This window comes from Hemiscyllium ocellatum, chromosome 5, assembly GCF_020745735.1.
Source record: "Hemiscyllium ocellatum isolate sHemOce1 chromosome 5, sHemOce1.pat.X.cur, whole genome shotgun sequence".
NCBI lineage: Eukaryota > Metazoa > Chordata > Chondrichthyes > Orectolobiformes > Hemiscylliidae > Hemiscyllium > Hemiscyllium ocellatum.
Window position 1 is genome coordinate 101,673,294 of NC_083405.1, and position 144,179 is coordinate 101,817,472.

At 41.5% G+C, this 144,179-nt stretch overlaps 2 protein-coding genes across 2 annotated transcripts; one reads left to right on the forward strand and one right to left on the reverse strand.

Annotated features, from left to right (window-relative positions):
• Nucleotides 1-220: 220 nt before the first annotated feature.
• On the reverse strand, nucleotides 221-24,635 carry map3k8 (mitogen-activated protein kinase kinase kinase 8). The gene is made up of 8 exons (XM_060825593.1): nucleotides 24,552-24,635; nucleotides 22,293-22,633; nucleotides 20,835-21,005; nucleotides 18,184-18,445; nucleotides 17,951-18,057; nucleotides 10,855-11,007; nucleotides 8,695-8,941; nucleotides 221-3,258 (listed from the first exon to the last, which is right to left on the reverse strand). Exons 2-8 carry the CDS (start codon nucleotides 22,605-22,607, stop codon nucleotides 3,131-3,133), a joined length of 1,383 nt encoding a protein of 460 aa, XP_060681576.1. The 5' UTR covers nucleotides 22,608-22,633; nucleotides 24,552-24,635; the 3' UTR covers nucleotides 221-3,130.
• A 41,387-nt stretch (nucleotides 24,636-66,022) lies between these two features.
• On the forward strand, nucleotides 66,023-114,835 carry mtpap (mitochondrial poly(A) polymerase). Its single transcript, XM_060825594.1, has 9 exons — nucleotides 66,023-66,239; nucleotides 74,325-74,497; nucleotides 76,966-77,199; nucleotides 80,587-80,811; nucleotides 92,128-92,339; nucleotides 92,556-92,782; nucleotides 102,441-102,530; nucleotides 109,492-109,565; nucleotides 114,041-114,835. Exons 1-9 carry the CDS (start codon nucleotides 66,119-66,121, stop codon nucleotides 114,419-114,421), a joined length of 1,737 nt encoding a protein of 578 aa, XP_060681577.1. The 5' UTR covers nucleotides 66,023-66,118; the 3' UTR covers nucleotides 114,422-114,835.
• Nucleotides 114,836-144,179: the final 29,344 nt, after the last annotated feature.

Genomic DNA, 144,179 nt, shown 5'->3' on the forward strand with positions numbered 1-144,179 from the left:
GCTCACATCATTTCACTACTAGAAGAAAAAATATTCAGAACTCAATCTATTGTTTCAAAATAGTTAATTTAAATAATTGTTTATTCAACTATTACTTTGTGTACAAAGTTGCAAAACAATCTGATGACCATGAAATCGTACACTTAAAATCAGTCAAAACCTTCATAAGAGTTGGAAAAGACAACAATAAGGAAGAAAAAGTACATCAAGTACAAGGTCCAAGATCAATCAAATTGTTTCCACAATGTTTTCATATTGATTACAGCTGGAAAATATCACAAAGCATTTGTTGTGAACTGCCAATTACTAAACAAAATATGATATGTATCATAAATTTGTGAGAGCATTTAATGCAGAAGGGACAGAGGGACTGAGAAGCAGCTGATAATTTCTGGGAATCAGTTGATATACTGGTGGTTCTGACTGGATCGTAAGAGATTAGATTGCTTTAGCATATCCAGTGTAGATTTTGAAAGGATCTATTTTTGTGTCAATTATGCACTTAAACCAAAAAGATGAATAGAAACTGATCATCAGGCCTCTTCATTGTAAATCGGTGTGAAATGTCAGCACATGTCACATTACCACTGACAAATTGCCTGAGGCAACACTTCTCCTTCAGGCAATCAGCTTTAGCTCAAATCCTGAGAGGAGGTGAGGAAAGCATTGCTGGCTCCACTTATTGTAAAACCAAAAAAGCATTTTTCAATTTACCAGTCCAGGAACCACTTAAGAATGGCTCCAGTTATGGCTCCTATTTTGCTCATCACTGACTAATCTCTGGCTAGGCACACCAAGTTTAGCTTTCTAACTTGTATACTTCACACAAGCGTTGATCCCACTGCCAAATTTATGTTGTATATTTTTTAGCCAGCACATGTGGACATCCAACATAGGTTTAAGCCCCATTAAATGTGCTAGTTACAACAGGTAAAGGACTGGTATGTAAAATCTGTTATCGAGATTTTGCTTGTGTGACAACCCACCAGAAATGCCTTCCAGAAAATATGCTTGAATGTGGAGTCAGAAGCAGCAGGTGTTCCTCCCTGACTCTATTGTACTGACAAAAACACTCTGCTCTCCAACATCATGCAAACATGAGGCATCAACATCTGTAACTTGCCTCAATTCCTTTCGATCTCCTGGCCAAAGCCAAATCTACCTCAAGACTGTGTGGAAACCATACTTTTCAGGAATTATTATGATCAGGGTTGCTGATATTTTCGCCTACCTTGGTTTGAGGATGTTGCAATAATCAACACCGACAAACCAATGGAGCTCCAAAATTGATCAATTTTGATGATATTTTGATTGATCTTTGGGGCCCAACTAGCTCTGTTGACTTAATCTGATTGCAGTTTCTGGCAATTTCATTGCCACGTTTCCTTAAAGAAAAATGTGTTATGGGTTCACTTCACCTCCCGGTCAGCCAAATCACATGATCACAAGCTTCTGGTGATACCACCCTTTAAGGTGAAGCAATCTAGTATGTGCGCACCCTATCAGAAGGTCTGAACTGATTGTACCTTGTGTATTTTAGATCAGTGATTGACAAGAATATAGATCAAACATGTAAAATGATAAAAAATATTCGTTTCACAGCAGGAACTTTTAAACACTTTCATGAGAAAATAAAATCTTGTCAGTAATCTTGGACTTTTTAAAAATTAAAATGTATAATAGCATTACATGGATAAAGAGTGAGAACACTCGTACTCAACATGAAGCAAAATTTGTATCATAAGTGCCTGCAAGATTCAAATCCAGGGTTTCAGTAATACTCAGTAAACCTCTCCAGGCTAGACTAACTAGCTTGAATTATGCACTGAAATATTTAGACAAATATCTTTTTTCTGCATTTCTTCAATTCACTCAGAATTTTGCCATTATGAGAGAACCCAGCATTTATTGACCATCTCGAATTTCCCTGAGATGATATTGGAGGGTATTTTTAGGTATTTTAATGCAAGATAGGGGGCTTGATTAGTCAATTCAGTGGGAAGTCAAGATGCAGTTGCTTTGGTCTAGTTATAGATGGACCTGAATGGATGACAACAGGTTTCTCTCCCTGAAGAATACACTAATTAAACAGTTGGGTTATTATAACAACCCTATAGCTTCATGGACACCATTTTTTATTATTTCCAAACTTCTCATTAGATTAATTTATATTCTCACTTTGTCAAATATTCTCTGGAGTATTAATTCAGGTCATTAATTACCAGACCAGTAACATAACCACATTGCACTTCATCAGACTGGGGGGGGGGGGGGGGGGATGACAATTTGAATATTGCAGGTACCAGCAGACCAATTAACATTCGTTCAGCTCAGCTGCAAATTTTCCCAGAGTCTTCCAACAGAAAATAAAATGTTAATCAGAAAATAAAATAGGCTAACAACAACATGTTAGGTGTTCTGCTACCTAAAGTTGCTACTTCAGTAATAACTTCATTTTTTAAAATCCTTTGTGGCAGCCAAAAAAAAACCTATGAAACACAACATGCTGCTAATGCATGCTATGTTTCCATTATTGCTTAACTAACCCTTTGCAGAACAAAGCAGAGGCTAAGCCATCCCATAGGGTGTACAGAACTATCAGCTCATTATATGTATAGAGCTACAGGGTTACTGTAAACCCACAGCACACACTGTGTGCAATTTAGTCATCTGCATGGCATTTATTCTTATTCTACATGTTCTTATTTCCATAGGAACACATGTATTCTGACAAGTCTATTCTCATCATTTTGAATAAATTTTCCATTAGAGAAATACATTAATCAGCGATAATCACTGAAAGCAAAGAAGGGGAGATTGGGAACATTTATCCATCAATCAAATTAAGTATAACAGACTAAAAGAAGTGAGTGGTTTTGTTGTGGGAAACAGTCAAGAATTATTCATATTCCTCACACTGTCCTCTTCCATCAAACTAAGGAAACACACAATGAGGAAATTAGCTAAGAAAAAATTAGTAATGCGACATTTTTAAAAAAAATGTTCTTAATGCCATTATCACAATGATGAAATGTTCTGTAACTCCTCCACCAGACTGACTCCTCTGATTCTACAACAGGTAGCTTGATCTTTGCAACACTATGAAACCAGTAGATGAAGAGAAAGCAAATCAGCCATATTCTGCCCCGGGAGGACCCCTGATGATGTTGAAGTATCCAGCCAAGGCACCCAGATCAATATAGAGAGACCGATTCCTTTTCCCCACAGTTGATTCTTCAGTGCTGCTCACAGAAGTATCTGGAATTAACATAAAATCAAGTTAAGGAAATCAAGCTTCCCCCTACTCAAGAACTTCCTAAAACCAAACCATGTATTACAGGAAAGGAAATAATATATATTGCTTCAGCACTTCTGTCTCAACTTTCAACATTTCAGCTTCAGAGATTGTGCAATCACTCTGCGCAGTAATACTCTGGCAGTTTCTGACATTTATGCTGAATGAATGGGGGAGGTGAAAGCACCAATTAGTGTCAGGTTACCTCCTTCTGGTCACTGGTTTTAAATGTGAGCCTAACCAATTGGCCTTTAAATTCTAGGATCTGTGATCTATTGGAAGAAAAGTGAAGGAGATCTCATGCCAATATTGAGGCAAAATTCAGGAGGGTCATTTTAATCTGGTAGCAACAGGCCGCTTGCTACTGTACTAGAACAAGAAAGATACCTAGCCCAAAGGCTAAGTGGAAAATTAAAGAGTCACCTGCCAATGGCAGAGAAGCGCAGTTGTTTTGAGTTTATATGGGTGTAATGGGGAAAATGTGAGGTGGTTTAGGAATTTCCTCTACAATCATCAACATAAAGCAATCCCAGTATATAAGGGAGCAGGCACCCTCACCCCCCACTTAACTGTAATTTGCATCATTACATAGGGCAGTGTTGATTGCAGTCTCCCAGTCACAAACAATCTGCCTTTTCTATGCCTCACCTAACCACAGGATCCCAGACCAATATTTATTTGACAAGGCTGTGGGTGTTGGGCTGCTTGTTGACATTCACGATGACTCCAAGAACTCAGTACTGTGCAGGACAGGTTTGGTAACATAACTTTGCAGCTCTGCCCTCAAGGATCATGATGAGATTACACTTGTCAATGTAACAGTGGATGAGATTGTTTTCCTAATCTCTTATCTATGTAGATGATATGCACTGGATGCTTCCATCTGCTACATACAATTCTGCATTTTTCTGCTTTCCCAACATTACAAAGCCTAATTTTTTTCTCAAGGGGCTGATTTATTTTGCAGGATTATTTAAAGAAAAGCAGCAAATGGGCAGAATTTTCCCTACCCCCTCACTAATTAAGGCCCTTAAGTGGTCAATTAACAATCACTTAAGGCCCTCAGTTCTTCACTTCCCTGATTACCTGTCTTTCCAGTAGACAGGAGAAGGTACCTGGTTTCCACACCGGGGAACCAGGGTGACTGAGCCTCACGAGGAAGGGAGCTCCAATTGACTCAGTGAGAAGGAATCAGAAGTCTAGATGGGATGGTTGGTTACTGACAGCCAAATCCGTTCCCTTGGCTCCAAATTCCTACTCTTGTTTCTGTTTATGAACCCCAATCTGCAACAAGAAGAAACAAAACCTTCCTCTCACTGGATCCTGGGGAGCGTGCCTTAATTGGGGCTTTATGATACAGAGGCTGGCATTGTTCTGGTGAATTGGCTGCCACTGTCGAGGCCTGTGATGGGTTGAGTTTTGAATTTCTTGCCCTATCAAGTCTTAACAAGCTGATTAGTGGGGAGATAGGTCACATTATCTCAATAACGAATATATGCCTGTATATGTTTTTATTTGCAAAACAAGGAAATTTGTATATGTGATTATTTTGTGGGTACAAATATTACACTATCACTTGGATATTAAAAAAATACCTGTACTGTTCTAAAACTAAGCTCTCATTTCACATTACAGTTAAGGTTTACTGTTGAATTTCTACCAGATTCGGTTTAATTTTACCAGTCTTATCTTTGGAGATTTGGAGGTGCCAGTGTTGGACTGGGGTGTACAAAGTTAAAACTCACAACACCAGGTTATGGTCAAACAGGTTTATTTGGAAGCACTAGCTTTCGGAGCACTGCTCCTTCATCAGATAGTTGTGGAATTAGAGATGCTGCTTGTGTAAAGGATAAAAGTTAAACCGGTCTGGTTTCAATGTTACGTCTATGTTATAAGAGTAATTATACAAACTGGATGTCGTATTCAAGTTGTTTGACACAGAAGACATTCGGTGATCCAAACCTAAACCGTACCCAGCTCATTCTCCAGCAAATACACAAGTCAGAATAAAGCACTGATGCTTCACATGAACCTGTGCACTACCTTCCTTTATCCCAGATTCTGTGTACAGTCTTTTACAATTTGCTTTTGATTCTAAGAATGTTAAAAATGCTTTAAACAGTTGGGAGTCAGTACTTTTTTTATTTATTGTACACGGTAATTTGTAAATTGACCACCTGATGACGGAGCAGTGCTCTGAAAGCTAGTGCTTCCAAATAAACCTGTTGGACTAAACTCTGGTGTTGTGTGATTTTAACATCTATGGAGAAGATCCCTTTAGCACTCTGTCTGTAGCAAAATTGCATTTATTTACAAACTAGCATACACAATAAATAGAAACAATGTTTAAAGCATTTTTTAAATAATTAAAAAAAAACAAATTGAAACAACAGTACACAAAATCTGGGATAAAGGAAGGTAGTGCACAGGTTCATGTGAAGCATCAGTGCTTTATTCTGACTTGTGTTTTTGCCGGAATATGAGCTGGGTATGGTTTAGGTTTGGATCACCGAATGTCTTCTGTTATCAAACAACTTGAATACGACATCCAGTTTGTATAATTACTCTCATAACGGAAACAATACTGAAACCAGGCTGGTTTAACTTTTATCCTCTACACAAGCAATATCCTTAATTCCACGTGACTTCCATGTTCCCATTAGTCCATATTCCCTATTTAACTAATCACTTAATCAAGAGTGTCAAGTTCCTACGAGTGATGATAACCAACCATCTGTCCTGGACATCCCACGCATATGTGATGGTTAAGAGGAACATTGCCTCTTTTTCCTCAAATGGCTAAGGAAAATTGACACGTCCATATCAGCCCTCACCAACTTTTACAGATGCACAATAAAAGCATTCTATCTGGGTGCATAATGGCCTAGTATGGCAACTGCTCTATCCAGGACTGCAAGAAACTACAGAAGGTTGTGTGCACAGCTCAAACTAGCACGGTTGCCAGCCTCCCATCCATAGACTCCATTTAGACTTTGCATTGCCTTGGAAGGCTGCCAACATCAAAGACCCCTCCCATCCTGGTAATGATCCCTTCCAAACTCTTCCATCAGGCTGAAGAGACAGAAGCTTGAACGCATCAACAGGTTCAAGAACAGCTTCTTCTCTGCCATCATTAGACTGCTGAATGGACCTCTCGACCTTCAACTAATTTGATCTTGCTTTGCATACTCCTGTGCAGGTGCAACCCTGCATATTTTGTTCTGTCCAAGTACCATATGATCTGTATGTTCTTGTTTGCTATGGGCTGCCTGTACTGCTTGCAAAACAAAGTACTTCACTGTACTTAGGTACACGTGACTACAATAAATCAAATCAAACTTATTCAAGTTATTTCAAAAATAATGCTTTCTGCTTTCATTACTAACTGATCCAGTGTGGGCATCATTTAAAAATCTTTATCAAATCATCCCATTATCTCTTATGTTCTAACAAAGACAGTTTAATTTTACAAGTCTGATTTACTCTTTCCAGGCCGAATCTCAATGAATTTATGATATATCCTTTTCTGTTGTTTTCACTTTTCCACACTATAAAACTCAGAACTGTACACAGTATTCCAATATGATCTTGCTTATTATTCCCATTTATAAATATAAAACATTCATCTTGCAATAAACCCAAAATTCCATTTAATTTTAAGTACCTCAGAGCTGTTCCTTTTTTCCTTGAAATTGACAATTGAATTTGGTAGCCACCAGTTTTGAACAGATGGGACACAGGGATGGAAATGCATGCTTTCAACAAAACACCATGGAATCACACTGCCAATAACTAATAAACAATCATCAATACATCCGTCCTGCTGAACCATAACCAGGTAGAAGCAAAGAAGCTGAATGTGTGGTTTAACTGGTGGCTGATATACTAGGGATCATAGAGTTTAATGAGGTCTTAAATGTAACCGGGTAAAAAGTGAGGTCTGCAGATGCTGGAGATCACAGTTGAAAATGTGTTGCTGGTTAAAGCACAGCAGGTCAGGCAGCATCCAAGGAATAGGAAATTCGACGTTTCGGGCATAAGCCCTTCATCAGGAATGGAGGGCTTATGCCTGAAACGTCGAATTTCTTAAATGTAACCAGTGACTTTAAGAAAGGAGGGGAGAAATTTACAGACAACAATTACCAGTTGAACAAAGCCATTAAGAATAAAATATTCCCAAGCTACAACTAGAAGGTAAAGATAACTGAGCTGTAAAATATTGTAGGTCAGATACTATGCTAAAACAAGGGGCTTAACTATCCTGGTCAGATCATCAGTAGAAGTGTTATGTCTTTTAGTGATATTTTGAACAAACTGGTTAATACCTTCAGATGATATCCCTTTGTTTGCTATTTAAACAAGGCCATTAACCTTGTTATTTTTCCTCAAACATGTTATTTATTATCATTCATAAACAGTGGAAATTTTATCCCTCAGGATTGAAGCTAGCCACTGTTACAGCAACATTCTTCCTCTGTATCCTTTACATCTTTATTGATCTCAGCTAATACTTCAGCTCAATTTGTAACTGTACACTGGATTTGAATGGAGAAACACCAATTTGTGTTGTATTTTAAAAAATATTTGCAACTCTCACATTCCCTGCATTTACACAATCCCCAGCTCAAATTGATTCACCTCCACTCCTGAAGGCACTAACTCATGCTGAGCGCACAGTTACTCAAATGTGTCCACTCTTTACACTCCAGTGGCTACTCTTTTTGTGAGCACATAAACCTGGGTGGCATGCTAGCTCAGCTCAGACTGACTGCAGGATTGTTAGGGTATTGTTGTGAAGGCAAGAGGTTAAAGCAACCCCCTGTCTGCTCTCTCAATGTTCAAGAGACTGTAGGGAAGTTCACCTCAATGACTTGACCAACATTTATCTCTCAGTTAAACAGAAGGCAGATTACCTCATCATTTTGTCATTGCTGTTTGCTGAAAATATGTCATGTTTCCTACATTGCAAATATATATCTGCGAAGAAAGTCACTAGTTATAAAGCAATTTGGGACATTTTGAGGTCATGCATGATACTTTCTAAAAGCTTGTTTATTTATTGATGTGAACCCAGATTCTAAACACTGATAGGTTAATCAAACGGGGAGACAGAGGGGCAGAGTTAAACCACAGTTCATCCTAGTCAATGATCACAGGTTTGAATAATTGGGGGGGAAATCTGGACTTTCTTCACCCACTGAGAAACTGATGGGATCAGGTGCAATACTGGATTCACACTCCACCTGATCAGACTCTGAAAGCAATACTGGACTGGTATAAAATGTAGTTCCAGCTGATCCCATGGATCTCCATGCTGGAGAGGCAGGTTAAAATTATCCATGTTATTGGTTTAAAAATAACTTCTGTTGCCCCATCAGGTACAAATTGAAAGGACATACCACAAATTTGTTCAGGTAACTCCAGTTCTTTTCTCTTAAAGGTGCGATTTATTTCAAAGAGAGCTGAGTCAAGGCTCTGGCAACGTGGTTGGTCTTCAGGTGGAGGGCTAAGTGCTGAATGTCTTAACAACTGTCCTGCACACCACCTCTGTTTTGGATTTCTCTCCAAAGTGGCTTCAATAAACTGCCTCATGACAGGGCTGCAGTCCTCTGCAATGTCTTCTAATGGTGGAGCTTGCTTGTGGATCTTCAGGGAAAAACACAGAATTAACAACAGAACTCAAATTTACAAATACAAAAATAAGACCATCAAAAAGATAAGCAAGAAGTAAGCTACTACTCTGCTTATATTTACAATTTAGTTTTGAGCCCTCACTCATTTTTCTCACTAGCTTTCTCCCATCCCCACTCTTCATTCAGGGTACCTTGTTCCATAGATACAAAGCAGTTTCCAGTACATTAAACACAATTGCCCTTTTACTTCAGACAAGGGTCCAGTTTGATTCTATTCTTAACTGAAATAACAGGATCTGTGAAGTTGGGGAGTGGAAGCTGAAATTCTGGTCAACTTCCTCCTCCCTAACAAAAGCAAAGAAGCCCATTCTTAATTCCTCCATCTCAATGGATTAACAAACCAATAAAGTGGGAAACACTCCAGGCTGTTCCTGCTCTATAGGACACACATACTCAATGTCCATTAGAAGAGATTGGTAAAAAAGACTGGTAAAACATACTCCTTTCTCTTAATTATTTCTAAAATTTTAAACACGTGAACCTTCCTTTCCCTCTAGTTCTCTTTTGAAATCTAATTTGATACTAAATTTACCCATTTTGATCCACACTCAGTCATTCTCTTTCCAGTATTAATTTCTCAATCATTCAATATTATTGGTTGAAGAGATATATCAATTGCTGTCCTGTTCACTCAGATGTCCAGATTGCCTCGCTATGCCGCTGATAGTTGCACTTTTTACAACTTAGTGGATGATAATGTTGTAAGCAAAATCTTGTAGGGAAACAACTGACTAACTTCACACATCATGAGGAATTATTACAGCAAAATTTTAACTGACAGCATGGAAAATAAAGAACATGAAAGCATGGGAAGGGTTAAAGCATAAAGACCACTGGCAATCTGTGTGTGTGCAAGGCAAGATGGGATAAAAATAGTGGAACATTCTTACACCAATTAGCAGAGTAAGGTTAAGGCTGAAAGGTCACTATGGCAAGATGAGATAACACAAGTAATAAAGCAAGTTCCTCTGTTAAGTGTTATTATGACAGGATTGGGACAATAAATATTTGGGACATGACATTAAAATATCTAATTAATAGTTAGTAGAGTCCGCTTGAGACAGGAGACTATTGTAATAGATGAAATAGCTAAATATCTCTCATGACAGGTTAGTCTGGAATTGAAGATCACTATAGCAGAATTAACAATAAATATCTAACCGTGACATTAGAATAACATTAAGTAGAATGTACAATTAAAGAGGTAATGGGAACTAACGTCACTGGTTTATTGTGTAGCTAGAGTGAGGTACTTTGATTAATAAAGTTGGACATGCTGATAAGCTGACAGAAACATGATTTTTAAAAAAATCCACAGACCCTGAGGTTTGTGGGCATTCGAGAATCTGCTTTCTCAGTGTCATGGTTTTTTGTTTGCAAATAGAAGACCTACTTGTCGAAGAACTCTCTGCATCTCCTGGTGACTCTCTATATTTTCTCCACAACAACAGCAGTTAATTTTACACTTACTCATTCAGTCTTGCTTCTAAAAAAAGGATAAATATCCTTTTTCAATAAAATTGGTTTAGCTAATTAAAAAAAATTGATGCTTCCATGGGTCATAAAATTGGGGTACTTCTTACATTTCTCAGTCATGTCTGAATCTACTTACCTACCCATCAGATGACCAAATCTAATTACTACTTCTTGACATTCTTTGTCATATTATTTGGTGGTGACCTTCATCTGGTATCTTGGCCCCTCATCCAGGTTTCTCAATTTAAAATTGCAATCCACTGTTTTGCAACAATGCAATTTCTTTATATTCACATTTATCCAATTAAGTCTTCTTATTCAACATTGCCCTTAACTTGAATGTAATACCTACTTTTTAAAAAATTTAGATTTAGTGATGGCAAAACTTACAATGTACAGGTATGATGGGTAAGCTGACCTAGGATACCTCTTCACCCAGGGTGGATTCCCAGTCTGCATGTGGATAATTGTAGAACCAAGACTGTAGATGTCTGATTTTGTTGAATGGCCTCGGCAGGTAATAACTTCGGGACTCATATAGAACTAAAACATAATATAGATCTATAGTTAATTCATGACTTAAAAAAATCATTTTCACAAAGCTTTTACCTCTCGCCATAACAAACCTCATTACTAAGAAAATCAATTGCACATAAAGTACATTAAATATAAAGCCATCACTAGGCCATATTACTTCTCAGTTATCAGATAACATTTTCAAAAATACTGAACTCTAAAGACATGTTAATCTTTTTGAAAGTAACAGGAAACACAAGGCTGCTGCAGAATATTAATGGCTTTTATTATCTCTGACTAAATGTACTGCCCTTAAAAAGAACTATACTAAATGTTGTATCCTTTCATTGCAACAACACATAAGGACATCAAGATTAGTGAGTGCATCAAAACGACTGGTGAGCACATTCACTGTGTAAACTGTAGACAAAATATTTCTAATATACTGCAAACATTCTTCTTCCAATATTCTGTGAATAGATGGAAAGTAGGTATAGTTGGGGAAGAGTTATGTCTCTTGACTAGTAATCCAGAGACCTGGACTTTTTCGAGAGCAAGAGATCAAATCAGACAATTAAGGTCTTATTTTTTTTTTAAAAATGACTGGCAAAAGACTGTTAGATTATTCTAAAAATCCAACTGGTTTGGGTTAATGTCCTCTAGAGGAGAAAATCTGTTGGTCCCAAGTCTGACTTTAGATGGCTTCAATTTCACATCAACTTCATTAACTCTTAACTGTCCTCTGAAATAGCCCAGCAAGCCAATCAATTGTCTCAAACTGGAGAAAACTAGAGTGGGACAACTAGGATGGGCAACAGATGGCAGCTATGTCAATATTCCAAGCATCATTAATTTTAAAAATCTATCATAAACACTGATACTTGGTTTTGAAATCAAGTATAATCTTTACCTTTGTAATCGCATATATCCCACATTTAATGTTATCAGATTGCTTATGTATTTTGTAGTGAATAAATGTTTAGCCCGTCACAGCCATTGGGTTTGTGGTATGCCATATTTAATTTGCTGCAGACAGTAGACCAATGACTACATCAAGAGTCTGAGATAGCTTTGTGCAAACCTCACATGTCACTGCTAGCTCACAACCACCCTCCAAAGTGATAAACTGGCCAATGAAAGAGTTAAATAGAACTGAACTACTTGTAACATAAACTACTGAATAAACTAATCAACAGAACTTTCCAATCCAATTGTGAACAGAGCTTTGTATAATACTAGTATGACCCAGCATTTACAAAAGTTTGTAAATATTATTTATTACTCACCTGTATGACAAATCTTTCTGGAAAGAATGTGCTTATTTATAGAAGTTACTTATTAAGACTACTGAAAATTCAGGTATGTAAAATTTGTTCTGCTGGACCCATGTTTGTCCCATTTAAAGGGAAATCGCTTTCATGAAACAATTTACAAAATGTATTTGTTCAAATGCAGCACACAATGAAATGGCATTCAGCAAAGAAACTATTTTGCAGCTTGTGTGCAATAGTACAGTGACAAAATGGCAACAAACAACAAGTTGTTAAAGTAATTCATTATGGAAACACTGTCCCTTTAAATTTGTACAGTAGCTTACGGGAGTAAAACAAAAACCTACTTGGGCAATTCCTTTGCATATCTGTTGCTGGATAATGCACGCTTTAATACAAAGAAATGTCGTTAGTTTACCAAGGGAAAAACTTCCTGGCAGAAATCCATCAACAGCCTAAGGAATGATCTAATTGCCTCTTGCGTTTGGAAATAACCTTGATGCATGGTTTCAACTTTGTTTTTAATATTTATTGTAAAGTCTCTTCAGACTCTGGTCCAACTACTGACATCAAAAACTAATTTTCTACTCATGGAAGTTATCGGTATCAGCATTTTTACTTAACATATTTTTCCTAAAGGAATACTGGAGCACAATTCCTTGGGATCTTGACAGTCTTGATCTATTCCAGTGTCATGTTCACAGTTATCCGCAGGATAGTTAAAAGCAGAAACTCTGGAGAAAGTTTGTTGTTTGTATCCCAGGGACGTTGAAGGTAATATCATCTTGCTGCTTCCTAGTTCAAGATCAGATAGGTTGGCACACTCAGGATTGAGCTAGGATCCTCCCCTGGTCAGCATGCCACAAATGTGGAATGAGTAGAGCTTTTAATGACTCATTTATCAGGATATTTGGGCTACAGAGAGTCTAATGAAGAGCATGTTATGAGTTTATTCTAAGAACAGAAAAGCAGAATCTTTTTTTTAAAAAGGACACAGAAGTTATATATGTTGATGTTCAGAGGAACTTGGGTGCACTCATAAGTGAACACAAAGTTAGCATGCAAGTACAAGAAGCAATTAAATAGACAAAAGACACGTTGGTCTTTATTACAAGGAGACCAACCAAAATAAGGAATTCTTGCTAGAATTATAGCTTTGATAATACCAGACTTGGACTACTGTGAAAAATTTTGGTCTCCATTTACGAGGAATTATGTTCTTATATTGGAGGCTGTGCATTACTAGATGGAATGAGAAAGTTGTCCTATGTGAGAAGCTGAGTAAATTTGGTATATACTCTTTGGAATGTCGCTAAAAATGAGATGTTCTCATGAAATATATGAAACTGAACAGGCTTGATAGGGTAGACAGTAGAGAGGTTGCCTATACTGGCTGGAGAATCTACAGTGTCATCCCGTGCTTAGGATAAGGAGTCAACCATTTAAAGAGGAAACAAGAAGAAACATTTTCATTTAATAAGTCATTAATTTTTGTATAGGTGGTCCCCAATTTATGAATGCCTGACTTATGAATACTTGTACTGATGAACAAAATCAATACAGGGGTGTATTAATATTAATGTTAAAAATCTAACATGCTAATATTTCCTCATACCTATGAATGGCTATTTTATATTGCCCTGTATTGTGTTCGGACTGGTATACAAATCAACTTAAAAACATACTCAAGAATGAAATCTGTTCGCAACTTGGGAACTGTCTGTATTTTAATACTCATAGGCTGTAGATACACCATCATTGATTATATTTATGGCTGACTGAGACTGTATCCAGGGATATGGGCAATGGGTAGTTAAAACTGATGATCAAGAATTATCTTATTAAATTGTGGAGAAGCTGTAGAGTCTAATCCTGCTAACATTTCTTATGTCCTTCATCCTTATATTCATTGATTATTTCACTTGGATTTAACATCCCCATCTTCTGAGTTTCTCCACAGCAAGCACGTCAGCAGGACCTCCATGCCTCAACTTCACAGTGAATTGACTGCAAAGAAATCTCCATAGGCGTTTCAAAGCTTCAATTTTGTTTCACACCTTAAGAGTACCAGGTTTCTATTCTTCGATAGAATCATACTTACAGAAAAGGCCATTTGGCCTATCAAGTCTGTGCCATCAAAACTACACTACATCTACAGTAGTCTCATTTGCCAGTGCTTGGCTCTTAGCCTTGAATGTTATTGCATTTCAAATACTCATTCAAGTAACAGTCAAGGTTTAACAGTCAAGACTACCTGCCTCTACTGCCATTTCCGATCCAATCATCCTCATGCACAAAAAAAATTTCCTCAACTCACCTCTAAACTCCTATCTTTCACCTTAAAGCTGTGCCCCTTGCAATTGACCCTTCAAGTGAGCAGAAAAGCTGCTTTCCATACACCCTGTCAATGTCCCTCATAGATTGATTCCCTACAGTGTGGAAACAGGCCCTTTGGCCCAACCAGTGCACGCCAACCCTCTGAAGAATAACCCACCCAGAACTATTTCCCTCTGGCTAATGCACCTAACACTATGGGCAATTTAGCGTGGCCAATTCACCTGACCTGCGCATCTTTGGACTGTGGGAGGAAACCGCAGCACCTGGAGGTAACCCAGACACGAGGAGAATGTGCAAACTCCACACAGACAGTCACCCGAGGCTGGAATCAAACCTGGGACCCTGGCACTGTGAGGCAGCAGTGCTAACCACTGAGCCACCATGCCACCCAGTTCTATACATCTCTAACAGGTTCCCCATCAACCTTCTTTGTTCCAAGAAAACAATCTGAGCTTATCCAGCCTCTTTTCATAGCTGAAATACTCCATCTCAGGCAGCATCCTAATTACTTTCCTTTGTACTCTTCCAAGGCAATCACATTTTTCCTATGGTATGGTAGCCAGAACTGCATTCGGTACTCCAGCTGTGGCTTAACCAAAGTTCTGTACAACTCTTATAATCTATGTCTTATTTGATAAAGGCAAGTGTCCCATATGCCATACACCCTAATAGCCCGCCCTTGCCATCTTCAGGGATTTCAACTCGGTAAAAACAAGGACTGCAGATGCTGGAAACCAGATTCTAGATTAGAGCGGTGCAGGAAAAGCACAGCAGTACAGACCTATTCCTGATGAAGGGCTTTTGCCTGAAACATCGATTTTCCTGCTCCCGAGATGCTGCCTGTACTGCTGTGCCTTTCCAGCACCACTATAATCTAGAATCTTCAGGGATTTGTGGACAAGTAGCCCAAGATCATTCTGTTCCTCTGAGCTTCCTAATACATTACCATTCATCAACTAATTCCTTGTCATGTTATATTTCCAAAGCACATCATCTGACACTTATCAGGATTAAACTGCATCTGTCATTGATCTGTTCTTCTGGTCAATCTTCTTGTAACCACAGAACTTCTTCCTCATTTTGGCTGGGTGGCTGACACTTGTCATATTTACAGCAGTATGGGATACAATTCATCCAGACCTGGGTACTTATCCAATTTTAAGCCCGCCAAAACCTCCAATACCTCTTCACTCTCTATATCAATCTGCTCAAGGACCTTACTGTCCACCTTCCCAAACTTTTTAACTACATCCTCCATCTCTCGAGTGAAGTACTCACTTAACACTCTTCCAAGGTTGTCCAACTCCATGCACAGATCTTCCCCTTGGTCCCTCATCTTTCCCTGGTTATCTTCTTCCCTTCAATATGCTTGTGGAATCTCTTAGGTTTTTGTCTACTCTTCCCTGCCAGTGCTTTTCATGCCTCCTCTTTACTCTCCTAATTGATTTCTTAGGTTCCCTCAGGCACATTCTACACTCTACTACAGCCTCCGTTGATTTGCTCCCTCTGTACCTGTTATATGCCTCTCTTTTCCTTTTTATCCAGTTCTGAATGTTCCTAGACATCCAGGGTTCTCTGGGCTTGCTGCTCCTACATTTTACCCTGAACAGAAAATGTTGGGCCTGTATTCTCCCTATTTCCTTACTGAACACCTCCAACTGTTCTGCTATGGATTATTCCTCAAATTGCCATATCCAGTCCACTTTGGCCAGATCTTGCTTTATTTAATAAGATCTGTTGGGAGGTCATGTCGCTGCTGTACAGGACATTGGTTAGACCACTGTTGGAATATTGTATGCAATTCTGGTCTCTTTCCTATCAAAAAGATGTTGTGAAACTTGAAAGGGTTCAGAAAAGATTTACAAGGATGTTGCCAGGGTTGGAGGATTTGAACTATAGAGAGAGGCTGAACAGGCTGGGGCTGTTTTCCCTGGAGTAGAGGCTGAGGGGTGACCTTATAGAGGTTTACAAAATTTAAAGGGGCATGGATAGGATAAATAGACAAAGTCTTTTCCCTGGGGTCACTATCACCAAAATGCTTCCCTTCTTGCCACTTTGTTGATATAAAAAGCTCTTCCAAATATATTGAGAACTCTGCTCTCTCTAAACCTTTTATACTAAGTTAGCCCAGTCAATGTTAAGGAAGTTGAAATCCCCATATATAATTACCAAATTGTTTTTACTTCAGTGATTATCTGCTACTCAATTTCCTGCTGTCAATTTTAAAGAACCTACAATATACAGTACTCCTCAGTGTGACCGCCTCTTTTTATTAAGTTCCACCCACAAAGCTCCATTTGATGACCCTTCCAAGCTACCATCCCCCTTTATTGTAGTAACTGACTCCCTAATTAATAATGTAACACCACAACCTCTTTTTCACCCTCCCCTGTCCTCCCTTAAGATCTTATCTCCCAGAATTTTGAGTTGTCAATCTTGTCCCTCCCTCAGCCATGCATGTGATGTCAACAAAATTGCTTTCCCTATGATGTCAACAACCTTGCTTTCCCTGCATTATTTTGCTTGACGCATTGTAAATTAGGAACTCATAATGCAATAATCAAGACATAAATCATATCCTACATCATGTGCTTTTGTGCCCCCTCAATAAATGTTCAATGTCTTTGGCTTTCTACAAATCTGTTTACCTGCTCTGAAACACAACATGAGACAATGTGCATAAAGTCAAGTTTCACAAAAATTGAGAAAAAAAATCTTATGTTGCACAAGGGTTTATTGAATATGTGAGCACTTTTTCTTCAAAATAGTTCTGACTCATTGCACTACAATCTCATTGCATTCTTTAGTGTTGTGCACTATATTATAGTCTCTCTGAAAACCTTGAGTCAATCAGCAAACCACATTCATCATAAAACCTGAAAAGTCTCCCCAAACATGGACCAGATCATTGGCCAAAGATGAAGCAGTCCACAAGGATGGGAGAAAATCAAAGAATACATGCAACAATACCAAAGCAAATTCCTGAGATACATGTATTCCAAACATTAAACACACGGCACATCATATTTATTTTTAAATCAGACTTGAGGAAGTGAAACGGCAGGTCTGAATACATGGAGATTGATAGGACCTCAATACCCTTATGGTTCGTCATTGTTAACAGGGTGCATAAGAAACACCACTGCCAATTCATAGTCATAGTCTGCAGACAACATGAGAAAAGTGCTAATTGAGGAAAGTAATCTGGTCATTACACCAAAAGTAATCATGAATGATTGAGATGGCCCACAAAGTCCTACAGGGAGCCAAGTAAGCTAAAAGCACCATCTTGAAAAAATTAAGAGTTTAAAAAGTGTGGCCCTACACAACTTTAATGTTAGGAACACAATAACCATTCTCACCTCTGTTCCTCGAATATCTCTGGGAATGTAGGTTTCTTCAGTCATCTGAACAGAAAGGCCAAAATCCACCACCACTGCTTTGGTTGACATGAGAACTATGTTACTGGCTGAGAAGACATGAACAATAAGACAAATGAACAAATCATTCCAACATTTACTTTTGCAGAACAGACTTTTTAACTGATTTGCTGTTATCCAAAAAAAAGTCATGAAAGGGCAAAAAAATCACTTACGTTTAATGTCATGATGGATTACATTTTTGGAATGCAGAAAGTCAAGTGCTTTGAGGACATGTTTGGTCAACCATATGATTTCAAATTCTTTCATAGGCCCACAACTTTCCAACTTCTCTGCAACGGAACCTCCTTCTCCTGCCTCCATGAAGAGATGTATGGTTTCATTCCACAGTAACGCACCATATAATTCTGCAATGTTCTCATGGCGAAATTGTGCTTGTATTTGTATATCAGCAGGCTTGAAAAATTCCACTGGAATCTTGGAATTTAAAACAAAATTGATTATATGACTCATGAAAGAGGATTTGCATGTATAGGTTTACAGTAATGATATGGAAAATTAAAGAAAAAAAGCACATTTACTTCATTAATTCCCTTGCCTCTTAGCCTGAATACAAGCTGAAATATTGTGTCCCCTCTAAATGGTTATTCATGATGTGAGATCATCAAAAGATGCAAGAGCAAAACTTCAGCCTATTGTGTCTGTTCCACCATTCAACAAAGTTATGATTGATCTGATAATCCTCAACTCCATCTTCCCGCCTTTTTCCCATAACCCTTATTGATTAAAAACCTCTCAGCACTGAACATACTTAGCTACACATAAACCCATAGAACTCTGTAATAAGGCATTCCACAGATTCACTACTTGTGGAGAGAAGAAATTCCTCCTCAGCTCAGTCTTAAATGGGTGACTTCTTACTTTGAGTCTCTGGTCCTAGACTCTCCCATGTTGAGAGATAGACACTCAGCATTCACCCTGTTAATCTCCTAAAAGAATATTTATATTTCAAGAAGGTAATTCTTCTGAAACCCACTGATTACAGGCTCAATCTACTCATATGAAATTTACTTCACACCTGGAATAAACTTGATGAAATGCTTTCAATTCTAATATATTATTCCGTACATCAGAGGACCAAAACTGCTCACAGCAATCTAAGTGTAGACTATAAACTTCAGGAGGATATTTTACCATTTGGAGAGCCTGACACAGACGTCCGTTGGCATCTAAAAACCTTCACACTATGACAGTTGGAATTCTGGTTAGCCTTTCTTATCATTAGCCCGGTGATACAAAGGCCAATTGTATCAACTTCTGGCACTGCATTAATGCAAAACAAACCAGCAGCAAAATTCAGTTTATTGTCATTTGTTCAGCAATGTACAATGCACATTCCCACACAGCCCTCCAGGGAAGCCCAAAAGATAAGGAAATCTTAAAATTACTTATTTTTCAGATTACATTTTAAACAAAATCCTTTTCTGCTCACTTCTCACCCCTTTTGTTTTCCATTTTTTGATGACTTATCATTTCACATTTTAGCTTTCCCTTGGCCACCTACTGGCCAAGCTACAATCACAGCTGCTATGGCTGTCAATTATCTCAGTTGGCTGGAAGGCAAGTGTGTGATGTGCCATGATGCCAGTGGTGTGGGCTCATTTCCCACATCAGCTGAGATTATCCACGAAGTACTCTTCTTCTGAACTTCTTCCCTCACCTGAGATGTGGCAATCCTCAGGTTAAACCTCCCTAATGGCAGAATAGATGTACGGGTCTGGTAGGGCTATGGCAACTTTATCTTCACCATGTCACCCCTTATTTAAATCCTGGGAAACAAGTGAAAAAGGCCTGACAGGATTTCTTCTTCTCCCACCCTGTAGCTTTATTTCCTGTCAGATTTGGCTTTTGATTTCACTTCCACTGACAGCATATTCAAAAGTGGGAATCTGCTTCATGAACATCTCTGGTGTGATGACTTCTCCTGCTAATGTGTGCTCCAAGGGCATCTCAGCAAAAAGACTTGGGCGTGCCATTTTAATATTTTCATTAAGTGCAATGTGCAAATACTTGGAGAATTAATTTAAGACATTTTCAAATATACTTACTTTCTAGATCACTAAATGATCATGACATTATAGCAGTTTAATTAGTTTTACACATTTTTATATTTACAAAACATGCCTTGTTGAAAAAAACAAATTGCGCAGTAAAATGAATGAAACCAGTCATAGTCCGTTAACTATAAAACCACAACAAGTTTGTTACATACAGAAAAATCAATTTTTAATACAGATTTTAAGAACACTGTCTTTTTTCACCCAAATCAAATGAGCATTACAAGTATAGGAGTGACTTGCCTGTGTCTGTGCCCAGGTGCATCAATTTGCCTGGCTGCAGTAAATTACAGATAATGGAATAGGCTGGAATGTACAACTTTTTAAAAAATGCTGTCAAGTTTTCATTTCATTGAAATTTTGAAGGTTACAAAAGGAAATAATAAAAACTGACTGGGGTACATTAATATTTGTGCTGTTGGACTCAAATACTAGGAGTCTGAAATTAAAATTAGGAAGTTAGAAATAAAAAGGGAAGTCACATGGAAACATTTCTTGAAAAAAATTGTCATGCAAATTTCAAGAAGTCATTAATGTGAACAGTATAAAATCTGTTTGAGAACTCTGACAGTAGGTAGAAGGATTAAGATTTCTCAATGGGTTGGTTTTATTAAGACAACTCACTTTTTAACTCCTAAAAATTCTTATATTCTTAAAAAGTTTTGTATAGGTTTAATAATAAAAATATATGCATTGAAAATATTTTTAAGTAGATTAAAAAAAGGTATTCATAACACTAAGTGACTTACTAATTTACATGCCATTCGCTTCTTTGTTTCTCTGTCCTGTGCAAGGTGGCACCTTCCAAAAGTACCGCGAGGAATGTAACCAGGGCCAATGTTCCTATGGGCAAACTTCCATGGAAACAGGAAGACTTCTGAATCAACTTGATAATGTCCATTTTTAATAACTATATCCTTCTGTGGAATAAATAGAAAGCCACAAAAAAGACTGCAATAAGAAAATTAGTTTAGCCTTTCCCACCCACAATGACAATTTGAGGAACACAGACCAACTGTAAATGGTAAATGCACATCTGCATATGAAGAGCACAGTGGTGGATTTAAAGATAGTTTAAAAATAGGTTAAGCTGCAGAACATTTTCCATTCATCAGAAATCTAGCAGTCACACCAATGCAACACTGAGAAATCATGAGGGACAGAGATAGCGTGAATAGCAAAGGTCTTTTCACTAGGGTGGGGGAGTTCAAAACTAGGGACATATCTTTAAGGTGAGAGCAGAAACATTTAAAAGGGACCTGTAGGACAACTTTTTTAATATGGTTTGTGTGCAGTATGAACTGCCAGAGGAAGTGGTAGATGCAGGTACAGTTACAACATTTATAAGACCTTTTGACAGGCACATGAATAGGAAAGGTTTCGATGGATATGGGTCAAACGCAGGCAAGTGGGATAGTTAGTTTGGAAAACTTGGTTGCATGGATGGGTTGGACTAAAAGATTCTACAACTCTATAAAATGCTGTCTCTCAGATGCAACACTAAACCAATGCCTTTTTATTTTCTCTGGTAGATGCTAAAGATCCCTTAGCACTTTTTTGAAAACAGCAAGGTAATTCTCCCCAGTGTCCTTGCCATAAACTAATATCATTTGTAACAAAAAGTGCATTGCTGTTTGTAACACCTTGTTATACATAAAATTATTTTGCTGCAGGTGATCTGCAATTTGTGACTTTGGAATTGTTCATAGCTCTTTAATATCCCATTTGCTGTTTGCAACCTGTTCCAGTCAGATCATGTTAACATTTTAAATATTGTGAAGTAAAGAGTCTTGTTTTCTAGTTTAGGGAACAAAAGGAAAAACAATTTGCTGCACTTCATGGTTCCAATTGACGTTATCAACATTAATTGTGAGAAAGATTTCGTCAGGCAAATTAGATACAGATTTCTTGCTACCCTTTTCAAATTACAACTGTGACTACACATCAATTGTAGTTCATAAGTTGTAAAACAACTCGTGACGCCCTGAGGTAATGAAAGGCGCTACGTAAATGCAAGCGTCTTATCTGTCAATATCCAGTATATTCAAAAAGATTTGGATCCACTTCGGGGCAATTTCCATCTTTCGGGGCGCTACAAGATCATGGAACATAATTATATTTTAAAATCAATCTTTAAAAGACCACACGGTAGAAACTACCGTATTATGAACAACCTCTTGAATGTACACAAAACATTGCTCACTCACCTTGTTCAATATTACTCCCGTCTCGCGGTTTCGGAAGTGCTGGGGGTGATTGCGGAATGTATTGCACACCTGATTTGCAAAGTTAAGTAAATCCTCAACTGTGCCATATCTGACTGAGTAGAACAGCGGCTGTTGACCGTCCCTGGCCCTACTCGCTGGCACTCCATCCGAGTGCTGCTCTAGCGACAGCATATTGTCCTGGTAGAGTGCTGTATCCTCCAAAGGGTAAAATGCCTCGATCACATCCATCATGTCCAGCTCCAGCAGCAATTCCAACCTGGCGTTATCGATACTTTGGGTCAGCATGTACTCCATTGCCTTTCTCTTTCGATCACTACAGTCTGTGCTGACAGAAGAGATGCAACAGAAAGCGTCAGCTCCTCACCACAGCAGACAACCACAGGAGCAGCGGCAGAGTCTTGCTGCTGCCATGATCCTGCTCTGACTCTACTGTCAAGCATGTGACACTGAGCAGAGATTCCCCAGCTTCAGCGCGATGGGTGGAGCTCAGCTTTCGGTGCATGGAACCACTGAGAACCGAGTGGGTGGGCAAGGAGGCGGGTCATAACCGAGATGGGGTTGCCCCAGATCCCATAGCTTCACACATTATTGCCATACCTGCGCCATGATAACTCTATGACAGTGCATTATCAACATCAGCACAAGAACTGTTCCAAACAATAGTGGCTCTCGTTTAAATACAGGGTTTTTTTTGGTGAGATGAAATGAGGCTACTGGTGTGGAGTTGGATTGAAATTGGCTATTACTGTGCTGTAAATGCTAAGTAATAATTTACGTAAAATGTGGCTGCAGCGCACGAAGAATCAGCTACAGCCTCACAATGATAAAAGGAGAAAAATGAGTTTCTCCAACAACTTGTTTTTGTTTCAGATTTCAGCATCAAGAGTTCTTTGTTTAATTAAGATACAAACAGGTTAGTGTCTGCATTTCTCTCTCCCCAGATGCTGCCAGACCGTTGGAGTTTCTCCAGCATTTTCTGTTTCAGATTTCTAGCATCCACACTATTTCGCTTTTGTGATCACGTATGCACTTTAAACAATTCAGTCTTTAGCATACTTCAGGTAAAAAGTGAGGTCTGCAGATGCTGGAGATCAGAGCTGAAAATGTGTTGCTGGTTAAAGCACAGCAGGTTAGGCAGCATCCAAGGAACAGGAAATTCGACGTTCCTGATGAAGGGCTCTGGCCCGAAACGTCGAATTTCCTGTTCCTTGAATGCTGCCTAACCTGCTGTGCTTTAGCCAGCAACACATTTTCAGCTTTAGTATACTTCAGCCAGGACTTGCATTCTTGAGGGGACGGTGAGCCACCCTCTTCATCTACTGATCCCATCCAGTGTTGGGACACTCATTATGCTTTGAAAGAGGGCACTTCAGGTTTTTGACCCAGTGACAATACAGCCCCAGGATGCTGTGCAGCTTAGAGGGATCGTGTAGGTGGTGATGTTGCCGTGTAGACACTATCCTTGTCCTTCCTGATGGTAGGGTTATGGGTTTTGGAAGGTGCGGCCTCAGAAACACTGAGCTATTGCGGTGAATATCATAGATGGTACACACTGTGTTGGGGGTAGTGAATTTTGAGATGGTGGAGGATGAGGTACGAATCAAGTGGGCTGCTTTGTCCTGGATGGTGCTGAGCTACATTAGCGCCGTTGGAACTGCGCCAGTGAAGCAAGTGCAGAGTATCCCCCCATCCCGGCTTTTGCCTTATGTCGGGTAGCAAAGGCCACTTGCTTCCACAGACTTTCCAGTTTCTGACCAGCTCTTGTAACCACGACATTCATGCGGCTGGTCACTTTCATTTTCTGATCAATGGTAAACCCCGGATTCTGGCTTTTTTTTTGTCCTGTATTAATCTATTTTTCTGCTGGCGGTGCAACAGTTGACAATAGTAATGCCAGTGAATATTCGGGGTTGTGGTTGAAATTTCTGTTGGAGACCCACTTCCATAATGTTATCAGCCCAAACGTGTATGCTATTCAGGCCTTACTGCACGTGGGGAATTGCAAATAGAATTGAATACTGCAACCAATGAACATTCTCACTTGGACATGATGATGGGGATAGGGGATCGTGTGTTGGTTGGGCACTATTTCGAACAAAAATACATCTGCGCACTGGAGGGAAAGATTTCGGACCACACTGCAGATATTCCTCTGAAGAGTTGTGATCTGTAAGAGGAGATTACAAAAGTGGGGGTTGCAAACTGTCCATTAATGAACAAACCCAACCCTTCACTCACCTACACCACCAGTCACCCCTCCCCCACAGTGTCATTGTGGTAAACGCGATAATAAACTCTCCACGTTGACGAAAACACTTAACCATAAGGGTGAAAACATATTCCGAATGAATATATGCTGCCCAACCGGAAAAGAAAACGAAAATACAACTGCGCGGTGCTGAGTACCATGCAGTGTAGCAATGTCTGGGGAATTCCTACTGTGCCGACTGACAGGCGCACACGTCCTCCACAAAATTCATGGAAAGCTACCCTTTACTGCACCACCAGCTTCTTCATCATTTCGGTTACCCATTCTTCGGTTTAATCCTTGAGTTGCTGACAATTTCGGTAACATTCTTCATGACCTGGTCTAAACGTTTTTCTTACTAGGTCCAGTCAGCAGTGAGACTGTCTCCATTTAGCGTTGAACGGACTCGCCTACATTTTATTTTTAAGTGTTGTTGCAATGTCTTCATTGTGAAATACCCATCACCAAATGTTTAATTTTAAAACAACCATTGAGTGATTATCAGATTTTGTTCTGAGGACTTTCGCTCTCCAATTTGACATTTTCCATAGTTTGATTTTTATTCGGGTCATTCATAGCCAAAGTAAAAGATTGTTTTCACTTCATTGAGCGGCAGTGTTGGTGTAATGGTGCCAGTTACTCGGCACTGTGGGTGAATTAGAATGCCAGACACGATCGTAATTGGCTTTGTTGTTGTCTCAAAACGTGGGTAGTCAATCATCTCTTTAGAGGATGATATACCTTTAAAACGTATCCCCGTTACCAAACAGTCGCTTCCTGTTTTGTGGCGCGGTCATTCACTGGTCCCTTCATGTGAAAGAAGACTGCCCTAAGTACGTCAATGTTACGCACAGTCTTTTTTTTCCGTCGACAGAGGGTATGTTTTCCTTTTCAAAAGTTTAGCTATCTGAAGCTGGATCATTCTCCGCTTTAGAAACTGCGTGATACAGATTCCTGACATCGCCACATAGAAGAATATATTTTACTGGTCGGAAGAATAGATACATGGGGCGGGGGGCTTTAATAACTCACCATTTTAAACAATAGACGCAGGCTGAAATGCTCCTCGTGTTTTTGGAAGCGTTTCAATTTGGCTTTCAGTTACTAAGCCACTGAGTTTACATTATGATCAATCAACATTTGAGTGTTTGTAAAATAATAACACATCGATGCACCTGTGGAAAGATTGGCAGAATATTTGATTCATTTAGCCTGTCTCAGGTCTCTATGATAGTCTCCAGCATTGCAATTAATTGTTTAGGATGTTGTGTGGGCAGAGAGATTTGGTAGCTATTCTATATAGTACTTCAGCATAATTAAGCATGACTCTTTAGCTAGCTTGTGTACGCAATGAAATTTCACCATTCCAAATAAAAGCAGAAATGATGGAGAAACTCATTAGAACTCTGTTCTGAAGGACTCACATAGGACTTGAAAGTTAACTCTGCTTCCTTGCACAGATGCTGCCAGACCTGCTGAGTTTCTTAAGCACATTGTCTCTGAGAAGAGGGTACTCATGGACTAAGGAACTTCAGAGACCACCCCAGTTCTGGGGTGAATGGTCTCTCAGTTTAATAGCTTGTTCAAAAAATGCTAAACATTTCAGAGGCTGGAAATCTGAAATAAAAGCCGGGAATACTTCAAATACAGCATTTGTGCAGACAGGCAAAGTTCACTCCAGTTCTGATGAACGATCATTAACCTGAAATACTAACTTTGTTTTCTTTGCTGCAGATGCTATTAGGAGAAAGTGAGGACTGCAGATGCTGGAGATCAGAGCTGAAAAATGTGTTGCTGGAAAAGCGCAACAGGTCAGGCAGCATCCAAGCAGTAGGAGAATCGACGTTTCGGGCATCAGCCCTCATGCAGATGCTATTAGCCCATCAGATTATAAGATGTAGGAGCAGGTCATAAGAACAAACGATTATAGCAGCAGGAGTAGGCCATTTGGCTCCTCAAGCCTACTTCATCATTCAATGAGAATGTGGCTTACCTACCTGAGGCCTCAAATTCTCTTTCATGCCAACTCCTCATAGCTGTCAATTAGAGTCAGAGAGATGTACAGCACAGAAACAGACTCTTTGGTCCAACTTATCCATGCCGACCAGATATACAAAACTTAACCTAGTCCCACCTGTCAGCACCCGGCCCATATCCCTCCAAAACCTTCCTATTCATATTCCCATCCAGATGCCTTTTAAATGTTGCAATTGTACCAGCTTCCACCACTTCCTCTGGCAGCTCATTCCATACACTTACTACCCACTGAGTGAAAAAAGTTGCCCCATAGGTCTCCTTTTTTTCCACTCTTACCCTAAACCTATGCCCTCTAGTTCTGGACTCGCCCAATCCCAGGGAAAAGACTTTGTGTGTTTATCCTATTCATGCCTCTCATGATTTTATAAGCCTTTATAAGGTCAGCCTTCAGCCTCCGATACTCCACGGAAAACAGCCCCAGCCTATTCAACCTCTCCCTATAGCTCAAATCCTCCAACCCTGGCACCATCCTTGTAAATTTTTTCTGAACCCTTTCAAGTTTCACAGCATATTTCTGATAGGAGACCAGAATTGGACACAATATTCCAACAGTGGCCTAACCCAAGTCCTATATAGCCGCAACATGACCTCCCAACTCCAGTACTCAATACTATGACCAATAAAGGAAAGCCTACCAAACACCTTCTTCACTATCCTATCTACATGCGACTCCACTTTCAAGGAGGTATGAACCTGCACTCCAAGGGCTCTTTGTTCAGCAACACTCCCTTAGGACCTTTCCATTAAGTGTATAAGTCCTGCTAAGATTTGCTTTCCCAAAATGCAGCACCTCGCATTTATCTGAATTAAACTCCATCTGCCACTCCCCAGCCCATTGGCCCATCTGATCAAGGTCCCATTGTAATCTTAGGTAACCTTCTTCGCTATCCACTACACTTTCAATTTTGGTGTCATCTGCAAACTTACTAACTATACCTTTTATGCTCACATCCAAATCATTTGTATAAATGATGAAAAGTAGTGGACAAATCTATCTAGCTCTCTAGAGTCGAGAACTTCAGACATTCCCTCTGGAGGGGAAGAAATTCCTTTAGTTTTAAATTAGTGTCCCTTATTCTGTAACTATGTCCTCGAGTTCAAGATTACCCCACCAATTAGAAACAACAAAATTTCCCTGTCAAACTCTCTTGGCATCTTGTATATTCAATACGATTACTTCCTAATTCTTCTAAACTTAAATGAATAAAGGCCTAAGCTGTTTAGCTCTTCTTTCAACCCCCTTTATTCTAGTAATAAGCCTAGTGAATCTCTTTTGAACTGCCTCCAATGCCAGTATAACCTTTCATAAATATGGGGGCCAAAACTATCCATGGTACATCAGATGCAGCGTCATCAACACCCTGTACAGTTATAATTGGACTTGCTTATTTTTAAATTCCACCCCTGAGCAGTAAGGACTAAAACATTATTCTAATACACAGAGAGATTTTGAAGTCATGCCCCCATAACATTAGTCTGGGTCTCGTGATGATTGGCTCAGTGATGTTACCACTAGACCATTACCTCTCAGATCATGGCCTATCCACTTCATTGCCTTTTCCACATACTATTTGATTCCTTTACTAATTAAGTCAGTCTTGAATAATCTTGGCAATCCAGCCCCAACAACTCTTGGTGTTAAAGAATTTGACAGATTCATTCCTCTCCAAGAGAAGATATTTCTCCTCACTTCTGTCTTAGATCAGTGACCACTTACACTGAGATTATGCCTTCTGTTCCGGAACCTCTTCACATCTGCTTTTTTAGCATCCTAAGAATCTTGAATCCAAGAACCCTAAAAATATTTTAATAAGTTTGCCTCTCATTCCTCTAAACTCCAATAAGCATAGGGCCAATCTACTCAACTTCTCATATGAAAATCCCTTCATACCAGAGGTCAAGCTAACAAACCTTCTTTGGTCTGTGTCCAATGCCAGTATATTTTTCCTTAGTTAAGGGACCAATACTATTTCATGACCCCTTGAGTGAAGTAATTCCTCTTCCTCTCTGTTTTAAATTTGCTAGCCCTTATCCTAAAACTGTGAGCTCTTGTTCTTGAGAAAACATCCTCTGTATGCCTACTTTGTCAATTCTCTTTAAAAGTTATATTCCTCAATCAGATCTCCTCTCATTCTTCTAAAACCTCTACACTGTATAGGCATAAATTGCTGAAACTCTCTTCATAAAATAAACCCGTCATCTCTAAAATCAGAGTGAACTTCCTCTCCTTCAAAAGGATCAAAACTATATACATTAGTCTAGGTCCAGTCATACCAAAACCTAGAACAACTGCAGCAACACTTCTCTACTTTAATACTCTATTCCTTTAACAATAAATGACAAAATGTAATTTTCCATCCTTATTACCTGCTGTACTTTTATGCCACTTTTCTACAATTTATACAGGAGAACACCCAGATCCCTGTGTATTGAAGCTCTCTTAAGTTTCTCTCCGTTTAGATAATATAATAATTTTCTTTTCTTTGAACAAGATGGATAATCTCACACTTATTCACTTCAACCTCCATGTGCCAAATTCTGGTATATTCACCGAATCTACCCACATTCATTCATAATTTTCTTAAATTCCTTCATTGCAACATAGTTTCTGACCTACTTAACTTGGATGCTAACTTTTTGTGATTTGTGCACAAGGACCCCCAAATCCACCTATGCTGCTGTATTCTTTAGTCTTTTTCCACTTAAATAATATTCAGGTCCTCTATTCCTCCCAAACTGCATAACCTAACATTTCCTGTCATTACATTCCAACTGCCAAGTTTTTGCTCACTCAGTTAAACTGTCTATCCCCTCCTTCAGAATTATTCTGTCATCCTCGATACTTGCCTCCCTAGTTATTTTTGTGTCATCTACAACTTGGCAGTAGTACATTCACTCCCATCATCCAAGTCATGAATATACATTGTGAATAATTGTGACCCAACACAGATCCTTGTGGTCTTTATTAGCCGTTGCTTTTTAATTCAGAAAATACCTCTTTATCTCAACTTTCTATCTTCTATTTGTTAGCTAATCTTCTACCCATGCTAATACGTTGTCCCCACCAACACCATGGACTCTAATTTTCTTAAGAGGAGACGATCATCTAGTGCTATTATCGCTAGACCATTAATCCAGTGGCCCAGATAGTGTTCCGGGGACCACTTTGAATCCTGCTATGGCATATGGTGGAGTGTGAATTGAATAAAAATCCAAAATTAAGACTTGAAAGATGACTATTGTCAATAAAAATAACTCACCTTGTTCACTAATGCCCTTTAGGGAAGGCAATCTGCTGTGCTTATCTGAAAGGTCCTGCCAATGCAAGAGGAGGCAATATCCACATAGTCAGCATCTTACAGTAGAGTTGTTGGTTGGTTAGGGGCTGGCCTTCCCTGTCCATGAAGGGCACCAATATCTCCAGAAACAGGTTTGATTTGGTGATGGCACTGTATTAGGCATTGCAGAGTATGACTCCTTGAATATGGAGGCTGATGGGAGGAAGTGAATCCTGTTGCACTTCTGGAAAGGATGGGGACAAAAGTGTCAATATAGATGAGGGCCCTGTCAGCCGTAATGAGAATAATCCTCAATTGAAGAAAATATAAGACAAATTGAAAAAAGTGGTGAATGAAAGTGGCATCAACAGGAAAGATGTAAAAGAGTTGGAAAAACTGAGAGAACTAAATAGAATCCTTAAATGGAAGAAATTGTGAGTTAATGGATCTATATTTAATATTTGTAGATAGCATATCCCCAGAAGTAGAGATATAGATGTTCAGGCAGGGAAGTGAAGAGGTCAACATGGGCCACTTGAAGGAAAGTGGTGTGGAAATTTGAGATAAAGTGATGACATTCTCCAGTTCAGGGTGTCAGAAGCGAGTTACACAGATGCTATCAACTATCTATTGGGGAAAAAAAAACTAAGAGAGGGGATGTGTGGGACTTGAATACAGAATGTTCCATTAGTCATTACAGTGTTTGACATGTCCAAGGCATAGGAGTTTCTACAGTGACACCAACTTATTTGGAGGAAGTGGCAGGAAGACGTTTTCCTCCTCTCTCTACAAGAATCTCAGGGAGTCCCTCTCCCACTACAACTCACCTTCATCCCCTCCCCCACTCACCTATTATACTCTATGATACTTTCTCCCCACCCCCATCCTCCTCTCACTTATCTCTCCACCCTTCAGGCTCTCTGTCTGTATTCCTGATGAAGGGCTTTTGCCCAAAACGTCGATTTTACTGCTCCTCGGATGCTGCCTGAACTGCTGTGCTTTTCCAGCCCCACTAATCCAGTAAATAGACAAAGTCTTTTTCCCTCGGATCGGGGAGTCCAGAACTAGAGGGCATAGGTTTAGGGTGGGAGGGGAAAAATATAAAAGAGACCTAAGGGGCAACTTTTTCACGCAGAGAGTGGTACTTGAATGAAATGAGCTGCCAGAGGATGTGGTGGAGGCTGGTACAATAGCAACATTTAAGAGGCATTTGGATGAGTATATGAATAGGAAGGTTTGGAGGGATGTGGACCGAGTGCTGGCAGGTGGGACTAGATTCGATTGGGATATCTGGTCGGCGTGGACAGGTTCGACCGAAGGGTCTGTTTCCATGTTTGTACATCTCTGTGACTCTATGACTCTATAATAAGTAGTTGAAAGAAAGAATGAGGTCAGTCAGACAGAGAATGGGTAGGTGGGTGCATCATGAATGTGTCTGTGTTATGAAAAGAGATTATAACCCCATATAATTTATGGATTTTAAGTTTAATTTGTGTTTCTTTAATATAAAGACATACAGGCCAAAAGATGACTGAGGGTGTAAATTCAGTGGCTGTCTCAAATCCCTAGGTAATTACACCAAGTCCCAAGAGGAATCATGGAATGTTGCAGCAAAATGCAGTTGAGTGACTTTCTGAAAGCAGCACTTTAAGAGGTACCATTAAAAAAAAACTGAACTATGATACCCCGTGGATTGTGTCCCGGACTGGAGGTATGATATGAGTTAAATGAAAGGTGGTTTTAGGCTTAATATATGTGCATGCTTTTTCCCTCTAGGAATACACAAGAAAGGGGGGTAAAAACCATCTGCAAACCCATGTCTCTGTATGCTGGTGTGCTAGATTATGGCTCAAGTTACATTGTGCTAAATTGTGCTAGGAAGCTGAGAACTTCCACCAGGCACCCCTGTATGTGCAGATACAAAGGAATAAAGTCGCTTTCTGATTGTAGAAAACAAGTCAACTCAGAACAGCTGAAGGAAACTGGACAAATTCCTTTCAGCCAATCGCCAAACCAGAAATCTCCAAACAACTACTCAACTGCTAAAGTCCAGTGCTACCAGAATCAGCCACTTTAATAACTGCAACTATCCATTAGTGTACAGACTAACCAAAGACTTTTTTTCCTTTTATCTTTTTGGAGTCACCTCTCATTTCAAAACTGTGTGTCTATCTATTGCATTTTTTTCCCATACTTTAGTAACTAACAAACTCACCCTTTAACACAAGAAAGCAGAATTAAATTGGCCATTTTAAAGAAATTAACATTTTCAAAGTTTGTGCGAAGATTTGTAGCTCGGGTGCTCGTTGTTGTGGTTCTGTTCGCCGAGCTGGAAGTTTTTGTTGCAAACGTTTCATCCCCTGGCTAGGCGACATCATCAGTGCTTTGGAGCCTCCTGCGAAGCGCTTCTTTGATGTTTCTCCCTGTATTTATAGTGGTCTGTCCTTGCCGCTTCCGGTTGTCAGTTTCAGCTGTCCGCTGTAGTGGTTGGTATATTGGGTCTAGGTCGATGTGTTTGTTGATGGAGTTTGTGGATGAATGCCATGCCTCTAGGAATTCCCTGGCTGTTCTCTGTCTGGCTTGCCCTATGATAGTAGTGTTGTCCCAGTTGAATTCATGTTGCTTGTTGTCTGCGTGTGGGGCTACTAGGGATAGCTGGTCGTGTTGTTTCGTGGCTAGTTGATGTTCATATATGCGGATTGTTAGCTGTCTTCCTGTTTGTCCTATATAGTGTTTTGTGCAGTCCTTGTGCAAGGACTAATAAAATGCAGAGTTGAATGGCACCACTCCGGAATATAGACTTGTAATGATTGAGATATTTGATTTCAGGTTTTTACTTTCTAGCTGGGCACCTATGGTTACCAGTTTTAACATTGCAAATCTATCATTTCTAGCTGATGTACATGATTGCCCGAGTGTTTTGTATTGCTGTCCTTTATGAATTGATTTTTCTCCCATTTGGACTGATGCCTGTTCTGGTCATTTAATTAGCCAATTCATTAAAGTATAAAAATCATACCATGTCTTTGTTTAACAGATGCAGTGCAGGCAGATATATTCAGGAGTTCCGAATATATAATCAGGATACATAATCAGAGTTCAGGATCCTAGCAAAGGAGTCTGAGTGGCAGTAATAATTCATATGTAAGAATAAACGTGAGAGTTGCATATTAAAATTATGTCATATGACTGCAGTGATGTAAGTCGGGTGGTCGTGCCATTAATTTTTGAATGCCTCAGGAATGATCGGATTCATCTGTGGGATGTGATCAATATTCTAAAAGGATGCATCCGTCCTGGACAAATAAAATTACTCACTGACCTTGAGAGTAATGAAAGTGAGTCACATTTTCTTTAAGAAAACGACTTGACATTTAAATCCCAGTCATGAGATGTCTGGCTCACCCTGATCATTGTTACACAGGGAGAGGGTTCCGAGAATCAGAATCTGATAGACGTGAGCTCCATGCGAAATGTAAATCGAAACTTAACGAGGTTCGATTCTCAGCTCTTGTACTATTCGAGGCGTGTCAGCAAGCGAATTGAATATCGAACGCCGAAAATCGTAGCGCCATGAACGCTTTTTACAATAATACATGAAGTCACAATGCCAAAGCAAGGATCTAAGTCCGTATTATTAATTCACAAACTGTTCAGTTGCCTACCCACCCCCGGAATCTCAAAGCCGGGACCTCAAAACCCACAGATCCATTTACAGGAAATGAAGGAAAACGTATCTAAGATAGCGTTGGAGCGGCAGTTTCTTATGTACTTCCCCGATAGATTCTAGACAACGGGAAGTTCCTCCTTTCAGTTTTGCTAAACCCGGCGCCCTTTAACCTACATTGCTCTTGGGTTTCAATAAACAAAACACACATGAAACAAAGAAGGAAAAACAAAGAATTGTAAATGCTGGAAATCAGAAAAAACAGCAATTGCTGGAAAAATTAATCAGGTCTGGCAGCATCTGTGGAGACAAAGCAGAGTTAACGTTTCAGGTCCAGTGGCTCTTCTTAAGAATGGAACATTGACTGGTTCTGTGGAATTAACAAAGATACAGGATTGATCGAGTGAATCCTTAGAAGAGTATAAAGAAAGTTAGAGTATACTTAAGAGGGAAATCAGGAGGGCAAAACGGGGACATGAGATAGCTTTGGCAAATACAATTAAGGAGAATCCAAAGGGTTTTACAAATACATTAAGGACAGAAGGGTAACCAGGGAGAGAATAGGGCCCCTCAAAGGTCAGCAAGGCGGCCTTTGTGTGGAGCCACAGAAAATGGGGGAAATACTAAACAATTATTTTGCATCAGTATTTACTGCGGAAAAGGATATGGAAGATATAGACTGCAGGGAAATAGATGGTGACATCTTGCAAAATATCCAGATTATAGAGGAGGAAGTGCTGGATGTCTTAAAACGGTTAAAGGTGGGTAAATCCCCAGGACCTGATCAGGTGTACCCAAAGACTCTGTGGGAAGCTAGAGAAGTGATTGCTGGGATTCTTGTTGAGATATTTGTTTCATCGATAGTCACAGGTGAGGTGCCGGAAGACTGGAGGTTGGCTAATGTGGTGCCACTATTTAAGAAGGGAGGTAAAGACAAGCCACGGCGGCACGGTGGCACAGTGGTTAGCACTGCTGCCTCACAGCGCCAGGGACCTGGGTTCAATTCCTGCCTCAGGTGACTGACTGTGTGGAGTTTGCACGTTCTCCCCGTGTCTGCGTGGGTTTCCTCTGGGTGCTCCGGTTTCCTCCCACAGTCCAAAGATGTGCGGGTCAGGTGAATTGGCCATGCTAAATTGCCCGTAGTGTTAGGTAAGGGGTATATGTAGGGGTATGGGTGGGTTGCGCTTCGGCGGGTCGGTGTGGACTTGTTGGGCCGAAGGGCCTGTTTCCACACTGTAAGTAATCTAATCTAATCTAAAAAAAGCCAGGGAACTATAGACCGGTGAGCCTGACCTCAGTGGTGGAAAAGTTGTTGGAGGGAATCCTGAGGGACTGGATGTACATGTATTTGGAAAGGTAAGGACTGATTTGGGATAATCAACATGGCTTTGTGCATGGGAAATCATGTCTCACAAATTTGACTGAGTTTTTTGAAGAAGTAACAAAGAAGATTGATGAGGGCAGAGCAGTAGATGTGATCTATATGGACTTCAGTAAGACATTCAACAAGGTTTCCCATGGGAGACTGATTAGCAAGGTTAGATCTCATGGAATACACAGAGAGTTAGCCATTTGGATACAGAACTGGCTCAAAGGTAGAAGACAAAGGGTGGTGGTGGAGGGTTGTTTTTCAGACTGGAGGCCTGTGACCAGTGAAGTGCCACAAGGATCGGTGCTGGGCCCTCTACTTTTTGTCATTTACATAAATGATTTAGATGCGAGCATAAGAGTTACAGTTAGTAAGTTTGCAGATGACACCAAAATTGGAGGTGTAGTGGACAGCGAAGAGGGTTACCTCAGATTACAACAGGATCTTGACCAGATGGGCCAATGGGCTAACAAGTGGCAGATGGAGTTTAATTCAGATAAATACAAGGTGTTGCATTTTGGGAAAGCAAATCTTAGCAGGACTTATACACTTAATGGTAATACACTTAATACAAAGTCTAGGGAGTGTTGTTGAATAAAGAGACCTTGGAGTGCAGGTTCATAGCTCCTTGAAAGTGGAGTCGCAGATAGATGGGATAGTGAAGAAGGCATTTGATATGGTTTCCTTTATTGGTCAGAGTATTGAGTACAGGAGTTGGGAGGTCATGTTGCGGCTATACAGGACACTGGTTAGGCCACTGTTGGAATATTGTGTGGAATTCTGGTCTCCTTCCTATCTGAAAGATGTTGTGAAACTTGAAAATGTTCAGAAAAGATTTACAAGGATGTTGCCAGGGTTGGAGGATCTGAGCTACAGGGAGAGTCTGAACAGGCTGGGGCTGTTTTCCCTGGAGCGTCGGAGGCTGAGGGCTGACCTTATAGAGGTTTACAAAATTATGAGGGGCATAGATAGGATAAATTGACAAAGTCTTTTCCCTGGGGTCGGGGAGTCCAGAACTAGAGGGCATAGATTTAGGGTGAGAGGGGAAAGATATAAAAGAGACCTAAGGGGCAACTTTTCCACGCAGAGGGTGGTACGTGTATGGAATGAGCTGCCAGAGGATGTGGTGGAGGTTGGTACAATTGCAACATTTAAGAGGCATTTGGATGGGTATATGAATAGGAAGGTTTTGGAGGGATATGGGCCGGGTGCTGGCAGGTGGGACTGGATTGGATTGGGATATCTGGTCGGCATGGACGGGTTGGACCGAAGGGTCTGTTTCCATGCTATACATCTCTATGACTCTATACAGGAGTTTGTTGGTGATGAACAGAACTTTTTTTGTGCACCTGGCGACATGAATTATACAGAAGGCTTCGGATAGTGCTGGATTATCATCAAGGTAAAAACAATGACTGCAGATGCTGGAAACCAGATTCTGGAGTAGAGTGGTGCTGCAAAAGCACAGCAGTTCAGGCAGCATCCGAGGAGCAGGAAAGTTTTTTTTCAAAAATATACTTTATTCATAAAATTATTTGGATCTCTTTACCAGTGGTTATGCCATTCTTGTGCACACATTACATTTCTTTACAGATAGACATCGAAATTTATTTTTCCTATATACAAGTCTGTACATTTATTATCCAGCTCTTCTGCTGAGGTGTCAGCGGAGCCCAAATGATAGGGTGGGCCCCCTGTTCTTCTTAGGCAGGCAGATGTTACACGGTGGTCTTTCCCCACGGTGCCTTGGCAGCAGCTGCCCCAAGCTTCAGCACGTCCCTCAACATGTAGTCCTGGACCTTGGAATGTGTCAGTCTGCAACGTTCAGTTGGGGTCAACTCCTTCAGCTGGAAGATCAACAGGTTTCAGACCACCCAGAGAGCGTTCTTCATTCAGTTGATGATCCTCCAGGCACAGTTGATGTTCGTCTCGGTGTGCGTTCCAGGGAACAGACCATAGAACATGGAGTCCGGTGTCACGGAACTGTTCGGGACGAACCTCGACGAACACCACTACATTCCTCTCCAGACTTCTTCTGCATAGGCACATTCCAGAAGGAGGTGCGTGACAGTCTTGTCCCCTCTGCAGCCGCTTTGAGGGCAGCGTGCGGTGCGGCTGAGAGTCCGGGCGTACATAAAGGATCTCACAGGCACAGCCCTTCTCACCACCAGCCAAGCCATGTCTTGGTGCTTGTTGGAGAGTTCTGGCGATGAGGCATTCTGCCAAATGACTTTGACAGTCTGCTCAGGGAACCGCTCGATAGAATCCGCCCTCTCCTTTTCCCGAAGGGTCTCAAGGGCACTACATGCTGACCACTTCCTGATGGACTTGTGGTCAAAGGTGTTTTTCTTCATAAACTTCTCCACGAAGGACAGCTGATACGGAACAGTCCAACTACTCGGAGCGTTCCACGGCAGCAAGGCCAGGCCCATCCTTCGCAACACCGGGGACAGGTAGAACCTCAGTACGTATTGATACTTGGTGTTTGCATACCGGGGATCCACGCACAGCTTGATGCAGCCACACACAAAGGTGGTCTTCAGGGGGAGGGTGACATTGGGTGTGTTTTTTCCCCCGTTGCCAGATCTTTATACATCGAGTCCCTTTGGACCTGGTCCACCTTTGATCTCCATATAAATTGGAAGATGGCCCGGGTGACTGCAGTGGCACAGGTTCTGGGAATAGGCCAGACCTGTACCACGTATGACAGCAATGACAGTGCCTCACACCTGAAGACCAGGTTTTTTCCTGCGATGGAGAGCGACCGTAGATTCCATCTGCCCAGTTTCTGCCTCACTTTGCTGATACACTCCTCCCAAGACTTGGCGCACCCCCAGCTCCCCCCCCCCCATACCAAATACCCAGCACCTTCAGGTGGTCGGTCCTGGCAGTGAAGGGGATCGAGGATTGGTCGGCCCAGTTCCTGAAGAATATGGCCTTGCGCTTGCCTCAGTTTACCTTGGCCCCCTAGACCTCTTCGAACTGGTCACATATGCACATGAGTCTGTGCACGGACAGCGGATCCGAGCAGAAAATGGCAACGTCATCTACGTACAGGGAGGCCTTAACCTCCAGGCCCCCGCTGCCAGGAATAGTCACCCCCCCCAAACTTGCATCCTTCCTGATGGACTAGGCAAATGGCTCTATGCAGCACAAAAAAAGGCAGGAGAGAGAAGGCAACCCTGCCTGACTCCAGATCTGACAGGGAAGCTATCGGATTCCCACCCATTGATTGAGACTGCACTGACAATGTTGATGTAGAGCGGTCTGATCCAATTGCAGATTCCCTCCCCAAAGCCCATTTTGGAGAGAACATCTCTCATATACCTGTGTGATTTCCTGTCAAAGGCTTTCTCCTGGTACAGGCTGATGAAGCAAGTGTCCAACCCTCTGTCCTGCATGTAGGCGATCGTATCCCTGAGGAGTACGAGACTCTCAGCAATTTTCCTGCCCAGTAGAGCACAGGTTTGGTCAGGGTGAATCACCGAGCCCAGAGCAGACCTGACCCGGTTGGCAATAACCTTTGACAAAATTTTGTAATCCGCATTCAATCGTGAGATTGGTCTCCAATTTCTGAGTTCCTCCCTCTCCCCCTTCCGCTTGTAGGTGAGGGTGATGATGCCTTTCCTCATGGATTCACTCATGGTACCTGCCCGAAGCATACTGACATACACCTCCAGCAGGTCCTGGCCAATCAAGTCCCACAGAGCAGAATAGAGCTCGACTGGTAAGCCGTTGCTTCCGGGAGTTTTATTCTTTTCGAAGGACTCGAGGGCCTTGGTCAGCTCATCCAGAGATAGCGGCTGGTCCAGCCTCTCCCATATTCTGTCATCTAAGACCTCTGTGATAGAGGACAGGGACGACTGGGAGGCCATGCTGTCAGTTGGGTTTGTGTCATACAAACTGGCATAGAAGGATTTGCTGATCCTCATGACGTCATCCTGAGATGACATTATCGAGCCATCTTCTTTCTTCAGGCTGCTGAGCACGGAGCTCTCTTTGTGCACCTTCCAGAAGAAGAAACGTGAGCACGTCTCATCCTACTCCACGGAGCGGACCCTGGACCGGAAGATTATCTTATCTCCAAGGCAAAGAGCAGGAAAAATCGACATTTCAGGCAAAAGCCCTTCATCAGGAATACAGGCAGAGTGCCTGAAGGATGGAGAGATAAATAAGAGGAGGGTGGGGGTGGGGAGAAAGTAGCATAGAGTACAATAGGTGAGTGGGGGTGAGCATGAAAGTGATAGGTCATGGAGGAGGGTGGAGTGGATAGGTGGAAAAGAAGATAGGCAGGTAGGACAGGTCATGGGGACGGTACTGAGCTGGAAGTTTGGAACTGGGGTGAGGTGGGGGAAGGGGAAATGAGGAAACTGTTGAAGTCCACATTGATGCCCTGGGGTTGAAGTGTTCAGAGGCGAAAGATGAGGCGTTCTTCCTCCAGGCGTCGGGTGGTGAGGGAGCGGCAGTGAAGGAGGCACAGGACCTCCATGTCCTTGGCTGTCGCTGACTGCCTGATTACTTCGAATTTATTTGTCAACTGTCATGTATTTAATAATTGCTACAAGCATTTTCCCTACGGTACATGTTAAGCTCATTGGCCTGGAGTTTCTGCTTTATGTCTCCATGCCTTTTTAAATTAAAAATATATATATTTGCTGTTTTATAAAGGAATCTCGCTTGCCCCAATCAAGGCAATTTTGGAAAATTAAAACCAATGAAGTCCATAAGGATTCTGGAATTTATTGGACTACAACTCCAAAATTTGCATAATATAATTTCCCTGGTCATTATAATTTTCTTGAGTTGCTCCCTTCTTTTCATTTCCTGATTGAGTTATTCTGGGATGTACTTTGTATCATCTGTGGTGAAGACTGATGCAAACTCCTTTTCAATTAATCTGTCATCCTCTTTTTTAACTATGACTAATTCCTCAGATTCTTTCGATAGGACTTGTTTAAATCTTTACATCTCTAGCCAAGTTTCTCTGGCACTTTATTTTTTCTGTCCTTATTAACCTTTTAGTCACTCCTTTTCAAAGTACTGTGTAAACACCTGACCTGCCAATCATCTTTGTACAGTGATATGTTGTCTTTGAATTTGATATTATCTTTAACCATTCTAGTTATCTAGTCAGTGGGTCCTCCCTTGGAACTATTCTTTCACATTTTATTCTAAAATACCTCTTTAAATGTCTGCTACTGCATGTCATTTGACCTATCCTTTACCCTAATTTGCCAGTCCACTTCAGTTAGCTCTGCTTTCATAACCTCACAAATCAAGTTTAAAATAGTAGTCTTGGATTCACTCTTCTCTCCAAAATGAATGTAAAATTCAAATCATTGCATGATTGCTGTCACCTTCGGAGATCATTATTTAATCTTATTCATTGCACCATATTAGGTGTAGCATAATATGCTCTCTGGTTATCTCCCACGCGTATTATTCTAACAAACTGTCCTGAAAACATTCTAATAACTGAAATATACCTGAGTTGTATTAGGAGGGAAAGTTGGACAGACTAGACTTGCACCCGCTCAAGTTTCAAAAAGTAAGAGACAACTTGATCGAAACATGTGGGATCCTGAGGGTTTTTGACAGGGTGTATGTGGAAAAGATGTTGCCTCATGTGGGAGATTCAGGGGTTACTGTTTAAAAATTGGGGCGGGGGGGGTGGTCACCCATTTAAAGCACATGACAAAGAGCTTTTTTTGGTAACAGAGGACCATGATCTTTTGGAAATCTCTTCCACAAAAGGAAGCAGAGTCTTTGTATTTTTTAAAGGCAGAAGTAGATGGCTTTTTTGGTGATCGAGAGAGTAAAAGTTTACCATGGGAATGGGGAGCAATCAGATCAGACAAGACCTTAATTGTAGGTGCAGGTTTGAGGGACCAAATGACCCACTCTCACTCCTAATTTGTAAGTTATGTCTAGAGATGCGTAGAGCATTTCAGACTGTAATTATGTGATGAACAGTGTGTTAAAACCAGTACAGCACTTATGTAGAGAGGTGGAGCCAGCGTGCATGACTTTTTAGCCTTAGGGAATGGAAGCTTGAGTACTTGCCTGCATGCACAAGTCTTTGGTGCAGTAATATCTGAATGCTAAAAAATAGTTACTGTTTAAAAAACATTCAGTTGGTTTAAAACATTTTAGAATAAAAAATCCCAGGTAATTTAGTGTACAGCTTGGGAACTTCATCAAGTTTAATTTCAATCAGTGGGATAGTGGTAATTGTTATGACACGAGGTAAACAATCCTGCTTAATTTAAAACCAAGAACACAAAATATATATCCTGTGCAGTAATCTGTAAAAATGAGAGTGACCAAGAACTATTTAAGGTAACAATTAACAACTTTATTTCTTAAAGTATAACAGAACATAATTAACTATCAGTTATTTACAAGTTCTCACTCTAAGCTCTCTTTTACTTTCCCTTCTATAATACTAGTCCAATAAAACTCCTGATTATGATTTACAAAACCAGGCAGCTTTCGTGCTTCTCGGTTTTTCGGTCTTCTTTTCTTCTTCTTGGGGATTCTACTTCACAGGTTACTGATTGATAAATCTACCTTTTAAGAGAGCTATTTCTGGGCAGTGTGCAGAGGTTGTCGGCTTGGCAGTTCTCCACTCAATTGTTCAATTTTCCCCGGTCTTATACCCCAAAGCATCGGATCATGTCATTGGCTTTTAAGATTGTTAATGTAGTAAATTCAAACTGGATTGGAGTTTGGTATGTTTGTTTTTGGGACATAACGTAAACTGATCGGTCTAATTCAAATCTCTTTTGTCATTTCCAGTCAACTGGCCCATCAAGTTGTTCCACCAAATGTTACACTTTTTTTTTCAGAACACTTGGTTCTGTCAGGTAGTTCTGTTGCTTTTAACTCTCTTAAAAAGGTACAGTACACCCACATCATCATAGCAGTAATGTCACTGGACTAATAATTCAAAATCTCAAACTAACGTTAAGGATGACTGGTTCAAATCCCATCATGGCAGATGTTGATATTTGAATTTATTACATATTTGGAGTTTGAAAAAAATGCCAGCCTATTGGTGACCATGCAATCACAGTTGTAAAGACCTAAAACAAAGATGCATGAAATCTGAAACAAAACCAGGAATTGCTGTAGAAACTCAGCAGGTCTGCAAGAACTTGCACAGAGAAAGCAGAGTCAATGCTGTGTGTCTAGTGACACTTCTTCAGAATAATTTGTCCAGGAATTTCTGTTTTTTGAAAATATCCACATGGTTTACTAATATCCTTCAGGGAAGAAAATCTGTGAAATGTATCTGGTTCAGCCTATACATGACCCCAGAGCTATTATAACATTAGGGATTGTTAACAACACCCAAATTCCACTAGTAAATGAAACAAAGATAGCTGCACAGCTTGGCAGTAAGAGACGATTGCTTCGTGCAAAGCATAGTGGAAATTCAGAACCCAGTCCTCCACAAAACTGTTCAAGCAATTCAAGACTAAGCTTGATACATTTTCCTGAGAAAATTGTTCTAAGAATACTAAAACAAGACAGATACTAAGTTATAAGACAGACCAGCCATTATTCAACTGAATAGTGGGAAAGTCTCAAGGGGCTAAAAGGCCCTTATATGTGGAGGAGGAAGATCATTCATATTAGAATTGTAAGAATCACATGAAATGTAAAATCCCAAAACATTTTCAATGCACTTAACCCATAAAGTGTGATATACACATAGCATTAGGATTATTTCTTTCAAAAATTTTCTTTTGTACTTTGTACTTTAAGCAATCTTCTGTTCTTTTCCTCTTCTGAAAGCAGTTGTTTGCAAAGGCAATTCCATAGCTAACAGTATTTAGAAGTTGGATGTTAACATCGGCTCCTTATCACGTGTAAAAGGCTGGCCTTCATGTGTGTCCTGACATTGATTAATGAGATATCAATGGGGGCATTACAACTTCATCAGAAAAATACAATTTAATCTCCTGCAGAATTGAAACTATTGCTAGATTTTTCTTTGCCAAGAATGCAAAGGCCAATTCCATAGTTGTTAGAAAAAAAAACTGAACACTGTTCTTTGTATATCCTCAAATCATAGAGTTTTATAGTAGAAAGGAGGCCATTCAACCGATCATGTCTATACTGGCTCCTGAAAGAACTACTGAGAACTAGTCCCATTCTTCAGCCCTAATACCCCAGCGGACTAAAATAATTACTTTCAAGCATTTCTCCAGCTCTCTTTTAAAACCTCCAATTGAATCCCCTTCCTCCACTCTCCCAAACATTCCAAATCCTAACAACTCTGAGTAAAGAAGTTACTCCTCATCTTACTCGCTGACAATCCTGAAATTGTGACCCCTGGTTACTGACATACCAACCAGTGGAAATAAATATCTTTCTTTACCCTGTCAAAACTGTTCACTTTAAAAAGGCCATTTCTTAATCTTCTCTGTTCCAAGGAGAATAAGCCCAATTCCTCCAATCTTTCCTAGTTCTTAAACTCCTCATTCTTGGTATCATTCTAGTAAATCTCCTTTGCACGCTCAAGGGGGCTTGAACATCCTTCAAATGCCCAGAACAGAAAATAATACTCCACATGTGGTCTGACCAATGACTGATAGAGGTGTAGCATCACTTAGAGTCAGAGATGTACAGCACAGAAACAGACCCCTCAGTCTAACTTGTCCATGTCAACCAGATATCCTAACCTAATCTCGTCCCATTTGGCAACACTTGGACCATATCCCTCTAATCCCTTCCTATTCATTTATCCATCTAGATGCCTTTTAAATGCTGTAATTGTACCAGCCTCCACCACTTCTTCTGGCAGCTTATTCCATGCACACACTACCCTCTGCGTGAAAAAGTTGTCCCTTAGGTCTCTTTTATATATATCATCCTCTTCTCACCCTAAACCTACGCCCTCTAGTTCTGGTCTCCCCCACTCCAGGGAAAAGACCTTGTCTATTTACCCTATCCATGTCCCTCATGATTTTATAAACCTCTATAAGATCACCCCTCAGCTCCGACGCTCAAGAGAAAGCAGCTCCAGCCTTTTCAGACTCTCCCTATAGCCCAATTCCTCCAACTGTGTCAACATCCTTGAAAAGGTTCAGAAAAGATTTACAAGTTTCAGAATAGATTTACAAGTTTCAGAAGATTTACAAGTTTCACAACATCCTTCCAATAGGAGAGAGAGCAGTTCTTTGCTTTTATATTCTACTCCTTTACTTATACTTATAAAACCAAGGATCCTATAAAAGTTTTAACTGTTTCACCTTGCCTAGCCACCTTCAGAGAATTATGCACTTGAAACCAGAGCCCCTCTGCTCCTGAATTCCCCTCAAAAATTGTACTACAGAGCCTGTATTGTCTCTCCATGTTCCTTTTACCAAATTGCATTACCTCACATTTCTCTTCATTAAAGTTCATCTGCTGGGTATCTGCCCATTCACCCAATATATCAATATCTCTCTGAAGTCATTCAGCACCATGCTCAGAATTCACTATTTTCTGTAGCTGTTGTATCATCTGCAATTTAGAGATTGTGCCATCACCACTCCTCTCCAAATTGTTACATAAAATAAAAAAAAGCAAAAGTCCCAACACCGATCCCTGGGGAACATCACTTTCAATTAGTCTCCAGGCTGAAAAGCCCATTTTATGCCTACCTGTCTTTTAGCTAACTTCTAACACATGCTGCTAAGGATCGATCAATCCCAAAAACTTCAAACCAACCTGCATGCGGCACCAAATCTAATGCTTTCTGAAAATCTAAATATACACCATTCACAGCACTACCCTCATTTACTGCCTGCATCACCTCAAAGAACTCAATTAAATTTGTCAGGCAGGATCTGCCTTTGACAAAGTCATGTTGACTGTCTAGTGTTAACTTATTTTTCTCAAAGGAGTGTATTTATCTTGCCCTGTATTATGGCCTTGATCATTTTTCCCACTGTTGCTGTCAAGCTGACACATCTGTAATTTCCTGTAATATCCATTGGCTTAAAAAACACCATCACATTTGCAATCCTCCAATCCCCTGGGACTAATCCTACGTTCAGAAAGGCCTGGAAAAATTCTGGCAATAGCTCCACGATTTGCTCTCTTACCTCTCTCAGCAATCTAGGATGCATCCTAACAAGGCCTGGTGACTACTCTACGTGGAGCGCTGAGACCTTTTTAGCACAACGTCCGTATCTATGTCTATAACTGCACAGTTGCTCACTATCCACATTTTCAACTAGGCCATTGACATCATAGAGTCATAGAGATGTACAGCATGGAAACAGACCCTTCAGTCCAACCTGTCCATGCCGACCAGATATCCCAAACGAATCTAGTCCCATCTGCCAGCACCCAGTCCATATTCCTCCAAACCCTTCCTATTCATATACCCATCCAATTTCCTTTTAAATGTTGCAATTGTACCAGCCTCCACCACACCCTCTGGCAGCTCATTCCATACACATACCACCCTCTGCGTGAAAAAGTTGCCCCTTAGGTCTCTTTTATATCTTTCCCCTCTCACCCTAAACCTATGCCCTCTAGTTCTGGACTCCCCAACCCCAGGGAAAATACTTTGTCTACTTAGCCTATCCATGCCCCTCATAATTTTGTAAAGCTCTATAAGGTCAGCCTCAGCCTCCGACGCTCCAAGAAAAACAGCCTCAGCCTGTTCAGCCTCTCCCTATAGCTCAAATCCTCCAACCCTGGCAACATCTTTGTAAATCTTTTCTGAACCCTTTCAAGTTTCACAACATCTTTCCGATAGGAAGGAGACCAAAATTCCATGCAATATTCCAACACATCTTCTAACAGAATCAAAGTACTCATTTAGTGCTGTGCCATACTCTTTACTTCAGTGATGTCCTAGGATTCTTATAGTAGCAGAGTCGGTGGTTTTATTCAACCAGGCAGGGTATTCAAGCCAGGTGTGATGGGGATGGTTTATGGTCAGGGAGTGTAATGGGCACATCAATATGTTTACTGCAAAAAACATCCCAACCATCCTCTGTAAAGTGCATGATACAAATGCAAGGTTTTATTGTTGTCACATCAAACCTTAACATACCTCACCTGAAAGATGGCATCGCTGAAAATGCAGCATTTTTACTACATAAGTGGGTGTGTCCAGAATATGCACCAAAGTTGGGTTTTTTGATTAAAAATAACACCAGCCTGACTCAGACCAAAAGTGAGAACCATGCTGAGAACTCATTGCCAAGAAATTCACCTCTATATTTTGGCCTTCTCCCCATCTCCTGTCATAGTACTAGAAGTATTATAAAAGAAAATGGGAATTAATATTGATTTGTGGTTTTTGTCTGCTGACTATATTTCTTTTAGAAGGCTGGAAATGTCAGTTTTGTATCCAGCAAACAGTACAGTGGGAATCAAAAGTTACCACAGACTAACTGATAAGCATTCAGCTACATGTTTGCTTTGTTCGAATCCAACGCAATTTCTGGAATGGCTCAACTTCTCCAAGGTCAGAGTCCTAGAGTCCTACAGCACGGAGATAGGCTCTTTGGCCTAAATTGGTCCATACTGACTAAAATGTCCATCCACGCTAACCCCATTTCCCTGCACTTGGCCCATATCCTTCTAAACCTTTTTTAATCCAAGTATTTATGCAAATGCATTTTAAATGTTGCTCATGTACCTGCCTTAACCACTTCCACTGGCAGCTCATTCCACATGCGTACCACCCTCTGTGTAAAAAAAGTTGCCTCTCACCTTCCCTTTTATTCTTTCCCCACTAACCTTAAATTGATGCTCTCTAATCCTCAATTCCCCAATCTTGGAAAAAGACTGAGTGCATTCACCTTTCCATGCTTCTCCTGATCTTATACACTTCTATAAGCTCCCCCCTCAGTCTTCTATACTCTAAAGAAAGAACTCGTAGTTGTCCAACCTCTCCCTGTAACTCAGACAGCTGAGTCTTGGCAACATCCTTACAAATTTCTTTTGCACTCTTTCCAGTTTAATAACATCCTTCCTATAGCAAGGTGACCAAAACTAAACACAATACTCCAAGTGCAGCCTCACCAATAACCTGTATAATTGCATCACAACTTCCCAACTTCTTTACTCTGTACCCTGACTGATGAAGAGCAGTGTGCCAAAAGCCTTCTTCACTGTCCTGCCAAACTGTGACTCCACTTTCAGAGAACCATGCAACTGAACAGAGGAACCTTTTCAGTTCAACTACACTCCTCAAGGCCCTACCACCATTCACCATGAAACTCCTGCTTTGATTTGACTTTCCAAAATGCAAGACCTCACACTTATCTATATTAAATTCTATTTGCCATTTCTCAGCCCACTTCCCCAGCTGATCAAGATCCTCCTGCAATCTCTGATAACCTTCTTCACTGTCCACAATACCACCTACTTTTGTGTTATCTGCAATCTTATTAATCGTGCCTTGTAAATTTTCATCCAAATCATTGATATAGATAACAAAGAGCAATGAGCTCAGCACTGACCTCTGAGGCACTCCACTAGTCACAGGCCTCCAATCCAAAAAACATCCTTCCACTAACATCCTCTGCTTCCTAATATCAAGCCAATTGTGTTTCTATTTGCCAGCTTCCCTAGATTCCATGCGGTTGAGCCTTCCAGAGCAGCCTACCATGTGAAACCTTATCAAAAGCCTTACTGAAATCCATACAGACTACATCTACTGCCCTGTCCTCATCAACCTTCCTGTCACTTCAAAGAAGTCTGACAAATATGTGAGGCATGATCTCCCATACACAAAGCCATGCTAACTACTCCTAATCAAACCCTGTCTTTCCAAATGCAAGTACATCTTATCTCTCAGAATCATCCCAAGTAACTTACCACCACAGATGTTAGGCTTACTGACCTATAGTTCCCAGGTTTTTATTTGCAGTCCTTCTTGAATAAGGGCTATTCTCCGGTCTCCCGAGACCTCCCCATGCTATCGACGATACAAAAATATCAGTCAGGGCCCCCCACAAATTTCTTCTCTAGCCTTTTGCAGTGTTCTTGGATATATCTGGTCAGTACCATAAGATGTATCCATCTTCATACACCCTAATATCTCCTCTACTGTGATGTGGACTATCCCCAAGATATCACCACTAAATTTGCCCAAGTTCCAAAGTCTTCATGTTTTTCTCCACAGTAAACAGGAGAAATATTCATTGAGGACCTCACGCATCTCCTGTGGTTCTACACATACATGTCCATTTTGGTCTTTGAGGGGTCCTATTTTCTCCTTAGTTATTTTTTTCCTTTAATATATTTAGAGAACCGAATCTTCTCAGCCAAGGTTATCTCATGCGCCCTTTTTGCCCTTCTGATTTCCTTCTTCAGCAAACTCCTACATACCTTCAGGGTTTCCCTTGATCCCAGCTGCCTGTACCTGAGCCATGCCTCCTCTTTTTTTCTGGTAAAGGCCTCAATATCTCTTGTCATCCAGGGTTCCCTATTCCTGTCAACCTTGCCCTTCATCCTCACAGGAATATGTAGACCTTGAACTCTAGCTATCTCACTTTTAAAGACCTCCCACTTGCCAGAGGTCTCTTTCCCTGCAAGCTCCTGACTAATTCAATCAAAATTTGCCTAGCTCCAATTTAGAACTTGAATCTGTGGACCAGTTTTCTCCCTCTCCATACTTAAAAAGTTAATAGCACACCTGCACATGGTTAGTGATAACCCACCTGCAGAAGAGTCTTGGGTCCCTCGAACTGTGTCCATTTGAATGGCTCGATTGGCAGCTCAGTCAAGCTGAAAGCTTGATGTCTGATTCTTTTAAGAGCTGAAATTATTGCAGCTGATTAGATGAGGTGAAGTATGAGATACTATTCCACACAAAACTAAATTCTGGCAGCTGAACTGTCAAAGGTAAATATCATACTTCTTGGTGATTTCAATACCACAGAAGGGGTAAACCACATTCTTTGGCTGAACATTGTTCCAAATCATGGAGTTGCAACTGTGAATGCCTTCTTATCCTGTGTGCTGAACACGATCTTGTGGTCAATAGCATCCATTTGTGCCAAAAGAAATTTTCAATGCATCTTTACGCATCCAGGATCAAAGCACTAGCACCTGACAGACAATGCCATAGACAAGACCAGGAATTGAACAGATATGTATATTGCACATACTAAGGTAATGACCAACAAATGCTGGACAGACCATAAACACGCTTGCTACTTATTGGTGCTTGAGGTGGCTCCAATAGAAATCAGCAATCACTGCAAGTTGAGAAAAAATTTGAGTATCAGGACTGTCAACAACACAGACCTCAAGGAATTTCAAGAGCAACTCAATTACTGCAGTGCAGAAAGAAGCCATATCACCCATCATGTCTGCATTAGTTGTCTGAGTAAATCAGGCAGAAATGATAAGAACAAAGTTTGTGAGAAGATTTGTAGCTCGGGTGCTCGTTGTTGTGGTTCTGTTCGCCGAGCTGGGAGTTTTTGTTGCAAACGTTTCGTCCCCTTTCTAGGTGACATCCTCAGTGCTTGGGAGCCTCCTGTGAAGCGCTTCTGTGCTGATTCCTCCGGCCTTTATAGTGGTTTGAATCTGCCGCTTCCGGTTGTCAGTTGCTGTCCGCTGCAGTGGCCGGTATATAGAGTCTAGGTCGATGTGTCTGTTGATAGAATTTGTGGATGAGTGCCATGCCTCTAGGAATTCCCTGGCTGTTCTCTGTTTGGCTTGTGTTGTGTTGTTCGAAGGACTTATCCTGATAGGGGTTGGTTAGCTCAGTTGGCTGAATGTTTGGTTTGCAATACAGAGTGTTGCCAACAGCTTAGGTTCAATTCCAGCACCAATTGAGGTTACCATGAAGTCACTCCTTCTCAACCTCATCCCCTCACCTAAGGCATGGTGACACTCAGGTCACACCATCACCAGTTCTCTCACTCTCATGAGAGAGCAGCCCTTTGGTTTGGCAAAATCATTCTGAGTAGGTGAGAATGGGTGAGTTCGGTGATTAGGAAAGTTTAGAGTCATAAGAGGCCTACAGTACAGAAAGAGGCCCTTCAACCCATTGAGTCTACCAGTCAAAACTGCCACCTCTCATTCTCATCCCATTTTCCAGCACTTGGCCCATAGTCTTGAGTGCTTTGGCACTGCGACTATACATCTAAATACTTTTTCTGTCTAACACCCTTACAGGCAGTGAGTCCTATATTCTCATCACAGAGTGAAAAGTTCTTCCCCCTCACAACCCGTCTAAAGTTCTGCACCGTTACTTAAATCCATGTCCCCGGTTACTGATCCCATCAAGGGATACCCTCATGCCTCGCATACATCTTATATGCTTACATTTTATACATCTCAATATCTTCTTGGTCTCCGCTGGAGGTCCAAGAAAAACAACAATTCCCTTCATAACCAAAACTTTCCAGCCCAAGCAACATCCTGGTAAATCTGCTCTGCAGTCTCTCCAATGCAATATAGATTCCAGAACTATACAAAAGCTTTAACTTCACAAACATTTTATACAGTTCAGGCATAAACTCCCTGCTCTCAGACTCGAAGTCTTGGCTACTAAAAGCAAGTATCCCATATGCCAGTTATAAATTGGAGCGAGGCCAATTTAGACTGTATTAGACAGGAACTTTCAAAAGTTGATTGGGAGAGGCTGTTCACAGGTAAAGGGGCGACTGGCAAGTGAGAGGGTTTCAATTGTGAGATAACAAGAACAGTCAGCATGGTTTTGTACAGGGAGGGCATATCTGACCAATTTGTCCTCCTACCTTAAAAGACTGATGGACATGCACACCAAGGTCCCTTTGATCCTTGGTTCTTCTTCTTACTGTTCATCAATTCCACTGCCTTTTTGACCTGTCCAAGTGTATCATCTCACACCTATTTGGATAGAATTTCAATTTGTCACTCATCAGCTCATTTATCCTCCTAGCCTCCTGTAATCTAAGGCTATCCTCCTTACTATTTATCACCATACCAATTTTCATAGCATCTGCAAACTTTCTGATTAACCTTTCTTGATATTCAAGTCTAAATCATTTTCTAACAGCAAGGCCCCAACACTGATCCCTGTGGAACCTCACTGGACACAGGCAGCCCTCTGGTTCCTGCCACTCAGCCAATTCTGGTCTAATTTTCCAAACATCCTTGGATCCCATGGGTGCCTCCCTTCACTATTACTCTCCCATGTGGGATCTTATTGAAAGCTTTGCTGAAATCCAAGCAGACTATGTCAAATGCATTGATCTCATTGAACTTTTCAAAGAGGTGACCAGCATGTGTCAATTAAATTGGTCAGATATGCCCTCCCTGTACAAAACCATGCTGACTGTTCTTGTTATCTCATAACTGAAACCCTCCCACTTGCCAGTCGCCCCTTTACCTGTGAACAGCCTCTCCCAATCAACTTTTGAAAGTTCCTGTCTAATACAGTTTAAATTGGCCTCGCTCCAATTCATAACTTTAACTTTTAGAGAAGGTCGATAATATTCCACAACAATTTTGAAACTAATAAAATTATTGTCACTGCTCCCAAAGTCACCCTCAACTAACACCTCAGGCATTCACCCTGCTCTATTTCCCAAGAAAAGTTCAAGTTTTGCTCTCTCTCTAGGTTGTAATTCTACTGTTGGGGAGAATCTGCTATCGGGGTACCTACATTGGGGCTAGGGAGGGGAGCACCATTATTAAAGCAGACACTCAGATACCAGCTAAAACACAGCCATGTAAAGTAAACCCAGCCACTGCAGGACTGTCTGCCTGGGGCCACATTCCTGGGGGATTAGAACATGTCCGTCAGTTTCAGATCATCCTATTACACTCTCATTGTTAATAAAGGAAACCGGTAACTATCGGATAGTGTAAATCGCACCGATACTACACTTGATTGATAAAGTACTTGCTAATGCCTCCGCTGACGTCAAACTCATTCGGGTCCTATGTTAAATGATAATATCTGTATATTCAACTATGGAGAACTATTGTGAACGCCCAGACAGCCAGACGCATGGCAATGAGGAATCCCTTCCAACAATAAACTTTTAATTTACAAGATCGGAAACTGCCGAACCCAGGATGTCTACCCATTGTTCGGCACAGCAGGAGTGGGACAGGTATCTCGGGGCAGCCAATAGAGACACTAATCCCTTCACAGACAGGTGAACCGACCAATGAAAGAGCCGAACAAGGGGAACCTGACCGGGAACTTGAGGAAGCGCGAAGTATAACTGCACCAGATCCGAAGGGAAAGACAGAACGCCTTCTCCAACGAATTTGCATGCTTTTGAATTCGTTGTATAGTGTACCAGTTTTGATTCTGTAATAAACGGTGTTTTTGCTCCAAACTCTAGCCGGTTTGATCGCTCCTTCCAACGAACACGTAGAGACGAGACCATTCGGTTTCCGTCTCAACAGATGGTGAGCCTGACCGTGGGAAGGGAAAGAGACGACCGCAAGTTGGCCACGTTGGCGGACCGGAGGGCAGACAAACTTTCGGCCAAACTTTTAAAAGGTGAGGAAGCGCCTGTTAAAGCAAAGGCTTCCAGTAGGTAAAACTTTTCAGTTAGTCAGTCTTTGTCTGCTCCCTGATCCTCACCAACACAAACAGTACTTTTAAATCAGTTTGGCAGCAACGTTGCACAGTCCATACTGGTAAGCTATTTTCTCACTTCTTCACTAATACCTGCCTGTTATTACGGTACTGAAGTGACTAATTGATCCATGGCTAGCCTTAGGTTAATGCGCGCTTTTTGAGTCGACTTACTGCGTGGATTTCGGATCCTGGACGCAGCTTTTTGAGTTTGAGTTTAATGCGTGGATTTCGGATCCTGGACGCAGCTTTTTGAGTTTGAGTTTTACGCGTGGATTTCGGATCCTGGACGCAGCTTTTTGAGTTTGAGTTTTACACGTGGATTTCGGATCCTGGACGCGGTTTTTGAGTTAAGTTAATGCGTGGATTTCGGATCCTGGACGCAGCTTTTTGAGTTTGAGTTTTACGCGTGGATTTCGGATCCTGGACGCGGTTTTTGAGTTAAGTTAATGCGTGGATTTCGGATCCTGGACGCAGCTTTTTGAGTTTGAGTTTTACGCGTGGATTTCGGATCCTGGACGCGGTTTTTGAGTTAAGTTAATGCGTGGATTTCGGATCCTGGACGCAGCTTTTTGAGTTTGAGTTTTACGCGTGGATTTCGGATCCTGGACGCGGATTTTTCAGTAAAGTTTATGCGTGGATTTCGGATCCTGGACGCAGCTTTCTGAGTTAAGGTAAAAGCGTGGCTTACGGAGCCTGGACGCTTTCTGAAATTAATTAATACAGCGCTGACTGCACTTGACTGATTGGATCCTTTCTTTTTAGTAAGCACTTTATCTCTGACAACTATCGATAGACACACTCGCTGCTAGCATCCTAAGGGGACAGAGGGCGGATCTCATCTCCTGGATAGGGTTTACCTGCACAGGCGTTTGCCTTAGACCGGTTGTTAAGAGCAGAAATCTGCCACGCGAAGGTCAGGCTTTTGAAAAACGCACTGGTTTTAAAGCGGTACCCACCAGGTGAGATCCGTCATGGGGGACTTGAACTTTGGACCACCAAAAATGACCCACTTTCGACCATTACGCCCCAGAGTGCCCTGGTGGCACCTCACGGTTGGCACAGACGTAACTTGGCATGCTCATTTATTACTGGACAGTGTAACAGTGCACAAGACAGCACTGGATCAAGTGTTTAACCAAGCGCCCGCCAAAAAAAAAAGACCTGATATTGACCAAACTAAAACAGACCCTCACAAATACGGCGCTAATGAACAAAATTTTACACGGTCTCCTACTCTCGCCGCAATATTCAGTGCGGCAAACAATAGCCCTAGGAAAACCCCCTACTGATTGGGCACCACTGACCGCCGATAAATCCCTGGGGTGGAAGATGAAACTGTTAGTCACATTCAACCCGCAGTGGCAAGGGGGCCACTGTACCTCCACCACAGCCCCAGTCATTTCGGACGCCCCTGCCAAACATGTCACTAAAACTGGGGACAGGGGACCGCGACAGGCTGAGACGAGAGTACGAACACACCGACAGTATGCGTGGGTTGGCATGTATGTGGATGGAAACCAGTGTGGGGCCGGCCCAGTGAGAGAGGGAGTGAGTGAGTGAGTGAGTGCAGTGATTTTAACAGACGCGGCGAACGGAGGTGTCGCAGCAAATGTTTCATCCCAGGTCTTGGTGTACAGCGGACCGGCACCGACAGCCTGAGTGATGGAGAGGGACCGTGGGAAGCCGCCCAGCAGCCGAAAGCAGTTTTACTGCTGTCGGAGTACGTGAGTGTTGTTCCCTACACTTAGCGTTTTGGGATTGATCACTTAATGGTCTGGGATTTTTCTCCATAGTCTCGTCTTGATTTTTATGATTAAATACCGCTTGTTCCCCCACTATCACTTTTAATTACTCTTATACTTGGGAAGGAATACCTGGATGTAGAGAGGGGGCGCAGGAAGGGATGGTGGAGTTTTTTATTTTAATAACACTACGGTTGTGGAATCCTAAGACGGCAACTCCCGGGGTGTCCCGTGCTGACCCTAGTTTTGGCGGGTCACCCTTCTCTGGGCGGGTCACCTTAGTCCTTGGCAGGCTTTCTTGCTTTTGGCGCGAAGGCTCAGGTTGGGCGGGGCCAGCTGACTTTTGGCGCGAACGCTCAGTTGGGGCGGTGCCCGTTCGCTTTTGGCGCGAATGCTCACTCTTGGCAGGATTGCACAGTCTAGAAGGGGCTGCTCACCTGCGGACGTTCCACGACCCTATCAGCTCAACTACCGCGCCACCACTACACCGATGGGTCTCTCAAGTGTCATTGCCCTACTCCATGGGATTACTCGATGAACAGGTCCTCTTCAGTTACTGGGATGTCGATATGAATCATGCCTCTAACCACATTTTGTTTGACAGGTTGTACCTTTTACTATTAACTATAACGTCCCGACCAACAACATGCGCATTGCCGTCTCGCCGTCCTGTGCGTTTTCATTTACAATGTTTTGTCTATCCAGTGTTTGGCCGTCCCACTGCCCAAATATCCCCCAACCCACTTATTTTTGTCTCTCTCTCTTTTTCCCCCGCTGCTCACAGGCCTCAGGCCTCCAACTAGGACGTGCTACTCAGCACACAGCAGTGTGCTTGGCCCATCTCTCTCTTCCTTGCGGCCGCTCACTCATCTTTTTGTCCGCCGACATGGGTGTGTAGGCCATCCCTTTTCCCCTCGTGTTCACAAAGTGCCAAGAATGAGGGGGGGCCCACCTACTCCTTCTTCCCTCTATGCCCTCCAAATTTTTCTGCCCCTTCTCACGAACCCATTTTTATCCTTTCTCCCAAGTCCACAGATTTTTCTTTCGCTAAAGCATTATGGACGCTCATTTTAAAGCAATTTCCTCCTGCTACTTGTCCCCCCCCTCCTCAAGTTTGCGGCTAGGGAGGGTTGAGCTACTGCTGCCACAGACACTGCCATTTCCAGTCCCTAAAGCGGGTACTGACAACCATGCGGGGTGAAGATGCCAGCCAGTCTACCTGTCTGACGCTACACTCTCCAATGCGTTTAACATGCAACCTGTAACTGCCAGTCAGTACCAAACCTTCCCATTGAAATCTACTACAGACTCCTCTTGCCGATTGTACTGCCCTATCCTACACCCCGCTCTCCATTCCCCACGCCGTGGTCACGTCCCTTCATCGTCTCCTCCCAAACCTACACACTTTATGGTCACCGCCGGATCTGAGGTCGTCTCAGCTTTGTCCTTCACTCAGCCTGCATTGAATTCACCTGGTTCTCATTGAATTGAGGATCCGCTGATCCCTACGCTCCATCTCTTTTTAAGGTTTTACGCTCCCTGAGGTTTTCTACCAGGACACAGTAACTCATCTTCTGGCCTCATCTCTCCATTAGGGCATTTCACTCACTATGCTTCCACTGCCGTGCTCTGCGCCCCATCTTCTTTCCAAAGTCTTATGCTCCCTGAGGTTTCCTACCAGGGTTCGTCACGTCGTCTCCAAAGACTAAATGGCTTCTTTCCCCAATCTCACGCTCCCTGAGGTTTGCTACCAGGACTTTTCCCACTCTCATGCTCCCTGAGGTTTGCTACCAGGATTCCTCACGTCATCTCCAAATAATAAATGGTGCCACCGCCACTGCAAACTTAAAGGTTCCCGACCCCTCTGTTGCACTGTGGGCGCTCACGCCTGCCTTTCATTTTTCTCTGTTACACTCCTGGCCAACGCTCTCTTTTGTCCTCCACCGCACCTACAGTATCGGCAGCACTTTGCTGTCGCCTTTTGCTTGAAGGCATTATACATACCATCGCCTCCCACAGGGATCAATACTCAGCTCCTGCCCAAATCCTTCAGTCTCTTCAACTGCGAGTAGTCCTCTCCAACTCATCTGTTCGTATCTTTTGCAAGGCGCTGGTTCGCGCTGAGAACAGCAGGGTCACCAGGTTCCTTTATGATTCTTTTCCCGGGGTATCTTTTAAAGGCTGTTACTTCCCTCAAACTGATCAAATCCTCAAGTGTCAAACGGAGCAAAGTGCTACACAGACAATTTCTGTCCTGACCTGTCTGACCATCCTTTTATGATTCTCTCTCTCTCCCTCTCCTTTACGCAGGGATGAAGTCCGATATGCCCGCAGCACCTGCGCATTCTCTTTTGTATATGCCACACGGCCCTACACACACACAGATTCTTGCATACACAAGGATTATACTTGCACCTCTCGTTTTGTATCTCGTTTGGGGGGACAAGTCCCCTCAGGCAAACAGTCCAATTTCGTCCCACCGCAAATCTCCTAATTGCCCAGAGTTTTACATTGTCCCCCTCTCCATAATCATCATCATCATATCTTATACTGAGCTGGCTGGAAACACATAGGCCACCGCACGCACCACTTCTCTCATTGCTCCAGGTCAGCGCAACCTAATATATCCCTAAAGTCACTCGATGAGACGGGACCTGACGGGGAGGTGCAGAAAGAGAGGGGATCATGCAACCCCACCTTGGCACGGTTTCTACGTAGAGTTGGGGTTGCTGCCCTTCTACACCGACATGGCTCTGTTTCACTGATATCTTTGCTCTTCTGGTACTTTATTCTGCTGTCTAAACTCTTCATTGGGCCTTCTCTTGGGAGGTCCACCTGGTTTATCATAGACTCCGCTTCGAGCGGGCAAATAGCCGCCAGGATAAGTTTGTGCCCTTTAGCTGGTGACTCAACCCCTTTTTATCTACATTGGTCTTTCTCCATTGTATAGGCACCTTTCTCGATGTTACCAATACTGTCTGCCTCACAGTCGCGGTTCGCTCCAATATCATACCCAAGTGTCTGGGGGCGAAAATCCCCGCCCTGCCTGCTAGACGGGGTCCCGGTCGCCTTGAGGCTTACGCTGCACGCCCTGAGAGGTTAGGGGGATCTCCTGCGCTGTGTCTTCCCTAACCACACGGTGGAAATTTACCTGCTCTATTGTCCTGTTGCCACAGAGTTGATGGGGATCCTCATCATTTCCACATTAATGACCCTTATCCTAAACGGTCTCCATGGGTGACTCATCAAACGATTGTCCTACGACAACCCCATTGGTAGTGCGCCCCGAGCACGGGCAGTTCCCCGGGGTGCAAATCGAGATTGCTTGCGCCCCTTACCGCGCAGTATCAAGGCGTACCGTAGGCCTTCCCCTATGCAGTCTATTGTAGTTCCCTTCTCACTATTACCAATCCCACTTCCCTCTCGAGGGACTTACTCTATTTTTTCGACACAACTCCTGGACGAATGTTTTTACACTTCAAACATTGCGTTTTAAAACATACAGGCGCCTGCGCTCCTGCAGCTGCTAGTATACATTCCTACCGAGTCAGAACTGCCACTCGTACTATCTTGCATTTATATCAGTGTCCCGACTTTCATCTACCCCGTGTAGTGCTGCTGCTCAAATGGACACGGATTATCCTACTAATTGTCTTCCACACTATGCGCACACTTGATTTTAACTTTGTCAGAATATTGCGACTTGACACAGTTTGCGTGACTGCTCCCCGCAATTACCTCACCGACACTGGACCAGTGTCATGATTACGTTTTTTACATTTTTCCTCTGCCTCTTCGTAATTCAACGAACATTAAAACACCTACAGTATAATCTGGCTACCCCTGCCTCGACTGCCTTTTTGTGGCAGCCCGTGCTGGGGAGCCTTTTTTCTCTGATTTGAGATCACGAATCCCTCTGACTACCTTTGTGTAAAGTTGTACCCTTTCCCTTACATGAAACCACTCCTTCTACCTCACACAGGGTTCTCTCTATTTTGATGTGACTCCTTTTTGTGGAATACTGCCACATACAGGTCCGCGACTCATAAGAATAGTTAAGGCTTTCACACTACCGTCATTATTTTCACCATGGTCTTTATATCTGCCCCCATTCCTCTTACACAAATGGTTGAGTACACTCTTCCTGGTTGCATTTGACAGTCCACATGAGCACAGACCTTATGTTCAGGAGTACTGACTGGAGACTTTGGGGACTGCCTCCCGTCCATTCCGGTCTCCCAGACATGCCACCCCAAAGACCCCTTACAACACAACACTTTATTTCCCATAGTAGTCACATAGTTCCTGACTGACCCCGCCATATATCACCCTGGTGATGCGGGGACTCCTTTTTACTGCATTCCCACAGCCCCATCTCACTGATTTAAAGGTGATAAGGTATCATTACTTTTCAACCGGACCCCCATCCGTTGAGCTCCACCAGGAGACGCCGCTGCCACCAACTCCAACAACACGACAGCCTGTACAATCCCATCAAAGGTGATCATCCCCTTCTTATTTCTCAGTTCCAGCCACATAGCTTCATTGGGTGACCCCAAAAATATCCTAAGTACAGCTATAATGGTTTCCCCGAATCAAAAATGCAACTGCCTCTCTTTGCTTGCCTCTCTTTCTAAATAACCACTATGGTCCTTAACAATTCCTTTGTTATTTTTTACCCTTTAAAATGTATTTGCAAAATAACTTAGGATCCAGGTCTTGTGTGACTCAAGCAGCGACAGGAGCTGTAACAGGGCAAAGGAGAGCAAATCTGGATGTGAATACAAGTAATGGCAGCAAGATAAATACCTAAGGAATGGGGTCTGAACTGAGCTTAGTTCAAGCAGCAACTGTAATAGCAACAGACCAAAAGGAAAGAGAACTTGTGAATGAATAGCAGCATGTGGGGGAGGAACTCTGGAGGCTATGTCACAATTCAAAACATTTGAAGAAAGAATGAGTGCTGTCTGGTGAGAGATAAAATATTTACTTTTTGTAGTTGTGGTCTGCTAGGAATACAGAGCAGGAGTGTGAGATCTGAATTTGGTGACAAATAGATAAGACTGTGTTATCAGTTTCTGGATTATTGTCTATAGTTGGTAAGATTAACTTAATCACTAAGGTTTGAAATGGCCATATGGAATTCCCCTCCTGCACTGTGTGGGAAATCTGTGACACTTCCAGTGTGCATGTTGACTATGTATGCAGGAAGTGTGTTCAGTTACAGTACCTGATATGCCACACGGAGTGGCTGGTGCTGTGGGTGGACCGAAGCATTAATGAGGCTGAGAATGTTATAGATAGCATGTTTCCTGAGCTGGTCACATCACAAGGAACAGCTGGTAGGTATAGGGAATGCTATGACGAAAGAAATAGAGGGTTTGGTTTAGAAAAAGGAAGTATATGTCAGGTATAGACAAGATAGATTCAGTGAATCCTTTGAAGAGTGTAAAGGCAGTAGGAATATACTTGAGAGAGAAATCAGGAGGGCAAAAAGGGACATGAGATAGCTTTGGCAAATAGAATTAAGGAGAATCCAAAGGGTTTTTACAAATACATTAAGGACAAAAGGGTAACGAGGGAGAGAATAGAGCCCCCCAAAGATCAGCAAGGTAGCCTCTGTGTGGAACCGGAGAAAATGGGGCAGATATTAAACAAGTATCTTGCATCAGTATTTACTATGGAAAAAGACATGGAAGATATAGAATGTAGAGAAATAGACGGTGACATGTTGAAAAATGTCCATATTACAGAGGACGAAGTGCTGAATGGCTTGAAACGCATAAAAGTGGATAAATCACCAGGGCCTGATCAGGTGTACCCTAGAACTCTGTGGGAAGCAAGGGAAGTGATTGCAGGGCCTTTTACTGAGATATTTGTATCATCGATAGTCACAGGTGAGGTGCCAGAAGACTGGAGGTTGGCTAATGTGGTGTCACGGTTTAAGAAAAGTGGTAAGGACAAGCCAGGGAACTATAGACCAGTAAGCCTGATGTCAGTGGTGGGCAAGTTGTTGGAGGGAATCCTGAGGGATAGGATGTACATGTATTTGGAAAGGCAAGGACTGATTAGGAATAGTCAACATGGTTTTATGCATGGGAAATCACATCTCACAAACTTGATTGAGTTTTTTTGACAAGGGTTCCCCATGGGAGACGAGTGAGCAAGGTTAGATCTCATGGAATACAGGGAGAACTAGCCATTTGGATACAGAACTGGCTCAAAGGTAGAAGACAGAGGGTGGTGGAGGGTTGTTTTTCAGGCTAGAAGCTTGTGACCAGTGGAGTGCCACAAGGATCAGTGCTATGTCCACTACTTTTCATCATTTATATAAATTATTTGAACAGGTAATAGTAAGTTTGCAGAGGACACCAAACTTGGAGGTGTAGTGGACAGCACAGGTTACCTCAGATTACAACAGGATCTTGATCAGATGGGCCAATGGGCTGAGACATGGCAGGTGGAGTTTAATTCAGATAAATGCGAGGTGCTGAATTTTGGGAAAGCAAATCTTAGCAGGACTTATACACTTAATGGAAAGGTCCTAGGGAGTGTTGCTGAGCAAAGAGACCTTAGAGTGCAGGTTCATAGCTCCTTGAAAGTGGAGTCGCAGGTAGGTAAGATAGTGAAGAAGGCATTTGGCATGCTTTCCTTTATTGGTCAGAGTATTGAGTACAGAAGTTGGGAGGTCATGTTGCGGCTGTACAGGACATTGGTTAGGCCACTGTTGCAATATTGCGTGGAATTCTGGTCTCCTTCCTAGTGGAAAGATATTGTGAAACTTGAAAGGGTTCAGAAAAGATTCACAAGGATGTTGCCAGGGTTGGAGGATCTGAGCTACAGGGAGAGGCTGAACAGGCTAGGGCTGTATCCCTGGAGCGTTGGAGGCTGAGGGGTGACCTTATAGAGGTTTACAAAATTATGAGGGGCATGGATAGGATAAATAGGCAAAGCCTTTCCCTGGAGTTGGGGAGTCCAGAACTAGAGGGCATAGGTTTAGGGTGAGAGGGGAAAGATATAAAAGAGGGGCAACATTTTCACGCAGATGGTGGTACATGTATGGAATGAGCTGCCAGAGGATGTGGTGGAGGCTGATACAATTGCAACATTTAAAAGGCATCTGGATGGGTATATGAATAGAAAGAATTTGGAGGGATATGGGCCGGGCGCTGGCAGGTGGGACTAGATTGGGTTGGGATATCTGGTCGGCATGGACGAGTTGGACCGAAGGGTCTGTTTCCATGCTGTACATCTCTGTGACTCTTACCTGAGTCAATGAAGTATTAAAAGAATTTCCTCATTGCTGAAAAATCATTAAATGGAAAGACTCTATCCACTCAGTTGGTCCAATTATCTACTTGGGGTTACTTGCTGAATCATGTTTGCTGCTAGAACAGAGAATGAAATTGTTTTCCCAGTGAAAGCCATAAGCTCACTCAAATAAAGCACTACATACTCCAAAACCTGTATTTTAATTTCCCAAAATATTGAACTATGCCTCAATCTTAAAGCACACTTCCTATTGCACCAAGGGCACTTCCCTTTCTCATTAATTATCCTTTCCAGACTCTAGTCAAATTATGGACTTTTTTTGGTTGCTGCTGTGGATGTAGAATTAATCATTATTAAGCTGAGGCTGTTCAAAACATTTCAAAGAAAATTCTTGGAATGTAGATCATCACTGTATTTATAGTCCATCTCCGGTTACCCTAAGATAGTGATAATGCACTTCTACTGAATCAGAGGAATCAACTTACATAGGTATTCCTAGGATGCTGTTTGGATGTTCCAAGATTTTAACCCATTGTCATTAAAAGGAACAGAAGTGTATTGCCAAGTCGGGAAGGTCTGCGACTTTGAGTTGAAATTACAAACAGTGGTGCTTCCATGCATATGCTTCCCTTGACTTGCTAAATGGTGGAGATTGTGGATTTGAGCAGCACTGTTGAAGAGGACTCTGCGATCTTCTGTAGTGCTAGATGTAGAAAGAATATGCTGCAGGCATTGTGCAGCTGACGTGGAGGAAATGGATTCTTTTGGGTGCACAGTAGAACAACAAGTTGAGAGTTGCATTTTGTCTTGCAATGAGTTTCTGAAGTGATGTTGCAGCTCTACCTATCCAACCAAATAGAGAATGTTCTAACACAATCCTAATTTGTGCCGTGTACTTAGTGTAGAGACTTTGGTCATTCAGGCGGGTCAAAAATAAACAATACATATTGTGTGATTATGGATTGTAAGTCACCATTTCCGTTACCTCCACTGGATGTCATAAATAGACACAGTCCCACCCTCTCCCCTCCTTTGACAGCACTCTGGAGGAACTGTTTCCTTCAGGTCACTGTGGTCCACTTCTTTACCATTCACAACAGCTCCCAACATCCCCACAGCATCTTCCTCCGCAACTGCAGAAGGCGTAACACCTGCCTATTTACCTCCTCCCAATCTAAGGTCCCAAACATATCTTCCAGGACAAGTAGTGATTTACCTCACTTCATTCAATCTTGTCTACTATATTTGGTGTTCACACTGTGGTCTTCTCTACATTGGAGAGGTGAAATGCAGACTGAGTAACTGCCTTGCAGAATACTGTAAAAATGACCTTGACCTTGCGGTTGCTTTCAACACACTTTGTTCCCATGCCAACATTTCTGTCATGTGCCTGTTGCAAGCTCAAAGAATAGCATCTCACTTTCCACTTGGGGACCCTATGACTTTTAGGACTCAGTATAGAGTTCAATAACTTTCGAGCATTATTCTGTCCTTTCATTTTTTTTAAACCCACCCCATATCCTCATCCTGTCATGAGATGGGTTGCTTTCAGCACAACCAATTGACTCTCACCCACTCTTAATCCTATAATCACATGACATGGACTACTTTCATGACAGCCTACTCATTCTCTCCTACTCTCCTTATCACTTAAGTGTCTCTACAGCAGGTTAGGCAGCATCCAAGGAGCAGGAGAGTTGACGTTTCAGGCATAAGTCCATCATCAGCAATGGAGGGTGGCTGAGAGAGATAAATTGGAGGGGGGGGATGGGAGGTAGCTGGGAAGTTGATAGGTAGATGGATATGGCAAGGGAGGGGAGGGGAGAGTAGATAGGTGGGAAGGAAGATGGCCAGGCAGAACAGTTCAAGAGGGCAGTGCTGAGTCAAAGGTTGGATGTGGAATGTTGGGAGGGGGAGGGGAGATGAAGACTGGTGAAATCAACAATGATGCCAAGTGGTTGGAGGGTCTCAAGGTGGAAAACGAGGCATTCTTCCTCCAGGCATCAGGTGGTTTGGATTTGGCAGTAGAGGTTGCCCAGGACTTGCATGTCCTTGGCGGAGTGGGAGGGGGAGTTGAAGTGGTCGGCCACAGGACAGTGGGGTTGTTTAGTGTATGTGTCCCAAAGATGTTTCCTGAAATATTCCATGAGATGCCGTCCTTTCTCCCCAATGTACAGGAAACCACATAGAAAGCAATGGACACAGCAGACGAGGTGTTTGGATGTGCAGGAAAATCTCTGCTAGATGTGGAAAGATACTTTGGGGGCCTTTAACAGAGGTGAGGAGGGAGATGTGGCCACAGGTTTCACACTGCTTGCAGTAGCAAGGGAAGGTGTCAGGAGTGGAGGGTTGGTTGGTGGGCGGAACCTTACGAGGGAGTCACAGAAGGAATGGTCTCTGTTGAAGGCTGATGGGGTGGGGAGGCAGCGGAAATGGTGGAGGATAATGCGTTGTATCCGGAGGTTAGTGGGGTGGAAGGTGAGGACCACTGGGGTTCTATCCTTGTTGTGGTTGGAGTTATGGGTTCAAGGGCAGAGGTGCAGGAACCGCAAGAGCTTAGCAGGAGCACACTGTTGTGCATGTGAGAGGGGAAGTTGCAGTCCTTGAAATAGGAGGCCATCAGGGATGTCCTGGAGTGGAATTGCTCCTCCTGGGAGCAGATACAGCAGAGGTGGAAGAATTGGGAGTAAGGGATAGCATTTTTAATGGGGGGGGGGGGGGGGGGGGGGGCTGGTGAACTGGAGGTCAGGGTGGTGAACTGGAGGTCAGGGTGGAAGATGTTTGTGAAGTTAATGAACGGTTCAACTTTGAATTACTAGCCCAACAACATTACCATTATACTACTAGCTCCCTTGGAGTGTTATTCAAGACAGATTTATCCAGGTAAGTGAAGAGTATGCAACACAACTCCTGAATTTGCCCTGACCATGACAGACTCTGGGATCAGGAGATAAATTACTTGACTCATACCTTTCTTGTTTTAAAAGCGCAATAACATATACAATGACTTCTTGTCTCCTATGCCTGTCAATATCTACATCAAACTCTGGACAGTTTAGTGCAAGAAGATGCATTTCCAATGCACAAAACCGAATAATTCTGAGTTTGACATTCAACATTAGGAAAACTTAAGTTATTGTCTGCTGCTCTTGGCAGAAATTGCACACCTTTGTCAATAAATTTTAAAAACAGTTACAGAAAATAATCAAGAAAGCTAATGGAATAGTCCTTTCTGTCAGCAGAGGGTGGGGTAGCACGGTGGCTCAGTGGATAGCAGTGCAGCCTCATAACATCAGGGACCAGGTTCGACTCCAGCCTTGGGTGACTGTCTGCGTGGAGTTTGTACATTCTCCCTGTGTTTGCGTGGGTTCCCTTCCGGGTGCTCCTGTTTCCTCCCACAGTCCAAAGATGTGCAGGTCAGGTGGATTGGCTATGCTAAATTACCCATAGTGTTAGGTGCATTAGTCAGAGGGAAATGGGTCTGGGTGGATTACTCTTTGGAAAGTTGGTGTGTACTTGTCGGGCTGAAGGGCCTGCTTCCACATTGTAGGAACCTAATCATCTAGACAACAAAGGGTTTCAAACGTTATTCTGCAGTTATACAAAACCCTGATTAGACCCAATGTTGAGCATTGTGAGCAGATCTGGGCAATGGGGAAATACAACATAGCTTTACGAGACTTCGGAGGGTCGGTGTGGACTGGTTGGTCCAAAGGGCCTGTTTCCACACTGTAGGTAATGTAATCTAATTAGACTTCAGTATTAAGTAATGAGGAGAGATTAGACAAATTAGGTCTGAATTTAGAAGGTGATCTAATCAAATTATTCAAGATATTAACATGAAAAGACAGGGTAGATATAAAGAAGAACTATTTCCACTGAATGGAGATTCTAGAACTAGGGGACATAATCTGTGAATTAGGGCCAGATCATTCAGGAGAGATATTAAGAAGCACCTCTACATACAAAAGGGGTTGTAACGGTTTGGAATTCTCTTCTACAAACAGGAGGAGTTGATGGAAAGTCAGTTGTGACTTTTAAATCTGATACATTTTTATTAAGCAAAAATGCTGTGGGATTATAGGTCAAAGGCATGTATATGGAGTTCAGCCACAGCTCAACCATGCACTCACCGAATGGTGGAACCGGCTTGAAGGGCTGAATGGATTTTGGATTAGTGGTGCTGGAAGAGCACAGCAGTTCAGGCAGCATCCGAGGAAGGACTGAATGGCCTCTCCTGTTCCTAGTGAATGCACCTTCTTCGGCTGAATCACAAGTTTCTGCCCCGACTTCAAAATCCCCAACCTCACCTTTAACTCCTATCCATAGCCCTACCAACGTTAGCTCCACAGGTTCTTCCAACTCTGTACCAACATGCCCCAAGAGCCCAATGCTGCAGCCAGGGCACTGCCATTACCCACTGTCTGGAAATGACAGGGTCAGCTGGGACTGGGCGGAGCAGCAGATTGCACTCGGTTTTCACATATGCCGCCAGACCTGCCAAGTTTCCCCATTCCTTTCCGTCTTTATACCCCCACCCCATCTACTCCCCTAACCTCACCACCGAACCCCCTATCCCGGGATTCTCGATCTTTCCACCCCCCTCTGGCGGGCTGCGCAGGCGCACGAGGCCCGTTCAAGATGGCCTCCTCCGTGTGGTGGCGGTGCCTCCGGCTCCATCTCAGGCCCCGACCCGGCCACTTCCTCCACAGGAGCTGCTCGGCCAAAACCGCATCGGCTCTGGACGGTACCGAAGAGTCAGGTAAGGCAGGTTCCCCCACCCCCCGAGAATTCCTCTCCTTGTGGGGAGCCCCTGTGTGGTCAGCCCGGGCCTGGTTTGGATGCGGCTCTTTCAGGATTAAACTGACCCTGTGTATCCCCTGGCCAGAGGGTCAGCCCTCTCAGACAACAAGGGAGAAGGGGGTGCTGTTTATACCAGTGTTTTAATATTCATCAAAGCCGGGAAATGTCTCACTTCAATACTTTGATGTCTCTTACTAGGTAAATTCTACTCAACGATTGAATTCGAAGTCTCCTAAAACAAACTTGCAGAATGCTGAAGTTTGATGGAATCTGTTGACAGAAACAGGAGAATTAATGTTTCCTGTTCAGTATCATTCCTTTTCAGAGTTTAAACGTGTTGGAATTTTTAAAACACTTTTGGCAGCTGACGAAGCAGGTAGTGCACATAGAGCTACTTTCTCGTTAGAACGAGATGACTTGGAGGGTGAGTTTTTTAACTGAGGGTCAATATACCTCAAGCGAAGTGGAGGTGGGACCTTTATGGTTACCTCGGCTAGTGTGGGGAATACACCCACGCTGCTGATGTCAGTCTGCATCGTAAACCAGCTATTCAGCCAGTTGAAATGTGGAATTATGAATTTTTAACCTTTGACTCAAGTGTGGTTGCAACTAGCTGAGCTAGAACTGCCAGCAGAGAACTTCAGTAATGTGGACACTAGAGAATCTGGAATTATGTTCCTTATAGCAAAAAGATTGAGCTGTTAATATGTTAAAAAAGCTTGATTTTGGTGCAAATTCTGAAAATATATTTCCATCATTCAGAGAACACAACTGAGAAATAGGAGTTCCTGTTTCTCAGGTGCTGACTGACCTGTGCTTTTCCAGCACCCCAATCTCAACTCTGATCTCCAGTATCTGCAGTCCTCACTTTTTCGCAGGAGTAAGCCATTCAACCCCTCAAGCCTGCTGTGCCATTCATAGCTGATCTGACATTCCTCATATTCATTTTCTTGCATAACCCCAATAAGAGAAATTAAGCTTTTGTTTGTTAATGTTATATCAATCATAACAACAAAAGATAATGGGAAGTTGATTAAAGAAAATGAGTAGGCCTTCTAAATGTGTATCTCTGAATGTGTGTCAAAGAAACTGCAACTGTGCCTGCTTTTTATTTGGAAGGGACGATATAGCAAAACACTTTTTAAAAAAAAATACCATTATTCATTGTAAAAATAAGTCAGTAATTGTTTTTAGCTGCTTTCTATCTCTCAGTTCTGATCACAAGGTTTACATCCAATTTGTGATCTCCATTGGTAACAAGAGAATGTGAATTATCCACTCACTATAACAGGGAAAGTGAATGTATACAAATACCAGAGTTGCAGCATGTCACAAAGATAAAACAAAGAACTGCAGATACTGAAAATCTGAAACAAAAGTAGAAATAACTGGAGCAATTCAGCAACTCCAGCAGCATTTGTGGAGAGAAAGTAGATTAATGTTTCGAGCTCAGAATTGGTTGTAGTTAGAAAAAGGCGGCATATATAGTGAAGTTGGGATGGAAAGGGAAAAGAAGTGAGTGGATGGGTGGAGATGGAGCCTAGAGAGAAAGAGCAACAGTTGGGCAGAGAAAAGAAGACTGGAGATTGGCTAACATGGTGTCACTGTTGAAGAAAGGTGATGAGGAGAAGCCAGGGAACTATAGACCAGTGAGCCTGACGGTTGTGGGCAAGTTGTTGGAGAGAATCCTGAGGGACAGGATGTACATGTAATTGGAAAAGCAAGGACTGATTAGGGATAGTCAATTTGGCTTTATGCGTGGGAAATCATGTCTCACAAGCTTGAGTTTTGTGACGAAGGAACAAATAGGATTGATGAGGGCAGAGTGGTAGCTGTGATCTTATGGATTTCAGTAAGGTGTTTGACAAGATTCCCCATGGGAGACTGGTTAGCAAGGTTAGATTTCATGGCATACAGGGAGAACTAGCCATTTGGATACAGACCTGGCTCAAAGGTAGAAGAAGAGGGTGGTGTTGGAGGGTTGTCTTTCAGACTGGAGGCTTGTGACCAGTGGAGTGCCACAAGGATCGGTGCTGGGTCCACTTTTTGTCATTTATATGAATGATTTGGATGTGAGCATAAGAGGTACAGTTAGTAAGTTTGCAGATGACACCAAAATTGGAGGTGTAGTGGACAGCGAAGACGGTTACCTCAGATTACAACGGGATCTTGATCAGGACAGCCAGTGGGCTGAGAAGTGGCAGATGGAGTTTAATTCCGATTAAATGCGAGGAAATTTTTGGAAAGCAAATCTTAGCAGGACTTATGCACTTAATGGTAAGGTCCTATAGAGTGCTGATGAACAAAGAGACCTTGGAGTGCAGGTTCATACCTCCTTGAAAGTGGAGTCGTGGGTAGATAGATAGGATAGTGAAGTAGGCATTTGGTATGCTTTCCTTTATTGGTCAGAGTATTGATTACAGGAGTTGAGAGGTCATATTGTGGCTGTACAGGACATTCGTTAGGCCACTGTTGGAATATTGTATGCAGTTCTGGTCTCCTTCCTATTGGAAAGATGTTGTGAAACTTGAAAGGGTTCAGAAAAGATTTACAAGGATGTTGCCAGAGTTGGAGGATTTGAGCAAGAGGAAGAGGCTGAACAGGCTGGGGCTGTTTTCCCTGGAGTGTTGAATGCTGAGGGGTGACCTTGTAGAGGTTTATAAAATCATGAGGGGCATGGATAGGATAAATAGACAATTTTTTTCCTTGTGGTGAGGGATCCCAGAACTAGAGGACATAGGTTTAGAGTGAGAGGCAAAAGATATAAAAGAGATCTAAGGGGCAACTTTTTCGCACATAGGGTGGTACATATGTGTATCGAATGAGCTGCTAGAGGAAATGGTGGAGGCTGGTACAATTGCAACATTTAAAAGGTTTTTGGATGGGTATATGAATAGGAAGGGTTTGGAGGGATGTGGACTGACTGCTGGCAGGTAGGACTAGATTGGGTTGGGACATCTGGTTGGCATGGATGGGTTGGAATGAAGGGTCTGTTTCCATGCTGTACGCCTCTATGACTCTAATGGATGATAGTGTGCTAGGGAGAAAAGAAGAGATTGTATTGGGGACCATAGGTAGATGAAAATGGGTTGGCTGTGCTAAAATCAGTCCGTGTCATGATAACACATGAAATGTGGGGTGGGTGAAAGTCATAGAACAAGGTATTCAGGTTCTAAAATTATTGAACTCAATATTGAATCCTGAAAGCTGCAGGGTCCCCAAGCAGAAGATGACATAGTAAGCCTCACTGGAGCACTGCTGCAGGTCTGAGACAGAAATGTTGCCAGGGATCACGATGGTGTGTTGAAGTAGCCAGCACCTTAATTAGAAGCTGCCATTTCTGCCACTTCTAATAGGGTGGCACCACCAGGCATGTATTCCCCTTCCGTCCCTTGTCAACATTTAGCAGGAACCAAACCTTCTGGGACACTATGGTCTACTCGTCCTCGACTCCCAACAACACCATGCACCCCTATTGATTGATTTTGTTGTTGTCATGTGAATCAAGATACAGTGAAAAGCATTGGTTTGTACCATACAAAATGCATCAGGGTAGTAGAACAGAATGCGGAATACAACATTACAACTGAAGAGTAGGTGCAGAGAGAGAGATGGGAATTAACATGACTGAAGTGAAGGGGCCTGTGATTATGTTGTTTGCTTTCCCAAGGCATCGAGAAGTATAAATGGAGTCAATAGGTGGAAGTCAACTAGGTGAAAGTGAGGACTGAATATTAGAGTTGAGAGTGTAGCGCTGGGAAAGCATCGCAGGTCAGGCCGCATCCAAGGAGCAGAAGAATTGATGTTTCGGGCAAAAGCCCTTCATCAGGAATTCTGGAGATGTTCTCTGAATTGCTGTGCAATAGGCGTCCTGTCTCCCCATTATAGAGGAGATCGCATCGGGAGCAAAGGGTACGGTAAATGACATGTGTAGGTAAAACTCTAATGGATGTGGAAGGCTCCTTTGGGGGGAGGTGTGGGTGCAGGTTTTGCAATTCCTGCGGTAGAAGGGGCAGGTGCTGGGAGGGGAGGGTGGGTTGATGGAGATGGAGGGGGGATGGTCTTTATGGAAAGCGGATAGGAGTGGGGAGGGAAATATATCTCTGGTGGTACGGTCCGTTTGTAAGTGGCAGAAATGGTGGAGGATGATGTGATATATACAGAGGTTGGTGGGGTGGAAGGTGAGGACCAGTGGGGTTCTGTCCTTGTTGCGATTGGAGAGTTGGGGCTTGAGGGCAGAGATGCAGGAAGTGGATGAGATGCACTGGAGAGCATCATCAACCACGTGGGAGAGGAAACTGCAGTCTTTAAAGAAAAAGGACAATTTTGTGTGTTCTGCAGTGGAATTGGTCCTCCTGGGAGCGGAGGTGGAGGAATTGGGACTAAGGGATAGCATTTTTACAGGAGGCAGGGTAGTCCAGGTAGCTGTGGAAGTTGGTGGGTTTGTAGAAGATGTCAGTGTTGAGTCGGTCACCGTTAATGGAGATGGAGAGGTCCAGGAATGGGAGAGAGGTGTCTGACGTGGTTCAGGCGAACCTAAGGTCGGGGTGGAATGTGTTGGTGAAGTTGATGAACTGTTCATCCTCCTCATGGGAGCACGAGGTGATGCTGATACAGTCATCAGTGTAGTAGAGGAAAAGGTGGGAATGGTGCAGTTGTAAGTGCGGAAGATGGACTGTTCCACATAACCCACAGAGACAGGCGTAACTGGGGCCCATGTGGGTGTCCATAACCAACCCTTTTGTCTGGAGGAAGTGGGTGGATTCAAAGGAGAAATTATTGAGGGTGAGGACCAGTTCAGCCAAGAAAATGAGTGTCAGTGGAAGGCTACTGGTGGGGACATCAGAAGAGGAAGAAATGGAGGGCCTGGAGGCCTTGGTCATGTCAGATGGAGGTGTATAGGGACTGGATGTCCATGGTGAAGATGTGGCTTTGGGGGCCAGGGAAACAAAAGTCTTGGAGGAGGCGGAGTGCATGGATGATGTCATGAACGTATGTGGGGAGTTCCTGAACAATGGGTGATTGGACAGTATCAGGGTATGTGGAGATGAGTTTGGTGGGGCAGGAGCAGGCTGAGACGATGGGTCAGCTGGGGTAGTCAGGCTTGTGGATCTTGGGTAGGTAGAACCAGGCGGTGCAGGGTTCCAGAACTACGAGATTGGAAACTGTGGGTTGGATATCCCCTGAGGTGATGAGGTTGTGTACGGTCTGGGAGATGATAGTTTGGCAATGGGAGGTGAGATCGTTGAGGGGTCAGTAGGACAAGATGTCTTTGAGATGGCCCCTGGCTTCAGCTGTGTAGAAGTCAGTGCGCCAAACTACCACTGCACCCCCCAACCCCCCTTTATGATCCGCTGGTTTGATGGTGGGGTTGGCATTGGAGTGGAGGGCTGCGCATTGCAAGGGTGAGAGGTTGGAGTGGGTGATGGAGGTGGACAGAATGAAACGGTTAATGGCTGGCTGATAGTTGGAAATAAAGAGATCGAGGGTGGGTAACAGACCGGCACGGATTGTCCAGGTGCTTTGATGAAGGGCTTTTGCCCAAAGCGTTGATTCTTTTGCTCCTCGGATGCTGCCTAACTGCTGTGCTTTTCCAGCATTACACTCTTGACCCAATGGGTGGAAGGCTGATTTGCGTGATGGACTGGGCTGTGTTTATGGCTCTCTAGTTTTTTTGCAGTCTTAGGAAGAGCAGTTGTCATACCACACTGTGATGCATCCAAATAGCATGCAACACCTGCCTGCTTACCTCCTCCCTCCTCACTCTCTTCGGCTCTGGATACACCTTATAAGTGAAGCTGTAATTTTCCTGCACCTCACTTAATCTAGTTTACTGTACTCGCCGCTCATAATGCGGTCTCCTCTACATCAGGGAGGTAAAATGCAGACTAGGTGACCGCTTTCCTGAACAACTGCATTTTGTCTGCAAAAATGACCCTGAGCTTCTGTTTTTATTTGAGGGAGAGGTCACAACTTAGAGGATCAAGGAGTGCAGAGCATGCTCGATGACCAGAATTCTTCAGATCAGTATTCAACATGTTCTGAAAAAGGGTCACTGGACCCTAAATGTTAATTCTGATTTCTGTCCACTAATGCTGCTGTTTTTGTTTTAGATTTATCAATGTAATGATTTATCCTTTGTTCTGATAAGATCCTGCAGAACCTCGTTGCCGTTTTAATGTTGACCCTCATGGATATCCAAGTTTCACTTAAAGTCGTTTCACTTAAAATCATGATTTGCAGGAATGCAGTCACAAATTCGAGTAAGGACTTAAGTGGCCTCCTTTCCATCCATAGTCACTGTGCTTATCAAAAAGCTCCTTTCAGTAAAAGACTCATGATGCTTATCAAAGACCAGATAGAAGCTGACAAAAAGCACAGCTAAAATCATGTTTTCCAGATGCTTTTAAAGGTGCCACATTTGAGATTTTAAGGAAAATGAGATAGCCTGGGTCAATTGAAGGATATGCTGCCAATGGGGGGTCCACTGTATGGTTTGGTCACAATGTTCCTTTAACTTGTATTCACTTGTTTCCTGCATTCTATTTTGTTGGAAAAAATTATAAATTTTGCATAGATTGTGAACATGAGGGGGATTTCTGGCCTGTTGATAATCTACTGTTGAAGTTCTCATTGAATTTAACATCTTCCAAAGAAAGGTGCTTTTGTGATTTTTTTTTGAGAAGATTAGTAGCTCAGGTTGAGGTTCAGGTTGTATGTTGGCTAACTGAGCTGGCAGGTTTGTTTTCAGACATTTCATCACCATGCTAGGTAACATCATCCCTGAGCCTTTAGTGAAGTGTTGGCGTTCTGTCCCACTTTCTATTTGTGTCTTGGTCTGTAACAGTGGGTGTTATCATTTCCGGTTCTTTTTCTTAGAGGTTGGCAAATGGTCAACAGTAAATGGACAGAATACCAGTGCTTCACCAGAGGCTCTCTGATGAGGTTATGTAGCATGGTGATAAAATGTCTGAAAACAAACCTGCCAGCTCAGCAAATAAACTTAAACCTAAAGGTGCTTTTTATTTTAACTCAGAATCTGTTATATTAGCACAGGAGAATGAACTGAATTCATTTCCACTACCCAGGTTCTTGTGTCACGCAACCACAATAATATACCTTTTACCTCTCCTAAACATTGAGTGCAATTGCTGAGTTTGTACTTGCAAATGACAAATTGGGTTAAGGTGACCAAAGTATCCCTCTCCCAGTCAGGCATCATTCCACTGAGAAAGATACATGTGAAAGAATTCAAGGTGATGTTTACAGTAACTAGTACCACAATAAATCACTTTATCTTAAACATATCAATTTTGTAAAGTGTGTGAAGTTGATTATTTTGAAATTAAATTCCATCCAAGCTTTTATACTATGTAACTCATATTATTTCCTTAATGCTTGTGTAATTTAGAAGTAGACTGAGGGCTTTTCTGAATGTTATCATTGAATAAATGTATCAATAAGTATTTTTACAGTAGCATTATTTGAAATACTTTTGATTTACTAATAATATTGCTAGGCTTAACTTCAGCTAGTATTTAAATAGGTCTTTTCTCATCAGATGTGTTTTGTCTGTTTGCAGATTTGACAAGCTTCTCTCCCATCATGGGCTGTTTTATTGATCCATATGTTAGTGGATGTTCTGATTTTCAAGTATGGTGTAAATGAAGCATAAACATCAACTCATTTAATTTACCATTTTATTGTAAGCTTTGTAACCAGTTGGTACTGATTAGTCAGAAAGGAAACAAGAATTTAGTGTCTTGAGTGAAATCACACTATATATAATTACAAGCAAATATGTTCTCTTCTAATTTGTCTAGTGTCTAACATTGCTAAAATGTTTAAACTAAAGTCATTTGCCAGTTTATGTTCAAAAAAGTAACAGCAAGGGGGCTGTATGGGAAACAGATCTTGCATGAATGAGTTTGTGCGATTGAGAGTACAATTTATTCATAAATTAACCACTTTCTGTTTTTTTGACATCCATGAAAACATTAATATACTTAATTTCTCTGAGCACTTGCCAATGTCATATTTGCAGATTTAACTGAGAAAACTTCAACAAAGACATTTTCTGAATTGCAAGCAGAAAGGCACGAACAAGCAGAACGGACCATTTTGATCAGCTGTCCTCCTAATATCAATGAAAAGAAATTCTACAAGTCCATATCAAGCTATGGGGCAATCAATAAATATTTCTTCTATGAAACTTTTGTAAGTGTTGTAAAACCAAAGCCTGAATGTTAAATGTATCAGTATCTATCCAAATATAGATTTTGACTGTAAAATCTTTATTACTGCTGTTAAGTCCCCCATGTCCATGCTCTTCTCTATCTCTAATGTACTCCAACTCTACTACATCCAGCTTGTCTGTACCTTCCTAAATGGTCTCTGGATTATTCCTGAATTCAGTTGCCCCACCATTGTGATCATACTGTCAACTGTCCATGCTTCAAAATTCCCTTTTGAAACCTATCTTTCCCTCCTTACACCCCTGTCTCTTTTTCCATCTCTTGCAATCATGTAATTGTCTTTAAATCTAGTCGTTGATTATAACATATGCAACTTTTATTTGTAGAGATTATATCTGCTCCCAGCAACTGATATATATTCTGGACTACTTCAAATTTTGCTTCATCGTGACATATTTTGATAAATATGTTACGCTTTTTTCCCACAGTTTCACACACGAGATGTAATTCGCACGCACCAACGTCTGCAAACAGTAAAAGTTTATTAAAGCCTGTACGTGACCTCTTTTGACTCTTCTCGCAGGTGTGTGAAGTTGAGTCAAAAGAGACCCTGAACAAAGAAAACACAACCTCTTTATACAGGTCAGTCGGTAATGCTCTCAGGTACTCTGGTGACCCCCCCCACCTGCCCCATAATCATGTTACCCCAGGTACAATGGTAGGATGAGACCGTCCTTGGAGATAATGTAAATGTAAATGCACTAATCTTGGGGAATCCTTATGCAGACCATTTCCTGACTCCATGATTCCCAAAGGCAATGTAGGTGTGATATATCTCCGCTTCAGGGTGGCCCTGCAAACAAGTTCTGGCTCTGCTGCTTCCCCAGACAATGTAGACATTGATCACGCAAGCGAACCTGATTGGCTGGTGGAGGGTGGCTATGAAAGTATATCTGAATAGAAGGGCCTGAATGAGAGTTTAACTTGACAATAGCAGCAGACAGCAGTAAATGGCTGCCCAAATGAAGTGAGTCATCAACATTAAGGGCGGCACGGTGGCACAGTGGTTAGCACTGGTTCAATTCCCGACTCAGGCGACAATGTGTGGAGTTTGCACATTCTCCCCGTGTCTGCGTGGGTTTCCTCCAGGTGCTCCGGTTTCCTCCCACAGTCCAAAGATGTGCGGGTCAGGTGAATTGGCCATGCTAAATTGCCCGTAGTGTAAGGTAAGGGGTAAATATAGTGGTATCGGTGGGTCGGTGTGGACTTGTTGGGCCGAAGGGCCTGTTTCCACACTAAGTAATCTAATCTAAAAATTCCTGCATGAATATCACCCATTTTAACACTACATTAATGGTCCAGAGAGATAGTACAATTTAATCTTTTAACCTTACATTTGGACCTAAGCAAAATGAATTTGCATATACTTTATATACCTTTCATAGACTCACCTTTTCTAAGTTAGACTATAACCTTTTGGTTAAAAGTATTTCATCAGAATTGTTAAACATGAGTACCACCTCTTTACATATTGATAAATCAACATTTCATCTATTTTCTTCAGAATTCAGTTTTTCCATCTATCTTAATATTTAAGTTAACAATGGTGTTCTCCATTTTTACTAACAGTAAATTCACAAATGTGAATCATTATTAAAAAAATTGTATGATCGGTATTTTCATAGACATGCAGCTCTGTGTCGAGAAAGAAAGCCATAAGCCTCATATGTGTTAAAATAGTAAAGAGTATGGATTAATGTTATCAAGGCCTGAGAAATAACTGAAAATAATTTTAAATGTTTACACTTTAACTTTTAAGGAAAATTGAGCTTGCAAATTAAAAACTGCATGGAGATTTATCTCCTTCTTGGAGATAAATTTATGGCACGCATTTGGGATTACAACTGCACTCTTAACTGTTGTTTTCATTATGGCAGTGCAAAGCCAGTTATGTTAGAACTGGTGCAGTGGCCTTCTTCGCTGAGACAGTGGTTAATTGTGAATCCCAAGCTAAGTTTTGGCTTCAGACGGGCAAGAGTTAGAGCAATACAATTTATCTCTGTTGATGTATATGTGTCTGTAAGCATCTTGCATAGCCCTAAGGCTTAAATCTTCATAGAATGAGAGTTTTTTTAAAAATGTGAATTAGTGACTGTAAATTTATTAAATTGGGTCACAGAATTTGCATTGTGGTTACAATGGATGTGGTTTTCCATTAAAGAAGTAGTATGTTTTGCACCTCAATACCGGCTTTTGAAAACTGCTTATAAAGACGTTTGATATCTGTAATGTACACTGCTCTTTTGAATATTGAGTTTACGTGTGCACCCTTTTTTCACAGTGGTCTTTAGGTCTTATCCACTTATGGTGTGTGATCACTGAGTTGTTTATCATAGTCATTATATTAAAATATAGGAAATTTCTTCATTGTTTAACTAATTGTTTTATGATATATGTAAGTTATTTTAATTTTTTCTTTCTTCTCCACAGGGTATTTATGCTGTAGTGGAGTTTGCTGACAAGGACAGTATAGGAATGCTCAAAAGCTTTTCTCGTATCCCAAACCTTCAGTATGAATGTGCCATTCCATTCAAATCTCGTTTTTTCAGCTTGGTCAATAACCATCCTAGGGATCTTTCTGCTGCACAGCCTTCGGTATCATGTCTTAAACAATCTGTTATCCCTCTCAATGAACTTTTACGGAAGCTTTCTGGCACAGAATGTGTAAGTTTTCCATCAGATTGCTAAATACCATGAGATTTTGTTTAACCTTGAGAGGATGAAACATATCTATTTTACCACTATGATATGATAACATTGTAATTTTTTGATCACTGCCATGCTGTGGGTGGAGCATTTCTGTTTTTGAATTTACTATTTTGAAATGTGAAGTTGGCTACTTTGGGAAGAAAGTTAGCAGATAAAAATTTTCTTGAAGATTGTGCAAAGCTAGCAAATGTTGGCATTCGGAGGGACCTAATTGTCCTTGAATCACAGAAAGTTAACGTGCAGGTACAGGAATCCATCAGAAACCAAATGGCAAGTTAGCTTTTATTACAACAGTATTAGAGGGATTGAAAAATGTGAAGTAGTCTTGTGTAATTATATATAGCATCTTATCCAACACATACAAAAATTGCGTATAGTAGTCTACGTCTCCTTCTTTAAGGATGAAGGGAATGTATCAAAGACGCACTAGAATGTTAGTTAGGATGAGGAAATCGTCCAATATATTCCATGGAATTTGGAAGAATGAGGGGTGATCTGATTGAATCATAAAATTCTTAATGGGCTCAGCAGAGTCAAATGAGAACATGAAAGCAACAGAGGGATATAGACAGATGAAGTGAGGTAGAGTGAAATGTAAGGAAGTGTGAATTATTCACTTTGGTTGTAAGGAGGGTAAAACAATTTTTCAAAAAGTGAGCAATGTAAGTTGTGTTGTTCAGAGAGATTTGGGTGTGCTCGAAGAATGAATTCACTAAGTTAGCATGCAGGTACACCAATTAAATATGTAGGATTTTGATGAGACCACATCTGGGTGCAACAAAGGTTCATTTTTTTATTCTTGGGATGAGAGGTTTATGCCGAGACATGAGGCTAAATAAATTCACCCTATATTCTCTGAAGTTTAGAAGATTTGAGAGGTGATCTCATTGAAACATAAGAGATTCTGAATGGGATTGATGGCGTATACAATGACCACACAAACAAAATCACGGGGGCACATTATCAGGATAAGGAACGGATTATTAAGAGCAGAGATGGAGACAAATAACTTAATTCAAAAGGCTGTGATATAATTCTTCCCAAGAAAGTTGTAGCTGCTCCATATTGAACATAGTTAGGGCTGATATAGACTGATTTTCACCTTGAAAATTAGGTTATGGTGAACTGGCAGATAGTTGGGCTTGCATCCTTAGATCAGCTCAATTATATCGAAAAGTTGAGCAGCCTTGATGGGCCATCTGGTCTTCTCCTACGTTTTGAGTTCCTGGAGTATATTTCCCCTGGCTGGGAAGTCTACAACCTGGATCATCACCTCCCAGAATAAGAATTAAGAATGAGATGCAAAGTTCCTTTACTCCAAGAATTGTGGATCTTTTGAATTCTCGATCAGAGAGATGTGGGTGTACAGTTGTTGAATATATTCAAGGCAATGATTGATAAATGTTTGGCTCCCAATGGACAAGTGATAAATAGAAAGTGTGGAAATGTGGAGTTGAGGTAGAAGATTAGCCATGATTTTTGCAGAGCAGGCTCAAAGCCCTAAATGTCCTTTTTCTATTTCTTAAGTAAATCTTAATGTAATATTTAGAAATAAAACACACAAGAACTGCAGATGTTGCAAATCTGAAATAGAAACAGAAATTGCTGAAAATTTTCAGCAGGTCCGGCAGCCTTTGTGGAGAGAACCAAAGGTCACTGGATCTAAAATGTTAACTCCTTATTTCTGTCCACATGCTGCCAGATTTTCCAACAATGTTTGTTTATGTGTCTTAATCTAATGTCTTTTTGGTTCATTTATCTTTTGTACTTGAAGCACTATTAAATCAGTATTACTAGGATTGGTAATGATGGGAATGTGAAGGTTTTTTTTAAACTCTGCTCAATTAGAAAACAATCTACAGTACAGTTAGTTTTTCCCCTCCATACTTGGAGGTGGACAGCATTTTTGACCAAAACTATTGTGGTTAGATGCCTAAGGTGTAATAAATAAAATTACACCACATCTCAGTCATTCGTTATTGATCACTTAGATTACTTACAGGAAATAGGCCCTTTGGCCCAACAAGTCCACACCGACCCGCTTAAGTGCAACCCACCCAGACAATATTCTCTTACATTTACCCCTTCACCTAACACTGTGGGCAATTTAGCCTGGCCACTTCACCTAACCTGCACATTTTTGGATTGTGGGAGGAAACCGGAGCATCCAGAAGAAACCCAAGCAGACACTGGGAGAATGTGCAAACTCCACACAGTCAGTCACCTGAGGCGGGAAGTGAACCCGGGTCTCTGGCGCTGTGAGGCAGCAGTGCTAACCACTGCGCCACCGTGCAGTGAGCTTCTGATGAAAGATGTTTTCATAACTAAGGAAACATAATACCAAACAAGTGCGCCGTTGTTAGTAGGCCTACTCATCATATGATAGTCATTGTTTCTCCTTACAACATTTATTTTTCTCCTGAGGTGACACAACTGCTCAAGAATTCCAAGAATTTGTGATGCTTCCCGATCTTCGTGGCCATGTCGTATACAGGTCTCAATACTTAATGTTCGTTGACGATTCAGTATCCCTAAAATCATAGCCGTATCCAATTTTATCCTGCAGAGGTTATTTACCCAATGGCAATTGCAGCAGTCAGGAGTAGAAAACCTAACTGATTTCTTGCAGTGGTTCAAGAAGGCAGCTCAACACAATCTTCTCAAGGGCAACTAGGAATAAGCAATAAATGTGGGCCCAATCAGCGACCTCCACATCCCATGAGTTGGTAAAAACGTGTCTTAAGATTAAGCCAAAGTATAGCATAGACCTACATATAACACGATCACTTGGGTGAAGTACAAGAGGCAACCTTAGTTTTGGAACACTGCAGCAGATTTGATTCAATTTATTATTGTCACATGTACCGAGGTACAGTGAAAAGTGTTGTTTGCATGCTAACAAGACAAATCATATCTTGCATATGTCTGTAAAACGCAGATCTATAAACTTAGGAGTACAAATAAGGTAAGGGAAGGGAAGTGAAAAGAAACAAAACCGATTTTATTATCAGTAGGCCTAACAACAGCAGTATAAATGCTTAGTATTATATTTCTTTCATTAAATTATGAAAGTATCTTTCGTTAGAAGTTCCTTTCACTAATAAATGGCTTAGATTGTTGTGTAATTTTATTTATTACATCTTAGTCATGTAATTACAATAACTTGGCTGAGAAAGTAATCAGTTTTATTTCAGTTCAGAAATGATTGAGAAATAATACCAGATTTACTTGTCAGGTTACAGCAAAAAAAACTATTTTATAAATCCATCAAAGTTTGCAACTTTGGTCTATTTTCTGATGGTAGTTAGTTTAATGTTTGCTTCTTTATTTTTTCTTTCTTAGATAGATGAGCAATTATACACAATCTGCAAAGAATACCAGCTTACAGAAGAGAATACACGTCTTCGGTTCCTTGTGTGCTCCCTCGTGAATGACATTGCGGCTGCTTACTTTCCTGAATGCTCAGTTAAACCATTTGGATCATCCGTAAATAATTTTGGGAAGATGGGCTGTGACTTAGACATGTTTTTGGATCTGGATAGTATCAGTGGAAGAAATAACCCTAAGGTAATCCTATTTCACCAGTAAGGAAAATGAAATTTGTTTTGTAATTTATAATATGCAGTAACTTAGAAAGGCAAATGTACACTGTACTTTGCTTGCGTTACTGTGAGGTTTCAGCCCTGTAGCTTGACAGTAATGGTCACTTGTGGGGTTGGATAATGTCAGAATAGGGATCAGCGGTTTCATAAAAATTTAGCAAGTAGTAAAGTTAGTGACCTTTTACAGGAGAAATGATGGGTGGTTTAGGTGATGATAGCTTAAGGAGAAATTAGAATAGTGACAAATTTGGAAGTAGTTATTTTGAGATGACAGTCTCACAGGAGGTAAAATGTCAGAAAATTTAAAAAGAAGAAATTGAGGCAAGAACAAGTAAGGAGTAGGCAGGTATGTGGTATTGTTGGTGTGAGATACAAGTAGAGAAAGGGAACTATGGAAGGCTTCTTAAGCAGTCCATTAACTTGAGAAATACAGGAACAAACAATGAGCTGCAAGTGTCTTTGGGGATGGCAATGTAAATAATTTGATTTCAAAATTACAATAATTTTCATTGTCTATTTTGGTTCTGCAACACTATAGGGGTGTGGAGAGCAACTATTGTTTAATTCTCAAGAGCATCTCTGCCTCTATACGTCTCTCTGCGCCCTTTACATTCTCCCACACCACTTCAACTACCATCTCTCATACTAGTCTACCTCTATCAAGTTACAAGGCCCTCTGTATCCACCACTGCAGTGTATCTAGGATGTTTATGCTCTATCATGACTTCCAACATCTTGAAGTGCAAGGTAATCAATATTATGTATGCTGGGAATATCTCAAGAACTCTAAATGAAGCATTCACAATAATATGGGGTATTGACAGAGTGTGTACCAAGGGATAATGAGAATTGAGAGGTGTAAGGACAAAGGTGTAAGGTGATTGGTAAAAGAATCAATATTGATATAAATAAATATTTAATGTTGCAAGTGATAAGAATTTACAGTGAGAATGTGGTGGAGGCAGATTCAATTGTGACTTTCAAAAGGTTATAAGCTAAGCACCTAAATAAAGAATACTTCCAAGGCTACGTGGAAAGGTTAGGGAGTGGGGCCAGCTAAGTTACCCTTGCAGAAAGCTGCCGCATGATTTACCTGAGCTATAATCCTTTTATGATTCTTTTCTATAGATCTGGCAGTATCTGTGGAAAGAGGAGCAGAGCTTACTTTTCAGGCCTCTGATCTTTTGAGAGAAATGCAAAGTCTTCCAGCAGAAAGCTGGTTATGTGTACAGCTAAAATTAAGTTTCTTTTTTAAAAAGAAGCTACCCCTCTCACTACCCATCTAGCGATGTACATTACTCCTTTATGCTTGCTGCTCAGGCTTAACTTTCTTTTCAAAGATGATTTTGGTCAAAGAAATACTCTTGTTCAGGATATCAGGAAAACATTCTGGTTTCTTGTAATTGTGTCATGAAAACTTCAGGCAGAGACTGAATCTTTCTTTAAGGTCTCTTCTGAACAACAGTGTCTCGAACAATAGAGCAACTCTTCAGTGTTGCATTGGAGTATCAGCCTGGACTACGTGATCACAATCATCACGAAGCTCAATGCAGATCTTTCTGTCCAACATCGTTGGCCTATGCCTGGTGTCGAACTGGCTGAATAAAATGCTTGTGCTCTGAGCCCTACAAAAGACCTTTGCTAACGATTCTCCTGTGAAGCAGTGTTCTTTTTTTTATGGTTAATGAGGTAGAGCACATAGAAATTGGTATTTGCATCAAAAAGATATTCCCGTGTTGCCGCCACCTTTTAAACAAACGAAATGTTATTGAGCTTATAAAAAATTCACAGCTGTTTGGGCAAGTCATTCAAAGGCATGTTAAGTTCTTTTTTGGTGGGAAAATAAAAAGAATATTCTTAACAGGGCTTTGAATATGAAGAATCACTGTGAAGAGAGTGCTGCTATCTTAAAGCATTTTCAAATTGATACTTTAACCAAAGAAACAGTGATAGAAATTGTGTTAAACGCCATTACATCAATTGTACATGACTCTCTCATGAAGAAAATGATGTGCAATGTTTGAGAGATTAAAAAGGTTTAATTTTTGCCTCCCCGAGATGCTTTGCTTGTTATTTACTGGAAGAAATTTTTTTTTTTTAAAAAGGTTTTTGGTTAATGTAGGGTTGGGAAATTTATGATTTATCACTTGCAAGTAAAGGTAAAATGCGCAACTGGGTTTTGCAAAATTGGTGATCAGAAGTTGATAGTTAGCCTTTGTTTACTGGCATTACTAGTTGCTGGTCATGATTAATGTGTGTTTAGAATGTTTGTAGTCTTTCTAGTAATGCAAAGTGAGCATTAAAATATGCTCAAAATAATGAAGACCAATATGAAGTATAATTGTTTTCCCTGCTTTTCTAGACTATTTTAGAATCATAGCAATTTGCATCTGTAGCTAAGTTTTTCAGTATTTTCTAAATGATAATTAATCCATGCTACTAAATGTAAGTATGGTTAGATTGCTGAAATGGACCAGTGGAAGGGGTTAAGTATCGGCGAGTCCTAATTTACTGTTGTATCCATCAATTTCTTGTCCAGTTCACTGCAAAGTTAGGCATGCAAATCTGACTGTGGTGGAGCAACTAGTTCAAAAGACCATGGTTCAAACTCTCTTCCTTAAATTGAAAGCAATTTCAGCAGGGAAACAATGTTGATCTGAAGGAGTGCTTCATTGTCAGAAATACTGCATTCCAGGTGAAATATGCTAAATCAAGGCCTTCTCTGCCTGTTTGAGTTGGTGTAAACGATCTGTAATACTGTTCAGAAAAGAGCAGAGATGTGTCAAGTGACCCTGTCAACAGCCCTGTTCTTAATCAGTAACATTAAAGAATAACAATTCAACTCATTGCTGCTTTTGAGACTTCGCTGTGCAGACAATGGTTTCTGTATTTGCTGTTTAACGTGTGATTATTTTTCAAATGCAATTTGTCTGCTATGGAGAATCTATGCCAAGGATTTAAAAATGTTGTATAAATACAAGTTCTACTTTTGGTATTCAAATGAAACAAAGGATTTGAATTAATTTTGTCAAAAATGTTAAAGCTCCAAGAATACATAAATGGGAAGGGAGAAACTGGAGGGAGGTGTAATTAAAAGATTGGAATAGTTGGATTATTATAGAGATTTATGGCACTAAAGGAGGAAGTTCTGTAAAGTAGGACAGTCGATGCTAAAGAATAGAATTAACAAATGCTAGAAATACTCGGTAAGTCTAACAGCATCTATATATTGTTTAGGCCTCTCACATTTCATCAGTTCAAGGCTCTGCAGCCAATGATAGAGCAGCAGGGAAGGGAATGTAAATAATGGAACAATTTGACAAGTGAAACATGGCCAAAGGAGATTGTAGAAACAAGATGTCAGCCTGTAGAGAGATGAAAATGGTGAGGGTTGTAAATTGAATATGTTGTGTGACAGGAAGTCAATAGAGCTAATTAAGAATGGCATTGAAGGCCTGCAGAGCTTTGAGAAGTTGGTCTTTCTGGAGGGATGTAAGATGGTAACTTAGCACTTGAGTATTATGTGCAGTCATGTTTTTGTTACTTCAAGGTATGTGAATGTGACTTAAGGAACTGAGATGGATTAAGTGGGCAGTGTCGAGGGGTGAATTTAAACACCTTCATTATGCTGCTCTTTGGGTAGAACAATACCACAAGGTTTCAAAAGCTCTTGTTCAGTTTGAAACAATGGCCAAAGAAGATCAGTGTCAAATAAGTCATTCGTTGTGCAAGCCAATTGCTTTATTCTTCTAATATTGATATTGAGGAAGTTGTGATTCACGTAAGAGAGAATTTCAAACAAATAGTCAGGTGATAGAGGATTTGAGAGAAGTGGTATAGAATCACCATCAGTGTTTACACAGAAAAGCTGATCTCATACCTGTGGAAGTTGACATATCCCAAGGATGAATAAGGAACGAGAGGGAATGTGTTTAGATCATTGTAGCTGTTTGAAACCTCTTTTTCACTGTTTCTTATAATGCCAAGTGTCATTAAATGGTGAACTGAATTGCATATTGTAGGCAAAATTTACTCCAAGAGTTACAATGTCTCATTTATCAGTTTTTATCATTTATGATATCCTGTTAATTTGAGATTGGCGATTTTTTAAATTTTATGTCCTTGATCATTTACTGCTATCAACTGGAACATCTAGGCTAATGTTTCTTTTGACGTTTTGCCATTAGTAAGAGTTTCTATAACGTTTAATTTACTTTTTGGCATCAAATTACATTCATTTCTCCAGCATAACCTGGACAAGGGTTTGCTCATCAACAGCAGTATTATTAGAAGTAGATACAATAATCAACACCCACAACTTTGCAGTATGTTTGGTAGAGTTGTGCTAAGAAAGTTGACAAGAATGGATCAGGAGTCCAATTCCTTTGGATAGCAGTGAAGTGTGAACTCAGCAGGTCTGGCAGCAGAGTCGATGTTTAGAGTCTGAGGAAGAGTAATTGGATTTGAATCGTTAGTTCTGCCTCTGAAATGGCCTAGCAAGGTACTAATTTGGGGCAATTAAGGATGGCAATAAATTTTATTCAGGCTAGTGATGTCCATATCCAATGAAAGAATTAAGGGGAAAAGAATGGAATTTTGTCCATTTTGTGGGAAAGGTTTAGTGAAGGAACATTGTTACTGGCTCAGTTAAAGTAAATGCTGAACCATGTATGCAGAGACTGCAACAATAGTCATTGATCGTTCTGTGTAAGTTGTGTCATGTCGATAAAGAATAATCAGACAAAACATATCTGTTCAGGTTTTGGAAACAAGTTGAACAAATATGATTTTTCTGGGCCATTTGGGAACAGGATTTGGTGTTGCTGGACATGTCAAATACAGCACTGTAGAATATACAAGCACGTAAGTTAGGATTAGGCCGTTCAGCCCTTGGGCCTGTCATTCAATACAGTTGTTGTTAATCTGATTATGGTTTGAATTCAACATCTAGTCTATCTTCAACAACCTTTGATTCCCTTCCCTAACTAGAATCGATGTACCTCTATCTTTAAAATGTTCAATTACCCTGCCTCTGCACCTTCTGAGGCAGAAAGTTCCAAAGTTTCAGAACCCTTTGAAATAAAATAATTGATTTCATCTGAATACTACTAGGGTGACCCCTAATTTTAAAATTGTATCCCTTAATTCTAGACTCTCCCAAAAGAGGAAATATCCTTTCTATGTCCATCTTGTTGGGACTAATCAAGATCTTATGAACTTCAAACAAATCACCGGCTGCTCTTTTGAACTCTTATCTCATAAGACAATCTGCTCATCAATCTAGAACACTGTTCAGAACAAACAGTAACGTGTGTGTTCTTCCTTAAATAAGTAGACTAAAACTGTACATTGAGACATAGTCTTAATAATACGCTGTAAAACTGAATTCATTTTTGTTTAATTCTTCTCCTAATAAAGACAAGCATCACTTTAGCATTCCTAATTACACGCTGTGTCCGCACCCTCATCTTTTGTGACTCATGCACCAGAATTTGTAATTCTTTCTGCCTTCAGAATTCCACAGTTATTCTCTATTTTAAGTAATGCTCTGTTTTTTATTCTTCCTACCAAGTCAAACAACTTTACATTTTCCCACATTTTATTCCACCTGCCAGAGTTTTGCCCATTCCATTAACTTGTCTCTCTGTCAGCAACCTTGTTATGTCATCTTCACAGCATACCTATCTTTGTGTATTTTACGAATATAGCTACCGTGTCTTCAACCTTCATCAAAGTTATTGTTGTAAATGGTAAAAGGTTAAAGGCCAGACCTCAGATGGGCCTTGATTCTAGTATGTTACCCCCCATACTATGAGGTCCTACTTTGCACAATAACTTTTTATGTCAAATGCTTTCCAGGAATCAAGCTACAGTAGAAGATGTAATGATCTCTTACTCATAACTGTAATAGTAGTGGATTCTGTATTGCAAGGTGAGAGTTTAAGTCCAAACCTGAAATTTCCTTGCCTTTTTGTGAGTGCTACTCTGCCCTCGGCTGTTTTCAGTTAATCATATTTAACCTGTGCAGTCCTACCCAATCTTTGTCAACAAAATCAGCAGCCTCAGTCCCACAAAATAAAGCACATATTCAATTACCAATGCACCTTCTTTGTCTTTGACTTATCCTCCTCCTAAAATAGGAAAAATGCTAATGCTACAGCAATCCAGAAGGTAGGGTATTTGAGAAGATAAGGCCTATAAGAATATATCATTATGTTTTACAGTAACTTGATTACTATACTGTACTATGGTTTCTAAATTAATTGAAGATTTTTTTCAAAAACAAAGTGCATAGTTCAAGTTAGTGTGTTTTATAGATATTAAGGTGTAATGTAATAGTTGGGAGGTCACTTTTCTTTATTATTTATTTGTGGCTGGCTGGGTCAGTATTTATTGTCTGTCCCTAGTTGCTTTCAAAAGGTGGTGTTGAGCTACCATCTTGTACTGCTGCATTCCATGTGCTGTATGTTGACCCAAAATGCCTAATGGGAGGGAATTCCAAGATTTTGACAACGGCAATATGTTTCCAAGTCAAGATAGTGTGGCTTGGAGGAGAACATACAGATGTATGTACAGATTCCCATGTATATGCCAGCTTTCGCCTTCTGGATGGACGTGATCATGGATTTGGAAGGTGTTAAGGATGTTTGAATTTCTGCAGTACATCTTGTAGGTAGTACATACTGCTGCTACTGAGCATCAGTGATGGAGAGAGTGAGTGCTTGTGAATGTGGTGCCAGTCAAGCAGGGTACTTTGCCCTGGAAGTTGTTGAGCATCTTGAGTGTTGTTGGAGCTGCACCCATCCAAGCAAGTGGGGAATATTCCATCACACCACTGACATATACTTTGAGGTTGGGGTTTGGGGAGTCAAGAAGTGAGTTACTCGCTGCAGTATCCCTAGCCTCTGATCTGCTCTTGTAGCCACTGTTTATGTGGAGAGTCCATTTGAGTTTCGGTTCAATGGTAACCCCGCGTGTTGATGGTGGGGGATTCAGTGATACTGGACCCACTGAATGACAAGGGATATTGGTTAGATTATCACTTACTGGAGATGGTCATTGCCTGGCATTTGTGTGGCTTGTCAACTCGCCTTGGCTATTGTCCAGATCTTGTTGCGTTTGAACATGGACTACTTCAGTATTGGAGAATCCTGAATAGTGTTGAATATTGTGCAATCCTTGGCTAACATTCACACTTCTAACATTATAATAGAGAGGAGGTCATTGATGAAGCAGCTTAAGTTACTGACTTGAAACAGTAACTCATCGAATCGTTTTTTGCCTAAGGAGAGAAATGAGTATTTCCAGCAGTTTTTTTTGGTTTTCTTCTTGTAAAAATATAATTGCAAGAGAAAAACGTTCTCTTGGTGAACAAGTTTTCAGCAATTTCAATAAATACTACCCACACATTTTCACTTCTGTCCAGCTTCGTTTTGAAATTTTCACAGTGACCGATCCAAAAATCTCATTTTTCTAGGAAACCCAGTCATAGCAAAGTTTATCACAGTTGTTTCAATTGGCATGTAAACTTCTAACTACTCATCTATGCAGATATGGGAACAAGTTAATGCAGTGAGACTCACTCTCAGAAATCAATTCTGACAAGTAGTCAACAATGACTCATAACATCTTTCACCTCAGGGAATTCCCTTTTGGGCCTTTTGTTAGATGTTTTGTATTTGAATTATATAGGTAAATATATTGTAGATGATGACTAGTCTTTGGAGAAAAGGGAGCTGAGGTACTCTTTGCAGAATTCCCAACTTATAACCTGTTCTTGTTACAACATTTGGAAATGTACAGGCAACCATCCATCTCAAAGTATGTTCAGAGAAGTTTGGCTACTGTTACATGCTACACGGACTTTTAAAGTCTGACTACTGGTGATAGAGTTAAGATTGTCTCCCAAAGTGGCTGTCTAATAGGTTCAGGATGCTCCTACAAAAAGGCAATACATGTTTAAGCAGCATTTGTGCAAATTTGGTAAATATTTTAGAATAATCCCTATGGGATTTGAGTCATTGGCGAGAACAAGTTATTGCTATGTTTAACATAGCAATATTGTTGTATTGAGGGTTAATAAGCTCTGAAGTCTAATTAAAGTCCAGTGTTAATGTTATGAAGCTACATATGCCTGTATAATGTGAGTTTAGTCTGTCTGATATTTTGCCAAATGTTACATACCTTAATATGTCATGCTGTGAAATCTCACAGCCCTGTTCAGCCTTTTTTGTAATTCCCATTTTTGCTGCATGTTATTTTTGGCATCATTTGACATTTTTAAAAATGGTTTCAAGGCAAAGTACTTGATTACAAATTTGAAGCACAATTTAACACTTTTTAAAATACTTGTCTTCACAGAATTTAATCCATGCAGTTGTTTTTTGCATTAAAAATGGATAAATATACATTAAATTCTGGAGTGCTAAAACCCTTTTTAGAGTATTTGAAAAAGTAATTTATACTTAAAATCCCATGTTGACTTTGCTATTTTGTTATGTCTGAGCGGTTCTGCTAATTGTACAGCCAGCTGAGTCACTGCAGGGTGTCCTACACCAAATGGGCTGCAGAAGTTCAAACCAACACTTCATCGTGATCTCGAGGGCAATTAGAGATGGACAATAAATGCTACCCAGTCAGCAACACCTACATTACATGAAAGAATACTGAAATAAGAATATGTCAAAGGAATATTGCAAAATATATTTTTTGTTTTCACTTGATGCATTTTTATTCAGAAGAAAATACACTAAATTTTCAATGAAGATTATAATGACTAAAATTTAGAGTACAAAAATGGTTAAATCTGAAGTTAATATCTTTTTTTAGGACTGAAATAACTAATAGTCAAAAAGTGTGGTGCTGCAAAAGCACAACACCACAGTTTTTGACTCTGATCTCCAGCATCTGCGGTCCTCACTTTCTCCTGAAATAACAATGGTCATTCATTCACCTTGGGACTAAGATATTTGAAATTTAAAAGTCTAACTTTTCAAGCAGCTAATTGTTGACCATTTTTGGTACATTGCTTGAAACAAAATTAGAGCACTTTTTAAAAAAGAACTAAATCTTGGAAAAATTGGAGACTAAAATATGAAAGGAAAACTCCAAATAATTGACTAACATGGAATGTCAATTTGCACCAGAAGACTAGATTGAAAATAGGATTACTTTATAAAGATGCACCAAATTTAAAAACAAACTGCCGACAACTATGGGGATTGTAACCTATAACCCTGGAGATGTCCACATCTAGGTGAGTTTCTCAGGACTCTTGCATTTAATTATTTAGCATAAATGTTTTCTTTAATTAAATTCAAATCCTGGCAACCTGTTTCTGTCCTATGAGTAATTAGCAACTGTTATCAAACAAAGTGGTGGAGGCTGGTACAATTACAACATTTAAAAGACATCTGAATGGGTATATGAATAGGAACAGTTTAGAGGGGTGTAGGCCAAGTGATGGCAAATGAGACTAGATGAGGTTGGGATATCTGGTCGGCATGGACGAGTTGGATTGAAGGGTCTGTTTCCGTGCTGTCTGTGCTGCTCTATAACTCTATTTTCCTTCTGTTAAGGATCATTTTTGTAGACTATGTGTAAATTTGGGATATCTTTCTTCCTGAACATTGGTTAAGGGGGATATTAAGTTATACTCAGTCAGTATCTCATCATATCAAATCTGTTTTCAGCACTGCGCAGAATTCATCAATCCCCTTTCGTCACTTGGAGACAATGTAGTTTACTAAGCCATTGCTGAACTGCCATGAAGACTAGAGTGTGTGACTTAAAATGTATGACTTGTCACCTGCTTTACTAAAGTTACAGGTTTTATTATCTCGCATTGTGGTTTTATTTCAAAGTAAACTTAGTAGGTCAGCCTTCATAAGCAGTTCAGAAAGACTTTGTCCTATTCTCATTAACCAAGTTTAGTGAGGCAAGTGACAGTTCATTAAATATGGCTTGTGACTTTTTATGGTTAATTTTGAAGAAATTCATCATTCAGTTTAAGCGTTATCAGTGCTGTCCATCTTTCAGTATCATAGGCTTTATTGAAAAGCAATTTTCAAAAGAGATTTTGATGACATTAAATGGAAAAATTGCTGGAAGTACAGAATTGATTCATTAGCACCTGAAACGAATGCATTTATTTAAATCAAATGTTTTTCATTTTGTGTTTTGGGTGAAATGTACGAAGTTGTATTGTATGACACATTGGAAATCCTTTTAATTTTCACTAGCTTCATTTAGGACTGCTTTCTTCACTATTATCTGTATTGTAAAATCTGCTTAGAAAAGATAACGGAATTCCTGTAGCATTGCTTACGTCAAATGATGTGGAGGTGCCAATGTTGGACGAGGGTGGACAAGGTCAAAAGTCACAGAACACCAAACCATAGCCCAACAAGTTTATTTGAAATAATGAGCTTTCGGAGCATGGCCTCTTTATCAGATGAAGTGGAGAGACCACCCAGGCTCAGACTTTATAATCAAAGAGATCAAAGATCATACAAATGATGTGCTGAGGTCACATGTATTTTGTTACTTGTTATGATCTCTCTATCTTCATTGGTTTGCATAATTTAGGATTACTTGTTACTTTGGTTAGTCCCTCAGCGTGCAACTCTTTTATAGCTAGCGCGTTACTCCATTCGTTTGGTTTGTCTCCAGCACCACCTTATTTTTAATTTTTTTGTACTTGCCTCTCTGCCTCAATTAATCGGGTTACAGGTCATCCCTTCACTTGTTGTTCAGCTGTTAACCCTTTACTCACACCCCCTGACACTCCTGATCATATATACAGAGACCTATTCTTTGGCCTGTCCACTCTCCAGACTCACCATTTGTATGGTCTTTTGATCTCTTTGATTATAAATTCTGTGCCTGGATGCTCTCTTCACTTCACCTGACGAAGGGGCAGAGCTCCAAAGGCTTGTGATTTCAAGTAAACCTATTGGATTATAACCTAGTATCGGGTGACTTTTGACCTACATTAAATGAAGCAGTCAGCTATTTTATAAAGGAAAGATTGTAATGTGTTATTGTGTTAAGGTGAGAGTTTATCATTTTTCTAAGGTCCCCTTCTGTAATTTAGAAATTATTGTTTATTGTTTGCGAAGTGCTTTTGAATTTTAGGCTTCCAAGTCCATGACTACCTCTTTCTCTTTATCTTTGAAACAATTTCCTGTACAATAATGCTGGAATGGTTACACACCAGCATGAACCTTCAAGTTGTCCGTATCAGTGATATTGTTTACTCACTAGCTTTGTTTTCTTTTAGAAAAGAAGTGTCTTCTCCATGGAATATCAAACAAAAAGAGTGGCATCAGAAAGGGTGGCAACACAAAATATCCTTTCAGTGATAGGCGAATGCATTGATCAGTTTGCCCCAGGATGTGTAGGAATACAGAAGATACTCAATGCTCGTTGCCCATTGGTACGGTTTTCCCATCAACCATCAGGATTTCAGTGTGACCTCACTGCCAATAATAGGTAAGGTGTACCAAAATCAAATTGTGTATTCCATGCTGTATGTCCTGTGAAACATTGCTTAATTTCATATAGTTTTACATTAATGTCAGTATAATTACGTAGAGAATTGTAAAATTTGTTTTAATTTTATTTTCTGGTTCTAATAGGCATAATCTGCGGCCAGAGGAGCATATGCCTTTGATTTTAATTTTTAACAATCTGTTCATTTTACTACAGAATAGCTATGCGAAGCACAGAACTCCTTTATATTTATTCTAATATTGATCCTCGCGTACGGGCTCTCGTGTTTGGTGTTCGGTGTTGGGCCCGTGTTCAAGGGATTACCAGCAGTGTTCCTGGTTGCTGGATCACTAACTTCTCTTTGACCATGATGGTTCTGTTCCTGCTGCAGAAAAGAAATCCACCAATTATACCAACATTAGACCAGCTCAGAGACCTAGCAGGTAATGCAAGTCAAGAGATTTCAGTATCCTTTACATGCTGGGACTGTACAACATTCATATCAAAATCTTCAAGTCATAGGAGGAAATTTTCCCTCATCATTTCTATGCCGCTTCCTTGAAAGAGCAAACCACTTGATTCTATTCCTCAATTTTAACAATTATTCTGAGAAGTTTCTTCCTCAACTTCTTGAGTGTTTCTTGGGATCTGTTGTTTCCACCACTGTTGCTGTACGTGTAACAACAAACACTTACATAGAAGTAAATTTCATATAGTCTCTCCATTTATATCTGCAACCACAGACAAATGAAAACTGTTTTTATTTACCTGATAAAATCTGTTCTTGTAAATCAATTTGCTAAATTTTTACAAAAAGTTATTTGTTTATAGGATGCAGATGTCACTGGCTAGGCTAGCATTTATTGCCTATCCCTTGTTGATCATTCAGAATTAACCTCCAGTGCTGTAAGATTCTCCAATCCAAGTAGTTTAACACATTTTCAACTAATATTCAACATTAACTCTTTGATTCTGTCACCCGGCTGTAAGTTCTACAGGGAAGAGGACAACATAACTCTTGAAACCAGGATAGACAGGAACTCAGCAAACCTTTTGGCATTCCCTGAGTTCAATGGAATTGGTCATTCGAGGTGAGATACTCAGTCAGGTTTTCTGGATCTTGCTGATATTTACATGTGCAGGGGTGATATAAGCATAACCTGTGGAAGGAGATAAATCGAGGTTTGCTTTGAAAGAGGATGTGAATGTGCCCGGCTCTACCTGTTGAATTTTCTTAAAATTTTGAATGTTACAGCAAAGAAGTTAAGGAATGAAGTACAGAAAAATGAGGAAGTGCATTTTTGCAGAAAGGATGAGAAGAGGTAATGTAGACTGGCACATTTTTAAAAATGTGTGCTGATCAAAGTGACCTGGTGAATATGCATCAATCTTTGAAGGTGAGAGTTGTTTACAAAGCATATCAATATTGAATTTTTAAGCGAAGGTATTGAGTATAAAAACAAGCAAGGAAGTTATGCTAAACTCTTAAAACTTTGGTCAAGCCCCACGTGGTATATTGCGTCTTGTTCTGATTGCAACAGTTTAGGAAAGATGTACCATCCTTAACTCATTTCAGAGAAGATTTGCTAGAATGGATTCAGGTTTTGGGTATTGCAGTTTTAAGTTTAGATTGGAAAGGTTGCGGTTGCTGTCCTTGGAGCAAAGGAGATTGACAGGAGATTTGAGAGAAGTGTACAAGATTGACTACTTTAGATAAGGTAGGCAAGAAAAACCTCTTCTCATTTATATGATTGTATAGGGATTCAGGACACCGATTCTGCCTCGCTTCCCTCTTGCATCTCTTGACCAAAATCTTAAATCGTTCTGCACAGTGAGTGGTAATGACTTGGAGCGTGTTGTCTGTGATGGTGGATGCAGAAACAATCAGCTGTATTTTAAAAGGAAATCGGATGGGCAGTCGAAAGAAATAAATTGTCAGCATACAGGGATGAAGCAGGCAGTGAGACTGACTGGACAGTCAGTGTGCTTTCATGGACTTGAAAGGATCAATCGATTCCTTCTGTGCCATTAATGACTCTTTGACACTCAAAGTCCAAATCCATAAATAAAGTTCACAGATTTTGTAAGGGAACATTATCATTAATCTTAAATTATGTTACACCACTTTGCTGATTTACATTGACATCAGAAATGGCTCTTTTGAACAGAGTCATTCAGCTCGTCTGAACTGGCATTCTGAAGGAGCAATTCAGCTGGTGGTACTCCAATTCTTTTTGCCTGTAACCTTTTTTATTTTATTTTCAAATAATAATCTAACTCTCTGTTGAAAACCCCCATTGACCCTGCCTCCTCCACACTCTTAGGCATTGCATGCCAGATCCTAAGACTTCACTGTGTAAAAAGATTTTTCGTCACGTGGCCATTGCTTCTTTAAAACTGTGTCCTTCTGGTTCTTGATTTTTTTTTCACCAGTAGACACAGTTTTTCTCTGCTACTCTGTACAAATCCCTGATGATTTCGGATGGCTGCATCAAATCTCTCCTCAAACTACTCCAAGGAGAATAGTCACAACTTCTCCAAACTATGTACAAAACTGAGTTCCTCATCGCTAAAACTATTCCCACGAATCTTTTCTGCACTCCCTCTCAGACTTTCACTTCCTTCCTAAAGTATGTGCCCAGAATTGGGAAGAACACTTTAGTTGAGGCTGAGCTAGTATTATATAGGTTTAACTTGCCAGATTTTGGATATTAGGCCTTTTTTGATCATAAAATATATAGAACCCCATTGTAACTGTTGTCACAACCTTCCTGCCACTTCACATGATTATGCACCACCTGTACCCAGCATCCACTGCTTCTGTATCTTCTTTGGAATAGAACACTTCATTTAATATTATTATGTGTTCCTCCTAATAAAACAAATCACTTTACACGACATTGCATTAAATTCCGCATTGTCTTCCTGTTCTGCGTTCCTATCTATGTCCTTTTAAAGTTCCACACTATCCTCTTTGGTCATTTAAGTAGTAAGTGACTTAATATTTGGACGAGGAGATGAGATTTTTAACAGAAATCTGTGTTTTATTTTTAATTGATTGAACTTCATATTCAAGTCCCTATTTATGTAAAATCAAAATAGAATAGGAATCGCTTGTCACTTATGCAAAACATGAAAAGTCATAGAGATGTACAGCATGGAAACAGGCCCTTCGGTCCAACCCGTCCATGCCGACCAGATATCCCAACCCAATCTAATCTCACCTGCCAGTACCCAGCCCATATCCCTCCCAACCCTTCCTATTCATATACCCATAAAATGCTGCAATTGTACCAGCCTCCACCACATCTTCTGGCAGCTCATTCCATACATGTACCACTCTCTGCGTGAAAAAGTTGCCCTTAGGTCTGTTTTATATCTTTCCCCTCTCATCCTAAATCTATGCCCTCTAGTTCTGGACTCCCCGATCACAAGGAAAAGACTTTGTCTACTTATCCTATCCATGCCCCTCATAATTTTGTAAACCTCTATAAGGTCACCCCTCAGTCTCTGATACTCCAGGAAAAACAACCCCAGCCTGTTCAGCCTCTCCCTGTAGCTCAAATCCTCCAACCCTGGCAACATCCTTGTAAATCTTTTCTAAACCCTTTCAAGTTTCACGACATCGTTCTGATAGGAAGGAGACCAGAATTGCACGCAATATTCCAACAGTGGCCTAACCAATGTCCTGTACAGCCGCAACATGACCTCCCAACTCCTGTACTCAATACTCTGACCAATAAAGGAAAGCATACCAAACGCAGCCTTCGCTATCCTATCTACCTGCGACTCCACTTTCAAGGAGCTACGAACCTGCACTCCAAGGTCTCTTTTTGTTCAGCAACACTCCCTAGGACCTTACCATTAAGTGTATAAGTCCTGGTAAGATTTGCTTTTCCAAAATGCAGCACCTCGCATTATCTGAATTAAACTCCATCTGCCACTTCTCAGCCCATTGGCCCATCTGGTCAAGATCCTGTTGTAATCTGAGGTAACGCTCTTCGCTGTCCACTACACCTCCAATTTTGGTGTCATCTGCAAACTTACTAACTGTACCTCTTATGCTTGCATCCAAACCATTTATGTAAATGACAAAAAGTAGAGGACCCAGCACCGATCCTTGTGGCACTCCACTGGTCACAGGCCTCCAGTCTGAAAAACAACCCTCCACCACCTCCCTCTGTCTTCTACCTTTGAGCCAGTTCTGTATCCAAATGGCTAGTTCTCTCTGTATTCCATGAGATCTAGCCTTGCTAATTAGTCTCCCATGGGGAACCTTGTCGAACACCTTACTGAAGTCCATATAGATCACATCTACTGTTCTGTCCTCATCAATCTTCTTTGTTACTTCAAAAAACTCAATCAAGTTTGTGAGACATGATTTCCCACGCACAAAGCCATGTTGACTATCCCTAATCAGTTCTTGCCTTTCCAAATACATGTACATCCTGTCCCTCAGGATTCCCTCCAACAACTTGCCCACCACCGAGGTCAGGATCACCGGTCTATAGTTCCCTGGCTTGTCTTTACCGCACTTCTTAAACAGTGGCACCACGTTTGCCAACCTCCAGTCTTCCGGCACCTCACCTGTGACTATCGATGATACAAATATCTCCGCAAGAGGCCCTGCAATCACTTCTCTAGCTTCCCACAGAGTTCTCGAATACACCTGATCAGGTCCTGGGGATTTATCCACCGTTAACTGCTTCAAGACATCCAGCACTTCCTCCTCTGTAATCTGGATATTTTGCAAGATGTCACCATCTATTTCCCTACAGTCTGTATCTTCCATATTCTTTTCCACAGTAAATACTGATGCAGAATATTAATTTATTATCTCCCCCATTTTCTGTGGCTCCACACAGAGGCTGCCTTGCTGATCTTTATGGGGCCCTATTCTCTCCCTAGTTACCCTCTTGTCCTTAATATATTTGTAAAAACCCTTTGGATTCTCCTTAATTTTATTTGCCAAAGCTATCTCATGTTCCCTTTTTGCCCTCCTGATTTCCCTCTTAAGTATACTCCTACTTCCTTTGTACTCTTCTAAGGATTCACTCGATTGTGGGCGGCACGGTGGCACAGTGGTTAGCACTGCTGCCTCACAGCGCCTGAAGACCCGGGTTCAATTCCCGACTCAGGCGACTGACTGTGTGGAGTTTGCACGTTCTCCCCGTGTCTGCGTGGGTTTCCTCCGGGTGCTCCGGTTTCCTCCCACGGTCCAAAGATGTGCGGGTCAGGTGAATTGGCCATGCTAAATTGCCCGTAGTGTTAGGTAAGGGGTAATGTAGGGGTATGGGTGGGTTTCGCTTCGGCGGGTCGGTGTGGACTTGTTGGGCCGAAGGGCCTGTTTCCACACTGTAAGTCTAATCTAATCTATCCTGTCTATATCTGACATATGCGTCCTTCATTTTCTTAACCAAACCCTCAATTTCTTTAGTCATCCAGCATTCCCTATACCTACAAGCCTTCCCTTTCACCCTGACAGGAATATACTTTCTCTAGATTCTTGTTATCTCATTTCTGAAGGCTTCCCATTTTCCAGCCATCCCTTTACCTGCGAACATCTGCCTCCAATCAGCTTTCAAAAGTTCTTGCCTAATACCGTCAAAATTGGCCTTTCTCCGATTTAGAACTTCAACTTTTCGATCTGGTCTATTCTTTTCCATCACTATTTTAAAATGAAAAATTGAGAGAATCTAAAATAAAATGAGAACTTCACTATTTTATATACGCGTGTCTGTACGTTTAAATTTTCAGAATTTATTAGATAACTGTGATCCATTACTACTTTCGGCAAAATATTTTCTTTCATGCTGAATCTGATTTATACTGAGTACAAATTGAACATAGAACAATACAGCACAGAACAGGCCCTTCGGCCGAACATTTGTCGTAGCTTAAGGTACCTATCCATGTACCTATCCAATTGCCACCTAAAGGTCATCAATGATTCTGACTCTGCCACTCCCACAGGCAGAGCATTCCATGCCCCCACCACTCTCTGGGTAAAGAACCTACCCCTGACATATCTTCCACCCTTCACCTTAAATTTATGTCCCCTCGTAACACTCTGTTTTACCAGGGGAAAAAGTCTCTATTCTATCTATTCCTCTGATCATCTTTTAAACCTCTATCAAGTCACTCCTCATCCTTCACCGTTCCAATGAGAAAAGGCCTAGCACTCTCAAGTTATCCTCGTATGACCTCTTCTCCATTCCAGGCAACATCCTGGTAAATCTCCTCTGCACCCTCTCCAAAGCTTCCACATCTTTCCTAAAGTGATGCGACCAAAACTGCACACAGTACTCCAAATGTGGCCTTACCAAGGTCCTAATCAGCTGCAACATCACCTCACGACTCTTGAATTCAGTCCCTCTGCTAATGACCATATGCCTTCTTACAAGCTCTATCCACCTGAGTGGCAACTTTCAAAGAGCTATGAACATAGACCCCAAGATCCCTCTGCTCCTCCACCTTACTAAGAACCCTACTGTTAACCCTGTATTCCGCATTCTTATTTGTCCTTCCAAAATGGACAACCTTACACTTGACAGTGTTGAACTCCCATCTGCCACTCCTCAGCCCAGATCTGTATCATATCTAAGTCCCTTTGCAGCCGATAACAACCGCCCTCACTATCCACAACTCCACCAATCTTCGTATCATCTGCAAATTTACTGACCCACCCTTCGACTCCCTCTTCCAAGTCATTAATAAAAATTTCAATCAGCAGAGGACCCCAAACAAGCGGAACTCCACTTGTAACTGGGCTCCAGGCTGAATATTTACCAACTACCACCATTCTCTGACTTCGACTGGTTAGCCAGTTCTCTATACAACTGGACAAACTTCCCACTATCCCCTGCCTCCTGACTTTCTGCATAAGCCTACCATGGGGAACCTTATCAAATGCCTTACTAAAATCCATGTACACTACATTCACTGCTCTACCCTCATCCACATGCTTGGTCACTTCCTCAAAGAATTCAATAAGACTTGTAATGCAAGACCTACCCCTCTCAAATCTGTGCTGGCTGTCCCTAATCAAGCAGTGTCTTTCCAGATACTCATAAATCCTATCCCTCAGTACAGTTTCCATTACTTTGCCTACTATCAAACTAAGACTAACTGGCCTGTAATTCCCGGGGTTATCCCTATTCCCTTTCTTGAACAGGGGCACAACATTCGTCACTCTCCAGTCCCCTGGCACCACCCCCATTGACAGTGAAGATGAAAAGATCATTGCCAACGGTTCAGCAATTTCCTCTCTCGCTTCCCACATAATCCTAGGATATATCCCGTCAGGCCCGGGGGACTTGTCTATCCTCCAGTTTTTCAAAATGCCCAACACATCTTCCTTCCTAACAAGTATCTCCTCTAGCTTAACAGTCCGTTTCATACTCTCTTCAACAATACGGTCCCTCTCATTTGTAAATACTGAAGAAAAGTACTCATTCAAGACCTCTCCTATCTCTTCCGACTCAATACACAGTCTCCCACTACTGTCCTTGATCGGACCTACCCTCGTTCTCGTCATTCTCATGTTTCTCACATACGCATAAAAGGTTATGGGGTTATCCCCATAATGACTAGGATGAGCTAGTCTTTTCCTCATTCAATCCACACGCTTTCTGTTGCTAGAATTAAGGATGTTTGTCTGACTCCAGTGTAGACAAAAACCTATAGTTGGTTATATAACTCCAGGAAAATGTCCAAAATATCAGCTGGAAATTTATCTCTATTCCTAGGCAAACCCACTGAGAATTGCATATTACCATGGAGTTACATTTATCTACAATAAATAACATAGTTATTGCAGCAAGCTTCTTATTCAAGGCAGTTATTTTGAGTAGACAGCATAAACGTAATACAAAAATTTAATGGCATAATTACCGTCACCTCGGAGAATCTTTCTGTTGTAGTCCTGTATGGTTTAGAGTTTGTTTTCCCAGAAATCAGACTTCAAGATGATTGGTGAGGGAAGACTCTCCAGTAAGCACGAGGCAGCGCCGATACAGTCATCGATGTAACGGAGGAAAAGGTGAGGGGTGGTGCCAGTATAGCTGCGGAAGGTGGACTATTCCACATATCCTATGAAGAGGCAGGCTTAGCTGTGGCCCATGCGGGTGCCCATGGCTACTCCTTTGGTTTGGAGGAAGTGGGAGGATTGGAAAGAGAAGTTGTTCAGAGTGAGGACCAGTTCAGTCAGTCGAAGGAGGGTGTCAGTGGAAGGGTACTAGTTGGTACGCCGGGAAAGGAAGAAGCGGAGGGCTTTGAGTCCTTCGTGATGGGGGATGGAGGTGTGCACGTCACGAGGGACTCAAAGCCCTCCATTTCTTCCTTTCCCACCATACCAACCAGTAGCTTTCCACTGACACCCTCCTTCGCCTGACTGAACTGGTCCTCACTCTGAACAACTTCTCTTTCCAATCCTCCCACTCCCTCTAAACCAAAGGAGTAGCCATGGGCACTCGCATGGGCCACAGCTATGCCTGCCTCTTCATAGGATATGTGGAACAGTCCATCTTCCACAGCTATACTGGCACCACCCCCCACCTTTTCCTCCGCTACATCGATGACTGTATTGGCGCTGCCTCCTGCTCCCACGAGGACGTTGAACAGTTCGTCCACTTTACTCTCACCTTCCACCCGACCTCAAATTTACTTGGCCCGTCTCAGACTCTTCCCTCCCCTTCCTAGACCTCTCCATTTCTATCTCAGGCGACCGAATCAACACGGATATTTATTATAAACCGACCGACTCCCACAGCTACCTAGACTACACCTCCTCCCACCCTGCCCCCTGTAAAAACGCCATCCCACATTCCCAATTCCTTTGTCTCCGCCGCATCTGCTCCCAGGAGGACCAGTTCCAACATTGAACAATCCAGATGGCCTCTTTCTTCAAAGACCACAATTTTCCCCCTGGACATGGTTGACGATGCTCTCCACCATACCTCCTCCACTTCCTACTCCTCCACCCTTGAGCCCTGCCCCTCCAATCGCCACCAGGACAGAACCCCACTGGTCCTCACCTACCACCCCACCAACCTCCATATACATCGTATCATCTGTCGTCATTTCCACCACCTCCAAACGGACCCCACCACCAGGGATATATTTCCCTCCCCTCCCCTATCAGCGTTCCGAAAAGACCACTCCCTCCGTGACTCCCTCGTCAGGTCCACACCCCCCACCAACCCAACCTCCACTCCCGGTACCTTCCCCTGCAACCGCAAGAAATGCAAAACTTGCGCCCACACCTCCCCCCTTACTTCCCTCCAAGGCCCCAAGGGATCCTTCCATATCCCCACAAATTCACCTGCACCTCCACACACACCATTGACTGCATGCGCTGCACCCGATGTGGCCTCCTCTATTTGGGGAGACAGGCCGCCTACTTGCAGAACGTTTCAGAGAACACCTGTGGGACACCCGGCCCAACCAAACCAACCGCCCTGTGGCTCAACACTTCAACTCCCCCTCCCACTCCACCAAAGACATGCAGGTCCTTGGACTCCTCCATCGCCAGACCATGGCAACATGACGGCTGGAGGAAGAGCCACCTAGGAATCCTCCAACCACAAGGGATGAACTCGGATTTCTCCAGTTTCCTCATTTCTCCCCCCCCCCCCCCCCCCACCTTGTCTCAGTCCCAACCATCGAACTCCGCATCGCCTTCCTAACCTGCAATCTTCTTCCTGACCTCTCCGCCCCCACCTCCACTCTGGCCTATCACCCTCACCTTAACCTCCTTCCACCTATCGGAATTCCAACACCCCTCCCCCAAGTCCCTCCTCCCTACCTTTTATCTTAGCCTGCTTGGCACACTTTCCTCATTCCTGAAAGAGGGCTTATGCCCGAAATGTCGATTCTCCTACTCCTTGGATGCTGCCTGACCTGCTGCGCTTTTTCAGCAACACATTTTTAGCTCTAATCTATTTATTACGCAAGGATCTTAAGGAACTGCAGAATTTACAGCCCAGAAGATTATTTAGCCAACTGTATCTGTGCCAATAAAGAACTTGAGCTGGAGTTGCTAAATTGTAGTCATGTTTCCCTGCCTTCTACTTAAGTCTGATAATGATTCTTCTTTTCCAGAAGCAGAAGATGAATGTATCATTGAGAGTCACGACTGCACGTTTGTTTCTAATAACAAAATAAAGCCTTCCCAAAATACAGAAACACTGGGTAAGCAAGAAGATTTTAAAATTACCATATGATTTGAATGCAATTTGTGGCAGAGTGCTAGAGTTAAGTGAATGAAGGGGAGGAAGAAAAGTGATGTTCTTTTTGTTTTTCGTAAACTCTTTCCTTCAGCCTCAGGAATTGGTTCTTACTTTACTGTAGAGGAGGAAGCTGGTTATTAGGTGAGTATATAATTGTCAAAAATTGAAATATGAAAACACAACTAAAGTTTCATAAATTATTTCTGAGCCCATATTAAGGATGGAAAGGCATTTGACAGAAGGATGTGTATACTTTGGAGAGGGTACAAAAAATGTTTACCAAAATGTTGCCTGGTTTGGGATAGTTTAGTTATAGACTGGCTTTGTTTTCACTGGAATGCAGAAGGTTGAGGTGGTGACCCCTTATAAATTTATAAGATTGTGAATAGCTTGGATAGAGTGGAAAGAATGAAGCTTTTTCCTAAGGTGGAGGGGTCAATTACCAGGGCACACAGGTTCAAGGTGCAAGGGGGGAGGGAATTTTAAAAGAGATGTGCAAGGGGATGTTTTTCACAGAGTGGTGAGTGCCTGGAACGTGTTGCCGGAGGATGTGGTGGAAGCAGACACAATAATAACATTCAGGAAACTCCTGGATGAATATGTAAGTAGGAAGAGAGTAGAGGATCCTGTAAGTGAAGACAGTTTTAGCATGGAAGGGCAAAATATGTTGGCTCAAGCTTGAAGGACTGAAGAGCCTGTTTCTGTGCTATATTATTCTTCTTCTCTGTTCTTGAAGGAAAGCCAATGACTGACAGGAGTTGGGATGTCATATTGAGGTTGTACAGGACATTGCTCAAGCCTCTTTAAGGTTACAGTGCGCAGTTCTCGTTGCCCTGTTATGTATTATTAAAGTGGAGAGTGTTCAGAAAAGATTTACCAGTATGGTGCTGGGAATAGAGAGTTTACGTTATAAGGATAGGCTGGGACTTCTTTAACTGAAGCATAAGAGGTTGCAGGGTGACCGTATAGAGGTTTATAGAATCATGAAGAGAATAGACAAGGTGAATAGCAAGGGTCTTTTTCCTAGAGTGGGGCAGTTCAAAATCAGAGGGCATATTTTTAAGGTGAGGGGAGAAAGATTTAAAAAGGACATGAGGGACAATTTTTTAGATTCATGTGCACTTACAGTATTTAAAAGACATTTGGATAAGTTTATGAATAGGAAGGACTTGGAGGGATTTGGACCAAACACAGGCAGGTGTTTGGGAACATGATCGGCATGGACTAGTTGGACCGAAGGGTCTCTTTCCATGCTGTATGATTCTATGACAGCTGCAGTATATGGGAGTTCCTGGGCATCTTTTGGTCCAAAGCAAACACATCTGCAGCAGCAATTGAATTCAAGCATCTTTGACTCAGTTTATGGGCTGGAGACTGAACTACAGACACTGCAACACATTTAAGGAGGGAGAACATTACCTGGATTCTCTGTATCGGGGGTAATCACATCTGTAGTTTGGTCAGTTTTCAGGGAAAGAGTATGACTGCAAGTGAGACAGGTAAAGAAACAGAAATTTCAATCTTTGCAGTTGACCAACAAGTTTGAGATTCTTTTAACTTGTTTAGATGAGAGCAAGGGCTACGTGGTGAATGAGCAAATTGACCATGGTACAGAAATCATTCAAGACAGCGGAGCAAGAGGAGATGTTATGGAAGTAGGGGACAGTACAGTGCAAGGGATGGACACCATTGGTGTTGTTATTAAAGGGATTAAAACAGTGATTATCCATGAAAACTGCTCTTTTTTTAATACAATCTATTTTTCTGTACAATCATTAGCATTGGAAGAATAAGAATTACCATATCTATAATAAAAACAAAATGTTGGAGTTATTCAGAAAGGCAGCCTCTGTGGTGAGAAACAGCGTTAACGTTAAAGCAGAATAAAGAGCATGTGTCAAGATTGCATGACAGTTGCCAGGGTTTGTGGCTGGAAAATGGGACTAGTGTAGTTTGATGTTTGTCATTCAACTTCGGCATGGTGGGCCATAGGGCCTGTTTCTATGCTGTAGGGCTTTATGACTCTCTCTGTTCAGGGCTGGAGAGAAACTTGTAGTGTGAGAGCAAGCATGCAATTCGCTTGATCCATGTTGATACCAATGGCATAGACAGGAAAAAGGAGGTACTGCATTGTGACTGTGAGGAGCTAGGTACGAAATTCAGAAGCAGAGCCACACAGTCATAAACTCCATTATTTAAGCCATGTCCTCCGACGCATCTCATCCAAGTCCCGCACTTCTGCTCTCAAACCCCACAACTCCAACCGTAACAAGGACAGAACCCCTCTGGTCCTCACCTTCCACCCTACCTTCATCCGCTGACATTTCCACCACCTCCAAACGGATCCCACCACCAGGGATATATTTCCCTCCCCACCCCTTTCCGCTTTCCGCAAAGACCGTTCCCTCCGTGACTACCTGGTCAGGTCCACCCTCCCCTCCTGGCAGCTTCCCTTGCCACCGTAGGAATTGCAAAACCTGTGCCCATACCTTCCCCCTCCACCTCCATCCAAGGCCCCAAAGAGCCTTCCACATCCATCAAAGTTTCACTTGCACATCCACTAATATCATTTATTGTACCCATTGCTCCTGATGCAGTCTCCTCTACATTGGGGAGACTGGACGCCTTCCCGCAGAGCGCTTTAGGGAACATCTCCAGGACACGCACCAATCAACCCCACGGCTCCATGGGTCAAACGTTTCAATTTCCCCTCCCACTCTGCCGAGGACACGCAGGTCCTGGGTCTCCTCCACTGCCTCGCACCCAATGCCTGGTGGAATAATGCCTCATCTTCCACCTTGGAACACTTCAACCCCAGGGCATCAATGTAGACTTCACCAGTTGCCTCATTCTCCACCACCACCCCCACCCCAAACGTGCCCCAGTTCCGACTTCCAGCTCAGCACCATCCTCATGACCTGTCCTACCTGCCAATCTTCCTTCCCAGCTATCACCTTCATCCCCACCTCCATCCACCTGTTGTACTCTTGACTACCTGCTCCCCAGCCCCACCCCCTCCCATTTATCTCTCCACCCTAGAGGCTCCCTGCCTCAATCCTGATGAAGGGCTTTTGCCTGAAACGTCGATTTGTTTTTTTTAATCTTGCTCCTTGGATGCTGCCTGACCTGCTGTGCTTTTCCAGCACTATTCTAATCTAGACTCTGATTTCCAGCATCTGCAGTTATTACTTTTGCATCTGGAAAATCAGCCTTAAGATGAATGCAGAGCTCAAAGACTGGTCTGCTAGAAATGGGTTCTGATTCATGATCACTGGCACTGATATTGGGGCACATTTTTTACGAATGCTTATGTTTTATTCTTAGCATATCAGTGCAACAGATAAGGCTGAAGTATTCGTAACACTCTCCGGCCGGAAATGTCAAGTGGATGACCCATTTTGGGCATCATCCCTAGCATCATAGATGCCAGACTTCAGTGAAATTAATTCGCTCCATGTGATATCAAAAAATGGCCGGAGACGCTGGATACTGCAAAGGCTATAGGCCCTTACAATATTCTGGCAAGACTTGTGCTCAGGGAACTTGCCATATCACAAGCTGCTCTGGTACAACTACAGCACTGGCAACTGCCCAGAAATGTGGAAAATGACTCCGGTATATTCTGTTCACAAAAAAGCAGGAAAAATCTAATCTTGCCAATTACTGCCCCAGACTACTCTTGATAATCAGCAAAGTGACGGAAGGTCAACAACAGTGCTATTAAGCAGCACCTGCTCAGCAACAGCCTGCTCGCTGATATACAGTTTGAGTTCCACCAGCGCCTCACAGTTCCTGACCATATTACAGCTAGACAAAATCCTGGACCAAAGAGCTCAATTCCAGAGTTGAGGTGAGAGTGACAGCCCTTGACAACAAGACCACATTCAACAATGTGTGGCTTCTAGGAACCTTAGCAAACCTGGAATCAATGGGAATCGGGGTAAACTTTCCACTTGCTGGAGTCATACCTGGCACATTGGAAGATGGTTGTGATTTTTGGATGTCAGTCATCTCAACTCCAGGACATCTCTGCAGACGTTCCTCAGGATGTTGTCTTCGGTTGCTTCTTCCCACAATCATGAGGTCAGAAATGGAGATGTTGGCCAATGATCAAACAGCGTTCAGCCCCATTCACGGTTCACCTAATACTGAAGTCTATATCCAAATGCAGCAAGACTAGGATAATCCGGTTTGGGCTGACAAGTGGCAAGTAACATTCATGTCACATAAATGCCAGGTAATGACCATGTCCAATAAAAATAAGCTAACCATCACCCCGTAACATGCATTGACATTACCATAACTGAGTCCCATACTGTTAACAACCATTGATATGAAACTCAAATAGACTTGCCATGTAAATACAATGGCTTCATGAATAAGTCGGAGGCTAGGGAAGAAGCAACATCAAGAAGTTTGACACCATTCAGGCAAGGCAGTCCACTGAATTGATACCACACCCTCAAGTGTCCACTCTCTTCACCAGCGATGGTCAGTAGCATCAATATGTATGATCTAAAAGTTGTGCTGCAGAAATTTGCCCAGATCCTTAGACAGCACCTTCCAAACCTACAACCACTACCATCTAGAAAGACAAGAGCAGCAGATACAAGGGAACGCCACTACCTGCAAGTTCCCCTCTAAGCTACTCACCATCCTGACTTAGAGATATATCACTGTTGCTGGATCAAAATGCTGGAGTTCCCTCCCTGACAGCATTGTGGGTCTACCTACAGTGCATGGACTGCAGTGGTTCAAGAAGGCAGCTCACCACAACCTTCTGAAAGGCAACTAGGGACAGGCAATAAGTACTGACCAGTCAGTGAGACCCACGTCCCAGGAGAGAATTGATCTCTATCTGATCAGTGCTGGAGCCAATGTTCTTGCCAGCTGTATAGATAGGGAAGAAGAGAGGGTGTTAAATTGAATTGTGGGGGCAGAGGTAAAATTGGGAGAGATGTGTTAACTCCAAGAGTAGAGTCATAGCCAAAGAGAATGTTTATTAATGCTAGAAATGATGACAGGAAGGGATAGAGAATGTAAATCTAAGAGTTAACTAACATGGCCTGTTTAATTCTAGTTAGGACTAGAATTTAGAAAACAAGTAAAAGAATAAACCTGATGATGCTACATCTAAATGCACATAACATTTGAAACTAAGTGGGTGAACTGACAGCATAATTAGAAATTCATAAATACAATCTGGTACAAGTAGCAGGGTCTCATAGATTGAGAGCTGAATCTTGAACGCAGGACATTTACGAATGATTCTGCAGGATGAAAATTACTACAGCCAAATTTGCAAATGAGACATAAAATAAGTGAGAAAATAAATTGCAATGAAGGATTGAGAAATTTACAAATGGATATAGATAAGTTAGATGAGTAGTCCAAAATTCTGCAGATGACATTTAAAGTGGATTTGTAAATGTATCCATTTGGTCAGAAGAATAGAAAGGCAACTTAACTAAATGGAGAGAAACTTTAGAGTGCTTCAGTGCATTGGCAGCTGGGTGTCCTCATGCATAAATCACAGAAAACCAGTATACAGGTACAGCAGGTAATAAGAAAGGTAAATAGAATTTTGTATTTATTGCTAAAGGAATAGGGAATGTGAAAGTATGCATGTGCTGCCACAACTATATGGGTATTAATGAAACCATACCAGGATTGTTGCATACAATTTTGGTCCCCTTGAGGAGGGATTAGACTAGTTTAGTTTTAGATTAAATTTGATGCCCAACAATGTGGAAACAGCCCCTTCGGCCCAACAAGTCCACACTGGCCATCCAAAGGGTAACCCACTTGCCTCTGACTAATGCACCTAACACTATGGACAATTTAGCATGGCCAATTCACCTGACCCGCACATCTTTGGATTGTGGGAGGAAACCGGAGCACCCGGAGGAAACCCATGCAGACACTAGGAAAATGTGCAAATTCTACACACAGTTGCCCAAGGCTGGAATCAAACCTTGGACTCTGCTGCTGTGAGGCAGCAGTGCTAACTACTGTGCCGCCCCTACATAGTTGCACTGGAGGCAGTTCAGAGAAGGTTCACCAGATTAATTCGAGATGAGGGATTTATCTTTTGAAGCGAGATGGAACAGTTTCGGCCTGTACTCTTTGGAGTTTAGAAGAATGAGAGGAAATCTAATTGAGATATAGAAAATGCTAAAGGGGATTGACAAAGTGGACATATATAGCTGATGTATCCTCGCAAGAGGCAATCTAGAATGAAAGATCAAAGTTTTAGGATGGGAATAGCAGATGAGAAATGGCTTCCAATGGGTTGTGAATTTGTGGAATTCACTACCCCAGTGTGGTGGATGCTCGGACATGGAGTAAACTTAAGGAAGAAGTAGATTTTTAATTATTAATGGATTGAAGCATTATGGAGAGTGGGCAGGAAAATGGAGTTGAGGCCAAGATGAGATCAAATTAAATGGCAGAGCAGGCTCAAGGGGGTGAATTGCCTAATCCTGTTCCTAGTTCTTGCTTAAAAGAATGGAAGGCAGGTCAGAAAATCGATTTCTGATGAAGGGCTTAGAAACGTCAATTCTGCTGCTCCTCAGATGCTGCCTGACCCTCTGTGCTTTTCCAGCACCCCACACCCGACTGATCTCCAGCATCTGCAGTCCTCACTTTCCACTAGGTCAGAATATTGGACAGAATATAAAACCTGCAAAGAATGACTGACAAAACCTAACAGGAAAAGAGAAGACCAGCCAGATCATAAGAGTTTCTCTAAATACTTCAAGAAGATTTAACAAAGTAAACATTGGCCCTATAGAAGGTGAGACTGAAGAGTTGATGATGCAAAATAAGGAAGTGATGGATGAACTAAACAGGAATATCTTTATGAAGTGACTTGCAATTTTGGTATGTAAATTAAATAATTTTAAGTTTGGATTTCTCAACAGAAGAACTTCTGCAAGAATTCTTTGAATTTTATGGCAATTTTGCTTTCAATCAACTGTCCATCAATATCAGAAAGGTTAGTATATTGCAGACTTTGACTATTTTTTTATTTTCTAATGTGAAGTAGTGATCTAGTTTTGATCATGCATTACATGACTGTTCTCATGAAATCTAAAACAAGATCTCAGTCCATCTTATGCATTATTATTGGGAGTTTCTGTATGAATCATGGGAGCGAGGTAAAATTAGGAATGTTAGGTCAACTCAAAGGTAATGTGTTAGTCAGAACTTAAACTTTACAAATGTTCAGAGATGAATCACTAAACTACCTTTTAAGGAGAGCCCTATTGAAAAATTGAACTTGGGTTATCTTTTGAATGAATTAACTACAAAAGTAAAATTTGTAACCTTAGCTTTATGCATTCTTGGGATGTGGGCTTTATTGGCAACGTCAGCATTTATTGTTCATGCTTTTGAGAAGATGGTATTTTCAGGCAGCCAGCTAGATATGACCAAAGCCACAGACTGCAACTGATGTGTGATTGAGTTTACAGGGCAGATCTCGAAATGAGTAGAGTTAGTCAGTTTTCCCAGTTTCCTTCTGCAGCTGTTTAGAGACCTTGCAATAGCATTTTGCCCTCACATCATTTAATATTGTGCTACTCATTCCAATGATTTATCTTTTGCATCTTGCATTTTAACTTCTTCTTAAACACAAAGTTTTTGGAAATGTTACATTTTAACAATTATTAAGCACAAATTAATGAAATTTTAAAGTTGAACTTGGAAACTTTAAATACACAAATGAAATGTTTGATGTTTTAGGAATAAAATTGAGTAAGAATGAATTATATCAGAATACATAGCCAATCAAACAGTGCTTTGCAAATCATGCATTGAGTGTGAAGAAATCAAATTCAGTGCTTTGTAATAATAACCTTTGACCCACCTGATCAAAACTTTGTCAACATTCTTGGACTATTCCGATCATGTGATGATGTTTGTCGTTATGTTTTTGTGTGTCCTAGCTTTAAAATATCATCCGGGTGCTGCTTTGATTTAAGGGTGGTCCTCAATAATTTACTAGTAGCTGCAAGAAATGGTTGAAAACAGTTAGATTCTGTCAAATGATATTACCCTATTTTAGAATTGGTAACATATGAAGAGCCACTTGTATATAATAAACCAAACAAATTTGTGCTTTAACGTTAAAAACATATGAATGTTAGTGATGACATCCTGCTATTACACACATCTAAAGCAAGTGTTTGCAACTCGAGGGACTTCAATTCTAGTTAAGGACATGAGTCTAAGCTCCAGAATTGCACTGATGCAGGATCCTCGTTTGTTATGACTCCCATCTCCTGCAGCTCTCCACAAAGGCCACCTTGCTGATCTTTGAAGGGCCCTATTCTCTCCCTAGTTACCCTTTTGTCCTAAATGTGTTTGTAAAAACTCTTTGGATTCTCCTTAGTTCTATTTGCCAAAACATTCCTAATGAAGGGCTTATACCCAAAACATTGATTCTCCTGCTCCTCGGATGCTGCCTGACCTGTTGTGCTTTTCCAGCACTACATTCTCGACTCTAGCACAAAGGAAGGTGGTTGTCGTTGTCGGAGGTCAGTGTATGTGTCACTGTCTTGAGTTTTTCGTGCAGAGGAGATGGAGGAATGTTACAGACATTACGGTACTTTTTACCAGTAGGGTTCATTCTGTAATTGAAAAATAGATTGAGATTTTGGCTCAGCAGGATGATTTGAAAATCTTTTGCCCTGGTTCCTTTCCCTGGTGGCTGGCAGGACTCGGTTTAAAAGAATATCTTATTCCTTACGTGCAGTGCAGTAGCATTTATTGGCTGCTCTCAAAGCGGAAACCATCACAGCACACTACATTAGAGACGTACAGAAAGCCAGCATAGACTTGGTGAGTAGATTTATGTTGGCCCCAGGGCTTAATTTCCCTCCCCAGCATGTGTTTATTCCTGAAATCAGACTTAAAAGCTGGGGATTGCTTGTGATCCCAGTTCTAACCGCTGCTAGCATTGCCCGAACAACGCAACTGCCAGCTGTCTGAGGCAGCATTTCATCTGAGCAAAGGAATGAAGCTCTGTCTCCTGTCAATTAATGCTCTTTGGAATGTCAAAAGGCTGTAAGGCTGCTTTGATTGGCATGGGTCTGTTCCTCAACACACATTTTTAAGGTAATAGAATAGGAAATTCCACCATCCAGAAACTTCTGCCCTATTGCTGTGACTCTGTTTCTCAGTGAGTCATAGAATTAACAAAAGGAAACCGTGCTGACTCTCAGGCTGGAGCACAAGTAAAGGCACAGAGGAAAAGTGAATAGCAGTTTCGGGTGGAGTGAAAGGAAACCAAGGCGATGGGAGAGGGGGGATGGAAGCACACTCCTGAAATTCTTTTCCAAGAAATTGTAGATAAGTAGACTTCACTTATACACAGCCATTATTAAATGGCTTATGAGTACTACTTCACCTCCGTTTTAATACCATAAGTCTTACATTGTTGCAGTATATTAATTCACCAGTAACAAATATTTTTAGAAAAGTTGGAATAAAGCTTCTTTTAGTTGGCTGGTATAATGCGAGTTACATTTGTTTTGTAATGTAACTCCGCTGTAGGATTCAACATTGGTGCGATAACGGAGCTGTTATATAGCTTGTAGAATACCAGTTCGATAGATGCTAGAACATCCCATCTGTTAACTTGGGTCTAATTCTGTGAAATATCTACTGAAGAGCCAGTTTTACCATCGAGCAGATAAAGCGGGCAATCATGTGCTCATAGATGTCTAAATATCTTAATATATTCATTTTGCAGTGAAATTGCAAATAAATTCAGCAAATATAGCATTAAATATGCAAAAATGCATATCACAGTGTTAAAATGTATCCCAACCATTTGATTTTCCTGATTTATTATATGAATGGTGATGGGTTTGGAAAAAGGAAAGTGCAGTGAGACCTAGTGTTCTTGTAAAACAGTCCCTGAAAGTAAACATTCAGGTACAGCAAGCAACAAAGAAGCCAAATGTAGGCCTTCATAGTGAGAGGATTTGAGTACAAGAGTGCAGATATTTTGCTGCTATTGTACAGGGCCTTGGTGAGATCATATTTGGAAATATTGCATGCAGTTTTGGTCTCCTTTGTAGATTGAATCACTTGGGGATATATTCACAGGAATTTTTTTTTAAAATGTAGGGGATGTCATAGAAACCTATCAAATTCTAATTAGATTAGTCAAGGTAAGCATAGGAAGGATATTTTCTAACTGCGTGCAGTCTCAGGATACTGGGGGGAGGCTATTTTAGACTAATATGAGGAGAAATGTCATCATGCAGAGACCAGTGAGCCTGGAGAATTCTCTGCTACAGAGAGCCGTGGACGTCAAAGCATTGATGTTTTCAAGAAGCGGGTAGACATAGTTCTTGGGGCTAAGGGTATGGTGAAAAGTGAGAACAGAGTTGCATGATCAACCATAATCTTATTGAGTGGTGGAACGGCCCGCTTCCCTGATTTTCTATGTTGCCATGATTCTTGAATAAGAGTAATTAATACAGTCTAGGATATTTTTGTATTGGTCAGTTGGTGCATTTGATTAATTTAAATATCGGACTTCTGACTTTATGAAGTGAATTTTTATAAATTGATTGCTAATTTGACAGTTATTTTTGAAGTGAAATAGCTTTTTTGGATAAATGTCTCATGAAAAGTAATAAGATATCTTTAGCATCTTTTTAATTCCAAGGAAGGCAGATGCAACCTCTGTGTAATGTTTCATCTGGAGATCAGAAGTGTTTTGAGTTATTCTGCAGTATCATAATTAAATATATATTAAATGAACTGGTGTTTGAACTAAAGTAGAGTGTCATGTGTAGTTTTCATTTAGACTGTAGTATTAACATAAATACAGCCCCTGCTATTCTTAAAAACAGGAACTATATGTGGGTGTTTGTACAAGAATGCGATGTCACATTACTTTAAGGTTGCTATTGCATCATTCCTGAACTATTTGGACTGATCTCTTTGATTATTAGTTCACTTACAGAGTTTAATGAACATGCCAAAAGCCTACATTGTAAAGTTTAAATGAGCTTCGAATTCCAAAGATGCAGATTAGTTGATCTCTGGAAAAACTCAAGTTTGCTTACTCATGGCAAAACAGCTTCATTCATTCTCGGGGATAAGCAGTTTTTTTTTCTGTTCTGAGTCCTATGTTAACAATGGGTGGCTAAAAGGAATCTAAATCTTTTTACATTAACTGCATCAGTATAGGATCTTGTACAAATTCAAGATAGCTAATTTCTTTATTTACACTTGTAGATTTCTGGTAGTTCAGGATTCAGCTGTTTCTTCTCCCATCTGCACTACACTGCTGCAGTACCCGGAACAGAAATAAACTGATAAGATGTATAAAAGAACCAGGCAATGCTACAAATTCCTTGAGTGAATGCTAGGTTTTCTCCCTTTTAGACTTTTTAATATACTGTAGATGCTGTAAATTAATTGTTATTTTTCTTCTTGTAATCATTCCAGGGGAAAGAGCAACATAAACCTGAAGCCTCTCCACTTTACATTCAGAACCCATTTGAACAGGCGCTGAATGTGAGCAAGAATGTCAACCAAACCCAGCTGGAGAAGTTTGTGACTGCAGCAAGAGAGAGCGCGTGGCTATTACAGCAGGAACGGCTAAAACAGCCAGTGTCCAAAACCAAGCCATGGGGACTAGCAACCTTGCTGCATCCTTCCACACAGTCCTCTGGAGGAAGGAGCAAAAAGCAGAGACAACCCGCTAGTGAGAGGATTAGAAGTTTGTTGGATTCACTTAAGACAAACGAACAGACTTCTGGCTTTTTAAATGGTCCAAATAGTAGGAGAAGACACATCTGCACAGTTGCCTGGAGCAGCCCTTTATAAATAAAGTTAACTAATGTCCGTATAAATGTTACTTCACCACCACAAGGACTAAGACTGCAACAATCAAGACTGTACAAATCCAGTTATTTACATGTGCTGCTAGAATTGTTTAATGATGCAGTCAGTTAGCAGTAAGAGTTTATTTGATTTAAATTTTTCAAACTTCAAGTCTGAATCTGTTGCAATGGAAAATAATACATAAACTGGATGATGCTGTAGCTAAGTAGCTAATAATTTGAAGGCAAACATTGAAAGAGTTGGAATCAGCAGATGACCTAAGCAACCATTCCTACGTGCTTTCATCCAGATGAAAGGTACTGGTGTGTCCAGACTGTGTTTGAAAGCTTCTGAATTGAATGTAAATTTATATTAGCAGCAACTACATTTTAAATAAACTACTGGAACATCACGAAATGTTTATAATCTTTTTAAACATCGATTTCTCTGTCTTCATTTCCAATTGGATCCGTGATATTAAAGTAGCTCTTAATTTTACAAATCATAAATTACCTTTCACTTGGACTGAAATGAGTAATCCACTTAATTTATAATTACTTCAGGATATTATAAATGTTTCACTACTTTTCCTCATTAAAATCGAGAAGGAAGAGCTGTGGCAGAAGTAGAACTAATTCATTCAGCTTTGTATAAATTGATCAGTTCAAACACAGCTTAAGGAAGTAGTTCTAGAGTGGAATCATTTGCTGATTTTGCAAAGGCGTCCAGATGAAAATTGAATCAAGTATTGAACATTGGGTTTCCGTGTGGATTGACAAAGTACCTTTGAAGAAAAGCAAAAACCATGATCACTGACCAGATAATTCTGCTCAAATCAATCCATTTAATTACTAAAGAAAGCAAACAACTTATGATGTCATAAAATGCTTTGCAACCATTGCAACCATTCATATGCCATGAAGTTGTTATAATTTAGGAGAGTAATTTGTAATCCAGAGTGAAGAGAACTGAAACATGATTAAAGCTGTCACTTTCACTATTAGACAAAATGCATTCAACATGAAATAATGAAATTCACTTATTAAAAAGGAAAGGCTATAATCCGATTTTAATTGCGACACTAATTCTGGTTTGCTTCTGGCTGTTTGTAGCTACTTCTACCAGACGATCTGCTGTCCTATTATGTCACACTCATTAATCCTGTACTATCCTCTCTTAGCCACTACAATTCTTCTCCAACTACTCTGACATCCATCAACAAACTATACATCTAGGTTGACCCCTCAGCTGTCCTCTACTTTGCACTCTGGAGAAGATCTCTGAGGCTTCACATCTCTGATCAAATGGTGAAATACTGACTATCCTTTTTGGATATCACTTTTTAAAGAGTTATTTTTGCTGTTATATTTTCAAGTGCCTCTTCTGTCTTAGTCTGCATATGGAATTTTCATACATTCTAGCTATCACATTTGAAAAGGTTCAAGGCATATATGCAATTGGATAAATGTAGCATCTTAGAGATTTTCCATTATTACAAGCTTGAGTTTTCATATTAACACATCTTTATCTTCACAAAATTACTCCTGGCTATCACTCTATCCCTCTAGCTTCTTCCTCATATCTGCCACCTTCTGTTATCATCTGTCCTAAACAACCATGGGCTATAGTGAGGTTTTGGGCATAATGGATACAGGACGTCCATTGAGAGCAACTCACTGCATTTTTAATGCATTTAAATTGCAATTGATAGAAGCTAAGTTTCACACCAGGCAGCATATGTTGCCAGAGGGATGATAGTTTTGTTAAATGCCTCAATAATGCCTCACTAATGTCCTAAACAGATTTAGTTACTTGTTAATTTGTCGCTATCGACTCAGTCTTCATTCTGGTTTCTCCTAATTTATTCCTTCTGACTACAATGTCTTTTTGATGTGCATTCAAAATATATATCACTTGATCTACAATATTTAGTAAGGTTTCCTTTGCATCTGCAAAATCAGAAGAAATCTTTTTGTAAAAAGAAATTTATAATTAAGTATCATTTATTGTCATTTTCTGTGCTTGTGACATCCAGTATTTCAGGTTACTAATAATAAGTATGATCTAAATGTTTCTATATTGTATTTTCTCTACTGGAATAGATTGGGTTTCATCAGGAATTCTGCACCTAATAATTAGTAACCATGAAAGTATTCCCAGAATATGTTGAATAACTAGATACTGACAAAATATAAGAAATAATAGACCTCGCACTCCTACAGGCTTAGAAATTGTTTATGCTTTCTGCTTGTATGTTTATTCAATGACACTTGCTGCAATGGAACCTTTCTTATCTACATTCTCATAGTTTAACAGCATCTGGTGAGAGAAAAGCAGTTAACGTTTCGAGTCGAGTGCAACTTATTCAGAACGTTCTGTTCTGAAGAAGTCATAGTGGACTCAAAATATTAATTCTGTTTCTCTCTCCTCCATTTCTCCAGCATTTTCTGTTTTTATTTCAGATTTACAGCATCACAATATTTGCTTTAGTCCCATTGTTTATCATCTGCCAATCTTTACTGAACAGAAACATTGTGAAATGAGTCATTTGGATTTTTGTTCTTTGATTTTATGCCCTTCGTGGAGACAATAGCATAATATTTGTTCACAATTTACTGGTCTTTGTCCCATGCCTACTGTTTGCTGAAGGTTAATTATGTAACTCCAAAGTTACATAACTCATAATTAATTATTATAATTAATGGAGATAGTAGCTAAACTTGCAGTGGAGTGCTCCATGTGAAAAAGAGGCACCTGATCCCTTCCTGCTGTTCTGGACACTTGCCGGACTCTTCCCTTGCTCCTGAATTCCTCCCACCAGCCTCAAATAGCCCTGAAGAAGTCATCAATTCCCAACTAAGGGGCAAGGGCAGGCCAGCCTAGACGTAACCCATCCCACTGTAAAGTTGTTCGCTGTCAGGATGCACAATTGAGTGGTAAGAAGACCATTGGGGAATTTTCCACCCCTCCTTCCCCCAGCCCACTAGCAGGGGAACATAAAGTTCACTGCTGGATTTTTGCCTGTCAGGAGATCACATGGTTTATAGGTGGGATTATGTACTTTGTATGTATTGTGATGTGCGGTCGTGTAGGTAAGGTGCCTGGATCTTTTGTCCTTACCTTTTGGTATTGTTCGTAAGACACTTACACATGAAAAGGACATGATGTGTTTTTACAGAAATACTTTGTCAAATGTCCTCAGGAATAAGAAATCAGTTAGAATACGGATGATGGGCTGACTGTCATGGGCACAGGCCCCAGCTATTTTTGTCTCTTTGTTCTATAATTACACTGGCACCACTCCCCACCTCTTCCTTCGCTGCATTGGTGCCACCTCGTGCTCCCGTGAGGAGGTTGAGCAATTCATCAACTTCACCAACACATTCCACCCTGACCTTAAATTTACCTGACCATCTCTGACACCTCCCTTCCCTTCCTGGACCTCTCCATCTCCATGAATAACTACCGACTTGACACTGACATTTGTTTTACAAACCCACCGACTCCCACAGCTACCTGGATTACACCTCTTCCCACCCTACCTCTTGCAAAAATGCCATCCCGTATTCCCAATGCCTCTGTCGTATCTGCTTCCAGGAGGACCATTTCCACAACAGAAAACATCAGATGGCCACCTCCTTTAGAGACCACAATTTCCCTTCCCACATGGTTAAAGATGCCCTCCAACACATCTCGTCCACATCCCGCACCTCTGCCCTCAGACCCCACTCCTCCAACCATAACAGGGACAGAACGCTCCTGGTGCTCACCTTCCACCCTACAAACCTTCACATAAACCAAATCATCCGCTGACATTTCCGCCACCTCCAAAAAGACACCATCACCAGGGATATATTACCCTCCCCACCCCTTTCCGCCTTCTGCAAAGACCGTTCCCTCCGTGATTACCTGGTCAGGTCCACGCCTACGCATCTCCCCCCCCCCCCCCCCCCCCCCAAACAACCCACCCTCTCATCCTGGCAACCTCCCCTGCCACCGCATGAACTGCAAAACGTGCGCCCACACCTCCTTCCTCATCTCCATCCAAAGCCCTGAAGGAGCCTTCCATATCCATCAAAGTTTTACCTGTACATCCACTACCATCATTTATTGTATCCGTTGCTCCCGATGCGGTCTCCTCTACATTGGGGAGACTGGACACTCCTAACAGAGCGCTTTAGGGAACATCTCCAGGACACCTGCACCAATCAACCACACCGCCCTGTGGCCCAACATTTCAACTCCCCCTCCCACTCCGCCGAGGACATGGAGATCCTGGGCCTCCTTGACCGCTGCTCCCTCACCGCCAGATGCCTGGAGGAAGAACACCATCTTTCACCTCTGAACACTTCAACCCCAGGGCATCAATGTGGACTTCAACAGTTTCCTCATTTCCCCTTCCCCCACCTCACCCTAGTTGCAAATTTCCAGCTCAGCACTGTCCCTATGACTTGTCCGGACTTGTCCTACCTGCCTATCTTCTTTACCCCCTATCCACTCCATTCTCCCCCTGCCCCCTATCACCTTCATCCCCTCCCCCACTCACCTATTGTACTCTATGCTACTTTCACCCCACCCCCACCCTCCTCTAGCTTATCTCTCCACGCTTCAGGCTCTCTGCCTTTTATTCCTGATGAAGGGCTTTTGCCCGAAACGTCGATTTGCTGCCTGAATTGCTGTGCTCTTCCAGCACCACTAATCCAGATATCTGGTTTCCAGCATCTGCAGTCATTGACAGTCAGGTAGGTAAAAACATTCAGAGAGATACTGCCATCTGGTGTTAGAATGATACTTAGCAACCATGAGATTAGGTTACCTTCTGCATTAAAGCTTCCTGATGAAGGGCTTTTGCCCGAAACATCGATTTTCCTGTCCTTGGATGTTGCCTGACCTGCTGTGCTTTTCCGGCACCACTCTGATTTAAACTTTGGTTTCCAGCATCTGCAGTCCTTGCTTTTACTCAATATAATGGGCCTTCATGACTAAGAACAATAGCAACCTCATTCTTCAGGGAAGATGGTGGCCTGGTGCTAATATCATTAGGCTTCTGGAGGTAATAATTTAATGTTCTTGGGACATGGGTTCAAATTCCACCATGGTATACGGTGGAACTTCAATGAATAAGTCTGGTTTATAAAGCTATTGTCTACATACGTAAGCTAGGCAATTAGATTGTCAGAAAAACCCTTTGGTTCGCTAATGTAAGGGAAGAAAATCTGCTATCTGTACTTGGTCTGGCCTATCTGTGCATCTGGCCCTGCAGCAATATGGTTGATTCTTAACTGTGCTGGGCAAGGGCAATTAGACAGTGAAATAAATAAAGTGCAAGGAGGTTTATGGCTTTGGCAATTAACATCCAAAGCCTATCAAAGATTATTTAATATATTCCATATGCCAAATCCTCCTAAGAACGGGCAATAAATGAAGTTAGTCAGCAGCACCCATGTCCACATCATCGGTAGAGAAAAGGGGTAGGAGTCCCTGTCCCTATCAGGGATGATATGGATTTTGATGTGCCTTAAAATAGATTTAAAAATGAAGAAATCCTTGAAGAGTGGATTAGGTTAGTAAGCTATCTGTCTCAGGAGCATAGAACATAGTTGAAAGATTTGTGACTGCAGTATAAGGACGTATGTAAGAATCAGATAGAGAGGACTAATGCTATTGTACGTGAAGTAGATGTAGGGAATACTGCTTTGATAAAACAACACCCCTATCAGCTTAATCCTTTCAAAGCCAAACAGGTCCAGGTGGAGGTGGAGGCCATGCTCGACAAGGACATCATCGAACCAAGCCAGAGCGAGTGGAATTCGCTTAGTTCCCAAACCAGACAAGACTCAACAATTCAGTGTGGATCATCAGAAGATCAACGTTGTTACAAAATCAGTCTCCTATCCAATTCCTAGATTGGAGTACTGTATCGAGAAAGTCAGACAAGCCAGTTACGTTACCAAGATGGACTTAATGCGTGGTTACTGGCAGGTACCTTTTTCAGAGTGGGTGAAAGAAACTTCTGTGTTTGTACCCCCAAACAGGCCATAACATAATAAAGTGATGCCCTTTGGAATGAAAAATGCACCCGCCACGTTCCAAAGACTCATCAACAGAGTTGCAGCGAGGGTAACAAACTGTGCAGACTGTTTGGACAATGTAGTGATCTTTCGTAGATCCTGGAAAGATCACATGGTACTGTTTGCAGAGCTCTTTGAATGACTAAGAGAAGCAAAACTGGTGATGAACTTAAATAAAATTGAATTCTTGAAAGCAGAGGTGACATTCTTGGGACATAACATCGGTCATGGAAGGTTGACTCCATGGAACACGAAGACGAAGGCCCTGGAGGAAGAAAGAGGTGCTTTGGTTCTGAGGACTCAGCAGATTCTATCGGAAGTCTGTTCCAAACTTAAGCAGTGTAGTGGCACCATTAACCAATTTGTTGAAGAAGAACATAATGTTTCAGAACCATGCCAGGAGGTTCTGAAAGCCATATTAACCACCAAACCAGTTTTAGCTACACCAAACTTTTCCAAACCTTTGAATGTCACCATCAATGTTAGTGACATAGGAGTTGGAGCTGTTCTCCTACCCGAAGATGAGGATGGGATTGAACTGCCAGTTGGTTACTATTCGAAGAAGATCAAAATTCATCAGAGGAAATACTCCAAAATCAAAAAGGGGCTATTGAGTTTGGTCCTGGCCTTACAACATTTTAATGTGACAGAGATAGGTGTGTGCATGGATCACAATCTGCTTACATTCTTAGAACGCTTTAAAGGCAAGAATATGAGATTATTTTGTTGGAGTCTTATGTTACAGACTTCTAATTTAAAAATCATACATGCTGCGGGTTGTAAGAATATAATCACAGATTTAACTGATAAAGTTTAGATGAGATTTGTGTTTATTTAATATATATATCATATACAGATATATACACACAGATATCGGAGAAGTTAAGGTGAACCTATATTAAAGTTATCTGTTTGTGTTTAAAATGTGTAAAGTGTTTTAAAAAATAGAATAATAAATGAAGAAATCTTTTCATTATGATCGTTCATTTTTTCCTAAGGGGGGGGGGGGTGTTATGAAGATGTGGGTGTACTGTGCCTTTAAGAGAGTTAAAAGGTAGCTGTGACAGCACCAAATGTTCTCAATAAGATACAATGTAAAATGTGCTCCAGCTACTGAGGTAGCTAGGGTAGCTGGTTGCCTAGAAACAACAAAACAGATTCAAATTAGGCTAATCAGTTTAAATTATACCCCAGAAAATACCAAACTCCAATCCAGTTTGAACTTAGTACAATTTCAATCTGAATTTATGATACAATCCGATGATTTGCAGGTGTACGTTCGGGGAAAATTGAACAGTTGGGAGAAGAACTTCCCAGCCACCAACATGTAAAAAGACTGCCCAAAAATAACTCTCTTAAAGGTACCTTTATCGACCAGTAACCTGTAAAGCAGAATCCCCCCAATAAGAAGCAAAGAAGGCAGGAATATAGAGAAGAGCTGAAAGTTGCCTGACTTTGAAATAAGAAGTTCTGTTTTGTAAATCTTAATTGGGGATTTTATCAGACTAGTATTAGAGAAGGGAAGGTAAAAGTTAGGTTAGAGAAAGAAATTGTAAATTGGTGTTGGTTAATTATTCTGAATTATACTTTAAGAAATAAAGTTGTTAACTTTTACTTTAAATAGTTCTTGAGCTCTCGAAGTTTCACAGATTACTGCATGGGATAGATCTTTTCTGTGTTGCTGATTTTAAATAATCAGGAGAGTTGCCCTTGTGTTGTAACAATAGGCTGAAAATGTGTTGCTGGTTAAAGCATAGCAGGTTAGGCAGCATCCAAGGAACAGGAAATTCGACGTTTCAGGCCAGAGCCCTTCATCAGGAATCCTGATGAAGGGCTCTGGCCCGAAACGTCGAATTTCCTGTTCCTTGGATGCTGCCTAATCTGCTGTGCTTTAACCAGCAACACATTTTCAGCTCTGATCTCCAGCATCTGCAGACCTCACTTTTTACTTGTAACAATAGGCCCCTGAGCAGCTGTTATACTAAGACTAAATAGAAATCAGGAAATTGTGGAAACATGTAAGGAGGGCACTACAACGGTCAGGGTTGATTTAATCTGCATTTATCTGGACTAATTAGGTGGGTAAGGTAACATGAAAACAAAATTTCTATCAGGGATCATTTCTTAAAGCAGTACAGTGCAGAACCTTCCTTGACTGGCTATTTTAGATGTGTAATGAGGTTGAATTAATGAGTAAGAGATCTCATGGTTAGGGACCCTCTAGAGGTTATTAATCAGAACATGGTAAAATTTCAAAATCAGTTTCAGGGAGAGCAATACGAATCTCAAGCTAGTGACTTAATTTAAAAAGGGTAATTATTAGCTATGAAGAAAGACCCATTCTGAGGTAGCGTCACTGGACCTGAAATGTTAACTCTGACTTCTCTTTAAAATTGCTTCCAGACCAGCTGAGGTTTTCCAGCAATCCTGACAGCATTGTCTAGTGTGGGATTAACAGGAAAATCAGTGGAGTGAGTAGTGGAAGATATTTCTAACGTTCAGCAACACTTCCTTCCACTCAAAAAGAATGACTCAAGGAGAAGGATGAACTAGCTCTGGTTAACAAATGCAATCAAGGAGAGTTTCTAATCAAAAACTAAGTCAGAAGATTGAGAATTCTCTAGCAACCAGCAACAGATAGAAATCCAGTGGAAATGGAGCAAATTTGATTATGAAATGAAATTGTCAAGAAATAGAAAAAAAACAAGCACTTCAGCAAGGTGTATGAAAATAGAATAGTTAAATAGAGTGTGGTACCTTTGAATGCAACTGGGAAATTAATAATGGGGAACAGACAAACAGTAGATAATTTAAACTAATACTTCACATTGGTCTTCACGGTGAGTGACACTGTAAATATCCTAAAGTTAGTATTTAAATGGAGAGAGCCTCCAAATGTGCAGCACAGAGGTGTCTGGGTGTTCACATATACAGCGAGTATTTCAGAAGGCAAATGGCATTTTGGCCATTGTCGCTAGGGGATTGGAATTTAAAAATAAGAAAGTCTTGTTAAAATCCAACAAGGTATTGGCAAGGCTGCACATGAAGTTTTAGTCCTAATTAAGGACATATTAGCATTAGAGGCCCAAAATGATTCACTAGGCTGATTCCTGGGATGAAGGAATTGACTAATAGTAAATGGCTAAACAGGTTAGAGTTCAGCAGAATTAGGGTGATATTGTTAAAACATAAGATTCTGAGGGAACTTGATAAGGTAGATATTGAGAAGATGTTTCCACTAATGGGGGAATCTAAACTATTGGACAATGTCAAAGAACAACATGAGACTTATTCAAAACTTAAGTGCAAAGAAATTCCTTTCCTTAGAGTGCAGCGAATGTTTAGATTTTTTCTACTCTAGAGCGTTGTGGAGGCTGGATGATTGAAACTAAAGAGGAGGTAGATAGATTTTTGAAATATTTCGTATTTGATGGCTATGCTGAGCTGGCAGGAGAAAGGAGTTGAGAGCTGGGCCAAGTCAGCCATGATCATTTTGAATGGGGGAGCAGATTTGTAGGGTTGAATGGCCTCCTCCTGGTCCTACTTAGAGAGTCATAGAGATGTACAGCACGGAGGTCCAACTCATCCATGCCGACCAGATATCCCAACCCAATCTAGTCCCACCTGCCAGCACCATATCCCTCCAAACCCTTCCTATTCATATACCCATCCAAATGCCTTTTAAACATTGGAATTTTACTGTTGCAGCTCATTCCATACACGTACCATCCTTTGGATGAAGAGGTTGTCCCTTAGTTCTCTTTTATATCTTTCCCTTCTCACCTGAAATCTGTGCCTTCTAGTTCTAGACACCCCCCACCCCAGGGAAAAGACTTTGTCTATTTACCCTATCCATGCCCTTCATGATTTTGTAAATCTCTATAAGCTCACCCCTCAGCCTCCGACGCTCCAAGGAAAATAGCCCTAGCCTATTCAACCTCTCCCTATAGCTGAAATCCTCCAATCCTGGCAACATCCTTGTAAATCTTTTCTGAACCCTTTCAAGTTTCACAGCATCTTTCCTATAGGAAACAGACCAGAATTTCATGCACTATTCCAGCAGTGGCTGAACCAATGTCCTGTACACGCGCAACATGACCTCCCAACTCCTGTACTCAATACTCTGACCAATAAAGGAAAGCATACCAAAAGCCGCCTTCACTATCTTACCTACCTGCAACTCCACTTTCAAGGAGCTATGAACCTGCACTCCAAGGTCTCTGTTCAGCAACACTCCCTAGGACCTTACCATCAAGTGTATAAGTCCTGCTAAGATTTGTTTTCCCAAAATGCAGCACATCGCATTTATCTAAATCAAATTCCATCTGCCACTCCTCAGCCCATTGGCACATCTGATCAAGATCCTGTTGTAATCTGAGGTAACCCTCTTCGCTGTCCACTACATCACCACATTTGGTGTCATCTGCAAACTTACTAACTATACCTCTTATGCTCACATCCAAGTCATTCATATAAATGATGAAAAGTAGTGGACCCAGCACTGATCCTAATAGCACTCCACTGGTCACAGGCCTCCAGTCTGAAAAGCAACCCTCCACCACCACCCTCTGTCTTCTATTTGAGCCAGTTCTGTTTCCAACTGGCTAATTCTCTCTGTATTCCACGTGATCTAACCTTGCTAACCAGTGTCCCATGAGGAATGTTATCAAATGCCTTACTGAAGTCCATGTAGATCGCATCTACCACTCTGCCCTCATCAATTCTCTTTGTTACTTCAAAAAACTCAATCAAGTTTGTGAGACATGATTTCCCACACACAAAGCCATGTTGACTATCCCTAATCAGACATTGCCTTTCCAAATACATGGACATCGTGACCCTCAGGATTCCCTCCAACAACTTGCCCACCGACGTCAGGCTCACTGGTCTATAGTTCCCTGGCTTGTCCTTACCAATGTTCTTAAACAGTGTCACCACATTAACCAACATCCAGTCTTCCAGCACAAATATGTCAGCAGGAAACCCAGGGATCACTTCTCTGGCTTCCCACAGACTTCTAGGGTACACCTGAGCAGGTCTAGGGACTTATCCACTTTTATGTGTTTCAAGACATCCAGCAATTCCTCCTCTGTAATATGGACATTTTTCAAGATATCACCATCTATTTCCCTACATTTTATATCTTCCATGTCCTTTTCCATTACTATGTTCTTCTATTTGTATATTCAACCTTAACAGCTTTTCTCGGAAGGAAATTTTACTCAGGGTTCAATTAGCTCAGCTGGCTGGATAGCTGATTTGCAGTGTATAACACCACTAATGCCACAAGTTTAGTTCTTGTACTAGCTAACATTATCATGAACCTGGACAACTCCTTGTGAGCTCTCTGCATCAGTTCCAACCGTAACATTTTTCACAACCATTCTACACTTTTAAACTTGAATTCTAACCCTGTCCAAGTTTGTTTCCACTCTATGATCTCCATGTCCTTGTTTACTATGATCTGACTGTACTAATTACAAGCAGAGGTTTTCACTGGACTTAGGACATGTGACAATAAATCAAATCAAATAATCTTCTTCAACTCACCTGAGACATGTTGATCCTTATGTTAAACTCTCCACGAGTTGCCTCTTTCTAATGGAAGAACAACTTGTGGTGATTTTTCCCTTCCTACTTTTCAATTCTATCCCTCCAGAAATAAATCCCAGGACTTGGTTTACTATTTTTTTCTATTACATTTATAGCCCGAGTCATCCCATATAATGATTTGTGTATCGGTATTCCAATATTTCTAGGACGAAAGGATTTAGAAGCAGGATTAAGCCAATCAGCCCTTTCATCCTGCTGGAGCATTGAAAAAGATCACGGCTGATCTGATTCTGCTGGCAGCCCCATTTTCCTGTCTGCTGCCATAAGCATTGAATCTCCTGTTTATTGAAAATCTTTCATCTGGTCCTCTCCTTCCTTTAGAGTCTGACTTTCCTAATTAGACGGGACCTGCGTATTTTTCTTAGATAAATGCATTTCATATGTTGAAATTAATTTGCCAATTATCCAGATTGCAAATTTGTTAATGTCTTTATGCAAGCTGTTACCGTCCTCCTCAGTAATGTCTGTACCCTAGATTTATCAATACAAATTTATCAATTAGAATTTGCATGTTCGACATGCCTTTTTGAATTTAGGGATTAAATTAACATTTTGTCCACTCCCTGCCACTGTTTTCATCTGCAGTAAAAAGCTTGGGCGTTATCCATTTTGTCCTGGCCAATCTCTCAATCAATGTGAAAAAGCTGGTTATCTTGTCATCAGCACATTGCTGTTTGTCAGAGGTTGTCATAGTCAAATTATTTGGTGTGTTGTTTTTATTACAAGAGTGGCTACTCTTCAAAATGATTAATTGGCTGTAAAGCACTTTGGTCTGGTGATTGTATAAGTGCTGTATAAATATAAGACATTTTTTATAAACCAGTGCCAACAGCGCTTCCATCAAAGAAGAAAGAAGAACCCTCACTATTCTCAGCACTGTCAAAATTCCTCACTTGTTGCTTGAAGCTGAAGTTGTTCTCCATTCCCAAAACCCAGTTCACTTGCTTCAGTAAACAAGCTATCCTGTGAGATGAATTGGCTTTAAGTCAGTATGTTTACATGTAAATGTGAATCACTTATTTTTGTTTTCCCTGAATGGTTCAAGAGTTCTTTCTTATCCCTTTTGAAATGATTGTATCTTCGGTTAAACTGTTTGGAAATTTGAGAGCAACTTCCTGTTCTGGGGAAATGTCTTTGCACTGAGGTCACTCACAAGATTCCCAACACTTTCTCTGTTCTTTGCCAAGAGATGATTATGTGCAACTTGAATCATTTTCTCAATCACTGTTTACAAAATAAAATTAACTTCAAAGTATAGAAGTAAAAAAGTCTGGTTGAAGATTTTTCTCCAGACAACCAGGAACATGAATTTGACTGGGAAAACACTACCATCACAGGACAAGCCAGACAGAGAACAGCCAGGGAATTCCTAGAGGCATGGCATTCATCCACAAACTCCATTAACAGACACATAGACCTGGACCCCATATACAAACCACTACAGCTGAAACTGACACCCGGAAACGGCAAGAACATCCATCAACAGACACATCGACCTGGACCCCACATACAAACTACTAATAGCCAACCTACTGGACATACATAACAGAACACAGGAGGCCGAACCTATCAACAAGGACGGCATACTTAAACTACTAGACCTGTGCCTCACCATACACTTTACATTCAACAATCAGGTATACGAACAAATCAACGGAACACCCATGGGATCACCAATCTCGGGACTCATAGCAGAGGCAGTTGTGCAAAGGTTAGAACATATAGCCCTACCACAAATCCAACCCAAACTCTGGATCAGATACGTCGATGACACCTTTGTAATCATCAAAAACACAGAAATAGAAAAAACACACCGAATCATCAACGCCACACTCACAGGAATACGATTCACGAGAGAAGAGGAAAAGGATAGCCAACTCCCATTCCTAGACGTGTTAGTAGAGAGAACACCCAACGGAGAATTCACCACAAGGGTACACAGGAAACCAACACACACAGACCAAGTACTAAACTATGAAAGTAACCACCCCAACACACACAAACGAAGCTGCATCAGGACACTATTCAAAAGAGCCACAACACACTGCAGTACACCAGAACTGCGAAAAGAGGAAGAGGAACACCTATACAAGGTATTCGCCAAAAACGGATACCCACGCAACTTTATCACCAGATGCCTAAGAGATAGACCACGGAACGAGGACATGCCACAACCAAAAGGACTAGCCACTCTACCATACGTCAGGAGTGTCTCAGAACTGACAGCCAGACTACTGCGACCCTTAGGACTCATAACAGCACACAAGCCAACTTCCACACTCAGACAACAACTCACTAGAACAAAGGACCCAATAGCCAGCACGAGCCAAACTAACGTAGTTTACAAAATACCATGCAAGGACTGCACAAAACACTATATAGGACAAACAGGAAGACAGCTAATAATCCGCATCCATGAACATCAGCTAGCCACAAAACGACACGACCAGCTATCCCTAGTAGCCATACACTCAGACAACCAGGAACATGAATTTGACTGGGAAAACACTACCATCATAGGACAAGCCAGACAGAGAACAGCCAGGGAATTCCTAGAGGCATGGCATTCATCCACAAACTCCATTAACAGACACATCAACCTGGACCCCATATACAAACCACTACAGCTGAAACTGACACCCGAAAGCGGCGAGAACAAACCACTATAAATACCGGAAGAAACATCAAAGCAGCGCTTCACAGGAGGCTCCAATAGCACTGATGATGTTCCCTAGCCAGGGAACGAAACGTTTGCAGCAAAAACTTCCAGCTCGGCGAACAGAACCACAACAACAAACTACTACAGCTGAAACTGACACCCGGAAGCGGCAAGAACAAACCACTATAAATACCGGAAGAAACATCAAAGCAGCGCTTCACAGCAGGCTCCAATAGCACTGATGATGTTCCCTAGCCTGGGAACGAAACGTTTGCAGCAAAAACTTCCAGCTCGGCGAACAGAACCACAACAATAGAAGTAAAGTCTGTTCGGGCTCTTTAAAAGGGCTATGTATTTATCCAATATTCTTGCTCTTTCATAGAGGCATACAACATGAAAAAAAGGGTTCAGAAAAGACTAAACAGGACGTTTCTGGGGATGGAGGGTTTGAGTTATAGGCTAGGACTTTGTTCACTAGAGCATAGGAGGTTGAGGGATGACCTTCAAGAGGCTTATAAAGTTATGAGGGGCATAGGTAAGGTGAATGACAAGGTCTTTTCCATAAGGTGTGGGAGGTCAAAACTAAGGGGCACATTTTTAAGGTGAGAGGAGTAAGATTTAAAAGGGACCTGGGGACAACTTTTTCACACAGCGGGTGGTTTGTATGTAGAATGAATGATCAAAGGAAGTGGTAGCTGCAGGTACATGAAAGGAAGGGGATTTGGGCCAAAGCACAAATAAGTGAAACTAGTTTAGTTTGGGGAAACTCGGTCTGCATGGGTGAGTTGCATCAAACACCTCATATTCCGCAGAGATTTAACCTTCAAATGAATAGTCAGTTACCTGTTGAAAGTTATTATTGCATCTGCCTCCACCACCCAGGCAGTGCAATCCAGATCATAACACGTTGTTGCAGGAGTTGTTTTGCATTGCATTTGGTTCAATTAGCTTTGATCTTAGATTGCCTTCAGTTGTGATATATTAGACGTAGATTGATTTGGATTGATATCAAGCTGGATGCAACACCCAGCATCAATTCAGGCATTGAACTGACAAAAATACAATCAGCACAATTGACTCTGCAAAGTCTTCCACACAAACTTTTCATGACATGCACCAAAACTGGGAGAGCTGTTCCACAGCTGGTCGACGGACAGTCTAAAATCTTTACACTCATTGAATTCAACATCCCTGATTCTTCCATCACCCTGGAGGAGAAAGTGAGGTCTGCAGATGCTGGAGATCAGAGCTGAAAATGTGTTGCTGGGAAAGCGCAGCAGGTCAGGCAGCATTCAAGGAACAGGAGATTCGACGTTTCGGGCATAAGCTCTTCTTCAGGAATGAGGAAAGTGTGTCCAGCAGGCTAAGATAAAAGGTAGGGAGGAGGGACTTGGGGGAGGGGTGTTTGGAGATGCGATAGGTGGAAGGAGGTCAAGGTGAGGGTGATAGGCCGGAGTGGTATGAGGGTGGAGAGGTCAGGAAGAAGATTGCAGGTTAGGAAGGCGGTGCTGAGTTCGAGGGATTTGACTGAGACAAGATGGGGGGGAGGGGAAATGAGGAAACTGGAGAAATCTGAGTTCATCTCTTGTGGTTGGAGGGTTCCTAGGCGGAAGATGAGGCGCTCTTCCTCCAATAGTCGTGTTGCTATGGTCTGACGATGGAGGAGTCCAAGGACCTGCATGTCCTTGGTGGAGTGGGAGGGGGAGTTAAAGTGAACACCTTCCACCCCGACCTCAAATTCACCTGGACCGTCTCAGACTCCTCCCTCCCCTTCCTAGACCTTCTCATTGCTATCTCGGGTGACCGAATCAACACGGACATTTACTATAAACCGACTGACTCCCACAGCTACCTAGACTACACCTCCTCCCACCCTGCCCCCTGTAAAAACGCCATCCCATATTCCCAATTCCTTCTTCTCCACCGCATCTGCTCCCAGGAGGACCAGTTCCAATACCGTACAGCCCAGATGGCCTCCTTCTTCAAGGACCGCAGTTTCCCCCCAGACGTGATCGACGATGCCCTCCACCGCATCTCCTCCACTTCCCGCTCCTTCGCCCTTGAGCCCCGCTCCTCCAACCGCCACCAAGACAGAACCCCACTGGTTCTCACCTACCACCCCACCAACCACCGTATACAGCGAATCATCAGCCGTCATTTCCGCCACCTCCAAACCGACCCCACCACCAGGGATATATTTCCCTCCTCTCCCCTATCAGCGTTCCGCAAAGACCACTCCCTCCGTGACTCCTTCATCAGGTCCACACCCCCCATCAACCAAACCTCCACTCCCGGCACCTTCCCCTGCAACCGCAAGAAATGCAAAACTTGCGCCCACACCTCCTCCCTTACTTCTCTCCAAGGCCCCAAGGTATCCTTCCATATCCGCCACAAATTCACCTGCACCTTCACACACACTTCATCTATTGCATCCGCTGCACCCGATGTGGCCTCCTCTATATTGGGGAGACAGGACACCTACTTGCAGAACGTTTCAGAGAACACCTCTGGGACACCCGGACCAACCAACCCAACCACCCCATGGCTCAACACTTTAACTCCCTCTCCCACTCCACCAAAGACATGCAGGTCCTTGGACTCCTCCATCGCCAGACCATAACAACACGACGGTTGGAGGAAGAGCGCCTCATCTTCCGCCTAGGAACCTTCCAACCACAAGGGATGAACTCATATTTCTCCAGTTTCCTCATTTCCACTCCCCCCCACCTTGTCTCAGTCAAATTCCTCGAACTCAGCACCGCCTTCCTAACCTGCAATCTTCTTCCTGACCTCTCCGCCCCCACACCACTCTGGCCTATCACCCTCACCTTGACCTCCTTCCACCTATCACATCTCCATCGCCCCTCCTCCCTACCTTTTATCTTAGCCTGCTGAACACATTTTCCTCATTCCTGATGAAGGGCTTATGCCCGAAATGTCGAATCTCCTGTTCCTTGGATGCTGCCTGACCTGCTGCGCTTTCCCAGCAACACATTTTCAGTTCTTACATCACCCTCTCTGGTAGTTCAGACCTAGCAGAGATGGCAGGAGAGCGGTGTATCTTCAGCAGGAAGTTGCATTGGGAATCCTTAACATTGATTCTGTATCCCATCAAGTCTCATGACATCAGGGCAAACATGTGCAATACAACTTCCTCAGGAGTTCCTCGGGCCAGCCATCTTCAACTGCTTCACCAAAGATCTTCCCACCATTATCAGGTTGGAATGGGATGGATACTAACACTGCAGTCCCATCAGATACTGAAGTAGATTGTGTCTGCATGCAGCAAGACTTGAATGGCATGTGAGTTTGGACTGTTGAGTGGCAAATATGTGCCAGATGAAAATCAGTTTCAATAAGAGTAAATCTAACCATCTCACTTTCATATTCAATGGCATTACCACCCATGAATCTCCCAATAACAACATGCTGGGGCTTAATGTTCTGTAATTGGTTGACATTCCAGGAACATAATCCAAACATTAGTTTCTACGAGATTGTGTATTAATGCAGTTTTACTTAATGTAATGATTTTCAAGGGCATAACATTAATGCAGGGCTACTTGTAACTCACTTTCTGTCTCGTCAAATCCTGTCCACCGTCTCAAATGCACAAGTCAGGAATGTGATGGAATACATCTAACTTTCGGGGCGGCATGGTGGCTCAGTGGTTAGCACTGCTGCCTCACAGCACCAGGGTCCCAGATTCGATTCCAGTCTCGGGTGACTGTCTGTGTGGAGTTTGCATGTTCTCCCTGTGTCTGTGTGGGTTTCCTCCCATAGACACCTCCAGGTGCTCTGGTTTCCTCCCATAGTCCAAAGATGTGCAGGTCAGGTGAATTGTCATGCTAAATTGCCCATAGTATTAGGTGCATTAGTCAGAGGGAAATAGGTCTGGGTGGGTTACACTTCGGAGGGTCGGTGTGGACTGGTTGGGCCGAAAGGTCTGTTTCCACACTGTAGGTAATCTAATCTTAACTGGATGTGTGCCACTCCAACAGCATTCAAGAAGCTTGACACCATCCTGGAGAAAAATCAGCACTTGACTGGTATTCAATTGACCACCTTCAACTCTCTCCACTACTTATACACAGTACTCCCACTGAGACCATCTGCAAGATAAAATGCACCAACTTTCGAAAGCTCCACTGACAGCACCTTCCAAAACCCATGCATTTTACTACCTAATATACAAAAACCCTGGATATTGAAATAGTATCACTCGTAAATTCCCTTTACCAATAAACGTTACTTGGAAATAACGTTTCCAATGGATCAAAATTATAAAATTCTTAACCTAACAACACTGAGTGTATCTGCACATGATACTGACTGTCGTGTTCCAAGACAGAACCGTGGAGTCCGTTCCAGCAGAGAACATTCAGCTTATTATTTCAGCACCAGTTCTCTGTCGGAGAAATTTAGCCGGTACATCTCCCCCACCCTCACACTGGATGCTTGCACATTCTTCCTTTTCAGACAACAATTAAATTCCCTTTTGAAAGCCCTGATTGATCTGCTTTCACCGTATTCTCGGACAGTGCATTCCAGATCCAAGGGTCTCGCTGCGTGAAAATGTTTTTCCTCAAGTCACCATTGATCCTTTTGTCAAGAACCTTAAATCTGAGATTTCTGGTTGTTGGTCCTTCTGCAAAGGGAACATTTTTTTCCCCAATGCTCTGTTCAGAACCCTCAAGATCTTGGAGACGTCTATCAAATTTTCTTTTGACATTTACAGCTCTAAAGGAAACAATTCCAACTTCTATCTTCATTTCCTCATCCTTCGAGCCACTTTTGTGAATCTTTTCTGCATTCTCTCTAATGTCTTCATATCTTTTCTTAAAGGTGGTGACTAGAATTGACAATACCCAGTAGTACAGCAGTTAAAGCTGAAGCAGTGTTCTATACATAACTTCTTTGCTTTTATACTCTACACCCTTATAAATAATGGGGATCGAAGAGTGTGGAACTGGAAAAACACAGCAGGAGCAGCATCCGAGGAGCAGGAAAATTGATGTTTCAAGCATAAGCCCTTCATCAGGAAGGTTGATTCTCCAGCTCCTCAGATGCTGCCTGACCGGCTGTGCTTTTCCAACATCACACCTTTTGACTCTGATCTCCAGCATCTGCAGTCCTCAATTTCTCCTAGTTGATTATTACCTCTATAAATAATGCCTGGGATGATGTAAACTTTATTAACCATTCTCTCAACTTATCTGGCCACCTTCAATAATTTATGAACGTATGCACCCAGGTCCCTCTGCTCCCGTATCACCTTTGAATTGTACCCTTTATTTTAATTAAGATTATCACCTTCTGTAGGGCAATGTGGGAAGGCGTATAAATCTGGTCTTACCAGCTTGAAGGAATAAAGATAAGTATTATGCTGAATGGGCTGGGTGGATTTAGATTGTGCTGTGGGCGGATTTATCTCTCCACCCTTCAGGCACTCTGCCTGTATTTCTGATGAAGGACTTTTGCCCGAAACATCGATTTTCCTGCTCCTCAGATGCTGCCTGAACTGCTGTGCTTTTCCAGCACCACTCTAATCCGTGAACTGACATCTAAAAGATAATGTCACCACCACTGAACAGACAACATTGTTAAAGGTCAGGAGCAGTACAGTGTGCATAATTGGGAGCTGCTGCCAGTCACATTGCAAAGTGATCAATTTTTTGACAGGACATCTGTGGGTACTGTAGCTTACATTGTGAGCTGGAGTGGTCTAGTTCTGTGAATGCTGTACACTAGGAAAAGTTAAATAAGCTAATAAAAATCATAATCATTTGTGAAAAAGACTGCACCACTCCTTTGGGAGTAAGCATTTCAATAACCACTCCCTTGTCATGATGCATCTACTTGTGATTGATGCCTTTGTTCTGTCACCTCTCATGACTATTACTAATACTATCAGGAGTAGATTGTTGTTAGTCTGTGATAACAGCTGGCACTTGTTGAGAAAGTTGACATTGATGCTTAGATCAGGAACAGTGGAGGAAAACAAGAAACAATGCAAAGACATGAAAGCAAGGTCTGGCTGAATGTACAGTTTGGCGTCATCTTATTTGCACAACAAAATACTTAAAGGTTAGTAAAGTTCTCTGTTCTTATTGTAGCTGATGACTGATCCTCTGTGTATTTAGACTCACCAATTTTGAAAACTAGTAAATGCTGAAAAGCAGCTTCATAAATGCTAGATTTGGACAAAAGACTAATGGCCCAAAATGACATGGACTTATGACTATGTTAATGATGGTGAGAAGTGCACTCTTAGTACAGTGAGACTGGTGCGCAGGGTAATCAATGCTTCCAGTCCAATTGTCATTTTAAATGTGTAAAGAAAAGCACTGTAAAGAATGGATTGATTTAAATATTACTGAAGAGAAGTATGTGAATGTTAAAGGAATGAGTTCTATTCCAAGTGAATACATCGCCTGGAACAGTTGAGGGCAGTAAAATTGGACAAACCTGAAAATAGGAGCAAGATTGTGATACAGCACCACCTACAAGTTCACCTCCAAACCACTCATCACCCTGACCTTGAAAATTTATCACCAGTCCTTCATTGTCATTGTGTCAAATCTGAGGACTACCTTGTTAAACAACTCTGTGGGTGCCCTTACAGCCCAAGGACCATAGTGATTCAATGAAGTAACTCACTGCTACCACCTCCTCAAGGACAGGTAGGGTTGGCACACCTATCTCTGGTGATAAATCAATAATCTGTATACGTTGATTCAAATGCAGGGAGCCAATACCAACTTGCTATTGACTGGTCATTGTAATGATTTCAATGTGCAGCCGGTGCTAATGTTTACTGCCTGGAAACATCAGTTGGGAGCCCAAATTTATAACTTCCTAACACGGCTTTAAAGGGGAGGCATATTGTGGCTGGAACATTTGTGCAGGAAGTGAATCTATTCTGGGAAACAGCCAAGAATGGCATAACATATGAGAGTACAGGCTGCAAGGTTTATGGGTGTTGCACTGGAGGTCTTTACAGATGAAGTAGAAAGAAATCCAGATGTTGTGTATTTGTAGGGAACCAGGATGTCTTCCAGACACAGGCAGAATACAATAGGACTTGTTAGCTGTGGTGGTGTTGGTATCTAACAATCCCAGTTTTAGGTCTATTTATTTTCTGTTTGTCTCGAAGACGGTAAAGTGCAGTTTTTGTGAATTTGTTAGTGCCCTTAGAAGGAATGTTCTGGGAATGTCATCTTTGAATTTTGTTAATACTGATGATCCTTTCTTGAGACTTAATAGATGTCTCCTACTCTGGATGCATTAATATACTTTTATGAGCATCCCAGTTGCTTCATTCATAGAATTATAATGGTCTGGAAATGGAGAGTGGAGTTAACGTGTTGACATATATTATAATTTTGAAATTATTTTGAGACTCAGAGCCAGATTAAAGTGTCTCAAGTTAAGTGCATAAGTCCTGAAATGTAAAATTGCCAGCATCTTTTGTTCGGGGTGTACAGTTGCAGTTGGAAACAAAAATGGTGTTACTGTTAACAATCGTCCACTTCTTCTGTGAAACCTGGCAGACTATGAGAAACCAAAACATCCTTCCACTACATCCTTCCTGAGATAGAGGGCCCAAAGCTGTGCCAAATACTCCAAATGTGGTCTGACCAGAGCTTTATGGAGCATCAGAAGTACATCCCTGCTTTTATATTCAAGTCCTTTCAAAATTAATGCCATCATTGTATTTGCCTTCCTAACTACTGACTCAACCTGCAAGTTTACCTTGAGAAAATCCTAGACTAGAACTCCCAAATCTATTTGCACTTCAGACTTCTGAATTTTCTCCCCATTTAGAAAATAGTCCATACCTCTATTCTTCCAACCAGAGTGCGCGACCTCAAACTTTCCCACATTGTATGCCATCTGCCATTTCTTTGACCACTCTACTAATCTGTCTAAATCCTTCTGCAGTCTCCCTGACTCCTCAATGCTATATGTCCCTCATCCTATCTTTATATCATCTGCAAACTCAGCCAGAATGCCCTCAGTTCCTTCATCTAGATCCTTCATGTATAAAGTGAAAAGTTGTGGTCCCAACACTGAGCTTTGCAGAACACCACTTGTCACCAGCTGCCATCCTGAGAAAAACCCTTTTATCCTCACTCTGATAGCACCTTGCCTCTGACACCATGGACCCTTATCTTACTGAATAGCCTCCTGTGTGGCACCTTGTCAATTGGCTCTCCTTGGTCTAACCTGCTCATTACTTCCTCAAAGAATTCAGCAGATTGGTAAGGCATGACCTCCCTCGATGAAACCATGCTGACTTTGCCCTATTTTACCATACATTCCAAGCATTCAGAAATCTCATCCTTCACAATGGATTCCAAGGATCTTACCCATGACCGAGATTAAGCTAATCATTCTGTAATTTTCCATCTTTTGCCATAATCCCCTTTTAAACAGGGATGTAATATTAGCAATTTTCCAGTCCTGCAAGACCCTCCCTGATTCTAGCAATTCCTGAAAAAAATCGCCATTTACACCTCCACTATCTCTTTAGCTACCTCTGTTAGAACTTTGAGGTGTAATCCATCTGGTCCAGGTGATTTATCCACCTTCAGGCCATTTAGATTTTCTAGCACCTTCTCTTTGGTGATGGCCACCATATTTAGCTCTGCCCCTGCACTCTGTTGAATTTTTGGGATATTACTCGTGTCTTCTATCATGAAGATTGACACAAGGTAATTATTTAGTTCTGCAGCCATTTCCCTACTACTATCTCTCCAGAATAATTTTCCAGCTGCCCAGTGTCCACTTTTGCCTCTCTTTGCCCTTTATATATCCAAAGAAACTCTGACAGTCTTCCTTTATATTACTGTTTAGTTTATCCTCATATTTAGTCTTCTCCCTCCTTATTTCTTCTGTTTGTTGTCCTCTGTTGGTCTTTGTGAGTTCCCAATCCTCTGGTTTCCCACTGCCCTTCGTCACATTACATGCTTTCTTTTTTGTTTTTATGTTGTCCCTGACTTCCCTGGTCAACCATGCTTGCCTCATTCTCCCTGTACCATGCTTCTTTTCCCTCAGGATGAATCTCTGTTGTGTCTCCGGAATTACTCCCAGAAACTCCTGCCATTGCTGTTCCACTGTCTTTCCTGCTACGTTCCTCTCCCAGTCAATTCTACCCAGCTCCTCCCTCATGCCTTTATTCAGCTGTAATACCGTTACCTCTGATTTTATTTTCTCCCTCTCAAATTGCAGAGTAAACTCAATCATATTATGGTCACTGCCTCCTGATGGTTCCTTCACCTTAAGCTCCCTTATCGAGTCTGCCTCATTACACATCACTAAATCCAGTTTTGCCTGTTCCCCAGTGGGTTCTACTACAAGCTGCTCCAAAAAGCCACCTTGTAGACATTCCACCAATTCCTTTTCTTGTGAACCACTACCACCTGATTTTCTCAGTCCACCTGCATATTGGAATCCCTCATAATCAATGATCCCATACCCACCACAACAGAACTATTTAAAGATTTTCCTAACGACAATTCCACAAATATTTGATGATTTTTATATATCTTTCAAATTCCGAACGTCTGGAGAGAATGGTATGTCAGGTGCTGAAGAACTCTGCTGATTTTACATCTTCATCACGAATCATTTGCTTCTAGGCAAATGCATGACAGTAACCATTTCTCTTGGAAGATAACACGATGCCTTTCCAAACTAAAAACTTGTTGCCTCTTTGCAATTCATATCCTTCTATTTGCTGCCTATTTGTGTATCAGTCAGGATGCCTCTTAAATATTGCTATTGTATTCACCTTCACCACCTCCTCTGGCAGCGCATTCCAGGTACTTACCATCCTGTGTGTAAAAAACTTCCCTGTCACATCCCGTTTTACTTTAAACATTTGTCCCCTCTTAATTGACACTACTCTCCTAGGAAAAAGACTCCAACTATCCTTTTCATCCATGCCTTCCAAACCTTTGTAAACTTCTAAACCTTTGTAAACTTGTAAACTTCCCGCCTCAGGCGACTGACTGTGTGGAGTTTGCACATTCTCCCCGTGTCTGCGTGGGTTTCCTCCAGGTGTTCCAGTTTCCTCCCACAGTCCAAAGATGTGTGGATCAGGTGAATTGGCCATGCTAAATTGCCCAAAGTGTTAGGTCAGGGGTAAATGTATGGGTGGGTTGCGCTTCGGCGGGTCGGTGTGGACTTGTTGGGCCAAAGGGCCTGTATCCACACTGTAAGTAATCTAATCTAATTTTCTACCAAGTTGCCTCTCATCCTTCAATATTCAAGTGCAAACTACGTTTGTCTAATTGTTCCTTATAGCAAATACCCTCCAAACTGAGCAACATCCTGGTAAACCTTTTCTGTAACCTCTCCAAAGTCTCCACATCCTTTTGGTAATGTGACCAGAACTGTACAAAAGTACAAGTGTACAATTACAACAATACACCCAATTCTTCTACCTGAATCTCAGCCAAGGACATATGAGAGAATCTACACTTCAATAAGGATATCCTCACTGACATCTGCCATAATGGCAACTTCAGAACAGTGTACGAACAAAATTGCTGATGTAAGAAGGTGACCAGGCCACAAACTTTAGTAGATGCTTTAGAAAGATGTTGTCAGTATCTTTGAGATACTGACACCATCTTTCGGTTTGCTGTTCACTATCGCCTGAGGGAGATTAATGAATCTCTTCATTCAAATAGAGCTGACACATTTCATTCATTAGACCATATGTGATACCTTGGCCCAGGCAATGTTACTGAAGAGTTCTGAACAATTTACTGTCCTCGGATTTTGTGGGCTTGGAGAAGGCCGGTTCTTAGTGATGGTACATCATTAATGAATTGATGCTTCAACGGAAGGAAAAGAATGGAGATGTGATATGATATGTCTACAGTGGGTGGGACTTGAACCAAGGCTTTCTGGCTCAGAAGTAGGGACATTGTCACTAAGCCACAAGAGCCCAATAGTATTGCTTTTAATCAGTCTGTTTGGGCATAACACTTGGACAGATGGGATTTGAATGCAGACCTCCTGGCCCAGAGGTTGGGATACCAGCCCTACATCACAACCACCTTGAAAATGCCTGCACAGGCTGGGGTCCCATTGCCCTCATGTGCTCATGGCCATGCAAACACATTTGAAGGCACTTTGCTTGAGGGAACTTCATTACTAGGAGAAAGTGAGGACTGCAGATGCTGGAGATCAGAGCTGAAAATGTGTTGCTGGAAAAGCGCAGCAGGTCAGGCATTCCTGAAGAAGGGCTCATGCCCGAAACGTCGATTCTCCTGCTCCTTGGATGCTGCCTGACCTCCTGCGCTTTTCCAGCATCACATTTTCGGAACTTCATTACTAGCATCAGAAAGTTAATTGATCGTGGATTTAGACTGGGTGTTTAATTCCTGAGGCATCATAGCAAAGTGCAAGCTAACACTAGTGCAAACTATGGTTATATAGGATGGGTGGTTTGTTTTAAAGAACAAATCACATAGATCGCAAGGTGCATGTGGTGAGTGGAATGTGTCCATTACCTTTACTGTTTGATGTTAATATTGTCTTTTCTTGCTTATTTATGCAAAAAGATTCAGATCCTATCTATAACATCTCAGTCCAATTTCTCACTAAAATTGTATGTGTAGATCTTATTATTTGATTCCATCAAAGGAAAAAGATGGGATAATTGTGTTAAGTCAAAATCTATAAGCGTCCCTTCCAAACACACACACTGATTTAATTAAAGATGATTTCAACACTCAATTCTCCAATGGAGGTTTCAAAGTGGACCAGGATAAAACTCTGATGTGTATAAATTGCAAGAAAAAAGGGATAATTAGGCAGAATAATGTCATCTTACATTCTACAGGATTCAGGGTCGGCGTAGCTCGGGTCAGGCTCAGAATGGGGGAAGGTGACAGATGCATGCATGCTTTGACAAGATGCTCAATTAACTTTGTGATTAAATATTAATACAGAGCTTTCATTCAAGCAGTAAGTGAGAATAGCATTTCTATTTGACTTTTTCTATGATATAATGACATTTTTTCATGTAACAAAACATCACACAGTGTTGGGAATTTGCAATGAATGTGGATTGAGAGGAAATGACAGAAAGCAGTACTTTGGAGATGACCAAAGGAGGCAATAAATGTTGTAAGATATAGGCTTTGAAACAATCAAACAGGAAGCAAACTCCAAAATCTAGTTACACATTAGAAATACAGCAAACTCATCACTATCCAGGACCTATGGGATCAGGAATGTTTGATCAAATATTCCAGTTGATCAACAGGTCCACATAATCAATATAAAAACACACTCACAATAATAAAAACGTAATGCAGGAAGTATACACGTCATTGTTATACTTCATTTATAGCATAAATCACTAAAATAATAATTCAACTTCTCCTTAAATAAAACTTAGAAGGCAGAGAGCCTTCTAATTCACACCCTCAAATGACTAAAAACTCAAAAGAACTGCAGATGCTGTAAATCAGAAACAATTTCTGTTTTTTTTCCCTCAACTAACTACTCAGATATCGGTAGATTGCGGCATTTGAGGAGAAATTAAATCAAAATTGAATCAACTATTGATATTTCATGTGGCCATTCAATTGAGCGACAAATATATTTATATTGAGGTAGATAAATTTAAAAACTATAGTAATTGGGCAGAACAGTACAGACATTGACAGGATGCAGAGCTGGGCTGAGAAGTAGCAGATGGAGTTCAACCTGCATAAATACGATGTGATTCATTTTGGACAGTCGAATTTGAATGTGGAAAACAGATTAAAGACAAGATTCTTGGTAGTGTGGAGCAACAGCAGGATTTTGGGGTCCACGGACATAGTTGCTACACAAATTGATAGTAAAAAATGAGGTCTGCAGATGCTGGAGATCACAGCTGCAAATGTGTTGCTGGTCAAAGCACAGCAGGTTAGGCAGCATCTCAGGAATAGAGAATTCGACGTTTCGAGCATAAGCCCTTCATCAGGAATAAGAGAGAGAGAGCCAAGCCGGCTGAGATAAAAGGTAGGGAGGAGGGACTAGGGGGAGGGGCGATGGAGGTGGGATAGGTGGAAGGAGGTCAAGGTGAGGGTGATAGGCCGGAGTGGGGTGGGGGCGGAGAGGTCAGGAAGAGGATTGCAGGTTAGGAGGGCGGTGCTGAGTTGAGGGAACCGACTGAGACAAGGTGGGGGGAGGGGAAATGAGGAAGCTGGAGAAATCTGAATTCATACCTTGTGGTTGGAGGGTTCCCAGGCGGAAGATGAGGCGCTCCTCCTCCAGCCGTCGTGTAGTTGTGTTCTGCCGGTGGAGGAGTCCAAGGACCTGCATGTCCTCGGTGGAGTGGGAGGGGGAGTTAAAGTGTTGAGCCACGGGGTGATTGGGTTGGTTGGTTCGGGCGGCCCAGAGGTGTTCTCTGAAGCGTTCCGCAAGTAAGCGGCCTGTCTCACCAATATAGAGGAGGCCACATCGGGTGCAGCGGATGCAATAGATGATGTGTGTGGAGGTACAGGTGAACTTGTGGCGGATATGGAAGGATCCCTTGGGGCCTTTGATAAGAAAGTGTATGATGTTTTGGCTTTTATTAACAGGAGAATTGAGTTTAAGAGCTGCAAGGTTTTGCTGCAGCTCTATAAAACCCTGGTTAGATCACACTTTGAATATTGTGTCCCGTTCTGGTTGCCTCATTGTGGAAAGGATATAGATGCTTTAGAGAGAGTTTAGAGGAACTTACCAGGATGCTGCCTGGGTTGGAGGGCTTATCTAATGAAGACAGGTTGAGTGAGCTAGGGATTTTCACACAGGAGAGAAGAGAAGAGAGGTGGCTTGATCGAGGTGTACAATGTAATGAGAGACGTAGATAGAGCAGATAACCAGAGACGTTTCCCCAGGGAAGAAATGGCTATCATGAGAGGTCATAATTTTAAGGTGATTGGAGGAAGGTATCGGGAGATGTCAGAAGTAGGTTCTTTACAGAGAGAGTGGTGAGTGCATGGATTGCACTGCCAGTGGTGGTAGTAGAGTCAGAGATATTAGGGCCATTTAAGCAATTGCTGGACAACTACAAACACATGAATGGAACTAAATTGAGGGATGTGTAGGTTAGGTTGATCTTAGAGTAAGATAAATGGTTGGCACAACATTGTGGGTTTACGGTCCTGTACTGTTTTGTACTGTTCTTGTTCTATGTTCTAAACTTCATAGTTCATAAAGTGCAAGTTAAAATGAAGGTTGCTGTAAACACAATCATATTTGGTGAATAGGTAGCAATTGGAATGAGTACACACCATTTGAAATTTAAGTATTGCTGAAAAAAGAGACAGCTGCCAAATCTTTTCATTTTGCGTTTATCAGGACAAATGCAAGAACATCAAATTTCAAATGGTCACAAGGGTGTTGATTGGTTGTCAGGTTGACCCTGGTTGGGTTGTTATGAAGGAAACAACACGGAACGTTAGGCTCCCAATTCTTCCAGATAATTCAAACTTAACTTTACTGTTATGCTTCATGTATTGAATGAAGGAATGGCTTGCCAGGCTAATGTAACATGATTGGCTTAAATGAAAGAGTCAGATGAAATGCACTAAGGCACTGGCTCATGCTTGAAATAGTTCCTCAATATAATATGTTCTTGTGCTGACCTGGTGGCAAACACAAGCTAATTCCTGCATGTCACAGAATTTCCTATTGATAGTAACCTTAACAACAGACAGAGAAACATCAAAAACATGCAAGGTGAACCATGAAACAAAGTCTCAACAGGACGTGCTGACCTCACAGCAAAAGCTAAAACAATTGAATAAACAATGACAGAACAATTGTAGGCCTTAACTTGCTTGCAAATGTACTCAGTGGTTGTGTGATTGATGACTCAATATAATGGATTTGGGAAACAGTGTAAAGGGGTGTAACAAAAAAAAATCAGGAGGAAATAGGCAGGAGGAATGAGTAGGGAGAAGGGATGGCAAAAATATATGTGGAGAACTTTAAAAATCAAGGAATAAGTGTATTCATTTAAGGAACAATATTAAAGTGTAAAACATTTTAGGTTTCAAATACATTATTTTCAGGAAAAGTGAGTATAGGTGCATTAAACAACAAAAACAAAAGGCACATTTTATCAAAGCTATTCATCTTGCATGTCATGATTTTCTTAACAAATGTTCCTTTCAATCAAAAATGTTTTGCAGCGTTCCCTGATAATTTGAATTGGCTATAAAAGGTTGATTTACTAAACATTATTATTTATGCCTTTTTAGACTTCTCAGCCTAGATTTTCTTTTCCTTAAATATAAGAATGTTTATCCTTCCTCTAAGGACTTAACTAATATCATGCATCCAATATTGACTACTGTGTCCCAGGTTATCGATTTGGATTTTTCAACTGGTAACTTTGGTAAGAGTCTGTGGAGTC

Excerpts from the sequence above, each read along its gene's own strand:
- map3k8 (XM_060825593.1), bottom strand. The coding sequence starts at position 22,607 with ATGGAGTACATGCTGACCCAAAGTATCGATAACGCCAGGTTGGAATTG. Across the intron at positions 11,008-17,950 it reads GAGATATTCGAGGAACAGAG|TTCTATATGAGTCCCGAAGT; the intron begins GTGAGAATGGTT and ends ATTATGTTTTAG. Across the intron at positions 8,942-10,854 it reads ACCCATCATACCTGTACATT|ATCCACAAGCAAGCTCCACC; the intron begins GTAAGTTTTGCC and ends TTTTCCCTGAAG.
- mtpap (XM_060825594.1), top strand. The coding sequence starts at position 66,119 with ATGGCCTCCTCCGTGTGGTGGCGGTGCCTCCGGCTCCATCTCAGGCCC. Across the intron at positions 66,240-74,324 it reads GGACGGTACCGAAGAGTCAG|ATTTAACTGAGAAAACTTCA; the intron begins GTAAGGCAGGTT and ends TCATATTTGCAG. Across the intron at positions 77,200-80,586 it reads AGCTTTCTGGCACAGAATGT|ATAGATGAGCAATTATACAC; the intron begins GTAAGTTTTCCA and ends TTTCTTTCTTAG.